The 131,860-nt window shown below is 39.9% G+C and overlaps 6 protein-coding genes and 2 long non-coding RNA genes across 9 annotated transcripts; 4 read left to right on the top strand and 4 right to left on the bottom strand.

Moving 5' to 3' along the window:
• Positions 1 to 37,232: 37,232 nt before the first annotated feature.
• nf2a (NF2, moesin-ezrin-radixin like (MERLIN) tumor suppressor a) lies at positions 37,233 to 67,253 on the bottom strand. 2 transcript variants are annotated; one of them, XM_079340766.1, is made up of 17 exons: positions 67,236 to 67,253; positions 66,362 to 66,649; positions 64,993 to 65,118; positions 64,737 to 64,859; positions 62,003 to 62,086; positions 54,021 to 54,089; positions 53,781 to 53,863; positions 52,115 to 52,190; positions 51,388 to 51,522; positions 50,265 to 50,339; positions 50,043 to 50,156; positions 49,058 to 49,180; positions 48,494 to 48,711; positions 47,063 to 47,168; positions 45,649 to 45,767; positions 44,162 to 44,321; positions 37,233 to 38,731 (listed from the first exon to the last, which is right to left on the bottom strand). In XM_079340766.1, exons 2-17 carry the CDS (start codon positions 66,473 to 66,475, stop codon positions 38,681 to 38,683), a joined length of 1,776 nt encoding a protein of 591 aa, XP_079196892.1. In that variant the 5' UTR covers positions 66,476 to 66,649; positions 67,236 to 67,253; the 3' UTR covers positions 37,233 to 38,680. The 2 variants fall into 2 exon arrangements, with proteins under 2 accessions (XP_079196892.1, XP_079196891.1); XM_079340765.1 differs by lacking the exon at positions 67,236 to 67,253 and having other exon boundaries at positions 66,362 to 67,192.
• A 149-nt stretch (positions 67,254 to 67,402) lies between these two features.
• fbxo21 (F-box protein 21) lies at positions 67,403 to 74,153 on the top strand. Its single transcript, XM_079340751.1, has 12 exons — positions 67,403 to 67,680; positions 68,407 to 68,542; positions 69,090 to 69,199; positions 69,397 to 69,518; positions 69,955 to 70,101; positions 70,364 to 70,500; positions 70,605 to 70,741; positions 71,319 to 71,498; positions 71,678 to 71,810; positions 71,955 to 72,145; positions 72,262 to 72,419; positions 73,091 to 74,153. The coding sequence occupies exons 1-12, from the start codon at positions 67,457 to 67,459 to the stop codon at positions 73,330 to 73,332; spliced, it is 1,917 nt and encodes a 638-aa protein (XP_079196877.1). The 5' UTR covers positions 67,403 to 67,456; the 3' UTR covers positions 73,333 to 74,153.
• Positions 74,154 to 74,402: 249 nt separating this feature from the next.
• LOC306821829 lies at positions 74,403 to 78,122 on the bottom strand. The gene is made up of 3 exons (XR_013778832.1): positions 77,858 to 78,122; positions 77,577 to 77,654; positions 74,403 to 74,471 (listed from the first exon to the last, which is right to left on the bottom strand). It is a non-coding gene; the product is annotated as an uncharacterized lncRNA (long non-coding RNA).
• Positions 74,406 to 81,781, top strand: tesca (tescalcin a). The gene is made up of 8 exons (XM_079340368.1): positions 74,406 to 74,490; positions 75,883 to 75,952; positions 76,405 to 76,485; positions 78,143 to 78,282; positions 79,555 to 79,616; positions 80,701 to 80,808; positions 80,900 to 80,947; positions 81,053 to 81,781. The coding sequence occupies exons 1-8, from the start codon at positions 74,430 to 74,432 to the stop codon at positions 81,143 to 81,145; spliced, it is 663 nt and encodes a 220-aa protein (XP_079196494.1). The 5' UTR covers positions 74,406 to 74,429; the 3' UTR covers positions 81,146 to 81,781.
• A 138-nt stretch (positions 81,782 to 81,919) lies between these two features.
• Positions 81,920 to 106,848, bottom strand: fbxw8 (F-box and WD repeat domain containing 8). The gene is made up of 11 exons (XM_079340211.1): positions 105,849 to 106,848; positions 105,660 to 105,764; positions 104,328 to 104,492; positions 103,915 to 104,003; positions 99,551 to 99,708; positions 99,254 to 99,450; positions 98,924 to 99,142; positions 91,596 to 91,723; positions 86,057 to 86,230; positions 85,451 to 85,567; positions 81,920 to 82,320 (listed from the first exon to the last, which is right to left on the bottom strand). The coding sequence occupies exons 1-11, from the start codon at positions 106,323 to 106,325 to the stop codon at positions 82,155 to 82,157; spliced, it is 1,995 nt and encodes a 664-aa protein (XP_079196337.1). The 5' UTR covers positions 106,326 to 106,848; the 3' UTR covers positions 81,920 to 82,154.
• A 30-nt stretch (positions 106,849 to 106,878) lies between these two features.
• On the top strand, positions 106,879 to 109,820 carry LOC306821822. The gene is made up of 2 exons (XR_013778831.1): positions 106,879 to 107,293; positions 108,076 to 109,820. It is a non-coding gene; the product is annotated as an uncharacterized lncRNA (long non-coding RNA).
• Positions 109,013 to 119,121, bottom strand: rnft2 (ring finger protein, transmembrane 2). Its single transcript, XM_079340291.1, has 10 exons — positions 119,025 to 119,121; positions 118,812 to 118,889; positions 118,086 to 118,612; positions 117,916 to 117,992; positions 116,965 to 117,065; positions 116,478 to 116,631; positions 112,154 to 112,303; positions 110,517 to 110,582; positions 110,265 to 110,366; positions 109,013 to 110,032 (listed from the first exon to the last, which is right to left on the bottom strand). Exons 2-10 carry the CDS (start codon positions 118,856 to 118,858, stop codon positions 109,898 to 109,900), a joined length of 1,359 nt encoding a protein of 452 aa, XP_079196417.1. The 5' UTR covers positions 118,859 to 118,889; positions 119,025 to 119,121; the 3' UTR covers positions 109,013 to 109,897.
• A 61-nt stretch (positions 119,122 to 119,182) lies between these two features.
• spring1 (SREBF pathway regulator in golgi 1) lies at positions 119,183 to 123,774 on the top strand. Its single transcript, XM_079340379.1, has 5 exons — positions 119,183 to 119,823; positions 121,105 to 121,261; positions 121,387 to 121,538; positions 122,601 to 122,714; positions 123,219 to 123,774. Exons 1-5 carry the CDS (start codon positions 119,728 to 119,730, stop codon positions 123,300 to 123,302), a joined length of 603 nt encoding a protein of 200 aa, XP_079196505.1. The 5' UTR covers positions 119,183 to 119,727; the 3' UTR covers positions 123,303 to 123,774.
• Positions 123,775 to 131,860: the final 8,086 nt, after the last annotated feature.

The raw sequence follows: 131,860 nt of genomic DNA, 5'->3' as shown, positions 1-131,860 counted from the left end.
CCTCAAGACTTCATATGGAAATGGGTGGCGGAGGGAGGGATGCAAATGTTTTCCTGGTTAAAATTGATTATCCACAGTCATCTCTAGGGATGTGCAAGGCCCTGGCAGTTTCCTAAGAAGATTCAAAGTGTGTTTGAGAGCATAGAAGTTTCATGCTAAACCCTTAAGTGTAATGTGAGTAACATTAAGGATGAGCACTGTGTCCGGACAAACCCCTTCCTGCCGCCTCTGTCTCCTCGCCATGACTGAACCCCACAGAGGAAAAGGCCCCATCAGACAGGTCTGGAAGAGCAGATAGGAAAAGGTTACTGTCTCTTCAGCGTAGTGTCTTATTAGCGATCCCACTGCTGAGAAGTTAAAAATGTCTGTGCAAAGTTCTTCTGTAGCTTTTTGTGTTTAGAACTGTTATGTGCCTGTCTGCTCAAAAGTGCTTTTAATTTATTCTTTTTCTATCAATTCTTTTTTCAGTTTGTTACTTTGTGCCCATAACATAAAATGGTAGCCAATTGCAATGTGAGCGGGCTGCAAAAGGAAGCACAATTTGTATTACTTCTTACAATGTAACATGTACAGTCCATGTTCACAACATCTCCAGGACTTCATCCATATCCCTTTACTTAAGTACTTACAAATCTTCAGTTACTTTCAAAAAAACACATAGTAAATGTTTATGACAGTCTAATCTTTCTGTCTGTCATCCGCAATGTTTTGTTTACTTTAATGTCACCTCTGAAGTGTGAGATTTGGAATCTGTTAGTGTGTGTTCTCCTTAACATTAATCATTTCAGATGTCACTTCTATGATTCCCTGACCAAAACTGAAGTTAAAGTTGGCAGATTATTCTGAACAAATTATTAAACGGCGTTATGAGAGCTGAAAGAAGAACGTATCTGTTGTAGATTCCGAAGACACAGAATGTCTCCATGTCTTTATCTGTGCGACATGTCCTTGAGGGTAATTCCAGGTTAATTAGCTGCAACATGATTGTGTCTGGAAAATTAATTAAAATTGATAAGGGGCATCAAACATCCCAGCGTCAATAAATAAACAGCTGTCCTTTCTTCCTTTTTCGATGAGATTGTTACTCCCTTTTCCAACAAAACACTTGTTACCCTGATTGATAAACCGTCAATCTCAATACTGCGTCTAACTGAGGGATGTTTATATTCTTTTGGGTTTGCTTAGTTAGTTTCACAGAAAATGTATTTTTGCACACTGTTGTTTCTCTGCAACGTGATGGTCTTTTTTCTCATCAACCTATTGTCAGACTAAATTTATAAGACTTTTGTAAGTTCAAGTTTTCGCTTAATAAAAACAAAAAACAGGTCTGAAAAGAAACCCTCCTCCACTCTAAAGACTCCTAGTGACACTGAAATTATTTATAGACATTTGTAATGTGGACTTTTAAGATTGAGCTTTGATGAGTCATTTGCCTCAACATGTATTGACTACTGGTTTTGTGTGTGGTTTGCTTGGCATTAAAGCACTCCCTTTTAAAGCAACTCTTTTTCAGTTAGCAAGAAGGCAAGTAAAGGTTGGGAACATCTGAGTTTTCCTCACAGTTTTTTTGTGATTTGTGACAAATAAATACTTTAAAAGACTCTAAAATGTCCATATAATCACCAATGCACCAAATTTCCGTCCTTCCTCAACACACCAGCAGACATTTCACAACTCTTGAGCCAACCACATTTAAGAAAATCTCCTCCAACATTTCATGATGTCTTGAGAAACGTGATGAATAAATGTCTGTTTAATCACTGATTCAGAAAATGTAATCATCATGTCTCATACTCAGCTCACACCAAGTGACACAAGGAATTACTTGTAACAGTAACAAAATTATGTACAGCATATTCTTCTGTATATAACTACTATTTTTCAAAATGTGTATTTATGTCACTATTCTATTCTGTTTTGACTTTTTGATTTCTGTATTGCTGCTGCAATGCTCGAATTTCCCCATGGGGTCAAGAACGTAATATCTTATTTCTTAACTTTTAAGGGGCAATTTTGACTATTTAGACTTGATTTGAGGATCAGGGTTATAGCCTAGTAACATTGTATATTGTTTTTTGACTTTGCAAATTACAAACAGACTAATGATACAAAACTTGTTAAAAATGTCTACTTATGCATCTTCATCTCAGTGATGTTAAAAAAAAACAACATTGCATTTACTGTCTGTGTAGTCAGTGACTACCATAATTCATGTGCTGCTCATTAATTCTTGTGGTTAAAAAAAAGAAGGACATTTTAATGACAATTTCTTTTCAAACTGAAAACTTTCATTTTGAAGCTGGCTGAAAAAAAAATAAAAACGACGACTTTTTATAATGTCCCGTATTAAAATGACCATTTTCACAGAAGAAATAACGTGTTAAAAGCCTGTAAGAAAAAGCTGTGCCCACAGCTCATGTCTTTATTTCGTTTACACTGTGCCTGGGTGAATCTTTTTAACAACTTATCCATTTGGATGTTATTAAGGCCAAAAGTTGTGCATACATTTACATAATGAAGGACTCACCAAAGGCTTGTTCTGCCAGTTTGATTGTAAAAAGGTATTCCATTGCTTAGAACGACGACTGTACCACCATTTCAAAAGCTTGAAATTCAGCATTTTCTTTGCCGAGTAATTTCCAAAGGAAGGACATTGTCCACTAGTTCTCTTTAGCAAATATAAAAAGACAGTGTACCGAAGCATTGCCAGGTTCTGTCAGAGAGAGTAACAATGACTTGTAAAATGTCAACAGCCTTGACAGCAACTGATTCAGTGGACACGGATACAGACAGATCATTTTTACATTGAATTTCAAGGCTCATTATTTATTTATTTTTAATGGGCTTCAGGAGTGGCACAGAAAATGAAATATGTCGCTGTTTGTACTGGATAAAATGTACGACATAACTTTTTTTCCAGTCTTGCTAAAAGCATGACAATTTGGGTTGAAATGCTAAAAACAAGGTTATTTTTGTGTTTTATATTTTTGTATTAATTTTTTGGACAGTATATTTCATATCATTGACACAAAATAACTTAATTTTCTCTACAGCACTCAGGTTTTTAAGATTCTCTATCTTAGTACATATCACACATAAAATAAAGTGTGCTAAAGAATGAATAAAGATTATGACTGTGATAGATCAGAGAGAAAATTCTACAACATTTTTTAAAGATGTTCTGAAATACAAGAAAGAACATCTTTAAAAAGTCAACCCTCACAAAATTCAACCCTTTTAGCCAGAGATTAATGACATTTTAGCCTTCCCAACATATTTTTTTTGATTTGGTACCTGTTTGGTCACAGTTGTTAAGACACACGGTGTAAAATGAATTGAGGATTATTATTATTATTATTATTTGTAATGTTGAAAAAGTTGCATCATACTTTTTTTTTTTTTTTTAAATAGCTTTAGTTCATGTAACTTGCTGAGATCCCAAAAGGATAAAGTCCAAGTCAGGTTTCTACAATTTTCTCTCAATCAGCTGGCCTCTCCGCTTCACTCTCATCCTAAATCACATTATGTCTTTATTTACAGTGTTTGCCAGAGGCTGATCACAGCAGTCAATAAAGTCTGACAGTCACACTTTCACTATAGTGTTTGTATGCTGTCAACAGTTTCTTTGCTTCACTGCACCAAGTGTCCTCCTGAATACCAAACAAGGTACCATCTTTAGCTTCCTCTGTCAGTATCATAATGGTACATTTACTACAGGACTGTGAGGCCCAGTAATAAATCTGGAGCAAAATAGATCTGACCATGAATTCTTCGCTGGCCTTTCTTAGCTGCCCTCGCCCCCCCACGTGTGTTCGCTCTGTGAGGTAGAACCACCAAACCATGACGAAAGAAATGGAAAAGAGGTAAGGGAATTGTATAGCCGATGGTTCTGATTCACATTATATATTATGCATGCAGTCTGCCTGTCAGCTTCTCTACGCGTGTCTTGCTATGGAGCAACAGAGAGCCTTTGCAATGACTTAATTGCATCATTAATTCTTTAAATATGTTTCTTCTGATGAAATGTCATTTTCCACCCATTTCTTGCTTAATGATATTTACAATGGAGAAGATCAATTCATTTGATTGTAAATACCTAAATACTTTTTATTTTTATTTCATGCTCTTAATTTCTCATACAGTAATTTGATTCTGCTATGTAGTTTGCTTCAGTTATTTCTTAATCCTGCAATATATGAATAAGAATAGAGGGTCTGCGCAGATGTCACTTTACAATAGTACCACCCCTTCTTCAACCAGCAAAGTCTCAAAACATCCTGCAACATGGCTGTCTTTATTATGGGTAATGACAAAACCAGAAAAAAACAGTCAAATATCTCTTCAAATTGACTGGACAGAGATTGCTACCTTTAACCAAAGACTATGTGTTCAATGGATATCGGCTTGGCCAAAAATTGGGTTACTGTTATGTCATGTGCATACTCTCAATTACACCTTTTCTTAAGTCATTGAAATTCAAAAAGGCATGAGTAATTTCTACACCTCCCATTTTACTTTCATGAGCATAGTCTTTATGTAGGATTCTGATTTTTGCTTCCCGAATTCACTTTGTTGGTTTGGAGATGAAGTCAGTCTTCTCTAAAAGGTTTCTGTCAGTCAGAGGCAAGTAAAACATGCAGTGAGGTGGAAACCGCTGGTGCCATTCTGCTTCTCCAAATACCTGTAATGGGGCACCAAAGTGTTTTAATTGTGAATGGATGTGTTGAAGCATGGGCAAACACAAGGTACCATGCCAGGAAAGGTTTTGCAAATATCACTGGATTTTCAAAAAGCTCTAACTTGGGATAATTATCAGGTCCTTTTAAAAAAGTCTATCACAAACACTAGAATAACAAAAAAAATACAAGACCACCATTCAAACCCAATCAGGTTTGAAAAAAAACCCAACAACAAGTAAACTCATAAGATGCAATTGGCCACTTCAGTTTATCTCCAAAAATGAGGCACTACCTATAAGACACATATTTAAGTGTCTATACAGCAAACTACTTACATTCTTGTAACATTAAAGTATTTTGTCTCTAGAAAGTAAATACTCTATACCAACTCTCTACACTCTGTATGACCATACAGAGTGTGAACTTCCAGTAGCTCAAATGTTTCAATGAACTTCATAAAAAATTGTGCATAATTAGTTGTGGTGTACCTTTGAATGACAAGTTCTTGTTTTTTTTGTTTGTTTTTTGTTTGTTTTTTCCACACCACCATGTTATCCAAATGGGGTAACATCATGTGATATAAAAATGTAAATAATTCGTAAAATTAGGGTTAGGGCTATTCAAACAATCAAGGTCATTATAAGGTAGGTCATGCACATGGGGCCGGAAATCTGAGCATCCCTATAACTACAATATGTTGCTTTATTTTTATATACCAACTGAAATTATTAGGTTTGAAGATGTTTGGTGGCTTTTGAGACGTTGTCTACTTTCCAATCTGGATGGGAGGTCAAGAAACAAATTCTAAAAATAAACAGACATAAAGAAGCAGGCAGACATGCAGACTTACAGGTGTAGCAGCCTTTATTCCAGCTGGATCGAATGGAGACCTTCAGAGGCCACTTTTGCAGTTACACTGATGGAGGGAAAGCAGTAGCTCAGTGGAGCAGCTGAATGGTTCCTGTCCATCAATCTATCCCTCTGCCTCCCCAAACCTCCCAAGGTAACAGCCGGTGGTCGATACTCCCCCATCGAGAAAGACTCCCATTTCCCTGTGACACTATGTGTTCACAGCCAAGTGTTGACACAGGTGGAAACAAGCCCTTTTCCACCTCCGGGTGTCCACTCAATCTGTGCAGGATAGTAACATGTTGTTTAACTGTGACACACTTCATTGAGCTCTGACACCATTTATTACATCACTGTCAGGACCTTAGAGACAATGATATTTTCTCCGCTTGTGTTTCAATTTTGTTGATTTTTTTCATCACATTAAATATCATATATTTAAGAAAGGCAGAGAATATATACAGAGTTCTTGATTGGATATTTTTAGGTCTCAGAATTGTGTATGTATCAACTTAACTTTAAAGAATACTAATTAAAAGAGAATGTGATAGATCAAAGTCACTCACAATAGTAAAAAAAAAAAGGTACAATATGGCAATTATCATTATGGTATGCACAGCGGAAGCAACAGAATAGCTGTCAAGTGAACTGACAAATAGTCAATGCAATACCCCCTAACCCCCAGCACATCCCACCCCAGTTGGAGACAAGTGAGTGAAACTTTAACTTTATTATTATCCCGAAGGAAATTAGATCTGCAGCATGCATCAAGACACGACAGATCAGAAATACAGAATATCCACAGTACAGCTGAAAAACAAAGGCACTTCAACCACACTGAGCCAGAGGCTGAAACATTTAAATAAACACTTGATGTGAGTAAGTGACTCACACTATATTGGAGAGAGAAAAAACAAGACTGAAATAAAAACAGGTGTAATCTACTTACACACCTTAAACCAAGATACTTGTGTCACTACACTGACAGATCTCCTGCTCTGCCCATGGGATCGAACACATGACCTTCAGGTTGAGAGACGATGACGACTCTACCAACTCAGCCACAGCAACTCTTGTCAACCAATAACAAAACTTTTAACAAGACTTTGAGTCCCGTCTGAAGACCAAGAATCAGTGTTACACAATTTAGCTGACATGCATGTCTCATGAAAGACAGTTCACTATTACTTTTTATTATTACAGTTTTGGAAAAGATGCAATGTCTTTGGCAATTAGACTCCTACATAATGAGTTCATCCAAAAAGTTGTAAAGAGCATGGCTAAATTGAAAGAATGTATGAGAGAATAAAAACAGTCTTCCTGCTTGCTTGAACTTACGCTGAGCTCCATTAGTTAATGCGAAGGAAACTTGTGTCACAGACTGTACCTGTGTAACATATTTTCATGCAACATTGAACATTTTATAAAGAGCTTAATGACTTAGCAGTTTGATTTGCCAAACCAAACAATTGCATCCTTATGTCAGTTCATTCTGTCTCTCGTTAGTGCTCTCCAACAGTCATGCAGATGGTTCTGGAAATATGGTAATTTGGTTTTGGGAGTTCTTGGAATTGGCATTTTCAAACAGTTTGAGAACATATTGTTGTATTAATTGTGATTTATTTCTGTTTAAATGTATTTATATCCTGTCTTCCTAAACCTCCATCATTGGTACAGTTTTGCTGTAAATTGATACATGATTTATTGAGCAGAAACTCTTAACCTTTTACATTAAGTCAATAATAACAATTGAATTTTTTCCATACTGTGTGCTGCTTTGTTTGTCTGTTATTTTGAATGAGAGATGGTTAAGTTCTTCAAATCAAAAAAGTAATAGCATTGATTAAACCTTAATGCATGAAATAAATTGGAGGGGGAAAAAAGCAACGTATTTTGACAAACAGCAGCTTTACAGCTCTACAGCAGCTTTGATGAGCGACACAGATAACAGAACAGAAAGAGTAGCCGTGTGAGTGAGGTCAGCAAATCACTGACTGGCAGTTTCATCCTCCAAAGACACACTGAAGATCAGAGAAAAACAAATCTACCTTTTAGGACACATGCTTTTGTCTTTGGAGTGCTTGTTTGGATGGAACTGCAATGCTTTGGTTTTCAGTGCCTGCTTTCCATTTACATTGTGTCTGTTTTAATTCAGATACATTTCAAGATCTTAAACCAAAATTTTAACTGTGTTAGCTGTGTTGAATACACAATTCCTGCCTTTTTTTTATTTCAGAGTACAAACCATTATACGACTATAATCTGTACCACAACAACCATTGAGATCATCAATCCACAGAAAGAAGTAAACATGGCATTGGTCCATGTATTGTGGGGGGAAAATGAAGTAGGCCAGGTTTGAGATACACAAAAACTGAAGCCTGGAACAAAGAAATCGACGAAAAGAAGAAAGCACATGAAGTAAACACCAAACAAAATACTGTAGGGGAAACTACAGCATTTTGAGAATGAATACATTTTAGTGTATGTATTGATTATTTATTGATCTCTGCACTTTTTATCTTTGTCTTTTCTTACCTTGTTTTTACTTGTCTTATTGAGCCCACTCTAGACTTGGGAGATGACAGGGGATTTTAGGAAAAGCCCCCCTATACTCTTCCCCCTCACAATACTCCACAGCTAAGTGTCTGCTGTGGACATTGGTGTCCACAATTATCCAGCACTTCAGTGGTCCTCCCACATGCAGTAAATCTACTATACACTATAGAGCCCAGTAGAGGAAAAGTTACATAAGAACAGTTTCTTCCCTGAGACTCTCAATCTGATGAATGCTAAACACTCAAAGTGTCAGACATTCTAATGTGAATTAAGTCTGTAAAAAAGTACTCATTGTGAATGTAAATAGGAATATTTATCTGCATATGGTCTTCCTTGGTGTTTGCCTCCTCATCTGTTTCCAAGGTTTAGTCTGCTATAGCATCCTCAGAGTTTGTATCATTATTTAGCATCTTCCTTGCATGTGTTTCCTTTTCATGGTATTCAAAATTCAGTAGACATGTACCTTTCATAAACAGTGGACGTTTGTATTAAGCACCGTTGTTCTATCCTAAGAGCAGTTAGTTGTGAAATGTGAAAGGGAACAGGTCAGATGTTCAAAAATAAAGAGGGACCTGCTTTGTCGACACATTAGCAACTGATAATCTCCAGTATGTCGCTCTCTTCAGTGTTCAGTGTTGGAGCCTCAACACTATAATAACCTAGCTTTGACTGTATCCAGTGAATCAAAAAGTATCTCACTCCGCATACCAATACATTGTGCAGGCTGTTGAGTGATGGGCACAGAAAAAATGACCATAAATCATCTGTTATCCACTGCTGATCAGATGAGTCATTGACTTTTTTGAGCCAGGAAATGGCCACTTGTTCTATGGTATTTCATGTAATCCTCGTGCTTTGTATTTGTCAGCATGTTGTTTGCTATTTGCATTTATGACAGCGGTGACTTTAGGTGTCAGTAGGGGATTTAAAAAAAAAAAAAGGGGAGAAAGTGGGAGTATGTGAGACAGTCCTGATCCCCCCTGCGCTCCTCCTGCCTATGCCTGATGCTGTCAAATAGAAAATGGACAGTCAGTGGCTAATGTATTTCTGCCTGTCAGGGAATATCAAACTAAGAGCCCTGCAGGAGGGAGACGAGCTTTCATTAGCGTGTTAAAAAAAAAAACACCCACCCCCTCTCTTCCTCTTCCAACACCACTGTCTAAAATGGTCAGTCCTCTCCTGAGTTAGAGATTAGGGATTCTTGTGCTGCTGGAGTCAGGAAGCTGATAAGGCTGACTGTTAAAGACAGGAAGCTCTGACGTTTAATATGCAGCTTTGGACTAAAAACTTCCCATTACAGATAAAGGGGGAAAGGGATTTACTTATATACACCGGAGGAACTGCCCTATATACATTACGTTTCTTGATACATCCTCCTTTGAAGGGTTTTGATAAGAAGAAGTAAAAAAATATATATTTTCTGAGGGTAACAAACATGAAAGACAAACTATTAGATTCAGTCCATTACGCAGCAGTAGCATCTTTAATTATCACAATTAAAGATAGCAGAAAGGATATGTCTGTTATCCTTATGAGATTTCAAAGAAAATGTAGGATTCTGGAAAAAAAAAAAAGAGAAGCTGGCAAAAGAACACAATATTTCCTTTAAAAAAAAAAGAAGAAGAAGAAGTATATGATTGTGTTCCAGCCAAAAGAGGGCTCGCAGTTATGACGTCAAAGATAATTATGAATGTCCTTTTTTCTGCAGCAGCAGTACTTTTTTTGTATTATAAAAAGAAGAATCGCAGGACATTTGGTGAACAAGAAGCAGCAGAAAGTTAGCAACATGTTGGTTATTTGGGGGCTGCAGTAGCTCACTCTCAAGGGACTTGGATTGTCATTGAGTCACAGAATTTCCCCTAATGGATTAATCAAGTATGTAAAATGCATTCACATCACATTACCAAATGTCTTATAGTTTATAATCTTCTTTTCCTTTTTTAGAATATTTTTTTTATAAATGTCATGCTTTCCTTCACATGGTCTTACAAGTGTTTACCAATCAAATTTATAATATAACATATAACTTATTTTACACTTTTCAAGTGTGAAATTAGGATGAAAGTCTATAATCTTATCACCTCAAACCAGAAGCAACATTTGGTTTCAGAAGCTTTCATATTTATTTATTTTTAAATCAGTTGAACCGTCTTTGTTAGGTGCAGTTATCCACTTATGCATGTGTTAAGTAGCTCAGTTCCTCACTTCTGACGTCAGTTGCAAGGGTTAAAATAGACTTTGGACTCTAACAACATTAATGGGACCTTCATTAAACAGTCCAGTCAATTCTTGCTCTGACAAGTCACCTGACAGCCGTGGTTATGAGGAGACGAGCTGAGCTGGTCATGCCTAAGTGATCTTGATGGATTTTTGTTGTAGCCTCGAGTCAATGTTTCAGTTCCGGCGTCAGAGCACGCATGAGACAGAGCTGTCAATCAAAGCTCGAGACAAGGCCTTCAATACGTTTGATGCCATAGATCAGTATAACATCAGCGACTGCTGCTATCATGGGCTAAATGAAACCCTTGTAAGGAAGTGAATGAGACAGGGGAATGTCTTTGATATAACATCTTAGGCTTTAGCTGACAGTGATGCTGTTGACATGTTGACAAGTTTGAAGAGGCAAACATTCTTTTTAATATCGCTGAAGAGTTGGATACCAAGAGGAAATTGTCTCAAACCTAAAGGAGAAGGATATGACACTGAGCTCTTAAATCATACAGACCGAAGAAACTTTTTGAAAATGCCACAATCATGTCCTCTCAAATACAATATGAGAATAAAGTTTGTTTATTCTACTCCTTCACTCAGACGTTTTAGTGCCTTCCAAAAGCAAAGAAGACAATCAGAACTGATTGGTGTTTGATAGAACCGTTTTCTTCTCTCAGTTCAGTAAGCATGGTCTGTGCCAAGCAAATAGAGACCAAAATAGTTTTTTTTCGCATTTCATTGGAAGTGTTTCTCTATGAGTGATACATTTGACTATTGAAAGATATAAGGATGAGTTTTTGTTTGAATAAGAATAAAGGATAAGATCAGCAAACAGGAAAGATTTCCCACTTCCCCCCAAAATCAACACAAACTAAATGTTCCTCAAAGTAGTTTTACTGTATTTGTCTTTGCCAATGTTGGTACAACAATGATGAGGAAAGTGCTGAAAATCAGAAGATGTAATAAATATAACATGCTCTCTATGATCAATACTTGCAGAAATGCCAAATATATGATAATTTGGTCAGTTTGCAAACAATCAATAATTTGTTCCTGTGTTTGTTCAATTTCATTAATGTAGTTTGTAGGGCATAGTTTTGCCATTCAGTGTGGTATTTGGGATGTGACACATTGGTACTATTGTTTTGGGTAAAATATGATCATTTTAAAACTGCAGTATAATATTGCTGTTTTTCCATCTGGCAACACTGATTGTCATATCTTCCCATTGACCTGAACCATGTGCATCTTTTGGCATTATGAATGACAAGTGCGAGTAAAATTACTGAAAGGTAAATGTTTGAGCTTCTTTTGGTCATGTGAATAAATATTCTAACGTTAATGGGACCAGAAAAACAAGCTGAAACAAAAATCTGAAAATTGAATTAAGATTGTGACTGTATATAAACTACTACATTACCAAGTATTTCACTCAGATTCACTAAATGTGTCTTCCCACACAAATCAGGCAGGTGTCAGAAAAACAAGCTGCATCATCAGCTCATGAGTCAATTTGTGAGCGCCCAAGAGCTCTGAGAGTGCTTCACAAGGAGACTCAAACAAATTAAAAGTTCTATAAGATCCCTAAAGAGCGGATAAAAGAGACTTATATTGACAAGAAAAATAGGCACCACGGGGAAGATAGATACTCTGAGGAAATTACGTTGTTTTAAAGACTCAGTTGCTGTAAATGTAGTGTAGCAAAGTTCACGCTAGTGATTGGATCCTGTTGTAAACTCAGTACTGATTAACAGATCTTTTAATGAATGGACCAACACAGAACAGCAACCAAAGGCTTATTTACAGATGTAATGTAAATGAGGATTAACAGGAAAAAACAACTTTACAATATGTTAAGACTGAAGCGTTCAGTGTAGTGGTCCATCAGGATTCCTAATAAAGAGTCCACTTGTGGTATAGACAATTCAAGTTGTTGCATTTCCGACTGCATTTGGAGTATGTGGGTATAACAATAAAGTCAATCTTTGTATTTTTCAGGGGGTTTTGACCTCTTCAGTCTTTTCTGCTTGCTCCTTTGTGGTCTGTAAAGTTATTTCAGAGATCTCTAACCTGGTTAATTGACTACGTAGGAGTACAGAGGAGTCTAAACAAGATGAAGTATAGGGGATGACCGTCTCCGTGTGAGAGGAATATTAGGATAGATCTCATATATCATGGATTGATGAGGCATAACTGACATTTGTTGAAGAAAGCTACGATCCTGTGACAGAAAACTATTTCTCCAGTCAAAATGAATCTTAGTCTCCCAGGGGAAAACAAAGCATCCCATTTTTCAAAATGCTTAAAACTATGTCCCCTCTTCATGTTGTTTGATCAGGTTGCTACAGTATATATTTCAACAACCACAGACATCAACAAGCGCTGATGCAACTCTGCATTACATTTACACAACTCTTTCCTTTCACAGGAGTATTCGCCAGCTGGACGTCTTCCATCTCGGGTCCTGTGAACGAGAAAGACACCACTTCCAAACTCATTATGATTGGCCAGCTGTTCCATCGGGGACCTTCCAAAGTCAACAATCTCGTCCTGGACAGCCACTTACAGCCACTGCTCACGGATTGGACGATAACCTGGCCAAATATTTTCGCACATCTTAATTCGGCATATTTGGATTGGTTTTATTGCAGTCATTGTGAAGGAAGAAACTAGTCATTCCAAAAAAACTTGAAATGACAAGGAACTCAATTTGCCATCCTAGAAACTAGAGCAGTTTGGAGTTATTTTCCCTAGAGCCACCTGTGTGGAAATTAATGCACATGACGACCTATCGACCAATTGGTGCATGTTATATTCTACTGAGAGTTATCCGCCTCATGTTTATTCTATCTTGCTGCTATGGCATGTCATGAATCAGCCAGCATTCCTTGACAAGTAAATCTCATTAGGGTTATATTTGTTTGTGTGTGACAGAGAGTGCGAGTTTGTGTGTGTGTGCAATCTGGCCAGCTGGAGGCTGATGAGAAAATAGAAGCAATGGAAGTTCCTTTTCTGGCAGATGTTCACCTTCTCAGTTGGCCAAGTCAGCTATGGCACAGCATTGTGGGTAAAGCCCATATGGCTTGAGCAAATCTCAGTGGCGAGTGTGTGCATAGATGTCATGCAAGAGGTTGTGTTGATCTACAGCTCAGACAACATGGACATGGTAAGTCAGGGCTAACAACCTCACTCCTGGTTTGGATTGGTGAAGTTGCTTTTGTGGTCACATGATTTCTACGTTTGTGTACATTTGTTGTTCTCCAGCATTAAGATTTGCACATTGTCTGCACACACAGAGCATATGCACTTGTGACTATTGGCTAATTCAATAGTAACAACTCCATTTATATTCAGCAGAGCTTTGCAATCAGAGAAGCACGGACCATCTGGGCACTGTCTGCAAGGTTGTCGGCTAAAAAACGCAGGGCATGACTGCACTGTTTCCAGCCATTAGTCATCAACAGCCAATCAGAATCATTGTTTTCTTGCCAAATGTATGTAATTACACAAACATCATTGGTGTGCAATGTTTCCCAGGTTGGAACTGCTTTAATGTGAGAAGGAATAGGGAACCGAAAACAAAGGAGGACCGTGAGCTAAGAAGCAATTTTCTTCATTTTGCCTTCCTTTGTAATTTCTACCTAATCATTGCATGCTGTGTGGCAGTGGTGTTAACTCTGGAAAAAGAATGTATGATAAGCAGTACCATTGAAAGCAAAGTGAACTTCAGACCTTTCTGTTTGTCGACAACTCAAATGAACACACACCGTCATGTACTCATTGCAGTTTGACGGCCTGTGTCCACTTTTTTTTTTTCCCTGAGTGTCAGCTTCTTTTTTGAATGTCCCATGAGGGAGGAGAATCCAAAGCAGCGTGAAGCCGCCTGGAGGCTACACATTTGTATTCATTTGTTTTTGTGCTTCTTTTGGGAAATCTTTTTAACTTTTAATTAATTGGTTATAGCCCTCTCAACCAAAAACACAACTAATCATATAAAGAAGCACTGGCCTTTTCTTCACAATTAAGAAAATGTAGAAGTTAGTTCTGGCTTTGTCAAATGTCCCAAAGAAAAAGATATTCCAACATATTAAGTTGAATAAAACCAAATGGGCAATACTAGTCGATAATGCTAAGACTTTTGACAAGATATTCTGATATAGAAAACCAAAGCTACATAGGAGCATGTGTCTTCCTGAACCAGTCAAGCCTTTAATCCCTGCACCCTGCTAATGCTCTCCTGCCAAAAAAAACACCATGTAGTCACAGAGCCTTATCATTTTGATGTCACATTTATTGCCAACGTTTGTTTTCCACAAAGACTTTTGACAATACGAAAGCAAGAGTAGACTGAAATTTAGAGAAATGTTGTGAAGGCCACATTGTCTTATGACGTGATTAGAAAACATTTGACTGTTTTTTGCCTTTATAACTTCAGGCTCATTGTGGGCCTGACACAAAGTGACACTGCTTCACTAAAGGATTGAAAAGTGTTTTTCTTGTTGTGTTTTCTAAAACATAGGCTAACGAAGTTCTAAACAGATACATAACAAGATGAATCTCTTCAATTCTCTAATAGTGTCAAACTTGTGAAACCTGTCTTTTTGTCTCGAGAACTTTCTCAACAGGTGCCCCCCCCCCCCCCCCCTCTCTCTCTCTCTCTCTCTCTCTCTCTCTCCCTCTCTCTCTCTCTCTCCACATCTCTGCAGCCCTGTGCTAATTGTCTCTTCCACTTTAGATGTAAACAACATAATATGTCATTATGCAAATGAGCACTTACGAATGGCCTCTCCGTTCATCAAGGTCCAGGCTTCCTGAATTCCAGCAGTCAAGAAGGAAATGCCAACAAATTCATCAACATGCAGAAGTAGCATTCAGCCTTTCCTACCTACTATCACAGCTCTGTCTTATTTACAGGAAGCTAAATCCCTCCTTGGCTGTAGCTTTAATGAGGGCATGGTGGAGCATTTTTGCAACTATTGACAAATGAAACATTATCCTTGCATGTAATTATGCATTGCTTGGTGCACACCAAATTGGACTTTGTGAAGTTTTATACACTTTTGAAAGCAGCAAAAAAGACTTCTTTAATTAAGTCATTTCAGTCTGTGGTTTTTGGGCATATCTTTTAGAAGGTTTTTAATAAATAAACACATACCCTCTATTAACCTCAGTTTATTTGCACTGATATAAGGTTATGACAGATATAGCAACTTGAAATAATTCTGACAAGCTGAAAATACTGTAACTGGGAAGAGATCATTTTCATTAAGTTTTTCAAAAAAATAATAGCAGATTTTGATAATCAGGCAAATTATTCTCAGAGTAAAAGCCCTGAAAAATAATAATAAGACAAATTCTAATTCACAGACAAATGAAACTGTTGTTTATCTGACTGTATATGGGTCCTTGGTGTTGATGCCAGCATAGGAGACAGGCAGGTGTCTGGACAACTCTCTGAATTATGCATGAAGCCTCCCACAGTTTATTCCACCTCAGTTTGGAAGAACTCCTCACTCCCAGTGTTTGTTTTCACTTGCTATTCAGGGCTGTCTTTCATTATCTTTACTGCATTGTGCAATGTGTGACTTGTGTTCAGGCATTTGTTTTAAGTTGAAAATTGCAAATGTCTATAAGGTCAATGGAGGCACAACCATTTCTGTTAATGTACTGGAGCTGCAGGCTGCAAAAAGAAGTCAGCGAATGCAGTAGAAGTTCTGTGTGACCCAGTGACATTTCTCATCTGAAACCATTATATGAAATTTGATATGCAATTTATAATCAACCTTTCTCTTGCTTATTTGGAAATAAAATGTTCAATATTACAACATATCTTTTGCTGCTTGGCTGTTTACACTCAATGGCCATATTTAATTCTGCTGTTTGATTTCATTTATAAAGGTGTCTGCAGTAGAGTTTGGCAATACAATTGCATTACATTACTATAAATGGCAAGTCATTCAAAATAAAGTATTAGATGACACCTATAACCAATGGTATATTTCCATTTACTTGCTCTTAACTGATCTTTTGGCTTCTTCCAACACGAGCAGATGATGGCAGAAAAAAATCTGCTCGGTTTTAACTTAAAGACACACATTTCACACAGACTTCTTTCAAAATTCTAATCCACATAAAACTGGATCTCCAAACGTTCAGTGCCACCACAGTATCTTGACTCTATTGTGCCTTAAAATAATGACATTACAATAGAATTTAATCACAAGTCATTCAACTAATACCTCTACCTATTCTATGCTTATTATAAAAAAATAAATAAATAAAAACTATAATTACTCTTCAGGCCTCCTGTATAATTAAGTCTCTGCAAATTCAAAGAACGGTATCTTCCTCTGTCATATCCAGGCTAAACTAAGCTCTATGTCAGCAACACCCTGCTCCATATTCCACTGAATCATTGATGTCTTACCTGCAGCAGTGAACGATTCAATGCTCAGTCTGACCTCTTATCTTACTTTGTTCATCTTTACATCTCATAATCATACAGGAGGTCAGTCCTTACCTTTTACATAATGACATTAATTGGCTGCTTCATATTGGCAGGCTGACAAGTGGACCAAACTGGGCTGCAGCCACTCAAACGACAACGCATGCAATAGGGAAACTTAAAACAAAAGATTGAAGGAAAATAAGTCAATCGTCTTAATTAGCCATCTACATTTACTAAGCAATATGTTAAGTACATAAATGAGAAAAAGCACAAAAATATTAACCATGTAAACACTTTTTTGCAGCTACACATCAAAAGATATACACTGTGTCTCTAATCTCTTAAACAATTTTAAGATCCCTTCACCCACCCACACCAGCGATGACAAACATTTCAAGCATGGACACAATATGTTTGTGTGGAACAGTGGGTATATTTCCCCTCTGTGCCGCCCTCTCATTCCTGCAAGTATTAAATGAAATATTGAGCAAGCGCTGAAAAAAAGCATCAATTTGACCTGACTCTCAGATTGTGGAGTCTCACGGTTCCTTTACTTTGCTCATTCACTTGTCGGCACACATGTTCGCATGGACACAATTTAGAGTGGAATTTGTTTCTGCTCCTTGGTGATAAAGACCTATGCATGCCATCCACACAGCAAAGGTAATGGACTATCAGTAGGAGATAATAAGGTATTGATTTTAAAAAGTCTATCATCACCTTCGGTGTCATATTTTCTGGGTGCATAGATCCACAGCTTGTGGAACACCGTGCCTGCTTCAGCATGCTTTCCCTCCCTAATACATTAATGTGTGTGTGTGTGTGTGTGTGTGTGTGTGTGTGTGTGTGTGTGTGTGTGTGTGTGTGTGTGTAGGTGTGTGTGTGTGTGTGTGTGTGTGTGTGTAGGTGTGTGTTCGTTATCTGGGGATTTGGATGGAAAATCCCCATATCTGACAGGGTAGTTCATTAAGATTCTGCACAACACACCGGTCGAGGTTTCATTCGAGGCTGGAGGGGGAATTCTCTCACTTTTTCTCACTCATCTAAGGCACACATTTAGTCTCTCACACACACACACACAGACACACACACACACAAGCACACTTGCGCACACATATTAACAGTCACCAGTCATCTCACAGCACCTCCTCTATACCTGTCTCACCTTGAGGCGGCATTTCTACAGGCCTTCCTTCTTTATCTCCCCGTCTCTTTCTCTCTCTCTCTCTCTCTCTCTCGCTCTCTCTCTCTCTGCAACACACCTGTTTCCAGTCTGTCAGTTGAGCTGCAATGCTGCTGCGGCAGAGTCCACTTAGAGGAAAGTCTGTACCTGGAGAGAAGTGTTTCCCAGAAGATTCTCCTCTGGCATGACAGTGCTGAAAAGAGAAAATTGGCGAGCCTTCACCTGAGTAAATAAAGTGAAATATGATGGGAACGAATAGATGAGAATGCATGCTGTTCATCTCTTTGTGCAGTTCAGTTTCATATTCAAATTGTGTGCAGAAGCATTTCAGATGCTTTAAGATGTTCTATTTTCATGACAACTACACCCCAACTACACCCCTTTTCAGTTATTCATAAATGAAATATGTATCCAAGGACTTCAACACATGATTTTAGAAAAAATTACAAAAGATGACATACAGTACCTATAGGTGCCATTTAAGCCGCGCTGTTACATCCCGTGTACTTATTACAGCCTCAGTCAATTCAAAACATTTTCCATTAGTAACCTTTAAATGTGAAACCAACAAGATAACATATGCCCATTATTGCTACAATGAAGAGGCAAAGTGCAGATGGAAAGATAAACATGTATTTTGTGTATTTCTGAGTTTACAAACTACACAAGTAACTTAATGTAGCAGCTCAAAAAAGGCACTAAAAAGTATTGAAACAAGATGCAATAACAGGACAAGTTTAAGTCTGTTTTTGTTCAGAGATACTGCAAAAAGATAAGACGCTACCGCTGTTGTGCTGGATTTGTTTTCCCCCACCCGCACCAATCAGGAGCGTAATGGTTGTGCTCTGGTGTGTAATCTAGACAATGTACCCGTGTTGCATGAGTAAAAGCCATGACATGTAACACTAAAGTTTTGGCTTCACACACTAACACGTTCACAGCCATATACCCTTCTCACACCAGTGTTGATTTGGCACTGTTACTACCGCAGCTGCTGGATTAAAGGGCGAACAGACACAGCCCCGGTTCAGTCTTTGTTCAGTAAAAATGGCCAATTAAGATACCACAGATATAGACCTGCCTTTAACAGGCTGTGTGAAAGAGGCTAAAGTAAGAAACATACAGACAGTCAGGCGAGCAAACAGGTAAAACACTGTAGTAGTAATGTGTTCAAATTAACTGAGATCATGAGCAGGTTGACTGAATCATTGATGGGCCTGTCTCTGAGCTTCATTTGCTCTGCATATCAAGGTTTTCATGTCAGATAACATTTGTAAGATTTTTATTCCAGCCTCATGAAATTTAAGGTTACCCCTTCCTCGGACCAGATGGTGCAGGTCATGAATCTGAAGTTTTTTGAAAAGATACAAGACCAATTAAGCTATAGTTGTAGCTCTCATCTCATGTAGCCGATCTCATCCAGCATATAAAGTATTTTCAAAAACGAATCTATCGTCTGCCATTGTCTAACTGACTAACATCACTCTTTGTGACAGTGATTGAACTGATCCGGAGTCCAGAGAGATTCACCTTCAGCAGATAAGGGTTGAAATCACTGGATTCTCTTTATCTCTGCCATCACTCTCTCTTCTGTGACAGAGAAATCAACTGCTGATTTTCTGTGTATTTTAGCTGCTCTAACCAGAAAGGACAGACCGAGTGAGTGAGCTTCTATTTACCCTTTTGATTCAACCTGTGTCTGAAATCTGAGCAATCAGCTTTCAATGCACTTGGATGCCTCTCGGAAGCAGTGACATCTACCTTTTCTGAGATCAGATAGCTGCCCAATATACCCAAGGTGCATGATTAAGCTTAAATCGGTTCATAGTGCAAAATAGAGAAACCAGCAGAGTGGAAGAGCTACTTGACCATAGCAGTTGATACCAGTAACAAAATGTGAAGGGACTAAATGCAGGCAGAAATTATGCATTAAAACAAACAATGATAATCATAAATGAGGAATTAAATGACTATTTCACATGTGCAGAGGGTGTTACATAAGGTGTTATGACACTGTAGTTGACTGTATTCATGATTTTAATTTCCTATATTTGGTTTGACGTGTCAAAACACAGAAATGTCTATGTTGCATGATCTTTTCTGTCTAGGTGACAATGTGGGATATTCTTCCCAAATAAACTCTTATTGTGGGTGTTTATGGGCAGTCATACATACTGTAGGCATACTTGCTCCTATTCCTGGTTTAATCTGCTCCACTTTTTGTCAACACAGATGAAGTTATTTACGTATATTGTTTTTCTTATTTAATTCTGCCTCGACATTTCCAGTTGAAGCAGTAGTGGATGGCGGGAGCTGAGAACACAGCAGGGTGTGGCATAAGACGTGAGACTCTGAAAGAGAGGTGATCCTGAGAGAGGGGGAGAGCTAAAGTTAGTTGCAGGTCTGCAGGGTGTACGTATATACTGCAGGAGCTTGATGTGTGGATGGGTCCCATTTGTTCAGCAGGACTATGATTGAGTGCCACACCCACAAAGACACACAAAAACAAACAAACAAACAAACTGAGAAAACAACAACAAATACAAGGGAGAGGTAAAACACAAAAACACTGGAAATGAGGAGGGGGCACAGCTGAGATCATGATATATTTAGTTATTGTGATCCCTCAATCATTCCATAGAGAAAAAAAAAAATTCTCTTGATTCAACTGTATTGACGTTAAATTACTGAAAACAGATCACCCCTTTGATCAAATAAAGAAATATTTAAAACTAGAAATTGAATAATAAACAAATAATCACGGCGCCACAACCTTACGTGACTGGAATCTTTGATTTTAAAATTCACCACCACATCCTGCAAGTGTTATTGCCTCTGCTTTATGAGGCTGGATGCTTATGAATAAGTCAAATCCCAGCTTTCCATTTTTGTCGACAACCTCTCCCGCACAAATCTCAGACTTATGTGAGAAGCAAATTCACGATCAGACAGTTTATTCACTCCCAGGGTAATGGCGCCTCATCATTCTCAGGGACACAGTTCTTTGATATGAGTTTTTCAAGTGACGCCTATCCCCTTGTTGCCCCCAAGTTTTATGAAGGGAAATATTTATGACATTAGAAAGGCAGATAAAGAACTCTAGGGTGCCTATAATTGGTACTAGTGGGTAATCGTTTAAGGGACATTTTGTCACTGTGACGAGCAGCTTTGTTGGGGCCCAAGAGTCCAATTTTAGAAGATTTCCACAGGGATCAGAGGAATGCTAGTAGCTTAGATTAATAAACAAGAAGGCTTTATAATGATACATTTGAAATGGTAATGAAACCATACAACTAAAATAATTTTGAATAGAAAATAAATAGAATGATTGTTCCTTTTGGAATGACAATCATCCTAATTAGATAGAAATATTTATTTATAGTATTTTACACTTACAGGCATAGATAAGAGAAACCAGTATTTATGATTGCTAAGAAAGTGGAAGACCACTTTCCAAATGTAAGTCAAGAACTATTTACCCTAACCAAGTGTGACACAACCTGTCAATTTACCTACAGACATGTTTTGTTTCTTTGCATTCATTTAATTTTCATTTTGCACTTTCCCTTGTCTCTGGCCCTTTCCCAAAATCCACAGTTCAGTATGCAGTGCAGACTTTTCAGTAAGGACTTTCAATATACTGAACCCCTGTGGTCATTCAGGAGGCATTTTATGGGTCCACCTCAATAGACATTACAGATACTACTTCCTGGTTTTGTGCAGTATGGTTTGGATACATCTTTTCAGGAAATGAGTTGTATTTTACCAACCACAATACTGTGCAAAATTAAATCTAATAAGTCAGGTGCAGTTGATGTATAGATAATGTAGCCTGTCGTGTATTATATTGTATATTACACACCTTCAATTTTATAAAAGCCATCAATTAGAGGTTGTTCTTTCCATTTCTCAAGCAGCCAAAGACTCAACGGGAGTCTCTGGCTGCTGACTACTAAACTCCGAACACCCCCCCAGCCCCCCTCAACCCCCACATCCACAACCAACAATCCCCCCCACACACACACCTCACCACCACCACAAACAATCAACAACCCCCACCCCAGACTTCCAAGCTGTGGACTGAACTCAGACCTCTACCCCAACCCGGACTGTCAAAGCTGTGAATTGGCTACCTACCTCTACCCCTGACCTCGAAGCTGTGAACTACTGGTCTGATGAACTACTCCACTTTATTCTGTTTTTATTGGTCTGATGCACTACGCCATTTATTTAGTCTGTTATTATGTTTACACTGGTCTAAACGCTCTACTCCACTTTATTCTGTCTGATATCAGGTCTTATATCGTATCCATCATAGCGCTACAGTCCCTTTATTCTTCAGTATTCATCTTTGTTTAGACAGAGCTACTATATATTTAGTCTGTTCCTCAATTATCTGCCATGCACCACTATTACTTTATTATTGAGTATCTGCATATAGCTTTATAGTTTTATATTCTATTACACTCTCATTACTGCACTATAGTTCTGTTACGTCTGTTCATTACTTCATTACATTACATAAATGCATTATGTCTGATTACATCTTAGTCCGATCACTGTCCACTTATATCTTCTCTGTACTACAGTTCTGTTTACATCTGTTTCAATAGTCTACTGCATGTCCGTTTACATTCGTCTGTTCACGTCTGCTTTCATCTGTTTACATGCATGTCCTTTTACATTTTTCTCCGTCCCTGTCCTCTGAATCTAACTCTGTGACTTGTGTTTTTTAACTTGTACTAACATCTAGACACTTTACTCTCTGCTCTTTCTTTTTAACTTTGTACTTACACTCTTGACACTTATTCTTCTTTGACACTTTATTCTTTGTTGATTGGTTAAAGGTTTTAGCATAGTTGCACTGTCGTTCATTTGCTGCTCTGTGGGCCCTTGAATTGCCCCCCGGGGACGAATAAAGTTTTTTGAATTGAATTGATAAACTAGAAGTTTGACTTGGTCTAATCAGACAGTAAAAAGTTTTGTTTTCACCATTATCAGATGCCCCTAAATGGCTACAGCGTACTAAAATTGAGTATTGAAAATAATGTCATACATTTCTGCAAAGAGGGCTGTCCCATTTTACTACATGTGAAACAATGCATTATAAATCCTGTTGCACCACTGCATTGAGCAGGTAATTGGAAGCTCAAGCTTTTCGCGGATAATCGTGGTTTCAAGGACAGCTGTTTTATAGGTGACCTTAAATATAAAACCAATTACTCATACAATTAACCATCCACATGTGCACCTCTGAAAAACAAATTACTTTTTTTTATAGTGAGTGAGTCCTTCTCCGGATGTGAATGTGGTTTGATTTACGGCACACATATACCACCCCAAGAAAGAGCCCTTATCTTCTCATTCTGCCTCCTGTCAGGAGTCAATGAAAAGCCAAAGAAGCCTCAAGGCCACATCTGTCTCCCTGATATCACTTCTAATGGCATCATTGTGTATCTGAACACATTTCAGGAGCCAAATTGTTCTCAACATGTTCATTTTTTAACGATCACAACTCATTTGGCAGCCTGCATCCTACTCGAAAAAAGCCTCAAGAAAGTCCCTCACATTGTGGAAATTATTTTTGCAACAGATGGTAATGGAAACAACTGCTAAGTTGTCTTTAAATGCTTTGTTTCCAAGGGATTAATTAGCTATTCTGAATTAGCCAAACTTACAATTAAGTTTCGAAAACCAGACAAAGAGTTTTTTTTTACATTTTTGCCAAATATTTACAGAATACAATAAATGTGAATTAATTAAACACTATAGAAGGAAATTCCTAGAATACATAATAATTAATTTTTGAAGATTTGTAAGGCACCAGTAAGTAAGTGAGTGATGATGTTGTATTACTTAGCTTTGCCTCCAGGACTGGGGTCCAACAGCAGGAGTGTGTAATAGAAGCAAAATGATCTTAATTCCTTTTTGATTTAATCACTGGGTTGTCTTTTGTGTATGGCAAATTCACATCTCTCCTAAAACACACACACACACACACACACACACACACACACACACACACACACACAGTAACTCTTGTTTTTGAAACGTTACATTTCATGTGTAACAGTTGCGGGTTTCGAAAGGAAATCAGAGAAGGACGCACAAGGACACTTGGGACCCACTTTGAAGTGAGGGAGGTTCGTTAGTGAGAGGCTCCACGTTCAGTGGATGCTGCAGAAAGAGGCAGGCATAGCACTGGACTTATGTAAGACTCCCAAATGGCAGTGCCTGCATTTGATCGATGAGGGACAATTCCAGAAACAAAGTGAACACAGAGCTCTTATGACTGCATATTGTTTGCAATATTGTCACAGCAAAACTAAAATAGTGTTGTATATATTTGCAATATTTGGTTTCATTATTAATCCCTTATCAAGGTTATACAGGGGATATGTGAATGATCATTTAGTTATTTTTCTGCATCAACAAGTATACAAACATTTATACACAGCTTGCACAGAAATAAACATTTCTGATTCAAGACTCAACTTTACTCCTGTTAAAAAAAAAAGAGGCAAATCTAGGCATTTTCCGTTAAAACGCTGTCTGCCTAAGCATGAAAGCAGGACAGTCGGAACTCCCTGCAACACCCCTTTGGCTTTTTCTTCTCCAGCACTTTCTCATTCATCTCACCGTGTTTATTTTCCACTAGTTCTGGGGGTAATGGAAACAGGCAGGAGAGCCAATTGTAGACAAACCAAATGAAATTACCTCTGCAGAACAAGCAAGCGCGTCGGCTCGCAGGCCGACTTTGCCATGGCATTGGTATCCCCCAGACACAACTTCTTCTCAATTAAATTCACTCATGTTTAAAAAAACACCAAGCATGAGCTAAAACCATCTCTCATGGCAGCCACACGGCACACAAGCCAGAAGAATGCACAAGGCAGTCTCACCCAGTGCTTTTTTAAATTTTATTCCTTTTTTCACCCCTTTAGTTTTAATGAAAGTCTTGGCAAAATAATTGCCTTTTTGTTATTTGTGGCAAACAGTAAGCATGACTAGAAGCCATTTTATGGAGATGGAAACAAAGGAGACCTTAAACCACACTTGTAATATGTATTAATGATGCAATTAAAGCAGCAACGCTTGCAAGAAATGTGCCCTTTTATAAATGTGGCTTATCATGTACTGTGTATATGCAGACGTTTTTCCATTAAGTGATGAATGGTATTTTGCGCCATGCATTTTGTTGTCATTTTTTTGTGTGTTTATTATATTTTAATGAAAATCCTACCAGATCATTTCCTTCATTTTAGAATTAATAGTAGTTCTTTTTTGCAGCTATTCAGGAACATTTTTCATACTGACAGAAGATAAAAATGGAATCTATTTTATTATGCAGTTGAAAGGGGATATTAGCATAATCATTTTGAATTGGGAGAAATAACTCTTGTAATTGTAATCAGCCTTCTCCTCTGATATCTACATCTGAAATGTTCCTGAGACAATAATTTGAAATTACTCCAAGTAATAATTAATGCTTTTTTCCAGAACATTTTACTTTCAAATTTTGCATAATAGCATGATGTAATGAAAATTAATTAATTCAGCTAATTCCTGAATATGAGCACAAATGTGTCATCCTGTATCCTCTAAAATAATCAGATAGAACTTTTGTGAAGAACAAAATGTAACACTAACCCTTCTGAAATTAGCCCACTGTCTGTAACATTAGCCTGTAGCTCATTTGCCAGGAGCACTCACACAAATTTCTAAACAGTTCAAATCTATCCATGTGAGGATGAGGAAGGTGAAGCCAAAAAAAAAAAAGTAAAGCACCTGCAGAAGCGCTAGAGCTGACTATATGTCAGTGGACAGCTCATCGCCCTGAGGTGTTTGTGTCTATTGGAGGTGTCTGACATCTCCAACAGGGTTGCAAGACTCTCAAGGGCAGGCCAAAAGTCCTGGAGAGTTGCCCGTGGCATCAAATACACATGGGGACTTGTGAGCACCTGCTTTGGTGCTCGGTGGGCATGAAATCGAACAGAGCAGTGGCTGACGCAAGGTGTCGTCTGCAGAGCCTACATGCTCTTGTAACTGTGAATTCCATCTTGAAAATGTGCCAGCAATGCATCAGGATACTCCTCTGTAGACTAGTGTTTTGTAAGTGCATAGTTAAAGTGGATATCATATGAATTGCTCCAGAGTGCTGTCTGTGGCTTTGATAAATACAAATGACTCAACACTTATATCAACAGGTGCTCAGGCGTCTGCCTTTCCAAACTCATTTTAATGGTCTCTTTTTTGTTTTGGACCAACAATCTCCTTGTGGTTATATAAATTCACATTTCAAGTCTCTTTCACCTGCTCACAGTTTCAAACATGTTCTAATGGAGGCCACCAGTAAAGATGTAAAAGCACAGCTACTTTCTTTTTATTTGGTAAACCTACCTAAGATTATTCCCAGCTATGGAGGCTGTGGTCCTCTAAGCGAGTGGCTGGGATCGAATTCAACCTGTGGCTACTTTACCGCACAAAAAAAAAGCCCAATATAAATCTTTAAATCTTTAGGTAACACTTACTTCAAAATGTGTGTTAGCTTCTGACAAAATGTAGATGCAGTCATCTATGTCTAAAGCTCTCTTTTATTTCTTACCACCTCAGCATTCTAACAAGAATGTCTTCTTAGAAATCAGTAATATTCAACGTTTGAAGCCAAGACACTTCAAGCCATATACACACTTTAATCTTTGTGAAAACGTAAAAGCATAAGTTCAATCTCTAAAAAGAAGCTTGAAACATCTAAGTGTCTAAAATTAGACCTAACTGGGAAATCTGAATTCAGCAAATCCTTTATGCTCAATTTTGCCTCTCACATATTGCAAGCTTGACTCATTTATTTGGTCTTTTGTGCTGTTCCAATATGAATAGCCAGAGGAAGCCTCTATAAATGAACAACCTCCTTATTAATAAACCGAACGTGCCACTCGTGCACTTATAAGCTGAAATAACACTTTGCCCCCTCTCTCTTTTAATTCTTTTGATGGCTGTGACTATGAGCCAGGGGGTTAATGAATTTCTCATCATATGGCTTCATAGGATTGTTATTAACTCTCTCATCACAATCATCATCATCATCATCATTTTAAAACAGAGGCACCATGGCTCTGTAGCATCAAAATGAAAACTAGAACTTGTTATATTTCTACGGCTGCGTCAGTATAATTACTTTATCCCAAGACATGATGCCATGAAAATAGGATGGTTAGAATATTTGCTAGGTTCGGAATTTCTCTACACTCGCTTACATTGGAGAAGTTTTAATGGGCTGTTTTGTGCTGTTGTTTTCCAGAATTTCATAAAACAAAAATAAATGAGCGAAAGTGCAAAGGATTAATAAACCATCTGCCCTATCAGCTGTGAAGTTAGCATGTCAAGCTTGTTAGCGCTGTAACCTAATACAGCTTTGACTTCAAACCCAAGTCTCAGGAACATCGTTAGCTAACTTTGTTAGTTTAAAAGGTTGTTTTTAATTGTTTTTATAATGGGCTAATTATGGTAAACAGTCAACATCCAATGTATAAAATAAATGAGAGTTCAGGCTAACAGTAGCTCATCATTGAATTTGGGAGTTTACCCTCAAAAGCCCAGGAGACTTTAACAAAGGTCCAAAAGGCCTTTTTGTTTGTAATCATTAAAAAGCAACATTGATGTTCATAAAGAGAGCTAATATATCAGGACAAATCGCTATAAGTCAAGAGCTTCGACACAGTGTCATTGTGATGTTTGAGTAAGTCACAGCTTGTAAGTGAGATGTTATCTTTTGTTATTGTTTTGATTCAGAGCGACCTAGCAGAGTATTTTACACACTGTGCATTTAAGCTAAAGGCAATGTTCCTGTCATGAGTTTTAGTTCAGTTTTGTATTTTTTTATTTCTGTGTTTGGATTTTATTTCCTGTTTTATTTTTGATGCTTTCTTCCTTCTTGTTGCTTGTTTCCCATGTGTGTATTTTCAGTCTTTTATGTGTGTGGCAATGAGTTTTTCCTGTTTTATTTTGGTAGTTCTTGCCTTGTCTAACTTCCTGTCTTTATCCGGTTTCCCTCTAATTTGATTGCCTTGATTGTCTTCACCTGTGTCGTAAGTCTCACCTGTGTCTGATTACCCCTGTGTAACTTCCATCTTTTTGTCAGTTTATTTTATCAGTGGTTTTAGAGTATATAGAAGTAGAAACATTTAGACAACAGGGTTGAGCAAGATAGGAGTAAGGAGTTAGCAGGAACCTCAGTCTGGATACCTTTTTATATTAAAAATAAAACACACGACTCAATAATAAGGTGTCCTTTGTACGGAGTCAGTGCTGACTGCAAACAGACATCCATGCAAATCAATGATGTCTGAGAGCGGAGAGGTGACAAGCCAGAAAATAATACTGTTGCAGAATGTGAACAAATAGGTCACACAACCACAACGTACAATAAGGGGGAAAGGAGATAGGTTGATGTGATTCATGGGGCAGCAAATAGAGAAAAATAAAGCGTAAAATGTGGGACAGACTGACTGCCACTGCCGAGCCCAGTGATGACCATGACAAGATTCTGAATGCTGCGGAAGAAAGATACACTTCACAATATGCAGAGTTAATGTAGTGTATTTGTCAAGGCGTGGTGAGTCATCTGGCAGCTTCTTCTTTTCCTTTTTTCCTATCTTTTAGGTTTTAAATAATGTTCCTTTTCAGTAGAGAATGAGGTTGGGAGAAAGAGAAATAGATCGGCAGAGAAGAAGAAAATACACCAAAAGAAAAAACTGAGTTGACAAGAGCAAGGAGGGTAAAAAAAGATCCTCTGCACTGGTAAAGACTTTAGACAGGAGGGAAATTCTTAAAGCAGAATTGAAATATGCTGCTTCACTCCAAACCTTAAAAATAGGACAAGGCAGGGGAATTTCCAGTCCTGACAGTATTTTAACTTTTGCTTCTTTAGCCGTTAAGATCCAGAGAAAGGAGGACAGATAGAAAGTAGAATCCTTTGCCAAGAGAGAGTGTGTGTGTGTGTGTGTGTGTGTGCGTGTGTGTGTGTGTGTGTGTGTGTGTGTGTGTGTGTGTGTGTGTGTGTGTGTGTGTGTGTGTGTGTGTGTGTGTGTGTGTGTGTGTGAGTCACTTACGCACAAGCAGGGATATTGGGATGTCTGCCATCAGGATGTTGAAAAGGATAGCAGCACGAAATGAAAGAGATGCACATGAATGAACAATGCAACTGACATCACTGTGCAGCAACACAGCCTTCTGTGCTACATTCTGCCCCAATCTCTGCTTGTTACATAACTCTGTATTACATCCAATATCCCTAGAGTACAAAAAAAACCATGCTGACATACTTAGATTTAGAAACAATTTATTTCTAAAAAAATATATAATAATTTCGACTTTACACAGGAATAGTACTCAACATTCAAGGGTTTGGTGGGCAATATTTGCATTTTTTATTTTCTGGTTAACAAATACAAAAAAAATCAATCAAAACTAAATGTGAGTTACTTAAAATGTCTTGATGCTGTCTGTGGTTAGCATTCCTTTCAAAAACATCTCTTGGGCCTGGCACCAGCAATTATACCATCGGACATGCCTGTCCAAACGTTAAATACAAGAAGAACCACTTCAAGGACCTACATGCCAAACACAAACAAAAAAATAGCATCGCATTTTGCTGATCCATAATAACCTGATGCAAACATATCTACAGCAGTATATTTGAATGACCTCAACATTGTTAACATTGCATGTTGAATCTGGGATGCCAGTATTGCATTGTTATTATTCCCGTTGTCCTCGGGATCAGCGTTGTCAAAAAGGCGATTGTGTTAACGATTGTGTTTTTCAATGCCAATCCTATAACTAGGTCTTTCCATTTCTGAAAACATTTTATAGGCTCAATAGATATTTCATCGGAGCCAAGGACGCTTGACAAATGTTCCAGTCTTTAACTGTCTTTTGCCAGAGCTGACTTTTTTTTTCTTTCATTAAAAAGTTTTTAACAGAAAAAACACAACTTCTATGCTTACTGAATATGTTATGGGTTTAACTTGGTTATTCTGTATTTTCTCTCGTGCATATGTCACCACCGGGGTTTAAGTATCTCGGGGTCTTGTTCACGAGTGGGGGGAAGATGGAGGATGGTGGTCCGTCCGACAGACGGATCGGTGCGGCGTCTGCAGTCATGCGGTCGCTGTATCGGTCCGTCGTGGTGAAGAAGGAGCTAAGCCGAAAGGCACCATCACTAGTCTCAATTCATCTTTAAGTGGTAGGCTACATAGGGGCCTCACTCTGGCTGATTAAAGTAGTGTACGCCTGAAAAAAGAAACCACATTTCTTGTGATTTACTTGAAATTATTGAATTAATGAAATGTGTCTATCAAAACAACTAATGCTTGTGAGTTTAACTGAGGTTCATTCTGGTCAGTTCTGATGAATTCCATGAAGTTGGGAAATCTAAGCGCTGATTGGCTTTTGCCCGACATTCTCAAGCAGACTGGTCACTCAAGTCGCATTTTTCTATCTAGAACAGAGTAGCTGCATTGGCATGCAGATATCGGCTTTAAGAATCATCATCATACAGATGGAAGCTGAGATGGGTTCATTGCGATTCCTTTCCACTTGCTTTTGGTTTTTATTTCGTGCAGAAAAGACTTTGAATTTACACCATATGAATTATAGACAGTCCATGAAATTGTTCCTCAGTACTCACATTAATTGTTGACATGGATGAATAAGAATGTATTTCCTTAATTCAAATTAAACATTTAATAATCTATGTCCTCATTTAGGTTTGTATGTGTCCATGTTCAGGTATATGTGACATTTCTGTTTCCCCTTCTAAATCACTGAATTCAGTATCCTCTAAACTTTATTTAGCTCTTTCAGGTCTCTCATCATCTTAACATAAGACCATTCTTGTTCTCGAATCCATATATTTCCCAGGTCGCCATCGGTTGTCATTTTCTTGCTCCGTATTCTATTTTCTGGTCGGCATTTCTTCCTCTTCAGCTGCTAGCTGTTGGCCAGCAGCTAAACATTTCGCAAGGTGTTCTTGGGGCTAAATGATTCCCTAGATTTTTGCTCAGCCCTCTGCTCCATATGGAGCAAGTCCTGCTGTTTGCCAAAGTTTGTTAAAACAGGACAGGAACATTCTTTGTTCCTCCTTCTAACCCCTTATTACACTGTTTTTTTAGAATCAATACTACCACAGGTAGTGCTAGTATTGAGAGAGTGACGTGCCTGTTGATCTGCATTCCATGTGGGACATCATGTGTTTCACCCAAAAGAGAACGTTTGGGTGAGAGGCTATAAAGCTAGTACAGAGAGTCAACCAAAGACAGCCCTCACATTCAAATCTCTCCTCCCTGAGCACGTCGGATCCCAGATCTACAACATCATGGCAGGTACTGTAGATAACTACAGAACTGGGTCAGTAAAGCAGGTCTAAATGGAGGAACAGGGAATACACATTTTTCTTAGGATCTAATTAATACCTCCAAGACTTCCCTGAGCTATTTTTCCCTCCCTGCTCGTATTTGGGTTTGAAACCAGACTGACACCACCAAGCAAGCTACCAGCGGTCAGACTATTATTCTAATCGGTAAAAGAGGCTGAGCCCCATCTGTCAAGACACCAGGTGCAATCAGAATGGAGGCTATGTAAATAGAAGCTAATTTGGAAATAATAAGAGGGAAATTGCAAGGTAAAGGTGCAATGAACAGCCCCTCAGGGTGTCTGCATGCATAATGAGAGGTTGTTTTTTTTTTTTATAGAGAAGGGGCAAAACAATGTAGTCACCATCCATCAAGCCTTAAATATTCACAAATATTTTTCTAACCCTAACCCAAATTACACATATTTCACATTAACTCTTTCCATTGTAGGTAAAAAGGAATTTTCTTATTTACAGTCTTTAGATGTGCCAAAAGTGCATGCACTCTTTGCCCACATAGAAGGACATAAATGTGTAATAAAGACTTCAGCTTCTCTCTTGTCTGTTTTCTCTTGACAATACCTTCATGAAGTTTTCTTTTTTTTTCTTTTACATTTGGTTCATGAAAGCCCAGGACCATCTTTCACGTATGTCATTAATTAGAAATCAGTCTCATTGTTGGAAAGGGAACGTGAAAATATTCTACCTAGAAAAATCACGTTTTCCTCCACTGCATTTAACATTTGCATGTTTTTAAGCGGTCATTTGTAGAAATCAAATAGGTTTTTGTTAAAATGGTTAAATTTTGAAGATGAAGAAAAGAGTAAAATTGTAAAAAAAAAAAAAAAAGAACTGAAGTTTGTTACTCTCTGAACTAATTATGTAACTCAATCAGTCTTTATTATAGCAAAATTTCAAAACAAATACAATCTCAAGAGACTTAAGACAAAAAGAGCCAGTCACCTTCATATTAACTACAAAGACCCAATATTAAGTCATCCTGAGCACAGCAGTAAGCAACATTTAGCAAAGGTAGAGTGGCGAGGACAACCGGCCTTTTAATAAGTGGACACCTCAAACAGAAGTTAAAACATCATGCTTCTAATTGTCTGGATGTATTGACCTAATGTATGCTATGCTGTTTAGCAAACCAACCGTACAATATCCTCTAAGGCTGAGAGAAGTCTAACAGGGGGGGGGACAGGGATGACGATAACCAAGGACTCCCACAGATCCAGTGGTCCCTGAAGACTGAGAGAAAAGGGAAGCAAAGCAGATAAAGAGAAATAAATGATGCATATGAGCAAAGTCAGAGCGGATATTACTAAAGATAGATCCCTTTTACTGTGAAAAATTCAAGTAGATATACATAATGTAATTTCTTATGGACTGAGACAATTAGAAACACAGCTCATCGTTATCTTGAGGACAGGGTCATATTAAATTTATTCATAGCCTTCATCAAGCTGTGGAGAGATGGTACCAAAACATGCAGGCAGCAGCCGTTCCTGGAGTCCTGACAAGCTGATTTAAAAAAAATGTTTAAAAAAAATTGCCATCCAAAATACCAGACTCAATTCCCTCTTTGCTAACTACATGCGAGATAATGAACCCAATCATGGTGATTTTCCACAGGTATTTCACTCAGAGACATCTGCCTCCTGGAATGAAAGAAGATACTAATTTGGCTTGAAGGACTGAGAGGGATTTCATGATTTTGTGTCTGTCAACAGTGTGGGTGCACGAATTTGAGTGAAATACTCGAACGCCAGCAACCTGATGCAGCACTGCAGAGCTTCCAAGTTTTCAAATCTCATACATCCCCATGTCCCTATACACCGAGTCTGCAAGGAGTGAAAAAATGTAATCGCGCAAAACACATGTGCACAGTGTGGTGACACACGATGAAATAAACACAAGCATGAAGAGAAACAGAAAGGAGAAATGTCATGAGGATTCACAGAGTCTCAAGGGAATACAAGATATTCCCAAAAGAGCAGGCAGGAACCGGCACCTCACCCCCATACACCGAGAACAGTGGAGGATCACATCTTTGAGGAAGTGTTTTATATAAACGATTCAATGGATTCTTCTGGCAGAACTAGTTCTTCACAACATGCTGATAAATGGGCATAGTACTCACTGAGCATGGACACACAGTGTGCATTTAGATAATGTGTCATGAATTCTGCTGGAGCTTCCTGCTTCTAATAACCCCGCCTTCCTGCACTCACTCCTCTGCTCACCTTCCATTCAGCACCTGCCAGCCTTCCCTCCAATTCATAGCCTCCACCCATTTCCTGTACCATCATTACCCTCAAAATATAAACTTGGTCAATCTCCCCGTTGTTTGTCAGATGTTGTATGTGTTGCTGCCTGCCTTGTCTCCAGCCAGTTGATTATTGCCCTTTTTGGATTACTCCCTGATGACTCTGGCCTGGTTCTCTTGGTTTTTGTTTTTAATTTTTTGGAATGGACTTTATGGTGCTCTGCCTAAAAGATTCATTAAATGTTCAGTATTTTGCCTTACTCCTGCCTCTGCTCTTTAATTCTGCATTTGAGTCTTCACTGAATTATAACATGTTAGCTGTCTCCGTGCTCATATTCCAATCCTTATGTGACTGCGTAAACCCACCTGGAAATGTAGAAAAAAATACTTTAAGAGGGGAAAACTTTGAAGTCAACATTTGGGTTCAAAGCTGCAGAGAATTCCATTTATTATATCTGACATGCTACATTTGAATAGTTGTTACTGTATCTGTCGGTGAAAACAAAGATTTGCTTCGCTATGGCGGAGACAGCCAGAAAATAAAAACTATCCCTTTCTTGAGATGCATGGATAATACCACTTGACATTGGGCAAATCTTGAGATCTGAGATCAACATATGGTCTTTTTAGACCCTACTAGTGCCACTAATGGCAGTATCTCACTTCAAGTCAGTTTTGACTTGAAGTGCTGGGCATTCAGTATTCAAAGAGAACTTTCAAAGCAAAGTTCATTAGATCACTGTGGTATAATTTTACGTCAGCCTTTTATAATGACATTGATGGCCATTCAAAAATCAAAGTTGAGTGAGAAGAGGAGAAGCACAACACAAAAGGCTGTGTTTCTTATCAATGAGGGACAGCATAAAAAAACTATGCATTCATTAGGGTTATGCTTTTAATGAAACGTTAAAGTATGCTCTTCTTTGTTACATATATCCATTGTTTAAAATGATTTCAATGACTGTCCTCTGAAGTATCAAAATATAGTTTGTCCAGATGTTTGCCAAGTTACATGTTGGATCTGCAGAATCATTTACGAGTCGCAGATCTTTACCAGACAATGTTGTTATGATGATAAAATAAGATTTCTCTTACCTTCGTTTCGGCTCTAAATGGCATTATTTCTTCTCATCCAAAACTACTGACTGAATCTCCATCTCCTGTCCTGTATTTTGCTGACATTGAACATGTATTCCCAGCTCTCCCAGTAATGAGATAGTTGATTGGGCTGGCTGTGAACCCTCTACATCTAACTTCTCCCAGACAAACCCTGACTCTCCATCCTCACTGTCCAGCTTCTGCTGCCAGATCTGCATACCTCAGCCTTTTTCTTTCATACTTTTCCTCCACTGAGTCCTCCCAGCGAACCATCAATTCTATGAAATTGAAAGTTCTATGAAGGCCTTATTATCTGTTCTTTCCCGGATCTGAGTCAGTCTTTTTTCAAAAGTTCTTCTACCTCTTGCTTTGAAGCTATGATGTCCTATTTTTGGGTTGAACATTCCTTTTTAATATCTCCTTATAAAATGCTGCCCTGACTTGTTCCTGCTCTTCGTCTTCCTCTTCAGATGTTCTGCCCCTCTGAGTACTGCTAACTGATTTCATGAAGTCCAAATCTTTCTGCACCATATGCATAAAGAATGTCTCCAATGTTCTCCAATGTACTTATCGTTTCTCCGCTTAGCGCATTTAACATCGTTATCAGATCTTTGTCAACGTTTCCTCCACAGATCTTCTCTGGCTAGCAGACTGTCCTCAGTGTTATATACAGCCCATTCTGCTACTCTTCCCCCAGCATGTTTCAGCACGTACTCCATTGATTCTTTCATCCTACTCATAGTGCTGTTCTCTCGAGCTCTAGCCCTGGAGGAAAGGTCAGAGGCTAAAACAAAAGTAAGGTTTGAGCAAACTTCATTCATTTAAAAATGCTATATTGCTAGCTATATTAGCACATTTACCAATTTATGTAAGTGAGCCCAACAAAATCGCTCTATAGCTACAGACCATTTGGAAAAATGTGCTTCCATTTATTATATTCTGCTCCATATTTTGTCAAAGCCTGATAAGCCAGATGATATAAATTATCTACCAGTAGATATCGAAACACTCATTAATCATTTCACAGGAATACATATTGTTGTGTTTGTCCAGTGTTACAAAAAAAAGTCGATGAAAAGAATTTCTAAACTGGCATATTTTAAGACAGGTACGGGTGGGAAGAGATTAGCACATGGGAGTAGATTTGAGGAAGCAGTCGATAAGCCCACAGGAAATAGTGAGCTCCAACACAGTGGGTGCAGATAAAACACACAATGGATGGTTTAGTGTATCCAGCCCACAAAGTCAATGGAGGACACAGCAGATGATGCAGGCAATAGGAAATAAAAGGAGGTGTTAGAGATGGAGTGGTTAGGTTGGAAAGTTATGGTGTGATAAATGGAAGTTAGTGGCTAAAGTTGCCGTAAAGTTAAGTTGCTAATATTGAGTATTACTATCATTAAATTGTTGTTGTAAAGATGTCTTCATGGTTTTTGGTTATAGCGTTCGCATTAGCACTTCAGTAGTCTATAGCAGAAGTGCTAATTATCTATTAACCATAATTATTTTCCAGTTCATAATTTAGATAAAGTTAATTTCATTTCATCGCTCATTTCAATTGTTATGATCCTACCCCTGTAAGTATGAAAATTTAAACAAAAACTTAGTACAGTGGATTTTACTTGCTACTGTGCTTAGCCATTTAAACTGCTATTGTATCTTTCTTTGACGCCTGAATTGTCTCTCTGAACAAAGGCTCCCCTTGGATTATGGCAGAGGGTTTTTCTTCCAATTGGGTGTGCTCGTTCTGTATTCAAGCCGTTGGCAGGTGATGTGCAATCCCCGTCAAGTCTCCTCACCCTGCAGTAAAGTGAGAACCTTTCCCAATCTGCTGCCTGCAAGATGCCTGTTTTTGTTTCGCAGGTGTGACGTCAACTGTGATCCACTGAGAATGGATGAATGACAAAAGAGCTGATTCCTCTCATCACTTTATTGCTCTTTCGACGTGAGCTGCAATAAATGAGAATGTGTGTCTGCTGGTTCCCCTGATGGCCCCGCAGACCCTCTCTCCTCTGAGATTCATGCCCCGAAGGAGATTTGCCTCATGAAGACACCGCTTTGTCACAATGCTGACAAGTCAAGGGTGGCCATTCTCCAACTGAGCCCAGAGTTGACAGAGCTGTGGAGAAGACCCCTGACCTCCTCACCACTCACTCTGTCAGAGAGCTGTCAGTCTCGGGGGCCAACCACCACAGGAGGAAATCACATTAGAGGGTAACATTTGTGGCACACAACAAGCACAAGGCACTAAAACAAGTACACAGGGCATGCAAGACACATCACTCAGCCACCCCTGCATCTGTAAGCACACACACAAAGGCCTTGTCACTCAGGCAAACAGGGCATGTGATCTGACACAAGTTGGAGGGTGCTTATGTAACACTTTCAAAGGTGTAATTGGATTTCGGTTTTGGTTGTGCGGAAAAGGTTTCTGGCACCTCAATATCAAAGCTGGCATTCATGAAAGTCTGCTAAATTAATCCACAGTTATTTCTGGATGTAGAGAACAACATACAAAAAAATTCTGAGGTGATGTTCTTTTTAATTTGACATAAAAAAAAACATACAAATCTGTTACAATGATTCTGTAAAAAAGATATTCTTAGAAATATGCACTGTTACCCAAAGTTTCACTTTAAATACTGCTCTCAGTTCAGGTTAAGAAAAAACAACAACATTCTAATCCCTCCTCAAAAAATTGCTCTTCATAAAATAGAGCACATTAATTCAAAATAGATAGCAAGTTCATGTTTTAAAAATGGTAGTCTTCACAAGAAAAAAATGAAGATGTGACGTGACACAAGCTCACATTTGAAAAACCACAGCTCCTTCATCCAGTTTAATTTCTAAGAACCCTCTCGAACCAAAGAGCGTCTCTTCACTTGTAGTAACAGAGCGTAGTGTGCTCGATGCCTTCCTTAAGGGCACTCACAACCATGTGCAAAGCTACGTCACATGACGTATCTCTGTAGAAAGATGCAAACGCAGGTCCTGAGGCCGTGTGTACATTTATCTACATTCTTCAGTTGCATAAAAAGGCACAACATTGACCAATGTTCTAAGATTACAAAAACACACAATACAATTAATACACACAGTTTGTATGTTGCACAAGTGGATGTTCGTGCTGTGGTAAGTGTAATATACACCACAGCCCATCAACTGCTTCAGTTAACAATAAATGCCATCAAAACAAATCTCTTGTTTTTGCTGCTTGATATATATATTTTTTTTTTTGCAGGAATGTGCTATTTAAAGGAGAAAACAAAGGCAGCATGAAGTCATTGAGTTAAAAAAAACAAAACAAAAAAAAAGATTTGTAAGTATTATTGGTAGTTTCATCACATCGTCAGTGTAACAGCAGAAGGCAGCCAATAACAAGTATAGTGTTTTACGCCCATAGCAACATTGTTGTTCCAAAACTTTGTACTAAAACGTCCCATGCATGGGCCCTTAGTGGTCTATTTCCATTTAAATAGCAAACACCTGAAGCAAACTTACAGTAGATAAAAAAAAACAAACATAATAAGTGTTGCCCCACTTGGAAACAAAATTGAAACTATTCCAAATGTTAAACATACTGTACATCATTGGAGCTTTAATCGTACACAAAAAAAAAAAAAAGTTTTTTGTTTAAAGACTTTGCTGTAAAATAACACATCCTTTCACTTTAAATTATTCAAGGAGAATGTTCTGCATTTCACACTCTCACTGTAAACACACACTCCATTTTTTATGAATCCCAAGATTCAGTGCAGGAACAGTATGCATGTTTGTTTGTGCGTTCACACGAGGCCTCGATGGCGCTGGTACACATCAAGGCAGTGGTCTTTTTTTTTTCTTTTCTTTTTTCTCTTTTTTTAAAATCCATAGCGTTTCATGGTGCTTTCCCAAGAAGTACAGAATCTTTGTAGCGTCTCAAACCGACCAGGGATGTAGCGTCATGATGTTTTGTAGGCAGTTGTGCAGTTCAAAGTTCTTCAAAGAAGGCCACCCTGGACTTGGTGCTCTGTAGTGTTAGCTGTGGAGGATAGCAAAAGTCCTGATAAGCTTTTTGTTCCCTTTTTGTGAAAGTAAACAGGAGCAAAATATACTGCAGCGAGCAAAACAAGTAACCATATAGAAATCCTTGCTGAGAACAAATCTCCCTAAATTCATCCCCGACCCGACCCCAGCTCCCAAAGCCCTTACTATCTGACTGACACACAGGCAAAACATGGCTGATGTGTGGATGTGATTTTAAATTCATTTCAGGTGGGTACGCTCGAAACCCCCAGCACCCTGGATTGGTCTCTGCAGTCTTGGCAGGCTGTGGCTACACTTCAGGACTTCCTAAATGTACTGACTCTTTCATGAGATCCTGCACCTTTTTTTTTTTTTAATCCCTCAGTGATTTTTAAAATTCTTTTAAGTGGGTTTGGCTCAGTTGAAGAAAAAGTGATGACCAGGGGGTTTAAACAGGTTTCATGAGCAACATTCAAAATGTCCTGTGCTTCACTGTTTAATAGGATATTAATCATTTCAAAGAGATACACAGCCAGCTCCCAGATAAGACCCACTGAAGCAAGGGGGGGCTGGGTGAATAAGCACCAATGATGTGTGTGATATCTGTTATGTGAATGTAATTATTAATTATTGAAACATGTTTGTAAAAAAGAAAAGAAAAATACTGACTACATTTCAACCGCAGTGTTTACCCAAGAATTGACTCAATAAAGAGAATACTTTAAAAAGTACATGTGCATAAAAATGGTCATGCTTATTGTAAGCTGCAATGATATTAGACATTAAGGATTTGAACACAATTGTTTACTTGGCTTACGAGAGAAGCTGAGCTTAACCTGTTGATTCAATCCAGTGGAAAGTCTGACGCAGATTCAGGTCAAGATCAGTGTCTGTCTAGAGCTCCCTGAACTCAGGGTGAGGAAGTGAGGAGGCTGCTAGCTGAGCTGTAGGAAAAAAATGTCCAGGATGCATAGGCCTCTATCCAACAAGTAAAACGTATGAGTGAGAAAGCATTTCTTATGTGCCTTAAAATAATCTTTCTCATAAACGGAGAGAAATTTAGACTCCTGCGATGTGTTAATCATAAATGCCAATATCCTATTCATGATGATGATGTGATTAGCTAAACAGCACTTATAGAAATACCCAAAGTTTTTTATCTCCACGATTTTAAGCACAATCCTGTGTTATTTTTTTTAATGAATATAAAAATTCACTGTGAGATTATAGGCCAAAAAGCACAACAAATACAAGCAGAATCCGGCCAGGCGTGCGATTTGACGTGCTTCCCCTGACAAAGAGATCCCAAGAAGAGATATGAGAGTCAGTCCACTATAATGCGCTTAGTGAACGTCGACCCCCAAGGTTAGAATTCAGCTGGTAATGAATCTCTGCTGGCATGTGAAAGCATGCTGCGTTATTGATACATCTAAGAGTGGAGCGAGGATTAGTCAGAGTTTATAACTGGCCCTGAAAGCCTGAAAGAAATCTGTGTTTTCCAAACGGATTTGCTGCAGAGACAATAAAAAAAAAAAAAAAAAGAAAAACAGGATGAGAAAAAGGATCAATGCCAGTCAAAGAAAGCTCTGTTAATTGTTTTTCTCTCCAGGTTTGCGCGAGCTGGAGATGGATTAATCAAGACCGCTGGCTGTGCTTGAAGCCCTTGAGACAGATTAGCATTAGCTCATTTGGTACTGCACAAGTGAGCACTACTGTCAGTTGGCTGGGCAAACCTTTCCTCTCCAACATCTGTAGGGTAAAGGGAATTAAAGCTGGCTGCCAAAGTAAATATTAGACTGGTGATGGAGGGAGGACCGTTTTTGGGATATCAAGGTTATTTCTGAGAAATATATGTAGATAGAGGGAATTAAGCAAATCTACACAGATAATGTGTGGGAGGGGGATTTGCAGCGTGACGTTTACAGATCATTTTCTATTGTCACTGTTGACAGGCAGCCAGAACTACACCTGCGAGTGTGACAGCCTGAGTGTGTTTATCGACGTCTTCCTCAGCAGGATTGTACACCACACTGCCTGAACCCTTAATTCAATGTTCCCCCGAACATGACTGTCGACCAGAGGGGAACATCTCAGTGTTAGTGTCAACGAGCAGAGGAGCACAATCGGACTGACTCCTGTATTAATAAGCAGCATTCTGTTTTTTGGGGGGTTTTTGGCTTTTTTCTACTGTAAATAAGTAGATCTTATGTAGAACACAAATATCTGCACTCTGCTCCAAACATTTTTTTTAAACAGATTATTTCTACAGTTTTAATGCGTTTAACAGGATTTTTTCCTTTTTTATCATTTCATGCCGTCTCCCCAACTCAAAGGCAAACGAATCGAGGGGACAATGACACAGAAACAAAAATAAAAAATAAATGTCAGACATGACATCATGAAAACGATAAAGAAGACCTATCGAGAGAAAACAGACGAGAGAGACTCTTCTGAGAAGATTCATGAAGTGGATATGATTACTGACACTCGGAGAAAAATTGTAGCTACTTGAATTAAATTGAAGAAGCCGACATTGCAAATGACAACGGGGCAAATGTGTGTTGCCACTTCTCACGGACTGGACAGACTTTCATAAAAAAAATAAAAAAAAAAGAGCGTAATTTCACACAGCATTACTGCAGCTCTCCTTTTCTGATTCAGTTGTTGGAAGCGAGATCTGCCTGCAGGACTGTCACTAACAGAGCAGAACTTGTGACCTGGTAGAGGTGTGAAGGCACTGGGCCGTATCAGGGGCTTTTCATTAATCATCCAGAGGGGAGAGGGAGGGACGGCTGAGCCTGAGGGTGAAGCCGGACCTGATACAGTTGGCCAAAATCTGTGCTTTGTTCCACATTCCCTCAGCTCGCCTTGCATCCCGTTCTTCTGTGGTCGCCGGCTTCATACAGTACTACATTCTCAGTACTTTTCAGTGACTTAGTTTCCCTCATACTTTGGAGTTTTTTGTTTTTTTTCCCCCTGCCTCAGCCTCCCCTAAACTTCTCCCCTCTTTTGGTAAAGCTGACTTAGAGTAACACTTCTCCCTTCACCCTGCCCTCACTTCCCTTACTAACAAGATGAATGCAAACCGCCTCTGGTTCAATTAAACCAACAGTCTTAACTAAGCTCCTTCTCCCCCTGAATGCCTGATCTGCCCTCATCCATCCACATGACTAATCACCAAGCAAAAATCAATTACCGCTCGCTTTACAAGTGCTCTTACACTGCGAGACAAGAACAGAGGAGGCCGGGGCTTTTTCTGTGACATTATGTGCTGACAAGCTTGGCTCAAATTTTCATTTCACACTTTTATTGAAATAAAAGAGACACTGGAGTAAGGAGATGAAGAGGAATGAGTCTAATCTGCCAGGTCATCAGAGGACAGGGGGAAAGTGATTCTACTTTTTTTATAGCTATTTCATCGCCTCTGACCAATCAATTCAAGAATGTCCCTCAACACTCACTTTTTTCTTTTTTTTATCACTTCAATAACGGCACTTTGATGAAGTATCTATTCTTTGCCTTAGAGTGGACATACAAAAACACTCATTTCTATCTAATTTGATATTTGGATATTTTTCTGTACCCCTCACGCTGTAATCACCGCTCACTACTGGAGGTTATAGTAGAAAATGAATGACTGCTGCTCCTCTCCCCAGGGGGCTTCATCAAAGAGCAAACTCCATCCTGAAATATGAACCTGAGGCCAAGTGCTATAAAGTGATGCACAGAGAATCAACACCCCGACTTTAAATAATATGATAGTTGGGCGTGGGCACTGTACGCAGGAGGACTATCAATTTAATAGTCAGCTATGGACTGGAAGATAATGTAGGATCACTTTCAAAACCGTTTTTCACACTTCAGCATGTCCGGAGTCTCCGTCTGTTGGACGGCTGCTGAAAGGCTAAAAACTGCAAATGTAGTCAAGATGTATTTATTACCGATGGGGCTTTGGATTCCTCTGTTTCTGTAAAATGTAATACACATCTAGAGCTGACCTGCTGACTGAATCCTGGCTTGGTTTGTTATGATTTTAATAGACTGGGCTGCACTAGGCTTTGTTTTCCTCCATCTCCCCTCATGTACACAAAGCAAACATAGAGTATGAAACTTGCTTCAGTGATCCCATTACAGCACAAAAAAAAAAAGTGTTTCCCCCCACAGAGACCAAACCTGTTCTCATTCACACATGGCACACCGAAGCGTAACCTCACTGTTTTTTTAAATCTTTAGACACACCAACAACAAACAGTCACACGTTGATTCAATTACCTTTCTGTTTAGTATCAGGTTGGTCATATATCTTTATTTACTTTTGTCTGCATGCTATTGGACACTTGACAGTCAGTTCACCTGCCTTATTGTTTGTAATTGTGTTTTGCCTCTCTCTTCTTTTGTTTTTGCACTTCTTACAAACAGAGCACGTCAGAGAGAGTCTGGTATGCAGATATTATTGTTGTTAACGATTTGTATGCATTTGTGGCTCGATTTACGCAGACGCAAACGGATTCGTATAATAGGACAAACTTGGCAGACTTTGTCTCGGGGGCCTGGCAGGGGAGAACAAACGCAGGCCTCTTGTAAACATACAAGCTGATAGAAAAAGGATTCATTTGCAACAGCAACCTGATCAGCAGGTGGTAGAATAGAAATGTCAAGATGTGCCGGGGAATGAAGGGACGATAAGGACAAGCAGATACATCAAGCCTGGATTCTGATTTGTACGTCTGATTTAAATTCTTTAAATTATATAATGTTCATATTCACAATTGATTTGCTATGGTTAGAAAGGCGTATGAGTAACTGACCCTGTAGTGAATCATTTCTCGTGTTTGTTTGTCTCCAAGCAGTCCTGTACTCTAGCTGAAATGTGACCTTTCTAATTGCTTCCTTTGGTAACGTCACGGTAAACTGAAAGAGTGCCTTCTTCTGAGTCAAGTAAAGTTTGTGGAGATTTAAGGATTTTGTTGCACGTCTTCTTAAAAAACTAGAAATGTAATGCAGTTACATGCCATGTCGCAGGGCAAGTCCCAACATTCTTACAGTGGGGTTTAGTTGTGGATGGCTTGAAGTGGGTTTGAGTTCTGGACGTGAAGATACGTCGATGTTTTGTCAAACCGAAGCAGAGATTGGGTTCGAATGTTGTTTTATATCGATGTGTTTGAACCTCTGGCTCCGCCCACCAGGTTACTGATATGTCTCAGTTCATTTTTACACATGGAGAGGTTAAAAAACCCTGAAGGGTGAGGAGTCATCAGACATGTTTTTATGCTTCCAGAGATCCATTAAAACATTCTGTGCCAGTTTTAAAAAAATCTTAATCTTAAAATGCGTGAGGTATGAGTAGGGATAAACATGAGTGCTCTAGATATTTCAGAAGAACATACAGATGTTCTATTGCATGTGTATCTCGAGCTCGATGCTAGCAGCGCTGCTCATAGCATACCTTTTTAAAGTTGCTCTGCTTGCTGGTCCCCTGCTCGGTGTTCTGGTTGTGAATGATGTCCAGAGGAGTCTCTCTCTCTTTCATCTTCAGACTTTCAATCTCTGTCTTCAGCTCGTTCAGCTGCTCCTGCAGGTGCTTGCTTTTCTCCATGTACTCCACCCTAAACGAGATCACACGACAGATAAGGGGAGCGCTTTCTTTTTTTTTCTTCTAAAATGCATTTTAACTTCATAGACAGTATGATGCACTGTACGTCTCTTTTGAAAGCTAACTACCTTTAATGGCATACATTTGATGTTTTTTGTGTCTATATCCTGCTATGTTTAAGTTAGATCTAACTTTAACAGCTGGTTCTCCAAAAAAAAAAAAAAAAAAAAAAAAAAAAAGAATTCCTGGATGAATATGTAGCGATAAATAAATCCTCTTTTAATACTAACACAGGCTTAAGCCCTTTTTACAAAGTGATCCACCCACTGTACAGTATTCAGTAGTCTTTACGCAGCACTATCTGGTTTGCATGTCTGACTGTGTGTGTGTGTGTGTGTGTGTAGCTCCTGCTGTGCCGTCCTTCTGCCACGCTGAATGCAATGTGAATAAACAGGCTAGGACACCAATATTACCCTGTCGCTGAGCTAAGTAAACGCACTGAAAAGGTACAAAATTTACAATTTCACCATCATCCTGAAGCTTTGACTATATCCCACTTCAAACCAATTCATCAAGGAGTGCAAATGTTTTGATTTCAATCACGGCTTCCAAAATAAACGTATAAACTTTAATGATATTTCTGAAAAAGAAAATGGTTTTGCTTGCAAGCTTTCAAGGTTTGAGAAACAGTTTTCGGGTTTTCATCATCGATGACGAAACGCGGCACGTCAGTAATTCCTAAGAACGTACATGACATGTTGCTGATTAAATATACGTGGTTGCTGTTGAAAAAGATAGATTGGAAGTTAAGAACAACACTTTTCTTTTTATATCTTTAAATGTTCTATAAAACAAATAATAATCCCTTTTGAATGTCTTCATTTCATTTCATCATTCTTTTCGTATTTTGGACACCCACAGATCCAACTGATCTATTGCTCCCTCTTTTTCCCCCCCATAAAAACACCCCTCATTATTTGACAACTGAGACCTTTATAATATATTAATCTGCACAGCCGGGGTCACACTTGTCTTAACATAGGTCTGTCTGTCTACAATCACTGACTTGAAGAACTTCAGACAGAAGACGCGTGAATGCTGGATGTGATGTGAGTGACAGCTGATGCTCAGTGTCAGTGACTCCTCAATCAAAATGTGTGTTACAGAGAACAGTTCTGCATTAGTTTACATCTTTCCAAAACATTATTGGTGCATTTAAAATGACTGTAAAATACACATGTATCTGTAAAGCACTACATCAAACTACACCACGTAACCAGACGGAAAGTAAAAACTGAATGAAGCTCTCAGTATCAGCAGAGAAGGGCCGGGCCACTCACTTCTCTTTCTCAATCTCCATGGAGAGGCGTTTCATGTCGGTGTCTTTAAAGTCAAAGCTGAGGTTCTCCTTGCTGAAGCTCAGGTCTGGAGGCATGCTGTTAGGCGGCAGTCCAGGAGACTAGGAGGAGAGATAAAGGGAAGAGATAAGAGTGGAGACACCAGTGAGGAAAAACTGACAAGGAAAAAAAAAAACACAGCGGGCTTGATAAAGATAAGAAAAGATGGGCACGGAAAGTTAAACGCAGAAGAAGGAGAGGTTGGATAGAGGTGACCGCACATATGGGGGGGGGGGGGGGGGGGGGGGGAATGAGCAGTGCATGTGAAAGAGGTCTGCAAGTAGGACACAATATGGAAAGGGAAGAAGGTGGGAGGAAGTAGGAGCAGTTTGACGGGAACAGACCGTGAACACACAGGAATAAATGCTTTTAGGTTCCTGACCACATGTGGGGAATGCATCGGACACATGCCTTCTCAGGAGCCGGCAGAATAAGAAGTGGATCTAATACACAATATAAATGGAAATCCACTGGTTGGCATGGGAGTCCCGACTACAGAGTGGATAAATCCAACCGTCCTGACAGGCCTAAAGGGCAATTTTTGGAAGGAAATGGCAATCTGAAAATGTTGTCGATTTGTGTATGTTTATGTGTGTGTGTGTTTGGTCTTCATATTGATAGGCTGATATGTGTGCTTGTTGTGTTCTAGCAGCAACAATTTCTTTTGTATGTAGGAGGCAGCAGTGTGTGTGTGTGTGTGTGTGTGTGTGTGAGTGTGTGTGTGTGTAGGCTCTTCATTCTGAAGCTTACAAGGCAGTAGTTCTCTATCTATGACTGTAATCTGAATATGCATCTGTGTGTGTGTGTGTGTGTGTGTGTGTGTGTGTGTGTAAGTAGATGAATATCTTGTGTGTGGGTTTTTAGCATGTTGGGAGCTCTTGCGTAGGCTGTCTCATGTGCTGGCTGCCTGTTCTTATGCAAGGATCTCTTTTCAGTGCGGTTCTGCAGAGGATCAAATTATTTATGTGTATTAAAGCTAATAGGTAAACATTTTTTAAAAATCAATAGTTGCAGCTGATAATCACAGTAAGGAACTATGCATGCACCGTTGTCCTTTATTGGAGTTTGTGTTGGTAGATTTGTATGTAATGCACATTTTTATAGTGGAAAAAAAGCCACACATAGGGAAGTAGAAGAGGAACAGACAGAGAGGCCATGCTTTCAGCACCGACAACACATTAAGCTTAAATAAATGATCAACAAATCCATCAATCAGGATCATTTCCGGTGCTCCATTGCTTCTGCCTTCCTTTCTACCACAGTGTGTACACTTGCTTCCTCGGGCTTCTGTTGTGTTTCGAATATACATGTCCCACACATGCAAACACGTTATGTGTGTTGCTGCTGGGCTGGTTACCGTATAGACAGCTCTGGTGGTAATCTCCAGCAGCTTGTGCTTTGCCCTGCGCTCTGACTGCCTGGCTTCCTGCAGGTCCTGTTTCAGCTGCTCAGCCTCTTTGGCTCTAAGAGGGAAAAAAAAAAAGAAACAGACAGACAGACAGATGCAGTTTAAACTTGAATTCAACTCTCAGTCCTTCAAAGGAAACAGAGACTGAAAAAAAAATCTAATCTCATTATCGGAACATTGGAGCATAACAAAATGGGATTGTCAGTTTGTTTCCAAGTTGATCAGTGAATCATACCAGCGGACACTTAATTCTGACTCCGTCGAATTTTCACACAGAGATGGTGTTAATAAGAAGATAAGAATGTGATGTGAACTTATTGTTCTTTTGCTTGTGTTGAGGGTTTGAGTGGACGTAGCCATTTACATGTCGAGTGGCGGTGGAAATTTCTCTGCTGCAGAAAGTGCTCATCCACAAATTGCACTCACAAGTGGTTAATGGTGCGCATTTCAAATGATTGGTTTATAAATTGTGTAGGAGGCCGTGTAGTGATATTTTTAGTGTCAGTGTTTTCTGTTGTATTACAGAAATGTCCTGAGGTTCATTGCTGCTTTTGGACTTGCACCTGTACAGACATTAAGTTGTCTACAGCCGAAATGTAAAGGTTGCTGATTTGACCCATTCTAGGGCGGATGAGACAATAGCAAAGCAGAGATCAAATCACAGATGACTTTCAGCACCTTGGAGCTTCAATGAGCGGAGACTGTTTGATAGGTCCTCCTAGCATCGATCGATACTACTGCTAACAATTCGGTAGCACAAATTAAACCACCGTCTCAGAGAGCTGCTGAACAAAGGCGTTCTTTCTTTTTGTCTCTGTGTGAAGCAGTGTGGCTGCAGACGCATGATTACCCACGTTTTTAGCTGCAGTGCGAGAACAAAGGCTTTAAAATTAAATGATTTTAAACAAGTGAGAAGTTCTTATTCTTTGATCAAGTCATTTATATGCAGCCGTGTTACCTGGCTCTGCGCTCGGAGCATATTGACTGACTTCTGTGCAGCTGTGCAGACTGAGCTGCAGCCTTGTGTTTGTGCACCTTGACATTAAACAGTAAAGTAACTCAGAGAACACTTGGGAGTTCTCGTGAGTCGAGGTTATTTGGGAACAGCTTTCTGGTGCTTTAAAAGAAAGCTTGCTCACTTGGGGGTATTTTAACAGATAAAGAATGAAATCTCTTGGAGGGTAAGTGAGATTTGAGAATTAGTATTTAGGGATCGAAGTGCATTGCAGTCTGTGAAACGGATACCAAGACAGGAATGCAGATGATTTTTATGTGTGAGACAAAACCACACTGCAGCGAACACCTGATCAGAATGATAATCACTCCAACATGGATGTTTCTCTACATCCATCCAAACTGTACCCTTCCTCTTCTCCCCACCTTCTTTCTGATTCCTCAGCCATCTTGAGGGCCAGCATCTCTGTCTCCAGCATCTTCTGCTCCATGAGCCTCCTCTCCTCCTGGCCGCGGATGGCAGTCACTTTGATGCGCTGCATCTCCGTCTCAGCCTCAGCAGCTTTCTGGGCCAGCAACTTGGCCTCCTCCTCTGCGATCTGGGCCTTTTCAGCCAGCAGGTCCGCCGTCTGCTCTGATCGCAGCTGGTGAGGAGCACGGAGGGGAGGACAGAGGGCAAAAGCAAAAAAAAAAGGGGAGCAGGGAGAAGAAAAGTTGAGAGTACAGGCGAGAGTGGGGATGAGCATAAAAACGAGACTGGGGTGAAAATGACACAGAGAACATGAAAACAGAATGAGAATATAATAAGATGGAATTTTTAAATAAAATATTAAAGAGAAGAAACAACAGGGTGATACAGGAAAAAAAGGGAACTATGGGAGGAGGGGAAGTGAAGAGCTAGGTTTTTTTTTTGTTTGGAAACCTGGGAAAATGTGAAGCCATCATGTTATTCAAAAAAAAACGGGTCATGCTAACCAGCCTGAAGCTTACCAGTGCCTCGTTGGCCATGTGAGCCTCATCCTGCAGCTGAATCAGCCTCCTCTCCAGCTCGTCCCTGGCTCTCTCTGCGTCCTCCCGCAGTTGCTTCTCTCTTTGCAGACGCTGCCTCTCCACCTAAACAACAACGACAGGTGGGATGTGGAGAGAAGAAAAAGAGGACATCAAGAGAAAAAATGAGTTGAAATATGGATAAGGGAGGAAACGAAAACAAAAAACAAAAGATGAAATATAAATGAGAATAAGACAGACAGAGCAAACCTTGGAACAGAGAGGATCACAAAACAGGTGAATCAAAAGGATAAATCAATAGGAGAAGACAAACACAATGAAGGCAAACCATGAAACACTGAAGCGTAATAAACAGTTTAGGTGCATGGTCAAAATGCATTTCTGTGTATATAGCGTTCAGTGCTTTCCATGCTGTTGCTTTTGAGTGCATTCTCAATTTTAGGTTGAAAACTTCTTTGTTGACTCTTCTGAAATGTTATTAAATGGTAAAATATTGCTAATTTGTTTGGTTGAGCTTAAAATGTAAAAAAAAAAAGAAAAAAAGAAAATGTCTCAAAGTTGATCACAAACATGCTTCACTCATCAAATCTGTTAATAGCTCAGTGTGTAGTACGGACTTGGTTTGGGAACCGGAGGCTCGCCCGCTGTGGACTAAGACTGGACGTTGGTCTGGTAGCTAGAGAGGTGCCAGTTCACTTCCTGAGCTTTGCAGTTGTACCCTTTAGCAAGGCACCGAACTGCCAATCTCCACCAGCTCAGCAGCGCTAAGCACCCTGACTCTAACATCTTTCCATTGGTTCATGTCTACATGCTCATCGGATGCTGTTTGTGTGTGTGTGTGTGTGTATTATTAATTTGTGTCGCATGTTCAACAACAGAGTTAAACATGCGAAAACTGAATTCTCTAAAAAGGGTTTTCGTTCTTTTGTTTGGAGTAACACTTTGTGACGAGATGAACTTTCAGTACCTGTTTCCTGGCCCTCTCCTCTCTGGCCTGAGTCTTCATCTGCTGCACTTCAATAGAGTCGACCCGCCGCCTGCGCATAAACAGGTCATGGTTCCCGATACACAACTGGAGGATCTGTACAAGGCATACAAAACCAGCGTTTGTTATGGCAACACTTCACAATACTGTATGTCCTCCAAGAACTTCTATTCACAAGCTACTTCTTGTATTATCCAAACTCACCAGCTTGTTGACTCTTAGCCGTGAAGAGTTGAATTTGAAAACATTGGTTTTCTTGTCCAGAGGTTTGATGGTGAACTAAACATGGAGAAAAAAACAACACTCGCCGTTATGTGTCATACCACAAAGTGTGAAACAAAAATAAATGCCCACGGCCTCGGGGTGTGTTGGACTTAAAAAAAAGAGAGGCATGTGCTGAGACTGTGGTTTTCATCCTGTTTTCCCCCAACGACACCTTTGTTTAATCACAGGACTTAATCCAGCCATGTGCGCCCTGCGCCTTATTTACCGCCTAGTTTGTACTGTATGCTGCATGACAAGCAAAATGTCAGATCCCTAAATCACTGCACCTCATGCTCTCTATGCCGTCAAAACACAACATTTTTAAGGAGACATATAATGAAAATCCACTTTTACAGTGTTTTTGAACATTTATTTTGGGTAACCTGAGTGTCTATCGCCCAACAAAATGTGAAATAAATCCATCCAGTCCTTTGTTTGTGGTTTGCATAAGTCTTACCACACAGAGAATAATGCTCCGTTTCAAGTTTTCTCCGTTTGTGACATCACAAGTTGGATTCTGGTAATAAAGTCCCCTCTCCTCCCCCGGTATCTCCACATATTGGCTCCACCTCCAGCCTAGAGCAAAACTTTTGCAGAGGTCTGCCATTCTTTTTCTCACTACAGAGAAGTGATGTCAACTGGGAAAACTCAGGGGGGCTCATTGCATTTAAAGAGACATGCACCAAAACGGAGCGTTCTGAGAGAGTTGGTTTCTGGTCACAAACCTCCTCTGGTGCTTGATTCATGTTATATTTGGACCAAAGCACAGCACAGATGTTTCATTTAGAGCACAGGGGAATGTTTGGAAAGAGGGGAAAAAGGGTATGTGTCCCCTTTAAGTTTTTAATTTGCTCTTAATTGCTCATTTGGGCATATTAAACTCATAGAACAATCGCATAACACAGGTAGTTTTTTATTTTATTTTTATTTTTTAAAGGAACCAGGTATGACACTCAGTTACAGACTACTCATAACACTATGTTTAAGTATCACCCATCTTTACTAGAATCAAACTTCCACATGTGCACACACCATCTTGTTGTAACATTTCAGATTCTTTCACCTCTTTGTCGCTGTAGGAGATGTTGCGAATCTCATTCCAAGGAAAGGAGCACTTTGGCGTCAGTCTATTGTCCGGCTCGTAGATGTGCAGACCCAGGGCGTCCACTCCCAGAAGAAGATCTGTTCCCTTTTTATTCTAAAGCACAGCAGCAAAATGAAGACACACACTTTCCTCTATTTGTCTTTTAAAGGACACTAGCGAGCGCAATTCCAGCTCAGATTAATTTGTGCTTGCTTTTGACAGAGGCGGCATTGTGTTAGCTGTGTTTGGCAAAACTATTTGTGCAATCCAAGCTGAACAATGCCAGTAGTGAGGGGTGTCTGCACTCTGGGCTTGTTTCCTTAAAAAGCAATGCTACGGTGAATTACTAAAGTTGACGTTGACTTGCTGGTGGTATTTTAAAATGTCTCGGCCTTTTAGAGAATACATTGCTCAGGGCCAGAGGCACCTCAAGTAAATTCATTTTTGTTAAGACATGTTTGTTTTTGTTATGACTCACATGGAAAAGATATACCACTATACAGACACAAATCCTTTGCTCAAAATAACTACTGAACTTTGTAAAAAAAAAAAAAAGACAAAGTCAGTTGAAGGAGAATTTTAAACAGCTGAGTCGGACTGCGTCCCCGTCACTTCATTTCATAACACCGTGGTGAAACTGACACGCCTCCCACTCTCTCACATTGGCTAACTTTGTAAAGGTGTAGTGAAACAGCATGTGGCTCACCCTGATCAAAAAGTAATTGACACCATACATGTCCAGGTCCTGAGCTATTTTTAAATACTCCATCTCGGCTTCATCCCTGGTTCAAAGACAGGCAGAAAAAGAGGGGGAGGAGATTTAGAGGGATCGGAGAGAATGAAGAAGAAGAGAGGGAGGGGAGTGGGGAGGAGAGAGGAGAGAAGGTGGAGAAAAAAAGGGGGATCAGACCTTGTTTCCTTGGTTTTTGTGTGCAGCGTCTGTCATGTTGTGTGATCTATAAAAACTCTGCCGCGTCGCTCTTGCGAGGTTGAAAACAGAAGCGCAGCACTGACATGAAACGTAACCCTAGTTCACAAACAGACTTAAGAGGTTATGCTTGATGGAAAGACTTATTTTGATGCCCTCAAGACTCTTAAGAGTCGCTGCAAAACAGAAACAAGATCTATCGAACTCCTTTCTTCCTCTTTATGCAGCTTGGCATCCAGATCCTCTGTGTTCCAAAAAAAAAAAAAAAAAAGAACCTCAGCACACTTTGACAGTTGACAGGAAATAAGCCCATGATTCTGAATTCACTTTTAATAATGTGCTGTTTGATATGGGTGGCGGTTGGGAAATCGATGATTTAAGCTTCATTAAAGTTTAAACAAACAGGGACGCATTCTGCCAAGGAGACAAATCTTAACTAGGTTGAACTGGATACGGTTTGACTTGAGAGTGGGTCGCTGTGGGAATGTGTAGCTCCGGAGTTAAAAATCATTTTGCACTTGACAAGGCCTGTCAGTTCTATGATGAGCTGCTAAATATCAACGTCCAAACAGAAATAAAGATTGACTTCATGGGAAACGGTGAATGAATAAATGTTTTATCTTGAAACCATTCGGTTTGAAAATGCGTCCTTGGTAGGGAGTTTTAAAAACAACCCGAATGTGGCTTCAGATTCATAATTCCGTTTGAATTTCTCGGATGGCTTACTCGTACCCTGTCCTGTGTGACTCTTTCTGTCCTCAGTCCAATGTCGGAGGTGAATTTTCAAGCAGTGTGCCTCACTGTGTTGAAGACACTGGGATCCTTTTGATGTTCAAACAACAGTGGGATAAATGTTACAACTCTGCACTTACTGAAAGTCCTAAACTTTGTTGGTGTAGCAAACGCTTGCATTAAAGTGTTTATTTGAAACTCATCAGCTGGCCAGTGGTCTCCCTTCTATACCACCCAAAATTACAATGCAAAGGTGTGATAATCAACAAGCCCCATCTCTCTGCTGGAGGTGAAGGGGTGATGCATCAGCAGCAGTGACTCAGTTATCACTTCACTGTGCTTTGGTTTGCATGCTTTCAGAACTCTCTCTCTCTCTCTCTCTCTCTTCAGTTCGGACCTTCCCATCCTGCTACCAATCCATTCTCAACAACGATAGTTAGTTCAGAGTAGAAGCAACTTGACTTCATCGTTTTCTTTTGAAAAATGGCTACACTGATTCGTATGTACTTACACTGAGCTGATGAGCCATGGAAAGCTCATCCCCTTGGTGTTTGTGTATGTTCTTGGCCATTTGTTTTTTTTTAAAATACCTTCAATGCTGTATTAAAAGGTCCACACACAGAAACAAAAAATACATTTACCCATCTCTTTTCTACTGCCAAAATGATCTGCAGCATTGCAGTGTGACACGTTTTAGTGCAGCAGAGTTTACCTCGTCCGGCCCCGGTGCTCAGCATAGCATGCAGTGATCCTCTCCTCCCACATTTCTGCAGTCATCTGATACAAGTTAATCACCTGGAATGGAGAGAGACAGGTGTGAATATGAATGTGTTTGCAGAGAAGACAGTAGATACTGGGACGCTCAAATACTGCAGGTACCCGCCCTGATAACTTGGATAAATATGTAAACGTCTTTAATGAATAACAACAGGTGGAGGCAGCTGTCACTCACCCTCTTTGGCAGCAGTTCCTCCTCAGCCAAGAAACCAGGTTTGTGTATATTTGGGTCGTAGTCTCCATACTGTAAAATAGAGCAAAAGTGCCAAAAGGATTAAAATTCCTCCAAACTAATGGCCTCTCTCCTCCTTCGCTCCAATAACAGGCGCGACTATTCTTCTCCTGGGAGCTGTTCAAGATGAAAACTACAGTGCCTGTTAAGAAAAAAAAAAAAAAAAAAAAGGGTGTCTCTGAAATAAATGGAGGCTGGTGAGGCATCAGGTCATTAACGTGCACTACACACCCAGTGGCCCAGTTGTTGTGAGACGGTGTAAATGATGCTATTAGGATATATCTCCGAAAGCCTGATCGCTTATCATCTCAGAGTCGGGATACAAATGATATCATGCATGTTTTAGGGGAGATATGGACGGATTAGGCATGACTAAGTGGTGGTGGGGAATTCCTCTGGGCTGCAGAGGAGCTGGTGGTAGGATATGAATTAAACATGTACTCGAGCTACAATTTTAAAGGTGGGCCATGACTGTAGATTTATGTAAGTAGGTTAAACCTGCACATTTACCTTCATCTGAGCATTGCTTTAAGCTCTGAGATTCTTCTGCAAACCCAACGGTATACTTCTTTGGCACTGGGATTACTTTTTGATTGGTCATTGTGTGTTTAAATCGATACGCTACAAGCGATCAGGAGGGGAATCTTCATATATACAGTATATATCTATAACCCCTTTCAGATTGCTTTTTTCCTAGTAATACTGAAACTAAGCTAAGCTGCCATCGCTTCTTTCTACATTCATATTGATTCCGCGATGGCGTCATATTAGTGTCCCAGTCACATTGCAGGAGTATGGGTTAGGGGTAGGGTTAGGGTTAGGGTCGGGTTAGGGGCAGGAATAGGGTTAGGTTAGGGTTAGGGTAAGGTTAGGGTTAGGATAAGGGTTAGGTGTTACGGGGTTAGGGTTAGGGTTAGGGTTAGGGTAAGGGTTACCAGGACCCAGCTAGGGTTAGGGTTAGGGTTAGGGTTAGAGGGTTAGGGTTAGGTTTAGGGGAAGGGTTAGGGTTATGGTTAGGGTAGGGTTAGGGCTAGGGTTAGAAAGACCAGGATCTAGCTAAGACCAGGCCCCAGCTAAATACAAAGACCAGGACCCAGGTAAGAGCAGGATCCAGCTATGACCAGGACCCAGCTAAGACCAGGACCCACCTAAGACCAGGACCCAGCTAAATACAAAGACCAGGACCCAGCTAGGGTTATTGTTAGGGTTAGGTCTGGGTAAAAGCGCAGCGTCCTCTGGGGGACGCTACGGGGGGCACGGGCTCTCGGGGGGACCAACGGTTTTAATAAGTAATTAAAAGTTTGCAATTAAAACCCTCCTTAAAAACCAAAAGGTTTTCATTAAGACCCTCTTAAGACACTCTAAAATTTGGTTTTAATTAAAAAGGTAACCGGACCACCGCGCAGGAGAGGTCGGCGGAGCTCTGTAGCTGGCTAAAACCTACCCCGTCCCAGGGCCTCTGATAAAAACACCCAGGAGCTGAATGACTTTCATTGTCCTAGAAATTAAGAAAGAGAAAATTAAAAGCTAAATAAATAAAATACATAATTTAAAACAGATAAAATAAAGATCCTATTTATAAGTGCCCTGAACTGAATTAAAAGGCCTGGCGAAAGTTAAGTATAAATGTATCTACAAAATAAAAGAATAAGTGTTAAAATTGATAAAAGGTTAGTTAATAAATGTAAAAAAGTGCATAAATAAAATAAGTGCTTAAATTCACATTAAAACCACACTCATAAAAATACATGGGTTAGTAAAATTGTAGAAACATATATACATCTTTATTTACACTTGTTAAAACATCTTAATGCAGTTCATAAAATAATAGGATCTTTGTTGATTAAGTTAAAAGAGGATAAGAAAGTAAACAAGTATAAGACAAGGAGAGGTCCAATAAAATGTCATAAAACAGGGCAAGGTGTCTTTAAAAAAAAAGGTTTTTGTTATTTGTTAAAAAGTGTTTCGAGGCGCGCCCTCCGCAGGCAGGTTCTACCTCATAAATTAAGTTAAAAGATAAATAATCTAATTTAGAAATCAAAAGTCGGCTAAAATAAGATTTTAAAGGGTCCAGAATCTCCTCATAGGGGTCTAAAAGTGCTAAAACAAACATACATGCAAAAAGTGCTGGATACATTTTAAAATTCAATGAATAGACATAATTAAAAGGGGGGGGGGGGGTTTAAAACATGCATAAGACAAATTAAGGGTAAAACATAAATAAATTAAGATCCCATAGAGGAGGAGTGGGCTATAAAATCAATATTTGAAAAATAAAAGCTAAAGATTAAAAGAAGGAGGGTAGCCCGGCCCGCAGAGGGTCGGCCTGTTAAAACCTGTAAGAGAGGCCCCGGGAGGTCAGGGGGTCAGTATTTTCTAAAACCCACTAAAAGCTATATTAAAAAAGAAGGAAATGGATCCACCCTAATATTTCTCATTAAGACCGGTAGGTTCTATTGTTTTTAATAGGTGGATCCATTTCCTTTCCGCCGCTCGTCTCTGGACAGTGGTCCAGTCCCTGTTGCTCTCCAGGCCCATGCTCTGCACATTCTGTTGGCCGTGGAGTTTAAAATGTGCATACAAGACAGTGGTGCCATTCCCGCTATTAATATGATAAAAATGCTGTCTAATACGCGCGGTGAAAAGACCAGGACCCAGCTAAATACAAAGACCAGGACCCAGTTAGGGTTATTGTTAGGGTTAGGGTTGGGGTTAGGCGTAGGGTTAGGGTTACATTAGGGTTAGGGCTAGGGTTAGGGTTAGGTTTAGGGTTAGAAAGACCAGGATCTAGCTAAGACCAGGACCCAGCTAAATACAAAGACCAGGACCCAGCTAAGACCAGTACCCAGCTAAATACAAAGACCAGGTCCCAACAAAGACCAGGAGCCAGCTAAATACAAAGACCAGGATCCAGCTAAGACCAGGACCCAGCTAAGACTGGGACCCAGCTAAATACAAAGACCAGGACCCAGCTAAGATCAGGATCCAGTGAAGACCAGGACATAACTAAATGCAATGACCAGGATCCAGCTATGACCAGGATCCAGCTACATACAAAGACCAGGACTCAGCTAAGACCAGGACCCAGCTAAATACAAAGACCAGGTCTCAGCAAAGACCAGGACCCAGCTAAATACAAAGACCAGGACCCAGCTAGGGTTAGGGTTAGTGCTAGGGTTAGGGCTAGGGTTAGGGTTAGGGTTAGGGTTAGGGTTACATTAGGGTTAGGGTTAGAAAGACCAGGGTAAGGGTTAGGGTTAGGGTTACTTTAGGGTTAGGGTTAGGGTTACTTTAGGGTTAGGGTTAGGGTTAGGGTTAGAAAGGCCAGGATCTAGCAAAGACCAGGACCCAGCTAAATACAAAGACCAGGACCCAGCTAGGGTTAGGGTTAAATTAGGGTTAGGGCTAGGGTTAGGGTTAGGCTTAGAAGACCAGGGTTAGGGTTAGGGTTACGTTAGGGTTAGGTTTGGGTGAAAGCAGAGGGTTAGGGTTAGGGTCAGGGTTTGGGTTGGGGTTACACATAACCGAGTGCATTTAGATGTTTCGTGGTGGACATTTGCTCTGACCACTAATGTTGCTCTACTTAACAAAATGATTCCACTCATTTTTTTGATGAAGAGGAGACGGTTCACTTCAATTCATCACCGGTAAAGGTTTTATGACTCACCGATGCATTCTGCTTGACAAGGCTGGTTGGCCCTCTCTGACTGAAAGACGCAGTACTGGAAAGCTACCATCATGCATCACCTTCTTTTTGCAACTGAACTCCGGTCCGTGTTTAACTCGTTCGAGTGACAGACGTGTTCACCAGGACTGACCTCTCATCCCTTTTGGACACTTCAGGAATATTCTTTCAAACCACCTAACACCTGCCTGTAACTGTTTTATTTGAATTGTTGACTAACTATTGAAGTCATTTCAAGCTTTTAAAATGATTTTATTTGTATGTGTTAATTTGGTGTCCTGTGGTAGTCTTAACTCTTCATGTTTGTCATTTATGGATATATTCTCGACATCATTGTAAATTAGTTTTTTTTCCCCCATATGCCAAAGTGTATTCTGAACACATGCCGTACTTTCATTTGTCTTTGATAGTTGTGTAACTCATTTCCACTATGTACACTGTACATAAACATGTCTGAATGGTTTAATTTTGATTTAAATACAAACACCATGTTTACCATGGGAAAAGAATGAATGAGGTGTGTCTTTAAGTTCAATACATATATCACTCCAGAGCTCTCTGAAGTAAGGACAGTTTGTGGCTGTTCTGGGTAATGCTTGTAGCATATTTCATCCTGTTCATCTTCCCTATTTATAAAGGTTTTGCTAAAAAAAAAGAATGATCATGCCCATTCAAAATGCCTTCCATGTGTCTCCCATTTATAACGAGGTGCACCTCAGTACACATGTCCCTGAAGGTATCAATAATTAGAATTGTAATTGGTGTTTTGTTCCGTCTCTCTGCTGTTATTATTGGGTTTAATGGGAAGTTCTTTTTGTGTGTCTGAATTTAATAAACTCAGCACCCATGGCCCCATTGGTGAAGTGGCTAACAGTGATGAGAAGCTAAGGGCTGTATAATTAGATTCCTTCCCTTCAGTTCCTCACCTGTTTGTTTGTGACTGCTTCATAATTGATGACACAAAGACTTCCAGAGTTATTATTGAGCCAACCTGGCTTCAGCTCAGCGACAGCAAGGGCGGCATGATGACAGAGGCAGTGCTCCCAGATTCTTTTATCATTACACACCATACCTACAATTATTTTTAACATCTCGAAAGTGACAGAAATCTGACAGAAACTCTGGGAGGTTGATTACATGACAGTTTTTTTTCTCTCTCTTTACAATCATCACCAGTAGCAAAGTGGTGATCACTGACTAATGAATACGATATGTTCATAAGAACTTGTTTCACAGGTTGCAGGCACTTTGAGAAAAAAAATCAATGTACAGTGCGATACAGGTTTCCAATATCTACCCTTCATGGGTGGCTATAAACCAAAAGTAAGGGTATAATCCTCTAGAACCATTTCTCAGGGAAAGTACTCTCAAACGTTGGATGGGTTGGGTGAAAAGATGGTACAGATATTTATTTCCCTCTCAGGAAACATTCACATTAAATGTTCCATTCAGTGACATTTTCAATTCGTTTGGGTTTTATTTTCTGGTCTGACTTTCATGTGAATCATTCCACGTTTATTTGGACGCTGCATGATGACATCATCATGGGGAGGCCGTTCATATGCCGGTGTTAGTAGTAAGAATTAAAACTGCTTTTTTCTATTTACATGGATTATAAATCATTGTACAAGTGTTACATGCTGTGATTTCAAAAAAAGTCAGAGAAATAATCGACAAAGAGAGTCAGGGAGGTCTCGTTTATTTTTCAGAAATGTAGTGAAGGTACATCGCTTATTGAAGCCCCGTGCTCATAAGTTTTTGTCACCAGTTTCATTCCTGTTTGATTCGACCTCATCACATTCCTATCCACTCTGCTGAATATGAAATCTAAACCTCACTCCCGACTCAAAATCCATGCCAGGTTAACTCTCTCTTGCCTTCGTTCAGCAGTGGCAGCTTCCTGAAATTCCCTGCAGGTACCTTTTTGTCGTAGTGCACCAACTCAGAATATAAAAGAGGCGGCACCGGAGCCTCTGCAGAAGAAGCGAGATGTAATGTCGGTTCACAGAGCAAAACGAGCTGTCGTGGTTCTTAAATTCTACCACTGAGAACATCTCATGTCATTAAGTCGGATTTTCTTACATCCTGTTAGTTTGTTGTCTTAAAGAGAGATGGAAAAATAATCACAACACCTCAAAAGTTAAAACTACAGCGCTTTGCTGATGTCAAACTTCGTCTCAATGAAGAAGAAGTTTGACATCAGTTGAACAACAACCAATCTGTTCTTCGTCAAGCAAAGTTACTGACTCTCAGCGTTTCCAAAGCAGAGGTTTCACATTTTTCTTTGACTCTGATTACAAACTGATCATTTTCAGGGTTTAGAAAATGAGTCGCAGAAAATTGAAGATGTCACTTTGCCTTTTTGGAAGATTAAATGTATTTTAGAAAGATGTCTTATAGAGTATAAATGAGTGTACAAATGTGTGTCTGTGATGATACAGGAGCCTTAATAAGGGGATGATGACATACAGTACATGTCATAGATGTTTGCACTGATTCATCAAAGTTGTTCATCTTGTGATTGACACTCTTGTACCTTGCTGTATTGTGTTGCATACACAGTGAGTGAATAGCTGTAAAGAAACCAGTCAGAGCAGTTTTAAAGGCTCACTGTTACGTCTACCTCGTTTTACAAACTCTATAACATAAACAAGGAATAGCAGCTTTGAAGGCTTTTTTTTCCTGTCACAGATTTAATGCCCTTTTTCACTCCAACTGGAAACAGATGAGAAACATAGAATTCTTGTAAATCTGCCTGTACCTGAACAGAGCGAGGATTTGCATCAGAAAAAAATTACCTCCAAAACACTCATCCCATCAAGTACACGATGGCCTATTTTCAAATTTCAGGCAGGCACTGTCATGATTAGAGATGAGCAAATTCACCAGATTTGATCCCACTGTGTTATATTCTCAATCTGATGGCTGGGTTCTACAAAAAAAAAAAAAAAAAGCTCACGATGTGAAAAGGAGAGGAGGAAAAAAATGTTTTTTGCCAAAGAGCTCTCAGCAGCTGCACTGCTAAACAACTACCTGATAGCGGGTCTAATCAAAGAGGACCGCTGATTAAATGAAAACAGATTGTGGTTCCATATTGTCTGACGCTCCTAGATCCTGGGGCGCTGACAACAGGGAGCAAAAGCTTCAAGCTCATTGGCTGACTCTTCGTTATCCTCACGCCCTCTTTAAACCTAGGCCGGTTAAATTGGCATGGGATATGTCAGTCTCTGAAGGCTCTTGGTCAAACCTTTGAGGTAAAGCTCCGGTCTCACTAGACCTTGTCCGCCTGTCAAAAAGCTGCACCTCACTCGACCCTTCCCCCCCCCCCCCCCCCCCGCGCCTGTGTGGATCTCAGTGAGATGGGATCTTTCAACCAGAACGAGTCAGATCGCTCGAGGTTTATGAAGCGACTTTCTACCTGTAGAGTGAAGTCCATTGACGTCAGGTGAACACAGTGTTTGATCCCTCACCAATGAGTCAATAACTTTTTACGGCGGCACCTTTTTTAATACAGAACAATGCAGTTTAATACCGCCTGCAAAGAAAGCTAACCTTACACACTTCTACCTCAACGTCATATTTTCATTCACTCATTACCAAGAGTTCTTTGCCATAACTTAGGAGTTCAACATACTTGACGTCATGCTGAGAGATTAACTGGTTGATGTCCACTCTACTGCAGCAGTTAGTGTTTTGAAGCCTTCAGGCTAAATGACGCATTTTCTTTGTTCAGCAGTTACACTTCCTCCACAGACGGCGTAGTATACAATATATCTGACATTTTTTCTGATACTTGCAGATCTGCTGGCACGCAAAGGTGCAGCTTTAGCAGGGGTGTGTTACTTAAAGGCCCTGACACGCCGAGCAGATCGTTGATCCTAGTTGGACCGTCGGTGAGTGGTAGTGTGTCCGGCTCCATCGCCTCCCATCTGACTCCCCTCGCCCCCCGATACGACACGTGGTTGGTGAGAGAAATCTCTCCGATTTTCTTTTCGTTCGAAAGGTTCTATGTATCTCCGGCTCTCAACACAGAAACGATGAAATGAAAGTCGTTCAAGATAACGAGATACAATGCAGTTCGATAGGATGCAAAACAATTACGACTACCTGAATGGGCCTAAACAGGTGGAGCTCCTCAGTCACTTCTCTATACAGTGCAGTGCACAGAGGAGTGGAGGTTTGAACTGATCTGGTCTGAAGATAGCTGACGATTACATCACGAGTAAAAACGAGCACTCACCTTAGCATGGACGGCGTAGGAGGCCAGCAGCACTGAGGCCTCGGGGGGACAGTGAATCTCCTCCTCCAGGATCTTCCTCTTCACCTGAGGAGTGAGCACATTTAGTCTTTCTTTGAGGCCTTGCTGTTTTTGCTTTGACTGCATCAACCTGAACAGCAAAACCCTCTTGATTGCAGCAAGCAAGCAAAAAAAAGAAAAAGAAACATCCTCCACCTCTATTCACAACTACTACTATGACACAGAATTGACATGTGTGGTGTTTCTTATTGCGGAAATAGTTTTTTTTACTGAAGAAAGATCCAATCTTGGCTGTGTTTGGGAGGAATTTATAAAAACATATATAAAACAGGAAACCTATTCTTTGTCTTCAGTTTGAGTGTAAATCACTTTTTTTATTGATTTCCAAGAGGAGATCAAAGTGATTTCTGTGAGATAAAGGACCTGGATCAGATAGACAGCTGATCCCACTTGACTCAAACACAATAAAAAAAGGGAGGAAAGTGACAGTGCAGCATGACACCCAGCTTTGCTTCTGACAGCCTGTGTTTGTTAAAGCACAGCATTCAGATTCTAGTTTTTGGAAGCTACAATTTCTTGTAAATAAATGAAACATGAACTTCTAGCTACTTCTGCAACTGTGTACTGGTACTTTCACTTTTTCAAAGAGGTCTGGGACTTGGGCAAACTTTGCTGAATAAATACTGTTGGACTTAGGTATCATAGCCACACAGGGACCTATTAAATGCAGAACCAGAAGCTCTCCAGTCACCCCAGTCAACATTTGTTCATATGATCGTTAAGCTGCTCCACGCCTGCAAGTCAGCAGAGCACAGTAACATGAGAGAAGTGTGTGAGGCCCGAGAAAAGCCCCAAATCATAATTAAAGTGGAGCGCCACCCCTTTCGATATAATTCATGTTTTTTTTTTTCTGTGCCCACAGGACAAGCTGATTTTATGTGTGTGAAATCTGAGACTGACAAATTCTAGTTTGTGAGTTTTGGGCTCTGCGTTTTGACTGTCACAGATCACAGAAATAACATGAATTCTTTAAAAAAAAAGAAAAAAAAGAAAGAAAGCGGCAATCCCCCTTAAACAAGCTCCCTGCAGATTGAAGGCCCACGTCTCACCGGGTGTCACTCCCAGAACTCGCTCACCTGTCGCACGCATTGAATCACAAAACTTGCCGAAACGACATGCCGAGCCAAAAAAAAAAAAAAAAGAGCCAGATAGTGAGGTGACACTGTGAAAACATGCTTTGAGCCCGAGCAATGGATGTAAAGTGTTGTAAAGCTTATTATTTGCCAAGCTAGTCGTGCTGTCTTCTCTTGTTTTGAACCAACAAAAAGGTGTGGAGCCAGAAGGTGACAGCACCCTAACTGTGGTGACTGCTAAGAGGCCGGGCTGTAATCTGCTTTTACAAATGAGACCATGTTGCTGCCAAGATTTCAAGCTCAAGTGAAGAAGACGTGCATGTCTGTTTTTTTTGTGTAAGTGGGGGCTTTCTGTGTGTGTGAGTGTGTGTGTGTGTGTGTGTGTGTGTGTGTATCCGGGTCAGTGATCATTTCTGATAAGCACTAATCCAGCTGTCATGCCGGTGACACTATCTGAACAGAGGCCAGCTCCAGACATTATGTGAATTAATGAGAGCAGAGTAATAAGGAGACAGGCGGTGCGAGGTGCTGCACATTTGTATTCTTCTCCCCTTGTCGCTGTGTACCACTTTAACAGAGTCATTTGTTGGCCTTAGTCGTTTTTTTTTTTTAGTTTTTTTTATAGCTAGGCTTCCTCCTGAGACGAAGAATTACTTCAACTAGTTCTAAATGGATTAGGGACACAGAGAGACTTTTTTTCTAAGTATTAAGTAGATAAGTGTCTCTGTTCAAATGTTGAGGTCCACTAGCTCTGTCTACAGCCAAATCCCTAAAGCAGCCACAGTGGGACGGATATGACAGGAGACAAGAATGTCATTAACTGGGCCAATAACTGAGCCCTTAAAGTCTAATTGGTAATTGATAAATGCGGCTTGCAGCAATGAACGATGGTAGCACACGGCAACAAATCTCATCTCTTGAGTGGTGCGGTGGTTTCTGCAAGAATTCCCCGAGGAGTATTAACTGGAGAGAAAGGGCAGCGGTAATATGTTGCGCATTGATTCCACCTGGCTGCACACAATGAGACCAGGACACCAGTGTATTAGAGAGCGCTCTGCCTGGACAACTTGTCCGAATGTCTGTGGTAGTGTGCCCCCTGTTGGCACCGGATCAGGTTTGTCAGAAAGACGCAGAGCAGCCGAGGGCAATTTGTTTTTTTCAAATTCAACATTTTAAAAAGACTTTCAAGTCAAATATGTTCTAAGATTTTCTTTTTTTAAAGTTTTAAGGAGATGGCTGTCAACAAAACAGTTCAAAAAAAAAAAAAGCTGTCCATTAGCAGGACAGTTACCTGAAACCTTTTTAGAGAGGTATGTTGAATTTCAGGTTTCAGGTCCCCCCCCTCACAATTTCAACATGCAGCAGAAACAATGTGTCAGTCAGTTACAAGTGCATCGTAGGTATAAATGAAAGAGAAATGAGTCCAACCCAGTAAAATCTCTCGAGTTGTCCGGAGCCTAAAGATCGATATCAAGCAATACATTTCAATGAATGCAGAGATTCAAGCCTTTTAAGGTAGAAATGTAGAAAAAAATGTAAGTACAGTAAATGAGCCCAGTGACAAAGCAGCTGATTATTATTACCTGTAAGAAGAAGAGATGCTGTGTGATGTCTTGCACTAGCTCCTCTTCAGCATTTTCAGGGTAAAACTTGGCCAGGAAGTAAAATGTGATTGGTTCCTCCTTTGGTACCTCCTGATCCAGAACCTATGAGAAACATACAAACCACTGTAATCCATTCATTCGGTCCCTTTTCACCTTTACAACTTCTTAATTACACATTTTTGACATGGCATTGCATGTTCGCGACTGTGTCAAAAACATTGTGAGGACCACTCACCTTTTTTTCCATCTTGAGCCACGCCACCGTATCTTTGACGCTATACTGGAGCCCGAAAAACCAAGTCTCCCTGAGTCCCAGAGTCCGGCACACTAAGTCAAAAAGATCTTTTCCTTTCCACTTGACCTGAAACACAGAAATGTGTTGTTCATATAAAACATCCCCAGAAAAGCAAAAGTTGATTGACTTTGTTGAACTGATTCTGGAGCCGAGTGCTGCATCCTATCAAAACAAAGAGCATAATAACTGATAGTAAAATTCACATTATTCACGACCTGCCGATGATGTATTTAAATCAACCTGCAAAAGAGTACCAGCAATTTCTTCATAATTTTTAAGGTTTAATATTAACACCCTTTTTATGACCTTCTACAGCATTCATGTCCAGCTTGAACAGCTTAAAAGCATAATGCATATTTTCCTATCAAACACGTGTATCGCCAACTTCAGAGGTAGATTAAGGTTAGTGACCTGCGAGAACTTCAGCAGTTGCTATCTTGCACTTCTAATGACAACTAGAACCAAACACACCATTTTCGTCTATACAACCCAGCTCCCCTCTAAATGTTATTTACTAAAACCATAATTGATAACAATTACCACCACCAGCACAGAAATTAGAAACCTGCATCCAACAATATGCTGCTCCGTGTAATTACCACTGCACACTTGAGAGGGTTCCTCCCCGTGAACTACAGACGTGGTGTCTGCAAAGAACTGCAGCATCAACCAAGTCATATACTTACCCAAAACGACCAGGAGACGGCCAAAAATATCCAAATGTATAATGATAGCATTATAACTCAGTGTGGTATTTATAGTTTATTCACACAGTAATCATAAAGTTCTATAGTGTTTTGAGATTGGCCTCTGATTCCTCCTCAATATGAGACAGATGTAACTTAAAATTCGTGAAAATCAGTACAGTAGACTAACCACACCAAGAGCGTTTCTACATTGTTAGCTGCTGCCATCTTGTGTAGAAAAATGAAACTGTGTTTTCCTCTGAATTAACTTTTATACAAATATGTTAGTGATCATTACAGATAAAGTTGAATACGGTTATACTTGCATCACAATAATGTTAATCTGTAATTGTTATTCTTATTTAAAAGCTCTATTATCAGGGACAAGTGTCGTAAACTAGCCTTGCCTAAAAACACTATGATGCATACATCTGATGACTGTTCAAGTTTATCTGTCTTTTTGTATCTGTCCATATTCAAATAAACCTTTAAATAAATAAAAACACAAGTAAAGGCCTTTCGCAACACACTCGTGCATCTGATGTTGCGTTCAAGACCAGCGGGATTTTGATAAACCTTCAGAGTAAATTAAGAGAAAACGTTTCTCTGATACACATACACACCTCGCAGCTGAACTCCATGTCTGACTCCATCGTGCTGATCTTGACGTTAAAGCTCCTGGCTTGTCTTCGCATCAGTGAGTTCAATCCCATCTTTGCTGCTAAGGCACTTGCCATGTTGAACAGTTTGAAAAGTCACTTTTTTGAAGCAGAGTCGTCGATTCCTACAAACTATGTTCACTTTCAAAGCATTGTGACAACTTCACCGTGTGGCCTCGATGAGCTGTGTTGATGTAGTTGAGTTGTCAAACGAAAAGGACAGTTGTGCGTGTATCTGTCCAGCTTTCTTTGCTATCAACAGATAGATGTCCAAAAATTAAGTTAAATGAAAGTTAACATAGAGGCTACATCGGTTTATAAATGTGTCATGCACCTATCTTATTATATGACAGTCTTTGTAATTTTCACACCAGATACAGACTAAACTAATCCTGTGAGCATGAGTTGATAAACAGAGTCCTGTGTTCCTGTCTACGTAAACTTGCATTAAGTTAACCGCAGACTGAGTGATATAGAGCAACATAAGGCATTTTCCGGTGTTAAAGTAATAGCATTACTTCTGTACATCGTAATATCCGTTGACGTTCACGTCTCCGCCTCCAGAAGAAAAAGTGTTTAGTCCTCTAAAGAGTTGAACATTTCTGACGTTGTTGTACATTAACTCTCCTGAGAAAGAAGCGCTTGCTAACTGTTGCTAACCATTTGATACCTCGTTATCGCAACTGGAAAAGCAATGCTGCATTCACGTACTGTCCAGAATATTGTCTATTGTATCAACACTGTAGGGACATTAACCATTTTTACAGTTATTGAAAAAACAAATCATCTCCAACATTCAATTCTAGTTTTCGAGTGTTTTAGCAGACTAAAAACTTACGGTGTGCCACTTTTATAAAGCAATATAACCTCCAGCTCACATGATGAAGCTTAATTAAACGAAAAGCTCCTGAACCTGAAGGCAGCGCAGTTTCTTTTCTCGTCACGACTCAACAACCAATCGCACTGCACTACAGTTCCTTTGCCCCGCCCCCAGCTCTGCCCCCTGCGCCATAAAGAGGCGGAGTCCGAGCGATGAGGTAATCGGGGTAAACAGTAAAGATGGCGACGTCTGTAGCCGTAGAGAGGCATCCTAGTCGAAACGGAATTATTTCAGACCCCCAAACTAAAAATCTGACCGACCTGCCAACCGAGTTGCTCGAACACATTTTGTGCTTCCCTGTCCTCAAACATGTCGACATTTGTAACGTTTCCTGTTGCTGCAAGCGGCTACACGACGTTTGTCATGGAAGGGGAAAGGTCTGGGGACACCAGTACAAACTCAGGTGCTGTGATTTTCTTATGGTTATTTGGGAGTTTGGGCATCTGTATATTTTGCAAGACTATCAACACGATCAGCGTTTCTTTTAAAATAGTGTAGTTTTTAACCCAACATGGTTTCATGTCTGCGGAGGGGTTGGGTTGGTGAAGTGCGAACCCACCGCCTGTCAAGTCTTGTAATCTGCTGATGCACCAAATGCATCATTACAGCAGGCCAGTTTCTGCTCTGCACATGAGGCTGAGGCATGAAGATCACAGCGTGTAAATATCTCACAGCTTGTAACTTCTCCTCACATTTACACAGAGCAGCCAATCGTTAATCCGTGTGACCTTGAGTGTTTGTCATGTAGCCTGTGATCTACAGGAGAGTGCAGCTCAAAAACTAAGCCCTCCTCCTGACTGGTTTGGCTGTTTTTTCTCTCCTGCTTACTTTTGGAAACAAAAAGTCAAGATTATGAATTGGTTGCTATACATTGTTTGCATTTACAGTTGGGTCCGTAGGCTGTTAAATGAATGAATCTGAGGGGGAAATGTCATGCAGCAGTGTTGCACAGACCTCTTGTCATAGGCCTATAGACTTTTTTATTTATTTATTTTTTTTACCCAGATTGAAGAAACATGTCTTGGATGTTTGATGCAGACAGACATATGTCACATAACACTGTTAAAATACTCACAGTATGTTTTGCAGCATGTAACTAATATACTATTTTCATCGCCTTCATTAACAGATGGCCAAGACTGCAGAGGTTTTACCGTCAGAACGAGAGCTGTGACTGGCTCAGAGAATACAAAACACGCCATAGAGTTGGTATACAAATACAAAGGACTGTGGAGTCGATCTCAAAGAGATTTTTCACTGAAGTTGTAAGTAATTGGCTAGTTATCAAGTACATGTTGTTGTTGTTATTGCAATGATAACTTAGACATAACTTTAAGTAGATGTGACAGAATAATGAAATTTATGTTCAATTATTTGAATAAGTTACGTAGAAACGTTCAAATATTTAACTCAAATCAACTGTATTTGTAAGGGACCATGTAAACATATATGTAACCATTTGATGCATTGTACCAGAGCTAACCTTCAGCTAATTTACACCTGCAGTCCCTTGGCAGGTAACAGAACAACATTTATAAGAACATCAGCTGCATGTGGAGATAAAAGCAAAATGAGTGAGACGAAAAATGATTGAGAATGACCGAGTGCATTCTAGAGAGATTTTTCAGGTGATTTTTTTTTTTTAGATTAGATGTACCATTTGGGAGAAAACAAAGCATCTGTGTGGTATAACTGAACTTTTTTTGTGTATTAGCTTTTTGTGTGTGTTTGTGGTGTGTGGGAGGGTCTTTGTGCAGGAAAATGTATTGTGCTGTCAATGTTCCAAAACTAACCCTGAGATCTGTCAATCAGCCTTGCGTTGGCCAGGTGCTTGGAGACAGCTTTGCAGAGATCGAGTCACTCGGAATGCCGGAGCACTTCTGTGAAGACGAGCTCCTCTTCATCCTCAACTCCGACAAGAGGTGAGAGCGAAACTGCCCCCCCCCCCCCCCCCCCCCCCCCCCCCCCCCCCTCGGTTTAACCTCCAGTACTGGACTCGAACTCCTATTTTGCAGGCATTGAAAGGATTTGGTGTTAATCTCTGTTAGTGATGATGAGAGCTCATGTCGTGTTGCATGGCAGTTATTGTTTCTCTCCTCTGTTTTGTGGCCATCATTAGGAAAAGCCTGACGCTGAAGTACTATGCAAAGAAAATCCTTTACTTCCTGAGACAGCAGAACATCCTGAAGAGTTTGAAGCGCTTCCTGGAGCAGCCTGTGGAGCAGCAATCTGCTTTAGGGGGTGAGAAAGGACTAGACTAGGTCAAAACACTCCAGCAGTACTTGTAGTATGAAGGTCAACTTTATTAACAAATCAGACCGGTGCAGTACACCTTGTGGCCTTCAAAAAGGTCCTTCTGACGATTTAGTTAATAAAGTTGATCTTTGTTCTACACGTGTTGCTGCACTTTAACCTTTGGGAAGTTGTTACCAGCACTTTTCCTCACAAACAAGACTTAGAATCATGTCAAAAATCAGTAGATTAATCAGTGATGAGAAAGTAAGTAGCAGCCCTGAACGCTGCACATTTTGTGCTCGCTATAATGCCATTTGTTTTAATAGAAGTAGCAAAACTGCCTATACAATATCTTGTTTTCATTTGATACCTGTTTCTACAGTCAGTTATAATCCTGAATTCACACAAGCAGCTTCCTCTCGGCCTTGTCCACTTCCTCCAGGTGCTGTGCTGGTGGATCAGTATTGTAACCCACTGACTGATTTAACACTGAGCAGCATATCTTCCCAGCTGGATGAGATCGCAGACAAAGTGAAGAAGATGCTGAGAATCAAGAACCCCTCTCATCCCAGCCTACGCATCGCTCAAGGTGAGCCATCAAACAACCAAAACCTTATTGTAAAGGGCTCTTCTTTTTTTTTTTTTTTTTTATGTAAATTTTTTTTTTCTCCTCATCTTTTCCAAAGTTTTTCTCCAAAAAAAAAGAGTCGGCAGTAGATGCTTAAAGCCAGAAGGCATGGGGTACTATTCCCAGCAGAGTTTGAAAACAATTGATACCAGTATATTTTGGCCTGGAGGGAAAATTTGGCTCTTGTGCTGTTGACACGTGTGATTTCTTGTGCATGACACAGGTGACTGTTTAGTGGTGGAGGACTTTGAGCTCCAGCGGCAGGTGGTGTGTGCTCTAAACTCAGTCTTGTATGAGCAGCTTCAGTTTAAAGGCAATGAGTTTGACTACTACAACCCCCTCAATTCTTACATCCACCAGGTACATCTTCTTTAACATTCTCCCTTTACATCACAAACGTTGTGGGTGATTTACATTTGTTCTCTTTTAAGAACCATTACCATTTGTTCCTTTCTTTAATTCAGGTACTACAACGCCGTACAGGAATTCCCATCAGCCTCTCTGTTCTCTACATGACATTAGCCAGGAAGCTGGGTGTCCAGCTGGAACCTGTCAACTTCCCCAATCATTTTCTGCTGCGTTGGTGCCAAAAGCCAAAAGGGTACAACTTTTCTTTTTCTTTTCTTTTTTTTTAAAGTCTCTTCGGGCTGTCTTAGAGCAGAGCTTTTTTTTCTAATAGTTCCTCACTTCAAGAGGAGAAAAGTTCAACTTGGATTATTAGTTCACTATCTTGAAGCAACAATTTCAATTATTTAACAGACTTCTTCAATTTAAATCATGATATAGATTGAGATCATAACTTACTGCTGGAATTATTCATGACACATTCAATGAAATAAAAGTCTATTTTAGAATGAGAGTGTGAGGAATAAAAACAAAAGTGCAAAGTGGAAAACGTAAAACTATATTGAAAAAAGAAATATGAGTGACACTTCCTCAGATACATTGTGTCTCATAAGCTTATGTGAACATTAAAAGACCGTGACTCTTCGCTGATCGAGTTTTTGTTTTTGGTAAAGAATCAATAAAAGAATATTTGTATTTTACATACTAAATTGTTATGCTATATATTTGTTTGAATTTTGATGCAGTAAGCCTTATCCAGTCATGCTCATTAAAACAGGCTAATATGATGGATAACAGTTGAATATATCTAAATGTTACTCCTGCTCCCGCAGGAGTGAGGACATCTATGACTTTGTCTACATCGATGCCTTTGGTAAAGGCAAACAGTTGACAGCCAAGGAGTGCGAGTACCTTATCGGCCACCAGGTGACAGCAGATTATTATAATGCCATCAGCACCACCGAGGTGCTGCTCAGGATGGTGGGAAACCTGCTGAACATCGGCAAGAGAGGGTGAGAGATGCACACCGGACTCTCTCAACTTACAACAGTGAATGGTTTAGGCCTGCGAATGTTTTCAAAAAATGTAATAAATGGATCGTTTGAGTGCATTAGATGGTTGCTACAATCAAATCTATAAATGACTGTTATGCTCTCTTCGAATGATATCATCTATCATGTGTTTCTCTCAGGGAGGGGAATGAGAAATCCTACCAGCTGCTGAGAGACTCTCTGGATCTCTACCTCACTATCAATCCAGATAATGTGCAGTACCTGCTGTTGCAGGCTCGCCTCTACTTCCACCTGGGCATCTGGCCAGAAAAGGTCAGCTTACACAAAGGCTTTCTTCTTGTGCTCAAATAGGATTAAATTCATATAGGACAAATAATTACCCAGTACAACACACTCACCATCCAGCCCTCTTAATATTAGCACATTGTCTGTCCATGTTTATCCTCTCCCTCTCAGGTGTTAGACATCCTGCAGCACATCCAGGCGTTGGATCCGTCCCAGCATGGGGCAGTGGGTTACCTGGTGCAGCACACGCTGGAGCACATTCAGCACAAGAAGCATCCCGTCACACCTGAGGTGAAGAAGCGGGGTGCTCCAGAACACGTGGAAGTCCAGTATTCAGTCGGCCTCATCATGAAACACAAGAGGTAGGTCAGGCTAACATGCACTACAGTGGTCCCTCTCTTATTTAATGTCCTTTATCCGAATACAATCTGCCTTAAGAATCCTCATACATTTCTTTTGTTCTGTCTTCTTCCATCAGGTCAGGTTACAACTGTGTGATCTACGGCTGGGACCCAAAGTGCACCATGAGCCAGGAGTGGATCACCACCATGAGGGTCCACCAGCTATCCAACGGGGCCAACCAGCCTTTCTACAACGTCCTCGTCCAGGACGGAACGTGTCGTTACGCAGCACAGGGTTCGTTTGCACAAACTTGCATGACGATGAAACACAAGACATCTTAACCCTTAAATGGTAATTTCCGTACACATTACATATGGCCACCCTTCTGCACCTCAGTAAGGTCGAGAAGCATGTGAGCCTCACTCAGCCAATCAGAAGAGATCACCCTACGTCACTGATCCTGCTATTGTGGCATTTGAACCAAATATGATAACTTCGTCAATGTTCATTTTTCTAAATGAAATTAAAAAAATGGAAAAATATTTTAACAAAAATAAAGTTCTGTTATGTCCCCAAATAACACTCTTGAGATTGAATTTCAATGAGGGCCCTATAAAGACTTAATGCTGGTCAAAGATGCTTGGCTGTAGAGCCAGTAAAAAAAGAAAATCTGCATTAAGACGTTTACTATGTTTGGGCAAGAATTTCTAATTGTGTCCTCCAGACACCATACTGACATAAATCAAGATAAAGAAAAGTAAATAATCATCTGTCAGTCACAATCTTTACAATGAACTCGAATGAATCGGTACAACCCTTTTTACATATCATGACAGGTAGTGTATGTTCAATAATACTGGCAGGGAGTGTAATGATTAAAATCCCTTCTTCCTCTCCTCAGTCTAATTTCTTTATGTAAACTGGAATACTTTATCTCTGATCAGTGTCCCTCCTTTTTTCCTCAGAGAACCTGGAGCCCCACTCTGCCCCGCTGGAGATCGGCCACCCGGAGGTGGGACGCTACTTCTCAGAGTTCGCCGACACCCACTACGCTGCCAACGAAGAGCTGCAGACGCGATACCCCGAGGACATGGTTGAGACTTTGGGAACGGTGCAGGAGCTTTACCACAGACTCACGCCTGGCTGTGCGAACCAGGACCAGGCTTCAGCCACAGACCAAAACGACCACCAAGCCACGCCCATGTAGCAAAGCAGTCGTTTCCTACACCCAGACGAACAAATCACTGCACACCCATTCTTAATTCACAATCCGACTTCGCTACGTGGTTTGAATGAATAAACCAGGAAGCAGTATTTTCAACAAACAAAGACTTGAAGCTGTGCTCCTGTGCAGGAGTGAAAGGATTTATTTTAATATTTCCCTTTTCTGGAAAAGTCCAGAAACGTGCAGAAAAATGTTACTACTGCATCAATTTAAATACCACCGTGTATTTGTTGTGAAAACGAAGTCAAAACTACAGAGTGGCATAGCTAGTTGACAGTATTTTACTAACGATGCAGGACTTTCACATCCCTCCTCAAAGTTGAGTTTGGAAACTCAAAATAATTTTGAAAAGAACAGACTTCAAGGAAAATAACAGAATGTTTGAGTTAAAGAGTTAAGTCGAAGTCGTGTGTTCAGAATGGGTGGTCAGGTGCTGTAAATCTCCCTTTACCTAAAACCAACAATACCCTGCACACAGCACTAGATAAACAAGCCCTCAGCATATAAGCCAAAACCCCTTAGTACAGTAACCGTGCCACATAAAAGACTATGATGAAAAAAATCTTCGTACATTTGCTTTTTTTTCCCTCCATCTTTTAAAGTTCCATGCACTTTTAAAGTCCATCATTCACCGTTGTAGATAATCATGTTGTTTTTTCTGTATATTTACAATTGAAACATGTAGGATGTCAAAGCTCTTGTTGAGCTGTTCATGGAAAATACTGAAGAACACTGCTGACTTGAAACGGCTATGACCCTAAACGTTAAGGAAGTTACAAACAAAATAAAGCGTTTCAAGTTTTGTTTTTTTTCTAGCTTTTTTTATAACTTATGAGCGCACTGATTCCTTATTGTGATGTTAACCAGGATTTACAGCAGGACACTGAAGACAAACCGGACACAGAGCAGGTAATTTCTCCACAGGCTGTATGGAATTTAGGACCTTGAGGGTGCCAGATGTTTCCAGGGACGCCCGCAGACTAACAGTTGCGTCGACCTGCCGGCAGCAGCGCAGCAGTGAAGAAAAGTCGAGTCAGTTGAGGCAGACTGTGCGTCCTGACGCGCAGGCATCAGCAGCGATGGGAGCTTCGCAGACGCGCTCCGAGCACAAGTACCAGGACCTGGTGGACAGGACGGGATGTAAGTAGAGAAAAGCAACAGGCAATGTTTTAATATGAGAAACTCTTAACACTGCGGATTAAGTGAACGAACCTGGTGAAGTTAAATCGCATAGTTTCGTGCTACATTTGCGGTGGTGTGGACATGTTTAAAGTAAATAAAAGACAAACTAGAAAACATTTAACACTGGAATATTTGTTGTCACTGTGTCACAAGTGTATGACTTGATATTAAGGGGGTCAATTCAAATGCTGCTGTGATAACGACATAAATGCATTCTGTGCCTTAACTTTTGACAATAATGCTGTTATTTAAAGCCACATGTTTTATGAACGAAGAGTTTGAGTCACCTTTTCTAAAGTTTCTGTCCGTAGTCTACATTCAGCCTGTATCTATACTTCCTCACTTTGCGGTCTGCGTGTTGAGTCCGATTGTTTGACACTTTCTAGTCATAAACTCCCCTCCTCTCTATTCTGTTAACGCTTGGATGTGGAACAGTTAAATAAAGAAATGAAACAAAAAGCAGACCGAAACAGCAGAAGTGTTGATCCAGTTTTAGGAAGGGCATCAATGTCCTCATGTTGAAACATTTGCAGGGCCATGCAGACAGATCCTTTTTTCAATCCCAGACCGAATTCAGTTTTATTGATATTGTAATTGGTGAAACTTTGAACTGTGCTATCACCTTTATGGTTCTCTTAAGGCACAGCATTGACCTTATTTATTCGTCGGTTTAGTTTGAGGTTTTATGAACATGAATGTTCTGGGGCACTCTGATGAAATGTCATTGCATTTTGAGACGTTTTGCTGAGCGCACAATCATTTTATTTGTGGCTACAATACCTGTGTTATTTAAGTAAATGTTGTATTACATCTGCATGTGATCCTATAATAGCTTGAACTCACTTGTTTCTGCACGCTTGACACCCCCTGTGAATAGTCTTCAGCCAATGTTTAGCCACTACTGTTGTTACTGCAAACATCCACTTGGCAGACTCTGAGAAAGTGGTACAAATCAAAATACACACAGCTGTCTGTGGAAACACTTGAAAATGTCAAAACTATTTTTATATGGGACCAGGCAGGACTAGTTTATGATGTTTGGACCTTTCCACACATGTTCACTAGTCTATACAGTTAGTTAATGATTTAAGGAACCCTCCTGAAATGTCATAACATGTCAATGCTACTACTGAGCAGGGTGTTTTCTTTCCCATTCATCTGAGAGCATATTTGGACCTGACTTCCAACTTCAACTCTGTGGTTGTGTATTGATGTTTAACTTTTATTGAATGTTGAGCATCCATTAGAAACAACTGAGGGAGTGCAGTATACGCCTGTTTCTGGGTGTGGACTAATAACAGGTGTACTCTGTCATACACTCATGTTGTTGTTTGTGTTTCTCTTTTTCAGTTTCACTGGAGCAGATTAAAAACCTTCACAAAAGATTCCAGCACCTGAGTGGAAACGAAGAAACAATAAGGTAAAATATGTTTTAGGTGTCAAATCTCTGCTGGACATGTGAATGTGAGTTTAGTCTTTGCACTGAAGATGAAATACTCCCTGCATGCATGGTGGCCAGAGTGATGAATTATGGGTATTTTTGGTATCTCTGGCACAGAGACAAACGAGCAACATATGGTGACATGCGGACACACAAGGCAAATACAATATGTCAATCCACCATGCACATATTCTACACACACTTATCTATGTATAAACGCACACACACCTGCCAAAATGGCGTGTTGGTTGTGATCGATGATCACTTCCTTTTGTTTAAAAAAGAAACTAGGAACAAATGTTGAACATGGTAGGTATTTCTTTGATCACTGTAACTGTTCATGTAACTTCCCATGAATAACAGTCAGTGTTGAACATGCAGACTCTTTGCTGTGTACTAAATGACAGTGTTTATTTTTTCCCCTGCTGCAGTAAGGAAAACTTGGACAGAATACCAGCCCTCGCCAACAATCCAATCAGAAAGCAAATAATTGACGCTTTCTTCGATAAAAGGTGGGTATAGTCTTACTGCGTCTCATATTACCAAGCAATCGTTATTTATAAAGCAACAATTCATAACAAGTGATATCTTGAGACGCTTTACCAAAGAGCATACACTTCCGAAGGTGGAGGTCGGAGCAGGCTATGCATGAATGAAGACGGTGGTTGACAAAGTCTGACGGCGTCTGCTGTCTGTAGTATTTCCAGCATTTATAACTTATCAAAGGTCAGTCTGCGTTAGCAAGAACATTTCTCAACCTCAAACACCAGGTCAATAGTCATATTTGAGAGAAGATAATGGGCCTTTGTTTTTTTCTCCATGTACCAGAGGCCTTTTTTCGTTTCCTTCTAACAGAGCCAGACGAGCTGCTGCCAGTCTTAGTGCAAAGATAAGATAACTGTAACCTAGCAGCGTGTTCAACTAACTTGGTGGTTAACTTTATATTTACCTTCCAAATGGGAGTAGACTTATTTCTTTTTTTTGTTCCCATTGGGTTGGCCCAACTGTGGCATTGACTTGTGTATGGATAGCAAGACGTTTGTATGCACACACATACACACAGAATCACTAAATGCCATTCATGATTTTATTTCTATCTCCATTGATCATATCTACTTGAACTCCTAACATTAAGGTATTTAAATAAATGTAATATCCCAGTGTATTTGTTAACCACAATAGTGACCCAGGTCATTTGTTAAATTCCTTTAAGACTAAAAAAAGAAGATGTTTGTCACAACACCAGTACTAACAAAAGAAAATGTGCTAGATTCAAATGCAGCGTGGCTGATTGCTATCATAGACTGTATAAACACGTTGGTGTAGTCATAGTAACTTCACCCATCAGTCCCTGAGGCTGACTTTTTGAAGCTGGATAATGTTGGTCACCATATTGAACATGCTGTCTCAAACAAACCTTTCAGTCAACTAGCAACAGGTATAAACGGGGAGCTGCCCCTGTCTGTCAGTCAACTCAGCCACGCCTTTTACTTCTAACTCTTAGCCATCATATATTCAAACAGATCAGTTATATTAAAATTCACCTCCTGTAAAGCGTGAACCATTAAAGACATGAGCTGTGAAGACGCATCATTTTTCTCACCCGAACCCAGGCTGTAGTCACGTTCGTCTGCCATGTTGAAGTGGACATTTTATCTTTCGGAGTCAGCCACCCTGGCTCCTAAACAGTTTCATTTAATCACATTCATTAGAAAATTCTTGATTGCATTTAGAAGGCTGGTAATGTGGGTGTTATGTCAACGTACAACACAAATGGAGTGCAGTTTGTTAAAACAAAATATATTTATCATTGCAAAAAGTAAAAAAAAGTTCAGATTTTATAGCTTTCAAGACACTTTTTTAAAAAGCTGCATTTCCTCTTACTTTGGAAAGACTGGTTAAACAGATCTGACCACAACCAGACTCATAAGCACACAACTCATGTCCACAATGGGAGCCTGAAATGAAAGATCAGCAAAACATTTAATGTGTTATCCATATTTTAGGCCAAAATGTTCACGTTCCTAAGTCTACACTACAAATTAATTAAATGGAGATTCCCATTATTGTGTCAAGCGAGGATTTTCCTTTTGAAAAAAAATGTTAAAGAGGTTGATGGGGAAAAAAGCTACATTAGCTGAACTTTGATTTCTTCTCTCTGTCCTCCAGGAACCAACATGAGGAAGAGGTGGGTTCCTTCGAGGAGATCGGTTTCGAGCAGTTCCTCATGGTCATGTCCCACTTCCGCCCTCCAACCTTGAAGACGACGGAGGAGGAGAAGGAAGCTCTGAGAAAGGAGAAGCTTCGCTGTAAGACGCCTCGATTAATTTGAACTGACAGGATTAGAAACGAGAGAACCAGAAATACTTGTCAGTTAAGATCATCACGCTCAGAGCTCCAGCTGGGGATTAAGTATTTGTCTTCTGTATTCCTTGTCTTTCCAAGGAAAAATACCAGAAAAATATTCTGCTGATGTGAGTTTTTTTTTTATTCAAACCAACCCTACAGGCCACTAACAGTACAGCTGCATGTGTTTTGCACTCCATTCATTGCTACATTGGAGAGTTTTGAAAGTGATCACGAAAAGCTTCAAAGAAAGTGTGATCCATCAATCTAAATTCAGTCAAAGATGGTATTGTAACATAAGATCATCATGAACTTTTAAGTTTTAGAGCTGTACCTTCTGTCCACTCCGCTTCCCTTGTGAGATTTGTTACTTCCTACATTTACCAGAATAACTCCAGAGAAAGCTCGTTGAAATTAGGTTGATGGAAATCTTCTGTCAGCAGGGCTGGTTTTAAAACGGTATCTGTCTGGGGAACACGCACCCTCAAACGGTCTTGTTCGTGAAGCGTTGTTGTGAAGAGGAATCTTAGATCGAGCCCCCTTAAGACTCAGATTGTGTTCACTGAACCAATATCATACAACTTCCTGAACAACACATTTCTTGTTATTCAGGTTGAAGCACATTTTAATGAAGCAGCATGAGCCACTTGTTTCTGATGCTCTCAGATAATTATGAATGAATGTCCTCCGTGGCCCTATGAGAGGCTGTAGATGCTATTCAAACACGTTGGGTTGCTTTGTCTTCACTGAACCTGCAAAGTACAATGGGCAAATGTTATATGGGACAAACTCCCCTTCCTCCCACAGAAACAGGAAATGTATACAAAGATGGGGTTTTTTTGCCACTCAAATAACAAGCAACTCTCATATGGTGAACATTTTGAACAGCACTTAATGTAGCGCACCCCACATGTGAGAGTGCAAACGGAGTAGGAGTGCGGCTTTGTGTCCTTTGCACTTCCACTGAAGAGACCTAAAATGAAACTTGGGAATTCTCTGAAAAAAAAAAAAAAGATTTATTACCTAACTCTTTAAAATAATTTAATAATTTATATGAGTCAAGGTTATGCTGCTTTATTAGTTATTCTACTCTGTTATCTGTGCCTCTGTCAAAACATTCCTCCAATCCCGACTTCCTCTGCCCTGTCAGTAACATCCTGCCCTGATTGAACTGATGAGAGAAAGGTCCTTAGAAATCAGAGCTACCACTCAAGCAGTCTGTTCTTTCTCTCTAGTCCTGTTCAACATGCACGACACAGACAATGATGGCACCATCACCCTGGAGGAGTACAGGAAGGTAGGAAAGCTTTTCATGATACAGTACGTGGGGGGGGGGGGGTTTCAAACTTGACTATGAGGTCTCTAAAATAATACATTTATTAGCCTGTATTAGAATGTGAGAAGAAGTGGATTTATTTTAGACCTTTTAGTTAAATCCTTTGTTTGTCTTCAGCAAGTGATTTTGACTATTACTACTATTATTCATTTTAAATCTTTTTTTTTTTTTTGGGGGGGGGGGCATGATTGTTTTAGATTAACATAACTGTATGAGCCACACCATTTTACATCTACACATCTAAATTGGATCTCATTACTAACAGTATAATTTGAAAAATACACATGTAAATTAACTTGCCTTACTCTAAATGCAATCATATATTGACTTTTCTAACTGATTACTTTACTGAGGTATGCTGCAGCTGCTCTGCACTACGTCAGTAAGGTCTTACACTCAATACACAATTAACATAAGGAGGTTCATGTTGTCACACCCAAACAGGTGTAAGTAGTATTTTACTCAGTCTGTGAACGACCATAGAAAGACATAATTAGTCCAAATGAGTGCACTGGATCTTGCTGGTATAATTAGTTTGCAATTAAAGCACAATAACAAGCTGACAGACTGTGATTTTCTGTCCTATAAATATATAATTAGAGTAAGAGTATAAGTGTTGCATTTGTGAAACTAAGAACTGTTGTTAACAGTTCAACAACATGCTAAAACTAACTTCTCAGTGTTCAGATGATCTAATGCATTTCTCCTCTCAGACACAGCACAGTAATGATAAGTGTGGACTTTTAACATATAAATTAAGCAAAGGTGGAAAAGAATTTGTTTGTAATGCAAATATCTGCATTGGCAACTGGCCAAAAAGAGTTAGAAAATATCTGCAGATTGGACATCATGAAATATCCATTACAGTTGATGAAGTCATTTTTACATTTACAAAGACCTAAAGTTAAATCAAGATTTTTTTTTTTTCTAATTGATTTAACCTTTTTTTATTTTTTAATTTCCTCTTGCTGTCGACCTCATGTAGTGGAGGTTTAACGTTTCCTCTGTAAGCGTAATAACACTTGCACTCTTTTCCACGTCCAAGGTGGTAGAGGAGCTTCTGTCTAAAAGCGGCGCCATCGGCCTGGAAGCTGCCAAAGCTATAGCAGATGCTGCCATGTTGGAAGTGGCGAGCACCAATGTTCCCCACATGGTAATGGATCCGAGCAGAACTAAACTGTTACGATAAATTCTCTCATCTCTGCTGCATAGTAACTCATGAACCTGTCTCTCCATCATTGCAGGCTCCGGATGATTTCTATGAAGGAATTACATTTGAGCATTTTGAACAGGTTTGCACTTTTACAACTTTTTTATCAACCTCTTCAATCTCTCTCTTTTTTTTTTTTTTTTTTAAATCTATCTCTCCCTTAAAACATTTTGTTCCCTTCTTCTAGATCCTGAAAGGACTTGAAATGGAGTCTAGGATGCATATTCGCTTTCTGGATGTAGATACCACAACAATGCGCTGTGGGAAATCGACCTCTTAAAGAGATGTTTATGTTGCTGCTGTTTTTAGTAGGAACTCTCCATTCCTTAAATGGATCTAAACCAAACACTTTGATATGCACTACTATATTTTAAGACTGAGGAATATGATCATAAATCTAATGTTGTCTAATATTTAATTATATTTTTATACTTACAACAAGGGCTTTAATCTTCTGATGCAGTGAAACTTTAGGTAAGATGGCGCTCAATGAAGGAGTTTGTGTCCCATGTTTCAAACGCTTCCATTTCTCATTGTTTCATTTGATCAGGTTTCAAACTAACGCACTACCTCTCTGATTTCTCCTTTTTATAAAAATAATAATAACATCTTAATATGTAACCAGCTTTCTGTGTGAAAAATACTTTAAGAAGAGGTTTTTGAGTCCTCCTCAGTGGCAGCTCTGGCATTCATGGGTCATCTTTTCATGGCCGCCATCCAGAGCGTGAGACTGTGGCACATAGCATTCCTCTGCAGCTCCAGTGTTCTTCTGAGATTCAAAACACTCAACTGCTGTTCTGGTAAATGATACAAAAAAAATGTCCCCATATTTTTGCATCTTCCCTCACACTAATATCTGTTTTGCACTGAACTGTAACATAACATAAATGAAAGACCTGATTAAAAGATAATATAAGTGTTTTTTGGGGAGTGTTTTGTTGAAAGTATTCACAAAGCTACAATGAATGTTCTCTTTTGGAGTTGTGATAGGAATATGACGTTTTCTTGCTGTGAAACAGCAACACTGATTCAAATCCAAGAAGCCAAACGTCATTTAAAAATGTCCTCATTTTACTGTTTTGGTGCACTGTGCATCATTTACACAGCTGAAATGATCATTGTGCATTATTGACCTTAAACACAATAAAAAAAAAAAAACACCCATACACTGACAGCATGATTTGTTTAAAATACCAAAAGGGAGAGTAGAAAGAAAAGTATTCCGTTTGGAGCATGAAAGTTATCACCAGTCAACATTTCTATTGTCCGTTTGGTTGCAGTTCTGCGTGTCAGTGAGACGGATGGGCGCCAGACAGTCTGTCGTAAGGAACGGCCAGGCCGATGTTGTAGTTGTATCCATGTGACTCTGTGTAGTCGGACCTGCAGATGGGTAGGATGTGATCCTGAGACAAAGCCTCCTCTGAGAAGTCATAATGGCAGATCACTCCCCGATGTCTGTAGGAGAAAAACGGGATCAGCAAACAAAGAGATTTCACTTGATTCACCTTTTGAGAGCTTGTCAAAAAAGATTCTTGAAAAGATTGGATGATCATCATGACCACTATCCTATTAGCAACATTATTGTAGCTACTTTGGCGAAAAAGAAAAAAAAAACTTGTTATATAGCTACTGAAGCAGTAGTGTGACCGGCTCAGTTTAAAATTAAGACCAGAATAACTTCTGGTCAGCAGATTTGGTCTGTTGTAAGCTAAATTAAGCTAACCAGATGCTAGCTATAGCTTCATATATCTGACCAGTCAGAATCGTATTTATGAGTTCCGCAGCTTAATTTCTTCTTCTACTCTTTCATGTGTGTTGTTTACATTTGTTCTTAATAATAACACTGAGTTTAATGTAATCAACACAAACTCACAGTAAAGCAAATATTTTCATATTAGATTTTGCTGAAAGGCTTTGATCAGATTCCAAATGTGGCCTTATACGTACTAGTTAATAAGTACACAGTAAATAGTTCACTCTCTGTGGGATATAAATGTTTTAAACATATTTTTTGCAATCCTTCTAAAGTCAGCTTAGAAAAAAGAGGGGGTGTTAATATGTGGGGAAGTTCCACATTACTGACTGAATGAATATGAATGTGAATAGTTTTATAGCAGCTTTGTCTCTTTTTTTTGTCTCTGTGGCATTTTCTTGCTGTTTGCAACAGAACATAGAATGATATGATGGAGTCGGGTTGTTTTCTGACATTGAATCATGTTTCCATTGGAGAAGAAGTGTGGAGAATATTGAATGGAGTGACAAGGTTATTGATCAGTGGGGGTTGCACTAATCCACTTCTATTATTTGTTACTGCAGCGGCTTAAACATGCTGCAAATCATAACATGTACAGAGGAAGGTTTACTTTGCATATAAACACAGGGTGGCACCCAGAATCAAATAGATTCAAACGTTAATATCACATATTTCAGCCCAAAGAAACTCACTGCATTTATCTGGAAAGCTTCTTGTGTTTTTATTTTTTTTTTTTTTTTAATGAAGACTGAAGAGTAGCCAACTCAACCTGTGATGGATGTTTTTGGATATGTGGTAGGAAAACCGGAGCGTCCCGGAGGAAAAAACCTACAAAGGGTTGGAGAGGACAAACAAACTCCACACAGAGAGTTCCCACTGGTCGGAATAGGTTCTTCCTGTGAGGCCACAGTGCTGCCCTCTGACATGACTAGAAGATGTTTTATGTCATGTTTTTTTCATAAACCTTATCAAAGCCGACATTTTGAATTATTATGGTAAATCAAAATGTTAGCAATGAAAAAGGTTTATTGGGGGGGGGGGTTTATTGTCGTGGGGAGAGGGAAGAAGGTTCTTTCTTTTTCTTCCAACTCTCAGGTTTTCTCAGTCCCAGGAAGTGCCTGGCTCGCTTAAACCAGGACTTCTGCTGCTCTGGCTTTTGAGGCTGCATTGTTTCCACAGCTTCAGTAGCCTCTGCAGTTTCTGTCACTCCTGAAGTTCCTACAGTTTCTGTAGGTCCCACAGGTCCGGAATTTCCTGGAGCTTCTGCAGTGACTTGGGGGAAAGTCTCTTCCGTGCATGAAGGTTCGCCTTGCTTCTTCTCACAACTTGCTCTCTTTTTTGTTGGAAGCATGCGATCTTCCAGATGAGCCTCAAGTTCACTTGAGAAGTCCTTGTTTTGTGAGTTCAGGAGCTGAATCTGGGTTTTCAGCTCCTCCACTTCTTCACACTGGATGCTCTCCCTCTCCATGTTCATCTGCTGCAGGGTCTTGATCTTTTCCTCCGTCTTTTCAGCGTTCAAATTCTCCATTACATCAGTTACATTAGTTTGGTATATTGGGCTGTGCTCTTTGCTGGATGCTCTAAACTCCTCCAGTTGTTCTTGGAGAAGCTTGCTGTTGTCCTTCTCCTTCTGGAGCTCAGCAGTAAACTTGTCCTGGCTGGTTTTATAAGCCACTTGTATCTCCTCAAACTGCTCCTTGATGACTTTCTGATCACTGAGCTGAGTTTTCAGGCCCTCAAGCTCAGTAAAGTTCATCTTCTCCGTCTCAAAAGCAGCCTGTTGCAGGACAGCAATCTCTTCTCTCGCCTTCTGACCGAGGACATCCAGTTCAGCTTTCAAGGTGGAGATCACCTGCTGGTCTCGGGACACTCTTTCTGCGTGAGCCTGACCTTGCTGCTCATTCTTGCACTGAAGCGTCTCCACCAACTGCTTGGCAGCGAGCATGTCGGCTTCGCACCTGATCTTGAGCTCATGGTGTGAAACTTTGCTGCTGTCCAGTTCTTCTTGAAGGACCTTATTTTTCTCCTTCTCACTCTGGAGCTCTTTTGTGAACTTGTCGGTGCAAACTACGTATGCCACCTTGAGCTCCTCGTAGTCGACATGAAGATCTTTCTTCTTCCTCTGCCTGGTGGTGTCGTTCACTTTCTGGGCGATCTTAAACGCAGAGAGGGTCTCTTCGTTGCTGTACTTTTCGAGCCTCTCCAGCTCTCTCCTGGTGTCTTTCCCCCGGTTTATATACATTTCCTTGAGGGCTTTCTGCTTTGCCAGATGTTGCTTTGTCTCCTCCAACTCTTGGCTGATCAGGAGTTTTTCGTTCCTCTCCTTACAGCAGTGTTGCCTCTCTTTCCCCAGGAGATCGGTGAGGTTTTTCACATCTTGATGAAGTCTTTCGAGCTCCATGTGTTGACCATAACCCTGCTGTCTGAAGGTGTTGTTGTTCCTTCCTTGGTAGGTTGGTCGCTGCATTTTCTTTGGCTGGTTGTTTAAGTCACAAAGAAATGCTGTTGTTTGTAAATCGTCTCTGATGAACAGATATGTTGATCTGAGGTGATAGTTGAGTGATCTCTCTTAATGCTGCCGCTTGCTGAAAGGTTCAAATTCAACTGACTGTCTGGAAAGCTGTTGCCTCATATAAAGACCTGATGACTCATCAAAGACATCTTAGAATGGAATCAGTCTTTTGAAAAATAACGTTCCATGGAGTTCCGCAGTGCTAGATAAATTATTTCATCATAGAAAACATATTTCCTCACAAAACGGGTTTTAAGAAAGCATTGGATTCTAGAACAGAGAAGAAAAGAGAGGAAGAGTGTGGGAGGATGATCAGTGACCTGCGGTGAGCTGTAAGGTCGTCGTCTGTGATGCAGGCACCCCGTGGTGACTTGTCATCAGGGATGTTGGCTGTTACCAGGGTGCTGCTGTTGAAGCGTACGTGGCGCACAGGATGCCTGCAGCCCAGAAAGAAAATGACACCCTCAGTTAAAAAAACCCCCAAAAAAACTCAAACTCAACTCAAACAATCCTTCTTTAAAATGTAGGCCTTCTAGCTTCCAGGAGAAAATGTGAAAATGTTACAAACTCGATAGAGTTTTCTAATGTTATATGAAAATCAATAAACATCAGAGACAACAGCAAAAAGTCCAATTTCCCTTCATTTGGACCTGTCTTTGTTACCGTGAAACAACATTTTTTTTTTTTTTGGGGGGGGGGGGATTATTTGCAATTTGGAAAAATGAGACACCATAAATAAGAAGGAACAAATCTACAATCACCATCTTTGTGTTTTAGTTAGCGTCTTAATTAACGCAAACCCTAAAGGCACACTTCACAGCTGCAGTGTGTGAGAGGTAACACCCTTCAGCTTCACGTGTTTTCTGTGCTGCTGCGAGTTTAAAATGTCCTCTCAAAAGGATCAGAGTGAAGACAGGAAATCCCACCTGTTGTGCATCTCCCACAGCTTGGCTCCCATCCTCACCTCCCACACACACACCAACCCCTCCCCTCCGCCGCTCACGATCTTCCAGTCATCCGCCTGCACCGAGGTCACACCCAGGTGGTGGGCGTACAGGGACGCCACGGATGAGCCAGCTCGTAGGTCAAACACCCGCACCCTGAATCAGAGCCAAGATGAGGATAAGACACGTTTATTGAGCAACATCATAAAAATGAGGAAGGTCACCTGAGAAATAAAGACAAGGTGTGTGTGTGTGTGTGTGTGTGTGTGTGTGTGTGTGTGTGTGTGTGTGTGTGTGTGTGTGTGTGTGTGTGTGTGTGTGTGTGTGTGTGTGTGTGTGTGTGTGTGTGTGTGTGTGTGTGTGTGTGTGTGTGTGTGTGTGTGTGTGTGTGTGTGTGTGTGTGTGTGTGTGTGTGTGTGTGTGTGTGTGTGTGTGTGTGTGTGTGTGTGTGTGTGTGTGTGCGTGTCAGTCAGTCAGATATATAAAAAAACTGAAAAAGTGATATATTTACAGTTGATTTTGAATAACACTCGAGTTGTAGTTCCAATAAAAGACAAGTAAACAAACTGAGTACAATAGTACTCGGTGACTTCCAGCGAAGCGTGGTAACTTTGGATTTTTCTTCCTGTTTACAGAGGAGGAGTACTCCAAGGCCGCTACACAGAGGGAGTACAGTCAGTCAAAGAAAGCTTTCATCAGTGGACAAAAGGACACTATTCTCACATTTGGAGGAACTTTTGCAACATTCAAGCCAAGAGTCCAAATACAAACTGAAGCATATGTGCTTAAAGCTTAGCTCCAGCTTTATTTGCCACGAGGATTCACCAAAATGACCCCACACCCACTTATAACATAATATAGCCTTTAATTTGAGAACTGAGAGCTGTGAACATCCTGGGACCACTAACCACAACCATATATAAAAAAAATTCAGATGCAGATGGACTAATGTGTGATAAACCAACAGAGGCTTTAAAAGTCGACTCAGGAGAATGAAGAAGAAAGCTCGTACGTAGAATAACAACACGTGTATGTACCTTTTCTCTTCTCAACATACTGATCGTCCTGTTTGATCAAGTTTGTCAGACTGTTTGTAGGTTTCACTTTTAAATCCCTCTTTGTCATATGTTTTTGTAAATTTGTCTTAATAATTAAAAAAAAAACAGACCCAGGTCAGTCGATCCTAGTGGGATTATAAAAAGAGTTTAATAATATTAATTATTAAGGGCTGTCAGCATTACCTGGTAATTAATCATAATGCATTAAGGTCTGAAATATATGTATTCTTTTTTTTTTTTTTTTTGTGAGTAGTCGCATGTTATTTTGTCCCTTTAGGGGCACCGTTGGTAAGCCTCTGCAGTGTCTTCCTGTATCACAGTGATAGAAAGCAACAACACGGTCTGCTGCGTCTCTGAATGTCTCCGTTCACTTTATAAAGCTGCTAAGCTGTTATTTTCAGCTGTTTTTATTTAGACTTTGATACATAACAATTCTAAGTAGTTAAGATACTGTCACAACCTTCAAACTACCAAAAGGTTCTTAATTTATTTCAAAAATAAAAGGATGGTTGAATTCAAACAGCAAGTTAAGTACTCTCAGCTGTAGAATTCAAAATAAAAGCCCAACTATTTTTACATTTAAAAGGTGAAATAATGTACTTTCAAACAATGCAATTAACCTTTAACATGAACCGTGATTAAAAAAGGCATTGTTTAACAGCCCCAACACAACAGATATTGGGTTTATATAAGAGCAAGAAAAAAAAAAAAGTGTCTAAAAGTTGGTAAAATTGATTTCTTTTTTTAGGAAAGACTTTTAAAAATAGTAAAATTAATTTAATTTAATTAGTTTATTTTTTTATTTTAACTCCTTTAGCATGTTTTTATATGAATAAATAATCTGAATTTGATGATTTTTCGTTCTTCTCTAATTATTAATGTCCTTAAATTACAATCCTCACCATCAGTATTGTAATGATTCTCTTTATTATTCTTATTATTATCAGAGTGTGTAAATCAGTTTTCCTTTGACTGGATACATGGCAGAATGAGCTGGTTTGAGCTCCCTGGGTTTCAGGAGCACCAGCAGCAGCAGCAGCCCAGGGGACCTGCAGCTCCATCTGTTGTCATTGTGGCATTATTGCAGCTGAAAGCATCCAGGACATGACTCCATCCAGCCTCAACCTTCTCCAAGACCTCATTACCATAATCAAATCCACTTTGGGGACTCAGGCAGATTTAATTTCTGCCTCCAAATGTTGGTAGTTAAATGACTAAACAGGCACCGTGGACTTGTTGTCCACAGTTACTTCTGTCTGTTTTGTGGCATGACGTGATTGAAGCACACGTTTAAACAATAAGGACTGAGCATAACTGGCAGATCGCAGGGAGACATAAATCTACTGCTGGAGGCAACTCGGTCTTCAGTGAACTGTCAGTGGGCAGACCCCTCTTCATTAATCAGTAGCAGCTCAGGGTGGGAGATGCTCGGAGAAGTGCAGCTTCCTACTGCAGGACCAGACATGAATCATTATACACGCAGGATTATGTCTGATTCTAGTCAGCTCAAGTTGTCTGGTTTCATATTCTACATGAACACATGACTTCGACATGTATAAAACATTTAGGCTGTTTAAGGTGTTTTTACAAACTTTGCTGAGTCCTGAGGGTTCACGTACAACTTGTTGAGTAAGACCAGCCTTGCCTTTCTCTACTCCACCATCAAGCGTAGATGGAGTCCTGAAATAAGCCAGTCTAAAAAACAGAATTTTAACCAGTTGAATCCTGAGAGACATCCAAAGGCTCATAAAGACTCAAAAAGCAACTAATGCGGTCAACCCACAACATGATTGAACAGTTATAATGAACTACAAATACGACTCCATTCTCTTAAGAGATTCTGCAGAAGAGGAGTTTATATTTATCTTTGTAAATTATTGCAATTTCCTCCTGTCAGTGTATAGACAATAAACTGGACTGGACAACACACACCAACCACCTGTGCGGGAAGACACAAAGCAGGATGTACTTCCTAAAGAGACTGCGGTCCTTTAACATCTGCAGCAAGCTGCTGGGGATGTTTTACCAGTCTGTGGTTTCCAGCGTGCTTTTTTACACCGTGGTATGCTGGGGGGGCAGCATATCCAAACAGCACACATCCAGACTGGACAAACTGATCAGGCGGGCCGGCTCTGTGGTCGGCATGAAGCTGGACTCTCTGGTGACGGTGGCAGAGAAGAGGACACTGGACAAACTGCTGGATATTATGGACAATGCCAGCCACCCTCTGCACACCGTCATTAGTAACCAGAGGAGCCGGTTCAGTGAGAGACTGCTCCTTCCCAAGTGCAGAACCAACAGACTCAAAAACTCCTTTGTCCATCATGCCATCACGCTCTACAACTCCTCACTTGGGAGGAGGAGGACTGGAGCACACGGGACAGAGGGGTAGGAGTTGGAGCGTCCTTCCATCTACCCTCATTGTGCAATAACACATGGACACTTTCACTTGTATGTGCTTTTTTTGGATATTTTTGTATATTTTTTTCTGCTTCTTCCATGCATATTTTTTGTATATTTTTTCCAACGGAAGAGTGTTCTATTATTTATGCTATATTACTCTTTATATTGTTACCTTTTGTTACCTGCTACATTTTTATTTTTATTTTTCAAATTTCCTTGAGGGAGTCATCCCAAAAGAATCAATAAAGTTCAGTCTAAGTCTAAGTCTATAAACAAGTGTGTGACTTATGTGACTGGAGCAGACATTTGCAGTGGATTTCTTCTTGAGGTGGAGTTGTTCTTTTATTTATTTCATTTGTCATGCTCAGAATTCCCTTTATTGTCCAGGTATAATACAATAAAATATAATATATAACTACATACACACACAGGGACTTTGAGTTTGGTGAACTGTACTCTCTATGTACTAACAGTATAAAATGAAATATGTTATAATACTCATATATAAGACTTAAGAAGACAATAGTGCAGTGGAGACTGCAGACTGCAAAGTCTGAAATGTTAAACTCTGTAAGAGTTTTGAGAATAGCTTTGAGAAATACGATGTATGATTATTAAATGAACATAATAAAAAAATGTAATCATTGTTATTTAAAGGTGTAATTATGTAACAGATGATTTTTTTAAGTTTAAGGGTTTAATGTTTGTGCTCCCTTTCTCTAACCTGTCCTTGTTTTACATTTTAGATCATGTACACTAAAGCCCAATTTCTTGTGTGCTCACATATTTTGACAATAACAGTTATTTAGATACTGGAATTTCATTCTGGATAAAAAACAAAAAAAACAAAACAGTGTGACTTACAATCCTTTGGAGGACAGCTGAAGTATTGTAATGGCAGGACAAAGTCAGTAAAGTGTTCTTTAGAATGGACTCAGTGCTGCATTATTAAAGTGACCAGCAGCCACAGGTGTGACTCTCGTTCTTCCTCTTACTTTATTCACTTTGGTATTCTCCTGTTTGCACAAATGTGGCTGTCTCCCAAACTGCCCTTATCAGGAGCCCTCATTTGCTCCCTGGATCTCACAAAGAAAGCAGAGGGACAGAAATCATTTGGACAAAAAGGAAGGGATGCATTAGGCTTTGGATTGAAGCCACCCTGTCAGAGGGCCAAGATCACCCACTGTCCCTCAGTCTCCATCATTTCCACTGAACACTGAATCCCCTGAGCACACAGTGGCATCACTCTGAACACAACGACTCATCTGTCAGAGAGCAAAGAACAAAAGTAAAAGGAAATTGGACCAAACTCCCACATTTTCTGGCAGGGTGAAATTTTTCAATTCTTCAACCAAAACAACGCTGAACATTTTCTGCATCCACTTGACCGAACATTTGTGAATCTTTGATGGTTGCTAAGAGCAAAGTTTCAAAGAAGAAGACAGAGCCTTAACAATATGATACGGTCCATCTTTCCCTTTTAGCCAACCACTTAACAGCCAGATGGATTTGGTGCTGAATAGAAACAGCAGGGGCAGCTTTGGACGAGGAAGCACCAGAGATTTTTGTCTCCCTGCCAGCTTGTGCTCCGCGGCAGCTGCTAACAAGTGCAGAATAGATGAGAATGGCTCTTTTATGCTTCTTTTCCTCATCTGGAGAGCCAGGTTAGGGATGTGGCAAGCTCGTGCAAATGCATGCATGCGTGGCCAGATGTCTTTCTTGTTCAGTTTCCCAGGTAATAGAAGAGACGGACGGAAAGACATCTCCATTCAGCACAAAGAACACCTCACGTCTAAGTATTTCTTTTTTCTTTTTCTTTTTTTTCACAACAGATTTAGCAGCTCTCTGAACGAGACTGAAAAGTGTGAAAGATGCAGTGATTGAATAGAGCCTGGTCTTCTTGAACACTCCGCAAACACCTGTCTTTTACTTCTCCCTGGAGGAAAAACTTCAGTTCCTGGCTCGGTTTCAACCCTCTGCGATGTTTGAAATAATAGGTACCGTCTTATCAGTTTTGTGTGTTTTGACTTGTTCCTCATTGGTGTCAGAGTTTGTTTTACCTCCTGTCTTTGTTTCCACAGACCAGCAGGTGAGGAGGGCTGTCTCTCAGGTTGATGCAGGAGAAATCTCCAAGTGAGTTGCCCACGCTGGCCAGCGGTTTGCCCGTTTCAAGGCTGTAGACGTGGATCTGAAACACATGAACATCAGTTCCTGTAATTCAGTCTAACTTCAATCAGCACAACATTCACCAAGACTGTTACAAGAACAAATGTCAGACATCTGTTAGAAGGATTGCAACCAAATGTACTTCAACTTGTCCAACTAATTTAGGTTCTTAAAATAAGATGACTGTTCTATAAGCGGGTACTTTTTTCATCAGTGTATATTTTGATAGCAATACTCTGAGCATACAGCGTATATTAGAACTTTTTTTTTTTTTACATTTTTTCCAGTGTTTAAGAAAAAAAAAAAAAGAAGGATTTCTGCTTCTAATTAGATTTGTTACGTCAGTCATTTTTTTCCCCATGAGTTCTCGTTCTCTTCCGTACATCATAATGTTCCCTTCATCAACCATAACGTGCCGCGTTTGACAAGTCACCACCATGTCAAACTTGTTAACACGGATGAAGGCAGATCCACCCCGTTACACAAACGCACCAACTTCAAGGCTGCAAACACATGGACGATGCGTGCGAGTAGATATTTCCACATCTTATACTCCATTGAAATCTGAGCTCTGAAAACAGTTGTGTAAAAAACAAGACACCAGTTCATAAATACAATCTGAGTTATCCTCAAATTAACCTGAATAGAATAGATTACTGTGTTGTCTACTTTTCACCTGGTGTGCAAATATAAGTCATTCAAAACAACAAGTCATACATTCAAAACAGGTGGCCCATTGAAAACCATTAAACACACTTAATAACACAACATATACACAAGGAGAACAACACCTGACACAGGAGAGCTACACCAAAGCAATGCACCGAATTAATACTAAAGGCTTATTAATGAGTAATAATAATATGAAGTGCTATGTGCATTGTTAGTAGACTGACTAACATTTCCTCACTGATTAACATTTTTATTGGCTACATAAAAATCTAAAGAGAGGACAAACAGAAATGCTATCATAGCTCACAGAAGGGTGACGACACACGGCTCGCAACAATGATATCAACACGAGAACGCCACTCTACATGATACATATATTTCAAGACGGTCATACTAATAATACAACAAGATATCTGCATAACTGGGGACTGCAAATGTCAACCCTGCTCATTCTCTGCACACTGCACTCAAACATTCTTGGAGGGAATGTAACTGGCTTAGCTCCACATCACGTATCATACCAAAGACAAGGTGAGCTTGTGATGGAAATGTTGTACTCGATGAAGAGAGATGTGAAGTCTTACACAGGAACGTTCAATGTAACTGTTTAAATGTGACCTGTTACCCTCTGTGTTATTCTGTGACAGGTATTGAGTAGTCACTCATTGTTATCACTTCCTTCTCTGTGAATGCTTCCTGTTAAGTGCAGGAGGGTATAAATGAGCATCTATCAGAGTGATCACTTTGTAACGGACCTGCCTGTTGCTCTGTGAACGCTCTTGTACAAAACCTTGTTTGTGATTTCATCCGACTGCGATCTTCTTCCTCCAGTTCTAAATGACTGCAGAATTATTTGAACACAGCTCACCGGGATTCTTTGCCAGTTAATTAAAAGCAAAGCAGCATTTAAGAGTTAGATACGAATGGGGAGAAAAATCAGCCTTGGGGCATTCTTCAGTTACAGACAGATATGAAGACCACCGCCTTCGGGCTCCATCGCTGCACCAAACTTTCTTCACTCAACTTAAAATGATGTCATTTGGAGCTGGCCTAATTGGTCAATTAGAGGCTGGTGTTTTCTCATCCAAACGAGACTGAACAAACAGGATAACCGCCAGGCAAAATTGACTTTGAATAATTAAAACGATAAAGAAATTAAACAGAAGGAGGGATGCAGGAAGAGACAGAAGGTAGGAGAGACAGAAAGAGAGCGAGATGGAGAGACAGCGGCAGAGATAAAGAAGTTTGGGGGGGGGGGCAGAGGCATGATGTAAGCCTTAAGGAGATTGCCAGCAGTTTTTTTTGTGTGTCCCTTATTTGGGCCAAGCAGAGCTTTAATTGTGCACCACCCAGGGGCGAAACCTAAATCACAACGGACTCTGAAATGACAGCTTGATAGGATTTGGACAGTGGAGAAGGGGCGGGGCGGGGGGGGATTGGGTGGATTGGGGGGAGGGATGCAGAAATGAGGTTCAGCAGGCTGTTGTTCATGAATCATTACTGTGTCAGGAAGATTTTTTTTCCTCGCACTAAAAAGAAGAAGTGCCGCTCAGGGCTGCTTTGTGCTGATAGTTGGGGCCTGTTTACAGACTGTAGCAGTCCGTTTGGAGGAAGAATAATCATGAGGAAGACTATGGAAGAGCTGTTAGGTTAATGCACTTGCTGGATCCCCGGTGAGGCTTGCACACAAAAGAATCTCTAATGGCTGCTTGCACTGGGATGTTAATGTCAGTACTCTCTCTGCTTTTAAAAAGACGACACATTTGGCAATTATTGCTGCTTTTTTTTTTTTTTTTTGGAAAAGTCCATTTATGTCGCTGCTGCTGGTACAGTGGGGCGAATATGACACGTACAATAAATGGATCCATTGTTCCGAGCAATATGATGTCAGAAAGTGGTTAAAGATGGCCATCTCATGTTTCCAAGAGCCAAAAATGATGTCTTGAATTAGCTTCTTTGTCAAAACCCAAAGCATGTGATTTATAAAGCGACAATAAATATTTCATTTAGCGATAAATAAAATGTAGTTCCTTTAATCAGGTTTTCTTTCCTGATGTGATTGTTTGGATTTTCTTAGAATTGAATACCAATCTTTAGGAATGAAAACCATGCGTCATAAAGGGTTAAATGTCTCCGAGCAGCAGAACCAGCCGGGTTCACTGCTTCATCAATTCAAAAGAGAAACTTTAAGAAATTAAATGAGTTCTGCAGTTTGAATGAAATCTGCAGGTTTTGTTTTTTTTACTCACCAATGATTCTCTGTCTGTGTCTTATATAAACACCAACATCTGAACCAAAACTGGATTCAGAGCCACGCTGGGTTTACTCACCATGTGAACAAACACAGATTAGCTCACTGGACCTGGAACAAGGGCTTTTAATTCCAGCTCATCTAACAGGACAGAACGCAGTTTGAAAAGGACAGCCACATGGCTCAATCAACAAATACTGTGTTTTTAATCTGTATAAGGTTGTGTGCGATGAGAATTTGGAGCCTGAGATTAAACTAAGTTTGCAAGCTTGTTCAGGAAGGAATCGCAAACATGCTGCAACTCTGACATGACAAATTCAGCTCACCGTAAAAGTTTTCAAGAAGACATAGCACAACTTTAAAGAAATGGTTATATTGCATGAGTCTATAGTACCATGGGGAATATGTAGATGCTTGGTAATATTTCCATCTGACCGGCATGTCCAGTTGTCCTTACATTAAACCCTGCACTGTCCATTTGCTGATATCCCATGTGCTGTTATTGCGCTGCGCTCCTGCTGAACCTCTGTCGTAATACAGATTATTAGTAACCTCTCCTCTATCACAGCATCCACCTGTAGGCTTTGACTCCATGCTTTTCAAAGCATGATGTCTTCTTCTCTTCAACTCTGATGTGTAGATTTTGTTACTTATTCTCTATTAAATGTGAGTTAGATGATTGAAATCACCAACTGTGCTTTGGGGGAGGGCTTGGTGTTAGAGAAATTTGATCTTTAAAACCGTTTTTTGGAAAATGAAGATTTTCAGTAACTAAGATCAAGATGTCCTCTTTGACTTTGCTCCCGTAGTTCACATTCTGCCCCTTTTGTTTACTCCCTATAGAGTGGCAGTGGGGCGTCACGTCTGTGCCACCCAGTATTATCATCAGTACTTTTACTGCACCCTGAAACTGCATTGTGCACTTTTAAAGACTAAGAGTTAACAGCTTAGATTTTAACATCAAAAAAAAAAATCCAAGTTACTTTACTGATCCTGAAAAGGACATTCAATTTGCTTAGGTAACATTTTATGACTGAATGCAAAACTTTTTTATCTTCATTTCTTTGCCATTTACACATGTAATTATATTTACTAGAAGAAACAATTCAAACCTTAAATCGAGTTCTTATTGTCCAGTTGTGTATTAGATGCATGTTCAAAGAGTTGAATTCCTCTTTTTACTCTCAGTTAGCACTATGTTCATGTTAGGGTGACTAAAATTGACCGAATGAATTACTGTGTATCACTACTTCTATTCATGCCCTGTTGTCTATGTGTATCTATTGAGTCTACATACAAACAGACAAAACATCAGAACTTGAATTCAGCCTTGAAGCATTAGACCAGCCCTGTCAACTCGAGGCAGTGAGAGGCTGACAGCTTCTAAGACGGCACTCGCGCTCTGTGGACGATGGACAGCAGCAGACTGATAGATTGCCAGTGGACATGCCAGCTTGTATGAAATGCCCAGCCACGAGCTGGGAGTCTGCCTGGGTGCCCCCCAGTCCACTGGCAAGAGGGTGGCACGTAGTAATGAGGATCTGGAGACTGGCTGTGACCACACACACACACGCACACACTAAAAAAGACAAAGCGATCAGCTCAATCATAACGATGCCAAAAATATGATGAAGAATGCCTCACAGTGAGAACAAAGCTACTTTAGGACTTTAACCTTTCAGAGTTTGAAACAAAACGGCATCAAACTCACCGATTAGCTCTGAGGTTTCTGGTTCACGCATCAAAAATAACAACCTGCTTTTTTTTTTTCATGCACGCCAACATGTTGTAAATGAAAACGTCTTCATGTGAAGTTAAAAGGTGTGAGACGACTTCCTTGGATGCCACCTCCATGGAATTTGACAGATTTTAATTTAGCATGTGTTTTCTGACTAAGTATGGAATACATTTTTTTTTTTTTAAAAGTGGCAGCCGGTGAGCGCTTTGTCTTCCTCGCAGTTTTTGAAAACTGCTGTTAGAGGAGTGACAGAAGGTTAATTACGTTTGTGAAACATTCTAATTAGTAAAAGTTCTGCACTAGTATTGACTTTGCAAAGTCGACCATGGCAAACGGGAACATCTGTGAGGCTGTCTGTGCTTAAGTACGGAAAATAAATAAATCAAACACGACCTACAGGTTTGATCTTTTACTTTGGAAATATTAGTACTCAGCTCAGACGCATTTGGAGGAGCTGTGGTTATAAATTCAACATCTTTCATTTCCATCTTCACCGCACATTTATGTTACAACATCAGTAGCTATTTGCAAAGTCAGCTTTGTTTAGAAAAGCTCAAAAGTATTTTTGATATCAGACTTTAACAACAGCAACTGTAGTGAAAAAAACAAACTCCAAGAACATCTAGAAATCTTTTTCAAGAGTAATCAATAAATACAAACTTTTTTTTGCATGCTTTGGTTTTTTTCCCCCCACAAATTTTACTGACTGTACCTACTCATTATCACACTTCACTACATGAGACAAAAACATCAAAAAAAAAAAAATTAACTGCAAATAATAACCCTAACCCTAAGATCGAATGGGAAGAAGATTTTTGTTTTATTAATGATAAAATACAATTTTTTCTATCTTTCTGGAGCCTAATTTATCACATTTAATGTTGCACAAACAAGCCTTCATGCTGATTGGTCCTCTGTAAATATAATGTTAGTACTTCTTCATATCTTCAATGTGATCATATATAAATGTATTATCTATCTATCCTCTCTGCTGCTCTCAGGCTGCTCCACTATGTGGTGCTTTAGTGCTGTTCCTAAATCCCTCTTGTTCTTTTTTTCTTTTTTCTTAAAGGGGATGATGTCAGTGAAGAAGCTTTGCCAAAAACCTGTCAATCACAAGCAGAGTGCTGCGAACACACAATATGATCGGGGGAGTGCTTGCTGTTTTTAAATCTAGCAGATGTCCAGTCTCTATGGCAACTAACATCTGAGTTTTTTGTATCTAATTATAATTAGTTGTACTACAATTATTGATTCAAAAAACAACAGCTAACTGAAGTGAACTTGAAAGCATGTTGCTCGCTCTATATCTGCCTCCTGATCCCAGCAGAATAGTTCGTCTCCTGGCTCTGTGTATGTTCTGAGTCAAGGCTTAAGAGTCAATTAGGAGCACAGGGTCATTACAACACAATATTATTAGAAGCAAACAGAGGCAGCTGGGGGGACAGCAGTTTATCAAAGCACCCTTATAGGCTGGAGCAATTAGGAGCGAGGTCCAATGAGGGCTTGTGCCTACTGAGGAGAGCTCGTGTACTATAAACAAACCCCCTCCAGGTATATCACATTCATCTCTGAGGGGAGTCAAGTGGTCTGAAGGGACACAGAGTAATAGTGATCACACTGTCTACATTTACACAGATGAAAGGTGTACGCAGAGAATGGGCTTTGACATTCTGCAATTTAAAAACAGATCAGATTCAAGTGTAGACCAGACTGGATGTGGATAATAAATGTGTGCTTCACACTGAGAAAAGTCGTATGTGTGGCAGTAGAGGCGATATGAGCTGAAACCCATGAATGTGTTTTTGATCAATAATATTATTTTTCTATCTTGTTCATTTCGCTTCTAATATTCATAAGCTAATTTTGAGAGCACGTCTCATCAAGTGGAGACTCTTTTAATAGTAACTATGAGCCACGTCTCGGTTCCCTTTTTAGGAGATTTTATCTTAAAATCAAGAACCAAAGGACACCTTGATCCGGCTCCACCAGTCTGGACGAAACAGAGAGCTGTTTGACAACATCACAAGGTCATAATTTCAAACACTGAGCATCAGAATAATTGAACTTTTTTTCACATTTTCTGAAGGAAATGTTAATGGTTAACTTTGGTTGTAACACAACGCAAACTTTTTATGCTCACACCAACACTTATGGGCGATTCACAGTCCCCTGTTCACCTAACAAGCGGGTGTTTGGAGTGTGTGAGGAAGCCAGAGAGAACCCACACAAGTATGAGGAAGCCATGTAAACTTCACACAGAAAGGCTCCTGGCCTACAGCGGGATTCAAAACTAGGAGCAATTTAGTGGTGAGCAACAGCTAACCTCTGCACCACTGGAAAAATGTTTTTATGCTTGTTTGTTTTTGAAAAGGGCCCCATTCTCAAACGTTAGTATGCCAGACTCAAAGTCATATAAAGGTTTTTATATGATTGTGTTTTAAACATGTGCTGTTGCTACAAGTTTCAAACACCCCGAAATGTGCTGAATTCCACGCTCATAGCTGCTTTTTAACCGTTCATGTTTATCAACAGTGAGTGGACAGAGAGACTGAACTCACCTTGTTTCCTCCTCCGTGCATTGCCCATCCTGTGCTTTTCACTCCAAATGCAACCTGGGAGTCTGACGCATCCAGGCAGGTAACAGGGTGATCGTAGACTGAGTGGAGCGTCTGTGGCTCGTCCTCACGGGGGTCCAACAGGTACACGGCATCTCCTGCTGACAGGGCTGCAAGCGGGCGCTGCTGCCCCCTGCCTGGTACCACGACCAGGCTCTCCACCTGTGACCCCCCCCAAAAAAAAACCATTTCCAGCTACATCAACTCACAGTTCGTCATGTATTTGAACACATCAGGATGGTGTGTTTCAGGGTATCAAAGCGTTTAACCTACAGCCTTGGGTAGCTGAGTCTGGCAGAGTGTCCTCCAGTAGCCGTGATCATCAGCAGCATCCAGTCGAACGCCAGGCCCGGCTGCTGAGCTCAGGACGGGGCTATCAGAGCTCAGGGCCAGGACCTGGATCCTCTCTGGGGTCTGGTAGTGGTGGATGGGTTCCCCGCCTGTCTCTATGCTCCATAGGTCCACACAACCTGTGACGAAGCTCAGTTTTGTTAGTTCTCTGTAGTTCACACTGATTATAAATGATTTGAAAGCAGAGAATTCCCTGAGGATGTAAGGTGAAGTGCTCACCGTCTTGGTACGCAGCAGCAGCCACTGTGCTATTGACCTGCACACGACTAACGAAAGGTCTGGGTTCAGAGTTAGCTGACAGGCCGTTGTTCTTCAGGTAAGAGGCCGTCGAGTCCCAGTGCAGAGTGTCCCACAGCCTCACATCACCAGACGTGTACCTGACATACAAACGAGCACAGTGCTCATCAAACAGGAACCATTTTGGAGAAGGAATGTGGCGACTGTTCTACGTTGCACTCAGTGAACTTCATGTTTTGTTTTTTTTTTGTTTTTTTTCCCGAGAACACCTGACGTCACCTTCTCACCACTGAATCATTTCCCCTCTCACACGTTTCCCGACTTGTTATTTTGTTTTCAAAAGTCTTTGTTGCGTGATCTTTCCAGGATTACAGGGGTGTTGTTTGGGCGGAACAAACGTGGCACATTTCACCCCTGAAACTTGTCACAACAGCGGGATGTGAAGGTTACGCTACCAAGACATTCACTGTACAGTCGGCCTCCAGATTTAGAGTACAAATCGACATCTTAGTTTTCTCCCTCACGACGATGATAAAGTGTCATACATATCTTTAATCTTGCTCCTATACATAAAAACATATCTCCTAAATTAGTGAGTTCACAATCAGTCTGAGACCGACGAGAAGATTTGTTGTTTGTCTGACCTTAAATAATCAATTCAAAAGTACACAATTAAAAGTCAGAAAAAAAAAACATAATATGTTTCATTGGAAAGTAAAGCTGATATCTTTCAGCACTGTTGTGCAGGGAAAACTTGTCACCTGAGGATTTGCAACAATAGCATCGTCTGTTTTTGCCATTTTTGGACGTTTTAGGGTCATTGTGGACGCCTCTGTGTTTCCTTCCTTTTTTTTTTTTTTTTTTTTTAAAGATTTGTTTTTGGCCTTTTTTGCCTTTATTGTAGAGGGAGGACAGTGGATAGAGTCGGAAAGGGGGAGAGAGAGTGGGGAGAGACATGCGGGAAATGGGCCACAGGCTGGACGCAAACCCGGGCCGCCCGCGCGCGAGGACTGAGCCTCAATACGTGGGGTCGCGCACACTGCCGCTGCGCCACCGGCGACCCCTTTCCTTCCTTTTTGTCCCTTCTCCCCTCCCCTTTTGTCTTCAGCTCTGCCCAGGTGAAACTCCTGACGGCCTAAGGAGGCGCACCGGGCTTCACTTTTTAAAAGTCCAGTGCTGCGTTGAGATGGAGAGAGGCCACAGCTGTGCCTGTCGGTCGACAGATTGTGTGTTTGCTTGTTGAATTAGATTCTGAGTTGATCTTTAATGATTATGTTTTTCTGTAAATGACACATTTTGACTTTGGTAAGGTGTATGATGTGTTTTATTGGGTCAATGTGTGTGTGGTATTTAGCTTTACAACACCGCCTTTTGACAGACAGAATCATTGGTTGATGAATTGATGAATAAATAGATTAATCAATGAAGAAAGACTTATTTGCCCTATATTAAGGCAAAAAAATATTTTTCTTAAACCTTGAAAGCATTCAAACTGTCATTCTGTCACTAGCCGAAGACTTCTTTTGTGATTCAATAAACTGAAAGCTTTGCTGTTTCACTGTGTCTACTGACTTCCATCTGTGTAATTGAGAAGGCCCTTCCTGCGCCAAGACTGCTTACAAAATCCAACCAAAGGGGAGATCAAGAGAGGTTCGCCTCAGTCATCATTAAGTTAACAACTACACAAATGCTTCAGAACTTCTGATTCAGAAGTTTGGATCTTGAGGCGCTGGTGGCCAGTTTGTTTGTTTTCGCGCACCATTTCCAAGCGGACAGCCCAGGTTCAAATTCAACTTGTGGGTTCTTTTCCCGCGTGTCTCTCCCCTTCATTTTAGACTCTATCCACTGTCATACTGTGTCTCTCTAATAAAGGCATAAAAAGCCCATAAAAATCTTTATTTTTTTTTAAAGGTTTATGGATCTTGAAACACTCTCCAACTCTTCCTATGTTTTGTAGCCCTGAACAAACAGAGCGCTGCCTTTACCTCTCATTCTCAAGTAACAACAAAGTGGTCCCCTCTCTTTCGACAAAGCTTCAGCTCTGTTGACTTCACTCTTATCCCGAGTCAACAAGTTCTCACCGTGGCAGACGGCGAACAGAGTCAGAGTTCCCACCTCCACAGATACCATCATGTCTGAGCAAGTGCCCGCCTCACAGCCACAGTGTGTGACAGAGTGACAGTGAGCGTGAAAGAGGGTGTACATGTGCGTGTCTGCTTGTGTGTGTGTGTGTGTGTGTGTGTGTGTGTGTGTGTGTGTGTGTGTGTGTGTATGTGTGTGCACTTGGCAGGCAATCAATAATAGGAAAACACACTTTCATTGAATTGGTACATCAACTGAACGTTGTCCAAGAAATGTGTCCAAACTTTTTACACGTAGGAAACTTTCAAACTAAGAGCTGCACGTGTGTGTGTTTGGGCAGATTTGGCCTTTCATGTCTCTGTTTGACTCCGAGATGTTGTTGGCTTGATGAAACGATGTCTCGTGGTGCCTTGAAACGCCAAATCTGACTCAAGCGCTTTTCTAACAAGATTTCGTGGAGGCAATTGTATCACTTTCGATTTCTCTTCATGACTATTGATTCTTTTCCCGCTAACAAAATTCAAGGACTTTCACTTACCTAAATGGCCTTTTAAGTACAAATAATGGGAAAAATATTGATGCTGTGAAATCGTTAATAGGCAAGGTAATAAAATGAGGATTTAAGAGGATTTTATCCGCATTAAGAAACTTTTTCACATCTGGACTGTTTTATTTCGGCACACTATGTCTGCTCACCTGACGAGATAAAAACACACAGTCGTCATCTCCGATGAGACACAGCAGGACTGAAGGGAATCTAATCACATCGCTCTCTTGAGACTGCACAAATCCTCATGGACTGTTAAACCAGCTCCTGTGGTTCATCACAATACATCAGTGTCTCAGTTGTTTCTAGGCGAGATTTGTTTAAGCTGCGATCTATGTCCTCATCCCTCGTCTCACTACCGCCGTCCGTTCACGTTCAGGATGCTTTATTTGTACTCGAAGGCGCAATTGTTTTTGCAGCCAGCAAGATAGTGACGTCCAATCGTCACACACACACACACCTTACAAAACAGGAGACAACTATTTAAAACAACACAAACAAGTGCTCAAGGTTCCACTAATCAGGGCCACAAGGAGAGAGACACCTGTTTTATGATGATGAGCGATAAGTGGTGATGATGATGATGATGATGAAGAATTTAGTATATTGATTTGAAATGAGCTGAGATTTTAAACCCAATAAAATACAAACAACGTTTCTATCAATATTGATTCCCATATGCTACAAAATGTTTCTAATGCGATCATCTTTTAAACGTTGAACCTTCTGTTGTTTCTACTTTCGCCTGTAAAGGATTGATTTGCTCATAGTCTTTGATAGGAAAAAAAAAAGTCGCTTTGGTCTTCCTCAACAACTCTCAAAGTCAGTGGTTCTCAACTGGTCGTGCCTCAGGCACCACCAACTACTCCATCAGGAGCCAAACTGATTTTATTTTTTCATTCAAATCAGATTTACCGGTATTTAAAGAACAATTCAGTTTGGACCTCAGAGGGTACGAGGCGTGATGGAAAATAGAAACTGAAAGAAACAAAAAAAGCTCTTCATAGACTGTTTGACAGCCTATTTCTTCCAGGCACACTCCATCTGCGACCCACCGAAACACAGTTTTGGTTCCGGCCAACCAATTGAGAACCACCAGTCCATTTAAAGACAGGTCTGAAACCATGTTTACAAATGCTGCTCTTTTCTTACCCACTTTAAGAGAGGGTTTGAAACTATTTGCTGAATTCTATCGATTTTCCTTGGAAGAATAAAAGTGAGAGTAACATCTCTCTGTATAGTGCTGTTAAGTTTTTAAGAAGCAGCACAAAATGTTTTTGTCAACCAAATAAAATTCAAACAACAACTTTAGTGTCAGTTTGTCTCTTACATTCTGTAAGTAGCAGCTCTCTCATCCTAAAAGTTATTATTGTTGCCCTCTTACCAAAGTTCTGTGTGAAGCCTCACCAGGGACAGAATTAAAGAACTAATCGTGGATCGAAACCTGTATGCATGCATAAAAACCCCCATAAATAAATAAACCTTTTACTGCTGCTAAACACGTCGTTCTCATAGACTGTAAACTTGATCATCCTCAAGAAATCCAGACGTTGAGTTAAGTTCAGCTGTCGATCGCTAGTCCAACAAATCAGTGATTAATTACATCCATTAACTGAATGTCGTGTGTTTTCACGAAGCACACAGTTGTTGTACTAGTGTGAGCCTCCTTATGTGAGAGGACGAACATCTGCTGTCAGAGGTGAGCTTCAAAACTCACCCAGCCAAGACAAAGTTGTCACAGGAGCTGACGTCACACAGCACCTTCCCCAGCTCGAACTGCAGCTGGCTGATGGATCCCACTCGGTTCTGGACAGAAAATACAAAAAAAACATGTCACTATCTAACACGCAGGAAGGACTACAGTATTTAAAGTCATATAATGATCAAATGTGTATGCACAACATTTTAATAGATTCAAACTATACATTACAAAAATGACATGTACAGACACTGCTTGCTCTTTTTTTCCCCTTGATTCATGCAAATAAAAATATAGCCCCACTGAAAAAACTAATGAATTGATAGATATTTTTATTTGGATGGTAGACTGTGAAGAAACATTTAGCAGTTATTTTGATTTGGTTGAAAACGACTTTTCTGAATCTCCACGATGAGACAGCAGAGGCTCACCTTCCAGTTCGAGCACACAGTCTTGGCTGAGTTCCTGCAGTCTCGCAGCGTGCTCTTCCAGCAGGGGGAGTCGGACACGCTGGCCTCCTGGTGAAAACCTGCCTTTGTGCACATCCTGAACCACAGAACAGAGTCCTCTGCTAGGACTCTCCATGCCCTGCTCACCTGGGAGGAGACTGGACTGTGTTACAGCGGATTGAGTCAGCATACATTACCAGCTTGCATCACTTGATTTATCTGTGCTTAATGAGCCCGGCTGACTGCCAAATGGACATATGCACCATGTGCCGTAGTCCTGCCAGACAGAGTGTAATTTACTAATCTATACCCATTTGGGTCAAATAAGGCCGGATACAGCTTGCCTCAGCAGTTCTGCAAGTGCAAGGTAGCTGTAAGGACTTCAACCACAAGCTGTAAAAGCTGAAATCAGTAAGTTAAGTGTGGCCACTCTACAAAAGCATGAGAAATAAAAAAAGGGAAAAAATCAGTAAGGGAGCAAGTAGGCTACTTTACAGTTTTTAAGTCTCTCACTTTCTTACATGTAAAGACGTCTAGTCAGTCACTAAGTGAGGAGGAAGGTATGCCTGCACACTCGCTCAACTGTCAAAACAACTGTATATGCCTTCACAGTGATCATCAGGGATTGTGATGGAATAACACACTTTTTTGTGGCACTTGAACGAGTGTGTGGGCAAACCTTGTTCCTCAGTCTGCTTCTTTTGCACCGCCCCGCTGCACCTACGTGACGTGTGCAGAGATGAAACCTTTTTCTCAGTCATGAAGCGAGGACAGATGTGCTGCAAGCTTCGGTCATCTCAGATTATTCCCTTGTACGTACAGGAACTACACTCGGACTAAAGCTAAATTCGACAACAACTAACCGGCGCAATCTTGAAATAGTTTGTCTCACTTTCTAATTCTTTATTTATTAATTTATTTTGGTTTGTGACCCCTGAGAGTGAACCAAAGCACTGTTTATCTTTACCCTAACCAGAACAGCTGCATGAGTGAAATGTATATAATTAATTCTTGTAAGATTTGTTTATTAAATATGTGTTTGAAGACTGATGATGTCATAACTGCAGTGTTTGTTTTAAATAAAAGCAATTAGGATTAAGTTAAAAAAACAAAAACAATTGAACATTTAGTTTTATATCGGCCTGAAGCGTGGTCTGAAGACTGAGGTGGCAAGGACTGTCTACAAATCCATTGTTTGGTAAACAGGATACTTTTCTTTTACTTTTGAGTCTCATTCCAATCATACTGTAGCCTCCTTACTTACTTTGATGTAAAGCTTGTGTGTAAAATGGTGTGACAGGTGCAGCAGCTCACCTGTGCACATCTGCCCAGCTCAGTGCAGTTCAGGTATCGGAAGATCTTCAAGGCTAACTCGTATGGCAGCTCAATGTCAAAGAAGGGAATGTCATTGACTTCATTCTGTAGAAGAAATCACAGCAAAAGACTTGCTACTGTGAACTCATTCATTATGAACAACAATCACCATCATCGACTTCCTCTTACCAGATCCTGGATGAGTTGATCCACCAGTTCCTTGTCATCCTTGAGCTTTCTCTGTGTCTGCTGCTGCTGCTGCTGTTTCAGGGAGGATCTGCAGCCATCAGTCATGTTGTGGTACTGTCTCTTCCTCTTGCTTCTCTCCTCCTCAATCCTGTCCAACAGCGGACTAGTCCTCCCATCCAGTAAACTATGTGCAATGGACACATATTGAGGCTGATCCTCAGTCCGTCCTCCTCCACTTACAAACCTTCTCCCCTCTGTGCAGTCGCCCTCTTCTGCTGTCGAAGGACTGCTGGCATTGTTGAGACTTTGAAAGTTTTCAAAATAGCCCTTTTTTGAGTCTTCTTTGCTTGACTGACCAACATCATGACAGGAAGGGGGAATGGCAGAGTTAAGTCGCGGCTCCTCTTGTTTACCCGATAACTCTTGTTTCCAACGTTTCCTGAACGCAACAAGTTCGTCCTCGGCCATATCGCCCATTCATTGTTTTTCAAATGTGACTTCGAAATGTAAGAAAACCGCGGATGTTGTGTGTTTTGGCTATGTAAACTGGTTGAAAGAAGCCACAGCTCCAGACCCAACACAACAACAGACACGTGTACTCCGCTATAAACAGTCCGACTGGGGACAACGTCACGCTGTACATTGTTTCCGGGAGGGTTTTTTTTTTAATTCCGCAATTTTATTTCTCATGCGATATGGCTTTCTCGTGAAGGTATACTTTGTTGTGTACGTTTCACTTGTATTTGGTCCTGAATGTACATGCAAGCGTGTTTGTGTACATGACAGTAAGGTGTCGGTGTTTAAAAAATAGTACATGCATGTTAGAGTTTAAAAATAAGAGAACACAATGTCCCAGAAACCCCTCATGTAACAAAAGACTCATAAATTCAAACCAGACAGGAGAGATTCAAGAGTTAACCATTTCATGGCTCCTTCGGGAAAGGAAGGATGATGTAAACCAAACACCATGTGACACTACAATGAATAATACAGTAGGCGAAGGGGAGGGGAGGGGGGGGCAAATGGAGGGGGACGCAAGCCCAGTTAAGGTTCGATGACAGAAGAGAAGGAGGGTCATACATCCTCTAGTCTTAAAGAGGGGAGACTGGTTTGTTCTGTCAGATAAGATGTGCTGGTTGCCAATAGACCAGCCGTTGCTGCTGCCCGGTGACGCCACCTGCAGCGCGCGCAGACACTCGCCGTGCACCGTGGCTCAGCTGCTCGCCTCGCGCCTGCGGAGGATCGGGGACCAGCTGGAGAAGAACTGCGCGGTCGGGGAGACGACGGAAAGCGGCTTCGGCTGCGGAGGAAGCGGGACGGTGGTCGCGGTGAGCAGGACAGGCCACCTGAAGAGCTTCTTGCGCACGGCGATACAGCTCACCGTGCTCGTGCTGCTCGTCACGAGGCGACACCTGTAGGGCGCGAGGCGGCAACACCGGCAACAGGTGCGAGAACAGTGTCACGTCACAGTCGTAGCGTTTGAGTAAGACTTTGACCTGAACTCCTAATACGAAGGGTAACTACGAGATCGTGTGTGTCCATTGTAATTGTGTTACAATATTTTAGACGTGAGGATTGTCGGTTTTGTTTATTTAACCTGGAAGAAAAAAAAGAAAAAAAAAACTCATTGAGATTAAAAATCGCTTTTTCAAGAGTTTCCTGGACAAAACAAGCATCAACACAAGTACAGAGTTTCAGACAGACAACGAGCAGCCAAACGTAGAAATATAGAAATGCATCACGAATAAATCCTAATAAATGTTAACTTAAGATTCAAGTGTTAGATTAAGTTATTTGGTCAAACAATGCCTGGCTACTTCAACAGATATTCTATTTTGAAAACGTGTATGTATGTACAGATGTAAATAAAGTATTCCAAATAGCAGGGCGTAGAATGAAAACAAACTGTTTCGCCTTGATTTGGTTGAGTTGTCAAGTTATTATTAAGAATAGTACGTTTTATTTAACACAAGATTTATTACACATTGTAAACATGTGACAAGTTTAACTGTATGGACTTATACTGTTTATTTGTATCTTCCTTTCACCAGTTCATTCGCCACTTTTGCATTAGGGTTCATATAGTAAAATTCTGTAAATTGTGTTGTAACATCTAATATTATCTTGTCTTTTCTTTTTGAAAGCCTTTCCGATATTCGTCTAAGTTTTATCAACATTTATGTGATGTGTGCAGTAGTCATTTAAGCGCATACTTTGTGTTCTGCAGGTGGTGCCTTCAGGACCATGCACGGGGAAGGGGCTCATATTATTTGCACTATGAGAGGGAGATGCAGAAGAGCCGGAGGATGCGGTGCAAGAGGCGGTGTGCTGCAAAGTAAAGGCCGAGATACGAGGAGGAGAAACCGGGATTAAATGCAAGTTTCAGGGTCAGAACTATGTGTCTGAATAAAATCCCAAGTGTCACGAAGACCTGCTCAGGCTTGATGTGGATGCACTATGAGTTGCGTAAAGAGCTGACACACTGAACCCCAGCAGCCCTGCAGTCATGCACGTTTCTGCCCCCTGCGTGACTCTCCCATTCTGTCATCCCAGTTACAAAACGGTGATGTAATCCTCCCCTGGTAGAGTGGAGGGAAAAGCTTACCAACAGGACTGCTTTGAATGTTTACCTCTCACAATGTGAGTGCATCAACCGCGAAGGAGCTAAACTGGTTTGACATCAAATGCATCCAAAATGCACTTAAATATACCCGTTTTAAGCTTCACACTGCACTGTCATTTTTTTTACTTAAGCTATATACAGTGTACACGTTAATGGTGGGAAGATGAATGTTTTCTAAATGTTTTCTACAGTGTTTAGATGATGTTTACACATTGTCCTGTGCTTGAGCATTCTTTGTTAGGGGCAGTGTTAAGGTGTTTTTGAAACATAAATATGATACAGGACCTGTGCATATGGAAGCTATGCTGTTAATGCTGACTGTGATTTCTGGAAGTAAGCTTTGTTTAAATATGTAATGTGAGCAGGATAAACGCAACTGTGTTTTTTTAAAGTGTATGCTATTTATACTGATTCAATATTTAAACTGGCTTTTAGTATTTGGAATAATAAAAAAAAAACTTTCTGAAATAAATTATTGACAAAGAAACATAGCTGAAGTGCTTTAATTTACACCAGGAGACATGACTGAACTTTGAAGTCGTTGTTTTTTTTTTCCTAAAGGAAATAATAAACGATAATACACAATTTGCATAATTGAAGCTAAGCATATAGAAATTAACACACAGGAAAAACTAACTTCAGTTTCTTCAATGACCTCACCAGTCATGATACAAAACTACAAAATGGGTTTGTGGTGTCTGGATCTCACAATAAACAATACATCACTCTGTGCTGTTTACAGTATAGATGATCAAAAGTCACACACTAACTTACTTTTATCACTCAATATTTAAATCACATTATTTATTACGAAACACCTTGTTTACACTTTGAAAATGTTTGGACAGATTTTTTTGACTTCCTGATATTTTGCATGATCAAAGTAAGAGGAACCCATTTTGACCAAAAAAATAAATAAAAAAGTTAAATACTAATTGACAAAATATAAATACACAACCATGAAAATACCATAAATAATATAAAACAAAGTAAACATTCAGCACAAGAAGTGTGAATGCAGTCGGTATTTGATCATAAATGCACTTTAAAGTAACTTTCCCTTTCCTGTGAATGACAATGATCACAGTTTACAACAGTAAACTAAATAAGATTGTTGGCATGACTGTGTGATAAGAATCTAATAGTTTAACTGACTTTAGTCCCGATTTATTTTTCCTTTCTTTAAACTAATGCCATGCTGATAATTAGCCTGTGAATGAGACCTTCACTAATGCTCCATTTGTCCACAGAGAAAAATAATGGGATTGGTTTTTTCTCTTCTAATGGTTTGAAATGCCTTTCAGATTGGAGTCTTCGAGATAGCTATGCTCAACCTGATTGAGTTACCACAGGAATATATAATGGAAGATGTAACCAGCATTAATCACATCAAATCTTTCTTGGTCTGATGATTTCTTGTCGAAGATTAGTAGATCTGGAAGTGAGCCGAGGTTGTGCCGTCTTTCCAGCATCTCAGGGTTTCAATGACGGTGGAGCGGCACAGCGGGCATGTTCTCTCCCGGTCGAACCACAAACACAGGCACTCCTCGCAGAAAACATGCTACAGAGGGAAGTAATGCACGCCATCATCCAATAAGCACAGTAGAAGTATGAAAAGGAAAAACACATCATGCTGGTTGTGATGATCAAAAGTAGGGCAGACTTCAAATTTAAACAAGAGAGGGCAGCAGACACTGTTTTTGAGCCTAGAAACTCTTCAGTTTAGTATCTGTTCCTTTTTGAATAGAAACAGATTTATCAACCCTTTCTAAAGTAATAAGAGGAATCCTTACCTGACAGAGCAGGGCGATGGGGTCTCTGAAATCAGTCTGACAGATTGCACAAACATCCCCTGCTTCGCTGCACTGCTGACTGCCTGCTCTGACTCCATAACTCTGGAGGAGGCAGAAAAAGAGTGACGTTGAATAGGATTACAAATCGACTTCCAAGACTCATTCTGACTTCTCGTTGGATATATGCACGTTTGCACAAATCCGTGTATTTTAGACGTGTGAAGAGAAAAAAGGTTTTTATCTAAATCTCACCTGGGAGCTGCAGAGCATGACCGAGGCCTTTCTTATGGCAGACACTCGTCCACAGATGTCAAAGGACTGCAAAACAGTGGAGAGGGAGCACATCAGTTTTTATGAGTCTAATCATGGCAACTGGCAACAATATTTTCCTGTTTCATATATTCTGAAATGTGGTTCTCTTAACATTTGCTCACTAAGTGAATCCATGCCAGAGGTCAATGAATGATAAGGAATTCAACGTTGGCAGACAGTGTTGATTTTTTATTATTTATTTCAGTAATTATGGTCTCCAAGTCAGTGGACAAGCCAGTTCCTCGTAACACCACCAGATAGTGACCGTTGTGACACAACAGCATGACAAACAGATAGATAGATAGATAGATAGATACTTTATTGATCCCGAGGGAAATTCAAGATGTGAATCAACAACTGATGGCACATCGGTTGATTTCAATAGATTTCAATGAGCTGATCTTGGAAAACACTGATGTGCTGCACCTCAGCGCGCAGACAGCCGGGAACCGTTCACGCCGTTCAGTTAAAGGCATTTTCTTCATCAGTGCTAACATGTGCTGAAGTCACTGATGTTTTAAAAGAAGTCGGGACTATATTTGGAACACACTCATCATTGCATCATTTAGAGTTTCATTTATCGAAGCTTCACGGTTTTAACATCCCATTCTAAATCGTTACTAATTTAAAACTGACTCATGTCTTTTAAACAGCCCACAACTTCCTGTTCAAAAGTCACCATCTGACATCCGCAGATTTCCACCAGCTTTACTTGAAGTGGCAACCCTTACCCTCAAAGAGTTATACCCCTCCGTAAAAGGGGAACTAAATGGTAGGTATCATGGAAGGAAGGTATCATGTTAAACAGCGAGCATGCCATCTTCTGCTAATTAGGGAACAGAAGAGGTTCATAGGACGGACTTTAGTTCTGTAAAATGAACCAAATATGGGCTAGATTAAGGTTATCCAGAGGAGTCAGGAGTCAAGTCAGGGACTCACCACAGTTCATATGGATTCATCCAGAGGGGAAAAAAAGTATTTGTACCAAATTTTGAAACAACAAAATAAATGTATGTTTTATGGTTGCACAACGAGAAAAATCCTGGCATCACCAGTGATAGCTGAGATCATCCTCTGGGTACCAGAAATGGCTGAGAAAAAAAACAAACAAAAAAAACAATATGGCAGCCCCTTCAAAAGATTCTGAGACGTTTTTGGTCTCATCAGAAGTGACAGGCCAACCAGACGGATGCAGATACTGCAGGTCCTTGAACACAAGCTGCTACAGGTGCTTTAATGTTAAAGAACCCACTGAGTTTACTCTAGCACGCACAAACAAGGAGCCAAACTATTAACAGTGAAAGGTCTTACGTAAATATTTAATTTCTTAATACAAATATTCCTGTGAAACTTTTTGCTAACATTTATGCCCCAAATAAATCGGCCGAGCAAACACTATCACAACAAACTTTAGAAGCCTCAGATAATTAAAATCAGAGCAACATTATCATCATGATATTGCCACTTCTCTCAAACTGTTTCACATTTTAGGTTATAAGGACTTACAGGAGGGTACTACAGGGGGCTTTAGACTATTTTTGCAGATCGCTCATTATTTTGAAACTGGCACTCGTTACCTTGCAAAGACTGTAGATAATGATTAAAGTGGCTCCCAGGAAGTAACTGTTGGACGGGTCTTCTCCCATGATGTACTTGTACCACAGCTGGATAGGCACCAGGGCCCTGAACAGCTGGCTCAGCTCCTCGATCAGCAGGTAGAACTTCCCCTGGATAGACAGAGGACCATAATAGCAGGAGACTTTTTTTTATTAAATGCTGAGTGTGAAAATGGCTGTTAAGTACTTTCCTAGCTTAAGTAAAAGGAGGTTATTGTCATAAACAACATTGACATCATTGATTCCCGAGCTCCTATAATGCTTGAAGGACAAAAAAAATATATATCACAAAATAACTTCAATACCAAATTATTCATACTTGTAATTACTGTTTTCAAAGTAAAATCAACAAAACAATAAGCAATTCATTCAATTAAAAAAAAAACATTATTTGTCCACGGGGGGCAATTTAAGGGCACACAGAGCAATAAATGAATGACAGTGCAGGTAAACTAAAGTGCCAAAACGCAAGTACAAAAGTTAAAATACAAAATTACAAAGTTAAATACACTTAAATGCCACTCTTAAGAAAAAAGTGCTTTCTTTCTTTCTTTCAAATATCATGTAGACTTTTAACCATTATTCGTTTTAATAACCAATCAAAAGTCCTTAACGTACAAAATAAAGACTTCTACATTAAGACTGTATTCTGTCTTTGATCGACTAACTTCCCGTCCAAAAAGCAGAAAGAGCTCGACAGCTTCAGGGGACTCTTCTATCTAGTCAAGAGCAGTGCAGTATTAAAAGCTTAAAACGGCATGCCTCCAGCCCAAACATGGCTGCCATCCAGAGCTCCACAGTTTCACAGCAGTACAGGCAATTTCCCCACACTGCAAGGGAAACTGGCAGCGGTTCTTTCCACCTGCTACCCAGTGCCCACATTAAACCCAGCCCTGCGGGGGCTTCCTAGCTGCCTTAAAAAATCCCCCCCCCCCCCCCCTAAATAATCACAGAGAAGAAATGAACTTCTGAGTTCCCACTGCCACAAAAAGCTTTAAGTGAATTGGGGATGGCTAAAAACAGAGGTGACCAAAATGGAGGCCGACTTGATTCCCCGATGGCCCCAATGGCATCCCAGCTTGCATAATGACTTCCTGGATGTTGGCTGACAAAGATTGATGACTGTGGATAAAGAGCCTCGAGCAGCCAGGTTGGTAGGGGAGGAAGACCCCTGCTAGTGGCTAATTCATCTTCCTCATTGTCCCCACAGCCTCGTATCCCACAGTGCCCATCACGCCTACGCAAAAACTGTCAAATTTAAAGTTTGGACAGAAGCCAAGGAGTTTGAGTAAAGCTCTACTGCAGGCCTTGTTTGAGTAGTTTCCTGCTTGGTTTCATTACTTTGTCTGATCTCGTTATCTACTCAAGGACTCCACACACAAATACAACACTTTACATGTTAATCTGCGAGACTGTTATTAGTGCAACTTTATGTTGTTTTCCTTGGGGGGGTAATTGTGAGGATACATTTTGTTTTAAGTTAAACATGTAAATCGCTCTCTGTTTCATTACCCCAAAACTCGCAGAGATCCAAACCACACCACACGTCTTTAACTTGATGATCTTTAAAAAGGTCGGCAGGGAAGTTTTGTTGTTGACACACAAACGTTTTATATTGTTCTTCGTACAAAACAACATCTCACTGCTAGGTTTGTTTGTGTTTGACCTACTGCTCATCTGGGGAAGCGACATTAAGATATGAAATGTGACGCGTATCCATAGGTTCCATTTATTGTTTGATTCGTATTGGCCAATCACCTCTTAGCAAATCAAAAGAAGTGGAAAAGAAATGATTGATATTGAAAAGAATATTGATGTTGCTTTTAGCTCATCTATCTAAACAGATATTTATGCATGATAACATTTGAGTTGTATATCATGTCATTTCTAACATGTAAAGTTAAAAGTCAGACCGGCCCAGATATCTGTGGTTAGTTACCCTGATATCCACTGGCCATTCAAGAAGCCAAGATACTGACTGTGGCTGAAAAATCAAGAGGTTGACAACCACGTCTTCTCAAAGTGTTTATATCAAAAGAAAATTATTCATTTCTGACAATGTTAGAAATTAACACACAGCCAATGATTTCATGATACGTTCCATAATCTCGGTTTCAATTTCATATACAGTATTTGGATTTTAGACGGTTGTTAACAAAATCGCAAATTCAAATAATGTAACTTGTTAAACTTGTTGGAGCCATTTTTCACTTTGTTGATATTTTAAGAACAATTAACAAATTTATCAACCACTGGGACTTTAAACCTTGTATAAGAACAACATTAATACACCAGGATACAATAGGACACTAGCTTGGGTTCACACAAATGCAGTTTGAGGTTATTATGATCTGTCTTCAAACGTGCTGCCGTTGAACCTTTGTATGTCTCTGCTATCACTTATGCAGACTCGCACTGATTATGTAGGATCATTAGTGCGTCTGCCATTGGAGGCTTTAATGAAGTGCACAAGCTGATGATCAGACTTCTGAATAAACAGGACTGTTTTAGCTTGTATGAAGAAAATGATACAATGTGAGAGCGTCTAAACTCAACATGTGTCCCATCAAAGCTGTCAAACCCTGCATGCTGGTAGTTTCTGTGTGTGTGTGTGTGTGTGTGTGTGTGTAAGTGGAGGTTGCAGGTGATGGTCTAGCTCCGGGGAGGGATGACCTCACCCTTGTAACCCCCTTGAGGGCAAATGAGCTCAGTTGCTGTGTGCCGTGGTTCTGACAGGCCTGTAGGTCTGTTTATCAGTGGAAAATTTAATCCTAATACTTTGTAACCACACACACACACACACACACACACACACACACACACACACACACACACACACACACACACACACACACACACACACACACACACACACACACACACACACACACACACACACACACACACACACACACACACACACACACACACACACACACACACACACACACACACACACACACACACACACACACACACACACACACACACACACACACACACACACACACACACACACACACACACACACACACACACACACACACACACACACACACACACACACACACACACACACACACACACACACACACACACACACACACACACACACACACACACACACACACACACACACACACACACACTTCAGCCTGCACCTGTATGGAAATCAAAGTATCTGTGTGTCTGTGTTTGCGCTCATATTTTGTTGCCTCAGGCGACACTGAGCTTCCACAGAGTCCCGCATACACAGGCTCACGTAAGGAGGACCGTTTAAAACCTTATGAATACAAAACAGTTTCACACTGTGACCCTTTAGCGCTTTCTTCAACCAGTGAAGTATTTCATCATAGTTTAGTGTAGCTTCTTTTTTTTTTTTTTCAACAAAGTTTCCAGAGTTTGTCAATTTCCTTCAACCTAATCACTGTCTTTGCCGTGTTAGGCTTACACATGGATGTGGCAGAGAACAATAAAGTTAAATTCAGTTTCAAAACCTTTTCCGGTGTGTGCCATATTAGATTTTCCTTGTCCACACGTTCAGTAATGTGTTTTAAACCATCCATATGTGCTTTGATATCGTTACTGTGAAGCAGCTGCAAGAAGTGGAAGAGTTATAGAACAGTCACATGAGAAAATCGTATTGAGATCAAACTTGTGTGTAAACTTTATTTGTGCAGGACGAGACAGGAAGTGGATGTGCAAAAAGCTGCAATTATTTATTGTAGGTCGGCAACATAAATGGATCAAATGAAGAATTATCTTTAATATAAGTTAAGATGATTGATATTATCTGATGTTGTTGGGGTTTTTTTTATTAAAAAGGTGTATGTTGTGGAGCTTTTATCCTTCATTTGATAGGACAGTGCATAGAGGATAAAATCAGAGACACGGTGGGGAAGACGCAGGCTCGACCTGAACCTGGGTTGCCCACATTGAGGACCCTAGTCTCCGTGCATGAGGCACAACCTTACTGTGAGGCCATGTTTATTTGGATGATTTAAAGGTTATAATTAAAATCCCAATGAAATGACAGACTTCCTGGTCACAAGAACTTTGTTACAATGCCATAAAAGTGATACAAGTGAAGTTATTATTAATATTTTGCATGATGGTATTATTGAGTTTTGTTAAAAAAAAAATTATTTACAGAGCAATCTTTTTGGGCCTACTCAAATTAAATAAATGTCTCTTGTGTGTGGAAAAAGGTTGAACAGGGAAATATTAAAAGTCACATCTTCTTTAGGTTTATTAAGGCTCAGAGGAATGACTGGAGGTCTCTTACCCTGGATTTGAAGGCAAGGAGAATCTTGGGAAGGAAGAGAACAAAACATTTCAGACCGATGGTGAAGTACTTCAGGACAAAGTCTGTGATGCCCACGGCCCAGATCAGATCAAAGAAGTCAAAGCTGTTGAGGTTGGGCTTGGTAAACATGAGGCTAGAAGAAAGGAATAAAAGAAGTGGATGATTTGTTACTGGCGGGTCTGATACTCTCTTTCTCTCTCTATCAGGATGATAGAACCACAAGCAATGCACAGTTTCTTTCGCAGAATGTAAGCAACAAAATAATGAAATGAAACACAAAATACTCACAGGACATGACCAAACAAGAACAGGAGCACTCCCTAAAAGAAATGAATGTAAAAATGAAAGGGCTTACACACACGTACAAAAAGAATGAAAAATAAATGAATAAATAAAAGTAACCAAAAAACAAAGATGGCGGGCAAATAAGCACAGCTACTACAAGACATACATGTTTGTACACTACCTGTTGTGTAGCTCCTCGTGGTTAAACGTGAAGTAGATGTAAACTATGTTCCCTGTGAGGAACATGAGGATCCACAGAGCAACAAATACAGAACGCTCCTCCTGGTAAAAAAAACAAACAAACAAACAACTAAGACAAAGATGACTTCAGCAGCAGTACAATATATACATACATGTACTGAAAATGATACTTAATACCATGTTGTTGCCCTCAATTTATCTTGAGCATTATCAGTCTTAACTGACTCCAGCCTCAAAGACATGTGTGAGCAGGTCAGCCTAAATTTGATGGAAGAGCGCTATTCAAACAATCCAAGGGTAGGTGCAAGGTGCAAGATCTTGTTTTAGAATATGTGAATTAAACCAATCAGATTATTTTCCCTGCAAGCCATGTATTTCTGCATCTGCTGCACTTATTATTATATATAAAGGTTTTCACCATAGACTGTGTGTTTTAACCATCCATTTTAACGACTGGCTTGGGAAGTAGTAGGAGATCAACGTCTCCTCGTCCTCTTTTCCCATCAACAACCCATTTTCAACCGAGGAGCAGGAGAGGTGTTGCATGTCCCTGTGTTTAACAGAGTGGACATGCAATGTGAATCCACTTTTGTCAGCACATAAAAACCGTACTCTATATGAATACTTTAAATATAAGGAAACATAACACCTTTAAACCATGCTTTTTATCGTTAATATTTTCTGTTGACGCATTCGTCAAAATGGCCCTGCATTGTCAATGCCAATATTTACACCTTATTTGAACGCCATTTGGTGCAAAGATGGGCAGGTACATCGACTAAACAAATACAGCTGCTCTGTGTTGGGTAGGGCCCTCATTCTGTATAAAGCATCATCCTTGGTTGGAGCAAACATTTGACATTTTCAGAAATGTGTCATATACATTCACACCTGTATGAGCACAGCATTTAATAGACTTTTTTTTTTTTACCCGTAAGGAAACTTGGTGCCTCAATGTGGAATTGGCATAGGCAAATGTGCTGGCCATGCCAACACACACAGCAATACCTGCAGAACAGAGGTTAAACAAAATCATAATCATGCTTGTAGTATTTTTGTATGCAAGTATAGCTACCACTATGACTCTCAAAGCTGGCATACCTAGCTTATGCTGAAAGCAGACTTTAGCCAGCAGTATGAGGATGAAGGGGAAGCCTCTCTGCAGCCATGTTACTACAGCCTTTAACTCCGACAGGGCTGGAGCAGGGTTGGACGGGTCCTCCTGGTTCTCCTCCCTGGAGCTGTGCCTCTCTGAGGCAGCCCCTGTGGTGGCCTGCTGGAGCAGTGAGGAGGTCCTGTGCTGAAGGGGCTGGTGGTGGAAGTGGTGGTGATGTTGATGATGATGGTGGTGGTGGTGAGGGGGCGGTCGAGGATGAAAAGGTCCACCCTCTGTACGGTGAGGGCCGCCTTCTTCTCTGGATGATGCAGTCATCTGGATAAAAACTTCAGGGGGAGAGCCCAGAACTAAGCCAGCTGCCTGGAACTGGGCAGAGGAGACTGAGCTGGAGGGGACACCAACCAGGCCGGAGAACATCTGCTGGGGTGATGCGGGTGACTCAGGCTTCAGGCAGTCAAACACGCCACCCTCATCCAGACTGCTCTCTGACCCCAGAGTTTGGCTTCGACTCCTGAGTTGGGGAAAAAAGGGAGGTCATGTTATCTTGAGCTACATCCCTCTATTCCGAGACAAAAAACAATCCCAGTATGTACATTTCCCTCTGTTCTTTTTTTAGGCAGGGTATCCACCTACTTCTGGCAACATGTTGGAGGCACAAGGCAGGAAAAAAAAACAAAAGCTATGCTGCTTCTGAGAGTTGATTTTCTCACCTTTCAGAGGGCATGCCATCCGTGTTGCTGCTGTGTCTCCTCTGCATGGCATCCCGCTCCTTACCACATGGTTCAACCCTGCTAATGCAAATAAAGGTTAGCACTGACAGCCCTGCACAGAGGCCAGCTTACCGAATATCTGATCTTCAGCGATGTTTGGGTCGCGTTTCATGTTTGTTTGGTTTTTTTTAAGAAAGCTAGAGAATAATTCACCTGAACACGTCCTGTGACTCGCCCTGCGGGTTTTGTCATATTTGTTTGCAGGTAAGGATGAGCTGATGTTGCTGCAAAAAGGATGCTCCGGTAGTAGCAGGCAGGAAGATAACAAAAACTTCCTGTCTGACGTCATCGAGAGCGTCTATCCACCAATCAGCGTTCTCCTTCACACACCACCACATCCGTGTTGGACATGTGTTTTGCTTCTGCTGGGTGTCAGGTTTGGCAGGATAATTAACACATTTGCTGGTTTTAGACGTTTTTTGCACAGTTTCTTCAACGAAGACAAAACTGTGTTGCTATACTGCAATAGAAATAAGACTTTTTTTTTAAAATCAGTATCTAGTTTATCCTAGACGGAAAGCTAACGATCGACTAGCTAGCATGCTAACAAAGCAGGCTTTATGACAAAATATTGATCGTCTGCATGTCCATTAATTGACTAGTCGTTTTTTCTTTTTTTACAGCCAGTGCTGGATTACGCATATTTGTGAGTAAAATAAATGCTCAACATGGGCTAGCCTTGCACTCGATATGGGACGGACCGCTAGCTAACGTCCAACAAACGGGTCACATTTCGAGTTTATCACCACACTACTCAATAAAAACACAGGTCATTAGTTTATTGGTGTTGAATCGCTGCTGGTGGAGGTTTTCGCGTGTTGGACTGTCGGAGTCTCCCTCGCTGAGTCATGACGCTATGATGGTGCTGCGGAGATTACTGAGAAAGCGCTGGGTGCTGGGAGTAGTCTTCGGACTGTCTCTCATCTACTTTCTCACCAGCACACTCAAACAGGTACACCTATCCTCACTCTCTAAACACGGGGCTGGGTACATTGAAGAGATTATAGTATGAAACTCGTTTTAAGTTAGCACAGCAGCAACAACGTGGATGATTTTGGCCTTTTGGCAAGAAATCCCTGAACAAGTCGTGGTGGATCTTCTTGTCCTGTTTAACCAATGTTGCACTTAGGGAGCCCTGTCCATTAACTTACAATATTACCCTCAATGGCCCAATATAGAAATGATTAAAGACAAGTAAAACCTCCATTTAAAGGGGACATTATGAAAAAAATCACCTTTTTCGGTGTTTTTGAACATTTATCTGGTTTGTGTCTACCAACCCTCAAAATTTGAAATAAATCCATCCAGTCCTTTGTTTGTGGTCTGCATAAGTCTTACCACACAGAGAAAAAGGCTCAGTTTCAAATTGTCTATGAAAATCCCCTCTCCTCCCCTGGTATCTCCAAACATGGACTCCACCTCCAGTCTAGAGCAAAACTTTTGCACAGGTCTGCCATTTTTATTCTCTCCACAGAGGAGGGACGTCTACTGGGAAAACTCATTACATTTAAAGAGACGTACACAGCAAAACGGAGCGTTCTGATAGAGTTTCTACAGGGTCACAAACCTCCTCTGGTGCTCCATTCATGTTTTTGACCACAGCACAGATGTTTCATTTAGAGCACAGGGGGACTATTTGAAAAGGTGGATAAGGGGTATAATATGTCATCTTTAAGGGGGAACTACTCAACTGGAAAGATGTTGGCATGTAGTGTATATATAATAATAATAATGTATTTCACTTGTTGTGATCCTGATCTCAGTGCTGCAACTAAATTTGTGTGTTACTGAATATCTCTGGGAACCATGGGTGGAAGATTTTCTCTGCATTTATCAATTGTGCTGCGTAATCAATGTTATTTAATCATGTAATTGATTTAATAACAACTAAACCCATACTTCACACCTCAAACTGATACTGATGAATAAATGATGAATGAATACTGATGATAAAATGTTAATGCAAAGACTTCTTTCTTGCATTCATTAAATGTACTTGATAAAATCAGCTAATTTGACCTCTCTTTAACTCTAAGTTCCTAAAAACACTAGATCAATGAGAGAAATGGTAGGAAGCAAATGTAACTGAGGAAAACTACCGTTCTGTTGCATGATATGTTTTATGCAATGAGAAGGAGGTTGTGATACGAATATTACGACCTCTGAAAACACTAATTTCTCATCTTAATTCATCTTATCTGTAATTGCATGATCCTTCGTGTGAATTCTGCAGGAGGAGCGGACCATACGGGACCGCACGCTCTTGGAGGCCAGAGATTCAGACCACCGTATCCCCTGGAAAGTCCGTTTTAACTTGGGCAACAGCAGCCGGCAGATGACTCAGTGCAGAAACTCCATTCAGGGCAAGACGCTGCTCACCGACGAATTAGGTGAGAGATGAAGCCATTACTCAGAACTGTACAGTGATGATGACGACAGCTCAGCTCTGCAGGACTTGTTGAGTTGCCTTTTAATCAAACGATGCATAAAGCTTATCTGTTCTTACCTTTTTCAGGTTACGTCTGTGACAGAAAAGACTTGCTGATTAACGGCTGCTGTAACGTCAATGCTCCCATTACCAGACAGTACATCTGTAAGAGCTGCCTAGCCAACGGCTGCTGTAGCATCTATGAGTACTGCGTTTCTTGCTGCCTCCAGCCTGATAAGGTAATCTGTCACATCACCGACTTTTAAGGGGGCTTAGGTTATTGCTTTCATCAGAAACTGCTTGACTGGGAATATCAAGATTATTTTTGTAAATGAAAACTAAAGAAGAAAACTAAATTGTAAGAAAAAAATCATAAATACTATTTAAATTGACCCACATGAGTGATGCATGCTGCTCTTATAATAATCTGATAATTAAAAAAAAGATAATGTCCTGTTTTGTTTTGTTGTTATGGATGTTGAAAACCAAGACATCTGTTTTACAGAACACTGCCATTTTTATTCTGTTGAAGAAATTCCCCCCTTTTTTCCCGATTGTTTCGATGGATTATTTAAATGTTGTTGATACTGGGGGAGAATGACAGACCACTGTCGGTGCGGCTAGGCAGTGGGAGACGCATCACTGCGTGTATCTGTGCGTCTCGTTTCGAGACAATCTGAATGGGCAGGTACATCCAGTCTCATTTGAAATACTTGTCGTTTTTTGAAATGAGACGTGACTCTCCCAGCAGAAGAAAGGTCAGTCACTGTGGATGAGCTCGATGAAGGAGAGATGGACGATCATCTTTGAGGAGTTGACTGACTTTTACTGGGCTGGTAATTGAGTCCCTGTCCTTCACATGTCGCCCCCGCTTACATCCATCAGCTCAGCTGATGAGCCCAGGCCTAAAAGAGTGACCCAATGTTGTGACCTGTTTATCTTCTGTGGACAGTGCTGCTTGTTTATCCTTTGTATTTGAATATGTATTTGTATTATTGTATGATGTTTGATTTTTCTGACCCCTGTGGCTCTTGACCCTGACAAGCAGCCTATATAACAGAACTAAAACAAACACTACGACTTATAAAAGCATGTTCACAAAATAAATACTCAACTACCGAACCAGCATTACATTCTACTTAAACAACTAAACTCAATTTAAAACCAAAAAGTCCAAACCAAATAAAAACTGGTAAAGGTTTTTGGTCCCACTGTGGTTTTTGCATTTCATGTCAAAGATTGAAATCTGTACTTGTGTGTTTATCACTCTCTGAGCCTCTTATCTGTGTTCTTCTCCTCAGCAACTTCTTCTTGAGCGCTTCCTGAATCGTGCAGCTGACGGCTTCCAGAATCTCTTCACTGCTGTGGAGGATCATTTTGAGCTGTGCCTGGCCAAGTGTAGGACATCTTCACAAGTATGTATGAGATGCAACAAAACAGTTTAACCATCACCTCTGACACAAGATAATCACAGATTTCTGATCAGATAATTTTCAAACATATTCATAACTAATGTCATTTTCTCACAGATTCACAAGCGCACGTCCTGTCCTTTGTTCACCATTAAAGTTGATATTTGACTCAGCAGTGAAAGCCACCTAGATGATATCGTCTGTTTCCTTCATTGCATTTCTACTTCTCATTGGCCATTAAACTGTGAAGTGGCCCTTCTTTTTATAGTGATTATTATTTTAAATTTATGTTAAAACTGATTCTGTATAGCTGAAAACAGGTATTACTCTCATTCTGCATCGTTTCGACCTTTGTTTGTGTGCCGGTAATAATCAAACACTTTCCCAAAATCAGTGTCTTCGTGTTCTGCCTTATTTGAAAATATTTATTTGTTAATTTTAGTTTTAAGTAATATTTATATGATATAAATTGTTAACCTGTTTATTTTATCTTCCACTTTCATACAGAGCGTTCAACACGAGAACACATACCGAAATCCTCAAGCAAAGTACTGCTATGGAGAGAGTCCTCCAGAGCTCCTGCCTGTGTGAGCTTCGGCTTTGTTACTCTGGTGAAGGAAGAGAAGGAACAACAGTGGGTCAGGGAAGCATCCCTGTTTGGACACAAATGGTGCTTGGACAAAAGACTCTAAAAACCCAACAACTGTTTTCTGGACAATTTTGCATTATAGTGGCAAAACATTTACATTACCAGGATCAAACTCAAACTGGACAAATGCTGTACTGTGCGTAACTTTATTATTTTACACTTCATAAGTGCATAGTCATACATTCATCCGTGATGATCATCAGGTCTACATAGCTGGCAGCTCAACCTCAAGAATTCACTTCAAACCAGTCTGAGTCATGGCTTCATTCACAGTAAAGGAAGGAAACAGCTCTTGTATGTTTAATTGGACATATTGAAAAGCCGCTAAGAATGTGTTATTACTTCTGTGTCTTCGTGCATGCCTGTGAAACTATTTAATAGAAAATATTTAATAAACGTGACTGTGAAATGGTGTTGGTTCGCTACATATTTTAGGAATGGTGATGGGTTTTTATGGTTTTTATTAAATTCTGCATGTTACTGATGTAACGAGAGGTCAAATTCTGGGGTATGTGTAGTGTATTGAAAGTTAAAGGTTCTAGAAGCTTAACAATTGTTCAGGGAAGAAAAATAACTTGATTTAATGGTTGTTGAAAAAGAACAGCTTGCTGATGTTCCAGGGAAAAGATAACGCTGCATGATCAAGCCAAATCATGAAAAAGATATCTTTTTGTAATATATTTCTTTAAGTTCTTTTACCATAAAAATACAATTAAACCATAAAAGGCTGTTTTGTTTAAACAAGCACAGGTGTGCAACAAAGGGAGACAATTTCTGCATGCTTTACATTTGTGATATCAAAAGTTTAATTTCAGATATTTGCATTATTTCTTGAACATGCCTCAAAAGTTTCAGAGCCATGGCACAAAACTTGAATTGTATTTAATTGATCGCTTCATTTTAGAAGGACAAGGCTCTCATTAATCTTCGTCACAATGTTGTTTTCTTGTTTTGCTTTGATGGGAGTTTGACACATATCTGCCTCTGTGCAATGTCCATCTGTCCACAAATTGACTGTGGATTACAGTGATTGGAGTCCAAACTAGTGGTGGCTCTCTGAACGTGATTTTTATCAGCTTCTTTTACTACCTCAGGCGGTGGAGCTTGCACACAAGGGATGGATGGCCGGAATAAACAATTAATCACTGTGAAGGCTGAGCAAACAAACTATCGTAATTAAGAAATGTATTAGAGCCCCTTTTCATTGCCACTTTGGCAAGTTGATTAATTACCGTCACATGGGAACCACATCAGCTGGTGGAAAGTAGCACATTTAATGAACAGTAATATTTTTCATGCAGTCTATAGAGGGCTAGTTTTATTTTTAAGGAAATTAACTTTCTGTCTTGAGAGGATTCATTAGAGGGGTTTCTTTTGATCCAAAAGCTTTGCAAAATCTGGTAGAAATCTTAAAAATGAGTAGCCTACTAAAGTTGGGAATCTTAATAGGTATTTCATAAGACTGAAATAAATGTGAAAAACTTTAAAGAAATCTAGCCAAACAACAGTTTTGAGATAACGCAATGATAAATGACTGAGTGGGCTTGACAAAATTCCTATTGATTGATATCTCCCTCAGTTTGATGGACATCTTTTGGCTCGGCTCCTATACCAATGGCACATTTAAAAAGTATTTTGAAACCCTAAGCGGTATCTTCAGACCTTTAAGTCAGAGTCAGCAGAGAGAGGCCTTCTAATCCTAAAATGTCTAATTTCAGATGGTCACTATTAGCTGAGTTACCTCCATTTGTTCTCTGAATGAGTCTGAAACATTAGCTAGTGCCTAACCAAACCAAACTTCCTTCTCCAGCACTGAAAAATCAAAATTATTAACTACATTGAACACGAATTGCTGTTTGAAAATAATCTGTGAATTTAACACTGATGTGAACATCTGACAACAGTGAGAATATCAGTTTAACCGCGCAAATTTAAACTCATCAAGAATGCCCATATAAACTTAAATGACATTATTTCCAATAGTTTTTTAAGCTAATTTCTAATACCTTTAACTGCTTATTATAATGTAGGGCTCTTAATTATATAATTTTAAAGCTGAAGTGGTTTTGGATTTTCAGTGTCTTTAGCATATAAACTACAAGCTTGTTAGCCTGTCTTGGATTAGATAATACTACAGCTAAACCTGGACTCAGTTTCAAATTTGAAAAAGGCTCTCAACAATAGTTGGATTTTTTTTAGCCTAATCCATCAAATACCGGAAAGTGTTACTTCCTGTTTTGTTATTTAAGTAATGGGATTGTGAGTTAATAAACTTTGGGAGAATATTTTATATTAAGCTTGAATTTGTAATTTTTTGGATGGCATTAGATTGCTATTTCTATACTTAATGCTAGGCTATGCTTAAAGCTTAGCAGCAGGTAGCATTAGCTCTACATGTAAAGACAGGCTTTGTCTCAACATTAGAAGGGGACATATAGGCTATTGGCAACAGGAATCATACATTTATTTATTTATTATTATTTTTAAAAGATGAACATTTTCATACCTCAATTTCCACAGTATGAGACATGTCAACAAACAATACATCTTATTTTACACCTTAATTTGTAACAAACTTTGCAATCCAAACTCAAGGGTAAATTACAAGAGGTAAGCACTCCCCCCTAAGTAGTTCTGCTGTGTTGCCTCAGCAGCTTTACGAATCATTTTGTATTTGCCTGTGATTGTTGCTCTGGTATCTTTATGTTTAATCTTCATTTTCTTTTTGATTGTTAAAATGTGCCCCCCAATCTTAGCCTCAAGCCAGTCCAGATAGTCCTTGGCAGTCTTCAGCAGAGTGTGGCTCCACTGCTTCCTTTCAAACATGTGCGGGGGCATTATGGGCTGGGATGGCGCCGGAAAGCACTCTCCTCCGAGGATTTCATTCATACACACTGCAAGGATGCTGACCTTGGAGATGGTTTCTCTGAGCTTCTTGTGAAGTGGAGGTTCATGAGGATTCAGGTTGCTGTTTTGATCCTCCAGGACTTTCTCCAGCCCTTGAGCAATGAACATGAGGCTGCACTGAACCTTTGAACCGCGAGGAGACGAGTTTATGTTGACCTGTAGCTCAGGAAAGCCCGGAGACCAAGGGCCGAGGTGCTTCCCATTGGTTTCGTCCTGAGAAAAACAATACAAAGTGAAATATAATATTGAAATCTCAATTTATCGCAAATATGCCCCTTGAAGCTTAAAACAGGAAAACTCAGCCAAGAGCTGTGCCTAAATTCAATTAAAACAAGTTTAACATTAACGTGTCACCATATCTTGCAATTGTTATAATTATAGAAATTCTATAACAGAAATTAAAAGTGTTTATTGAGTATTTATCTGTGCATTTATTTGAAATAGTAAGTGCTCTGTTGTCAGCTTTGTTATTATTGGACTTACATCTTAATTACAATAGTGTTTTCTAAAATTCTGATATTAATTGTTTTACAATTTAGCCTTTGAAAATATGGTGAATGAACTCATAGTTCACAATTTGTCAGCAATTAAAACACATACATTTCCACCATGTGTTTCCAGAAACACCAGGAAAACCAGGTGTTACTTAACAGATGTATTTAGAAAACATATTTTGGTCCTTACTCTATCTTCTGTCTGTAACATAAAGTGGATTAAGTGTTATTATAAATTCTCTGAAACTAAAACATGACAATACATCCTGTATTTTACTGTATCACTTTGAGTAATGTTATTTACTGAATATTTAACATCAACATGGGCCGTTCTTCATAATAATATTTTTACTTTTGAGACTTAAATATGTCTGTATTACTAAACAACATTTTTGGGAGAAGTTATACTGAAAACTTTTGCTTTTTGGTACAATTGACACTTTTATGTCAGTAAAAATTATTTATACCCCTTCTTACTCTTCTTCTTTAGCCTGAAAATTAGTCAAATTGATTGAGAAACATCACAGAAAGAGCCTTAAAAAAAGAGTTTTGATTTGCTTAATATTGTGCTGCTAAAAGTGAAAATGTGCAAACTTTAGGTCAAAATGTCAGAGTCTTGACTACCATCCTGAGACACATGCATCACTTTGAAACATCCTGTAAATAAACATAGTTTAACATTACTTACAAAAAGTTTCAAGCTTGCTTGCATTAAACCCTTGGTGAGGGCAGTCAGCTCCTTTGGCATGCATGAAACTCCCGCAGCATGTTGTGCATGTCCTGCATCCAAGCCGTGCACCAAAATCAACAACCAGGCACAAAATACTTTCAGAAAATCTGTAAAATCAAAGTGCAAAATTATATAAAGTTCAAAGTTAGATTTTCCTTTCTGACATTCTTGAATGAAAAAAAGAAGAAATGTAAGCTACATAGCATACTTTACCTGCTCTATAGATCATTTTGACTTTCAAGTGTATCAATGGGATGAGCTATGACTCTGTTAGTAATGTAACACAATTACACAAGATCATTTTATATGTGCTCAACTCTCACTGGAGGCGTGAAAGAAAAGAAGATAAACCCGCCTTATCTTGAACTTACGTTTCATTTCAAAAACGTATGTAAGTTTTGATGAAAAAACTTAAGTGGCAAACTGATCAAGATTAGGTTCATTTGACAGTCATCACCTTGTGCTGTTTTATCTGTCACTTCAAGTTCACCTCCAGTTGATAAAATGCTTCAAATGCTAAAGATAAGAGCGACAGAGAAGACCTTTTCTTCAACACCGCTGTCCTGAAGGTTCACAAGAACAAAAAACTGTGATAATTTCTGCAAAAGAATGACATTTAAGTGAAATATACTGTAAATAGCAAATGCATGGGGTTATTTACACAATGTACATCAACTGTTAATTCCAATTTGATATAAACTTTCATTACCTCTAATGACTCACTGCCAAAGAAAAAAAAACCCACTCTACTCTTGACATATTTTCATTTTAAATTCTTGTTTTGACCAGTTTCAATGTACGTCAGCTGTTAATCACATCATTCTGACAAGACAGATCTGAGAGGATTGAATCAGCATATAACGTAGTTATGGCTCATACATACTTTCTATGCGTAAATGTGAAACTAACCACAACACAACAACATCCTTTTATTGTCAACCGGGTTCAGCCAAGTATGACCTTTCAACTGATCATATGTTTTATATTCACATTATCTGGATATGACCGATTTTTATTGGTTTTATTGGTCTTAACAAGTTTTTTTTTTTTTTCAAATAAAACACACTTAAAACTGATTTGAAATTGATCTGAATTGTTTCATGAGGTTCAATTGGAGTACCCCTAAGATTTTTTTATTATTATTATCTTACATACTTAATTAATCCCTGAAGTAAATGTCGGTGTAAACTTTGTTATTTAGAGACATGCTTCTCACACGCAAAGTCCCAAACTAAACACATCCACAAACAGGACTTGTGAACACGCATTAATGGAGAGATCCTATCCTATCTCAGAAAGTTATTGTGCCATACTACCTATCGAGAACATTGCACTCCCAGAATGCAGACCTGCTTGTTGCACATACAGTTTCTAAATGTCCTATATGAGGTAGAGCCTTCAGTTATCAGGCGCCGCTCGTCTGGAATCGTCTACCAGTCGGGGTCCGGGAGGCAGACTCATATGTAATTTCAAGAATAGACATTAACTTTTCCTTTTTTCATAAATCTTATAGTTAGGCCTTGGGCAGGTATAGACCAGCTCACAGTTATGCTGCTATAGGCCTAAACTACCAGGGGAAGTGGTATCTTGAACACACACACTCTCTCTCTCTCTCTCTCTCTCTCTCTCTCTCTCTCTCTCTCTCTCTCTCTCTCTCTCTCTGCTTTCATCATATTACTGCATGTCACTATCTTTAAATTCCAGTTACTAGCCTCTCCTTTTTCTGGGAGCTCCTGAGCTCTCTTTGGTTCCTCGGGATTGTTGGTGAGGATGGCCAGCCCAAACAACTAAAAGGACTTTCTATGTTTCATAATCAGGTCCTGTCCAGTCTTTAATTATAAAGTGCATTTCATTCACCGGGCTACACAATGTGCTTTACATAAAGTAAAACATATAATACCAGTAGTTTGAAGTGTAATTGCAGAATTTCAGAACCTGCAGAACTTTTGGCAAAGTCACAAAATTCATTATAGATGCGGGAAGTTTATTTATAGAGCACAATTCATACATAGAGCAATGCTTTACAGAATTCAAAAGTTTAAGTCTAATTTAAATGGATTCTGAAAAAAACAACCAGCCCCAGAACATTGTCCTGATGATTTAGGCTCACAGTTTGCTGAACTTTGGGTTGACTTCTCATGGTCACTTTTCAGCAGTCAGGATTCCGTATAAAAAATACATTTATTACACAGTATAAAGGAATACAACGAGTGAAAACAAGAATGACAAAACACACACACATTAAAAACAGCATCCTTTAAGCACACTTGTAATGTATTTCTTCACATTTTTACTGTTCTTATTTTAACAGTTCCCTACTGAATGTGGACTAAAGTGAATATGCTGTTATTAAATGAAGCTTAACATTGTCCATATAAAGTGCTGTGTTCTGTTATAATAATATAAATACAAACAATTTCAAAATATTAAATAAAGTATTATCAAAACATATATAAAACCTCCAAATAAGCGTAGGTATTAAATAAATACATAAATTACTTACTATTAAATACACAATATTTTAAATGAATCCTTCTTTCTAGTTCACAAAGGTATATTTATTTATGTGTAGTTCACTATGTTGCAAAAGTAGCCTATGTACAGAGTAGGTGGACAAGTATTAAACATGGCTTCCTGTGCTCTGCTTTTCCACCATGTTTAGCATCTTAAGCTTTGCAGACTACACCAGAGAACAAGAGGAAACCAGGTGAGAGCTTCAGGGTTATTTAATAGCCCAGCTGATTACTTGTTACACACTTCCTTCCCTATGTCAAGTACCTGAGCCACCTGTGAAAGCCAGTACCTTACTCTGTCTATGACATGCCAACCATACTTAATCTTCTTATAGTCATGATCATGGTTAAATGTCAAATCCGTGGGTTTTATCGGCAATGGAGTGTCTGGGTCCAGCTCGGTGAGAATATTCAGAACTCTTTTCGAAAGATCAGTGAGTCTGTCCCTGACACGAATCAGGTGATGTTGAATAGGTTGTTCGTTTCCAAAAAGTTCCTGCTGATATACATTTACCTTCAAAAAGTGCAAAACAAAAAGCTCGTTCTTGATGTAGATGTCCTGAAGCTTCTCATAGAACTTCCCATCCAATATTGTGGAATTAATGACATCGTCCGGAGTTGTATCATTAAAGGATCCATGATATTTTGTCTAGAAGAAAGAAATTATAGATTGAAATATACATTTGAAGTAAAGGCAACAATTTGTAGCTCATACAACATTGTTGTAAGTAAATGAAGGTTGACTAGAATGAGAACTACAGTTACAGTACATGTACAGCTGGTTAAAACATGTTGAACAAACTCATTTGCTTTTAAGAAAAAAAAGATAGAAAAAAAATACTATCTTTACTGTCTTTGAATTAAAATCAATTCTAAAACTCACAGGAATATGTTAGAGGTAAAGGGAAACAATAAAGGGTTTTTTTTGGCATGAAGAGGAATTGACCATTTTTTCTGATTTAGCAGGAATTGAATTTACTGTCATTTTACTACACCGACCAACTGGTTGGATTGTTATGATTGGTTGGGATTGAATGATGTTGTCTCAATTTGTCAAACATTTCAGTGCCGAAATTACTAAAGCCCCTCCAGTCACATACAAAATCTATAGGATGAACACGAGTCATGTAAAGACAGCCTCTGAATTAACTCTGACTTTAGACTTCGGATCTTATTGTACACTGAAATGTGTGCATAGAACCTAAGACCCTAAATAAGGTTTTAATCAAGAAACTTAGTGATTAAAACCCAGTGGACACATTTGAACGTTTTGCACCAGCTACAGTTAGTCCATCTTACAGTTACAGTAACAATAAGTGAGGGAAATAAAATCATTGTTTGGTACTTACATAGCTTTCCAGTAGCTGGGTTGCTTCTATTTCCAACAGTTTTGCAAAAGACTTTGTGTTGTCCAGGTCTTCATAACAGCTTGAGTAAAGTGGAGCCAGAAACACTGGCCTCCAGTGGACCTCCAGCAGTATCAAGGCCAGAACTAAGAAACGATCAGGGGGATACAGGTGACTCAAAGTGTAAAGAGAACATCAACTCATATCTCCTGGTATCCATATATATACACAGCACAGCCCTGCCCATACCCAGTACTACCAATATACAAATTAGATCGTTCATACACACTATAGTATTATTTATACATTTAACTCAAACACTGGATTACTCAACAGCCTTGTTACAAGATAAAACCATGTTTTAATTGTAAGAACTATAACTTATATTATTAAATATTGTAAAGATACTTACGAAAGTGGTGTAAGAGTCCATTGAGTTTTGAATCCATCGTCGAAGTTATCAGTAATTCATCTAATTCTATGTTGTTGTTTATGATATGTCCACGTAAA

This window comes from Symphodus melops (genome assembly GCF_947650265.1).
Source record: "Symphodus melops genome assembly, chromosome: 1".
NCBI lineage: Eukaryota > Metazoa > Chordata > Actinopteri > Labriformes > Labridae > Symphodus > Symphodus melops.
The sequence above is the reverse complement of the archived record's forward strand: the minus strand, read 5'-3'. Positions and strand labels throughout refer to the sequence as shown.

Bases quoted from the DNA above. Each gene is read 5' to 3' on its own strand.
- nf2a (XM_079340766.1), bottom strand. From the start codon at position 66,475: ATGGCAAGTGCCTTAGCAGCAAAGATGGGATTGAACTCACTGATGCGA. The intron at 64,860-64,992 runs GTGAGTGGTCCT...TGTTTCTCATAG, and splicing joins GGCTCAAGATGGAAAAAAAG to GTTCTGGATCAGGAGGTACC. The intron at 50,340-51,387 runs GTGAAAGAATCT...CTCCATGTTTAG, and splicing joins TCTCCTACAGCGACAAAGAG to TTCACCATCAAACCTCTGGA.
- fbxo21 (XM_079340751.1), top strand. From the start codon at position 67,457: ATGGCGACGTCTGTAGCCGTAGAGAGGCATCCTAGTCGAAACGGAATT. The intron at 69,200-69,396 runs GTGAGAGCGAAA...GGCCATCATTAG, and splicing joins ATCCTCAACTCCGACAAGAG to GAAAAGCCTGACGCTGAAGT. The intron at 70,102-70,363 runs GTGAGCCATCAA...TGCATGACACAG, and splicing joins CAGCCTACGCATCGCTCAAG to GTGACTGTTTAGTGGTGGAG.
- tesca (XM_079340368.1), top strand. From the start codon at position 74,430: ATGGGAGCTTCGCAGACGCGCTCCGAGCACAAGTACCAGGACCTGGTG. The intron at 74,491-75,882 runs GTAAGTAGAGAA...TCTCTTTTTCAG, and splicing joins CCTGGTGGACAGGACGGGAT to TTTCACTGGAGCAGATTAAA. The intron at 75,953-76,404 runs GTAAAATATGTT...CCCCTGCTGCAG, and splicing joins GGAAACGAAGAAACAATAAG to TAAGGAAAACTTGGACAGAA.
- fbxw8 (XM_079340211.1), bottom strand. From the start codon at position 106,325: ATGGGCGATATGGCCGAGGACGAACTTGTTGCGTTCAGGAAACGTTGG. The intron at 99,451-99,550 runs GTGAGCACTTCA...GCTTCGTCACAG, and splicing joins TGCTGCTGCGTACCAAGACG to GTTGTGTGGACCTATGGAGC. The intron at 91,724-98,923 runs GTGAGTTCAGTC...CATGTGTTTCAG, and splicing joins TGCACGGAGGAGGAAACAAG to ATCCACGTCTACAGCCTTGA.
- rnft2 (XM_079340291.1), bottom strand. From the start codon at position 118,858: ATGCAGAGGAGACACAGCAGCAACACGGATGGCATGCCCTCTGAAAG. The intron at 117,066-117,915 runs GTAAAAAAAAAA...TTTTTTTACCAG, and splicing joins GGCACCAAGTTTCCTTACGG to GAGGAGCGTTCTGTATTTGT. The intron at 116,632-116,964 runs GTAGTGTACAAA...CCTTTCTTCTAG, and splicing joins CACGAGGAGCTACACAACAG to CCTCATGTTTACCAAGCCCA.
- spring1 (XM_079340379.1), top strand. From the start codon at position 119,728: ATGATGGTGCTGCGGAGATTACTGAGAAAGCGCTGGGTGCTGGGAGTA. The intron at 119,824-121,104 runs GTACACCTATCC...TGAATTCTGCAG, and splicing joins TCACCAGCACACTCAAACAG to GAGGAGCGGACCATACGGGA. The intron at 121,539-122,600 runs GTAATCTGTCAC...TCTTCTCCTCAG, and splicing joins GCTGCCTCCAGCCTGATAAG to CAACTTCTTCTTGAGCGCTT.